The 144,179-nt window shown below is 37.8% G+C and overlaps 1 protein-coding gene across 1 annotated transcript; it reads left to right on the top strand.

Moving 5' to 3' along the window:
- Positions 1–49,245: 49,245 nt before the first annotated feature.
- LOC131062533 (probable inactive purple acid phosphatase 27) lies at positions 49,246–128,025 on the top strand. Its single transcript, XM_057996228.2, has 13 exons — positions 49,246–50,310; positions 57,025–57,112; positions 57,339–57,605; positions 60,481–60,589; positions 60,794–60,905; positions 61,090–61,222; positions 82,424–82,611; positions 93,051–93,237; positions 94,585–94,652; positions 125,411–125,522; positions 125,761–125,949; positions 126,035–126,115; positions 127,654–128,025. Exons 1-13 carry the CDS (start codon positions 49,619–49,621, stop codon positions 127,705–127,707), a joined length of 2,280 nt encoding a protein of 759 aa, XP_057852211.1. The 5' UTR covers positions 49,246–49,618; the 3' UTR covers positions 127,708–128,025.
- The last annotated feature ends 16,154 nt before the right edge of the window (positions 128,026–144,179 follow it).

Raw genomic sequence — 144,179 nt, 5'->3', positions numbered from 1 at the left:
AGGGTAAAACTTAAATTTTCATTGATTGTAGTTCATTACATCATCCAACCGTCTCTTTGGCCGATGAAATAGAGGTATATATAGATTTTACCTTCCCTCCAACTTTAATAACTGACTTTTGAAAGTTAAATATCATTAAACCACCTATCATACACTTTTTGCAAAAATAATGCATTCACAACTTTTTATCAATAATGACAACTTTGATCAAAACTAGTCATAGACCAAAATTAAGATCACCATGACTCTAGAACATTACAAATAGGGTCAAGGAGGTCCAATATACCTACCTACATGATCAAACCCTTCACTTGACACCTTGGTACCTATTTACCCAATATTAACAATTTTGAAAATTTCTTGTCAACATTGAGACAACATAAATACAAATTAAACTCAAACATGACAAAATGGTATCATGGAACTTATTACATAATGAATGGTATTTAAGGACCTTATTCCACCTGAATATATCATGGAACTTGAAATATCTCATGGTGGCCAAATAGAAGCACATGACCAACTAGGTGCTCCTTCACCAATGCAACACATCCATGAACAATAGTTTATCACATGTGTGAATCAATAAATTCCACAAGGAAGTTTAGACCAACCATACACTTGTATTTTGTAATATGATATGCATCAAAGCTTCACTAGACATGATGTGACTAGATAAGGGTACAAATTTTATTATCCCCCTTTATATGCCCCATTGATTCACATGGTTGAGGTTGTCCCTTGTGGTGGTAAAATATCCAAGTGGACCTCATAAAGGGAAGGATACAATAGGTGTTTCTAATTTCTAAGCTCGTACAAAGCATAAGGAGAGAGAAGGTACATATGACTAGTGTAACTAGGCTAACACCAAAATACTTAGTTCAAGTTGAGGTTTCTTATCCCTAGGCTCATGGAATGGTGCAAGGGGAGAGAATATGCCTCCAAATGACCCCAAAAACAACACACATAGTTAATTCACCTCTTTAAAAAATAAAATGTGAATAAATTAATGGTAAAAATAAGTCTTTGATCATGAAATCATAGGAAATGATGTTATTATTTTAATTCTTTATCTTTGATAATCAATTTTAAACTACACAACAAAGGATTAGAAGCCAAAGTGATCAAGGAAAATGATTGGAGGTTGGGACTCCCATCCCAATGGTATGGGTGTGGGGGAATGGATAAGACCCCCTACAAATAGGGGTTCGAGAGTGAATCCCTAAGGTATTTTATTTGATAATATAAAAGATGAAGAAAAAAAAATCACCTAAAATGGACCGGATATACCTTATGTAGTCACTAATGCATGGAGCGGATTTGTTGATAATTAGAGCATATTTTCCTATCTATGAATGAATTCACTCAAGGACCAAATTCACACTTTTGATTAAGTATAACTAATCTGGGGGCAGATTCACTAAAGTAGGCTAACCAAAAGACAATATCATATTCACTTAAGTAGAAGAACATTCATCTAAAAAAGGAAGCATCCACCTCAATAGAAGCACATTTGCCTAGAAAAGCGACATACTTTCTTAAGTAGCAACAAATTTTCCTTGAAAATGATGCATTTGCCTCAATAAAAGTACATTTACCTAGAAAGTGACATATTCACTTAAGTAGCAACACATTAACCTTAGTATTTGGACATTCCCCTTTTCACATACACATTCTCTAGAGGAGGTTGAATTTCAACTTCAATTTTAGATTTGCCTATTTGCAAGGTGCATTCACCTAATTACTTTGCATTTGTTGAGAGGCTTCGCGGTGAGGATTCAATTGATTTTTGGTGCTTTTGTCTGTCTACAAAGCCAATTTTCCTAAGGACATGGAAAATTCACTCACAAAACTTGCAAGATGTGAGAGACTAAAAATAAGTAAGTTTAGTTAGCATGACCCATAATGTGGGTTCCATTGGACATATTATGGATGTGTACATGAAAATTGTGTCACATAAATGATTTGAATATTAAAACCCGAGCAACAAAAAGATCAAGCAAACACTCACAATTAGGCAAAGAAAGTTAAACATGCATATAATTTAACAAAACTAAACTAGAATGGAATCCCTGTTGTGTGGATTTTTCCACAATAATCACTTGGATGTATGCTCATGGTGAAAATTCAACAACATATTGATACTTAATAATAAAATGGTAAAAATTCAGCAACATGATGAAACTCAGTTGTAAAATGAGTGAAAAAAATGGCTAACTACTAGGATACATATTTAATATAGATAAAAATGGAAAGAGCGTTAAGATCAAAAGATGGACATCAAGGGTGGAGGATGATTCGGGCATTTCACCTTATGGGATGATGCCAAGTGGCACCATGAGGTGAGGTGAGAGGAAGATAGTACTTGGAAGGTACCTTGATGAGATTTGACATAAAGGAAATTCTTGTCCACGAGGGTAAGATGAAGGAATAAAGGAATCTAAAATACCTTTGGGTACTTTTGGAAGAAATACACATATTCCAAAGTACATTGGGGCTTCTTCAAAAGGCAATGCATTTAAGGTTGAGTGTGAGGGCTAAGATTGTGTGGAGATTTGAAGTGGGTCAACTCCACTTAATTAGGATTATGGAATTTATCAATAATCAAGGAAAGATTAGGTGAGGAATAGCGGGTAATGGGATAAGTTAGAGGATGTGACAAGTAAGGAGTATTAAATAAATAAATAAGATTTATTTATTTAATTTGTGGAATAGAAGGGGTAAGGCAGGAGAGATGTAGATAAATTTAATTAAAATTAATTATTTATCTGAGGACTTATGGATGATAGAAGAAATAGTTTAATATTAAGGTTGGGGATAATCAAATGTTAATTAAATAATAGAGAATTATTTAATTAATACAACGGCCATAAATATGATGAATTAGGGATAAACTGACCAAATATAAATGGTCAATTTCAAGTGTCTATAGGGGACACTATTTGTTACCAGAAGAGTTTATATTATACATACACTATCATGAATTACAATTCAGAAATAGTTACACTAAGTTGAATCAATAATATATGGAATGAGTGGAGTTCATATAAAGCTACTTATTTATCTTGAAAAAGAGGAGAAAAAGGACAAATTAAGTTGATAGCATTTTAAGTTGAAGACGTGTCATATTGAAGTGGACTATGTGTGAAAGTTGCAAGAGTGGAATTCAAACAAAAGAAAGATTTCAAGAAAAAAAATGTAAACTTCAAATTGAATTAAACACTCACCTTTAATAGAGTGAAAAGAAAAAGTGCATAAATATAATGAATTGAAAAAATATGCAATACTTCTTGACAAATGGATTTTCAAGCTATAAATGATAAATTAGTTATTTCTCAATTTGACAACATGTACTTCCTCTAGATTGAGATGAGGAAATGATAGATTTGATCTCGATTTATATATTTTTAATGAGATATATGAATGACTCGAATTTGATCAAAACAGGAGTTTAAAGGGTGGGATGGACATGGATAGGTGGTAGCTATTATTACCTATTTAACTCTTATTTATTTTGATCAACGAGTTAACTAATTTGAGTTGATTTGATTAGTGTTTTAATATGTTTGAATAGATGTGTTGATCTATCATGCAATTTATTAAATTATTTATGGACAATGAGTTTATTTTGATATTGGAATATTAATGAGAAAAATGATTTATTTAAATTAATTAAATGATAAGTTATTCATTTAATCAACTTTAATTTTAAAAAGGTGGATCAATTTAGGTGAACTATTTTTATTATGAGTGGATGTTGTTAGGTACCAAGATGGGAGTGGTGGTATAGAGATGAGAATATGTGAGATTCCAATGTCTAAAAAAATCAAGGGTTTTAATTCCATGGAGTTATAAGTAGAGGATAAAGACTCCAATAAGGCTTAAAGGGCATGCACATGTTAGTGTGAATGAGGTTATTTCCTAACTAGTTATTATTGGGAACCTATTCACGTGTTAAGTTTACTTGGGTCCTAACTTGCATCTTAAGTTACGTGTCATTATCCTAAGTTAGTCATCCGTATATCCTAGGAGACGTTTCTAGAAGTTACTTATAATGGGGCCATATCTCTTATTTAATTTTATTTATCTAGGCATTCAATATTTGCATCATTCATTTAATATTGTATCAAGGGTAGTTGTCTCATTGCATAGGATTAAGACATATGTTAGCATCTTGTGTAATCCCACCTCATGCCTTATCTATATAAGCAAGCCCTCTTGTACATTCGTATTCATATTCAACCATATTTATCCATTTATCTATGTAAGTTATCTTGTCATTATCTCTTGTAAGCTATTTCATCTAGTAGGGATCCTTGGGGTGTTGAGGAGTCACCTATCTACTCCCACATGGTATCAGAGCCAAAGTGTTACAAACATCTTTCTATATTGGAAAGTGATGATAAGGCTTCAAGATATTGTTGGGTGCATTTTGCATTTTGATTAACTTCTTTGTTGAATTTAGGGAGATTGGGAAAGTCAATATTGACTTTTTTTTGGTCAAATTTTGATATATTTTGTTAAAATTACAACATTTTGAAGATAGGGCAAGTTATCGATCTAGGAGGTAGCTAAATTTTTGGGACACATTGGGGAAAATCTAACCTCGCCATTACATCAAGAAGGCCTAAAAACCCTAAAATTGACAGTAAAATTGTCAAATTCTAAGACTTTTTCTCGGAAGGCTTAAAAGAAAAATTGTCGCAATTGCACTTGTACAAATATGTACTTGGTCATACAATTTGTAGTGTGTGGATGGGTTATGATAGGTAGAAAAAAGGCTAGGTAAGGAGCATATTTTATTCCCTACAAATTTGGCATCATCTGTCAATTTTTTGTGTCATAAGGCATCACTTCATACCTTTCACTATGTAGGTAATACATTTTTTCTAGCATATGGTCAATGTCTCTCATTCTAATAGTACGACAACCAAATTTTAATTGCATGGTCAATGTATTAATGATGATACAAAAAAGTAATTTAATTTTTTTTATTTTTGTTAAAACGTGTTTTTTCGATATATTCACACTAGGTGCCAAGTGCTATGCGCTCTCACCACATACTTAGACCTATCTTATGATTAGGGGTTTAAAGTGTAGAAGTTTATGATACAACCACAAGAGCTAAGAATCATCTACAAGAAAAACACTTGTCACACAAAAAATATCGAGCAAAGATAATATGCTCAATAACTTGAGAATTCTATATTGGTTGCACACAAGAATATGATTATAATGAATGAATGAAACCCTAGATGCAAAAATATAATGCTAAATTAAATTGGCTAGCTCCAAGTGTTGGAATCTTAATGAATTAAAAAACTTAAGCCATTATTAGCCTAATTTAATAAAAGAACAATAGGAACCAAATTAGAAAAAGTAATTAAAGGACCTAATTAATTAAATAATTAGATAATGTGTCCCAGTTACTCTGACACCCCCTTAAGATTAAATTAGGGATTATCTAAAAAGCTAATATGAATGCCTGCATGAATGAGTCTTGGCAATAAAGGCCTAATCAAGTACTCAAGTACAAACTAATGCAAAGCAATGCAACTCCCATGATTGAAGAAAAGGAGAAAAACCCAATGGGAGAAAACTCCTTTTCAAAAGAGAGAAATAAAATAACGTACTAGAGAAAGAAGGAAAGGATGATTCAATGTGACCCCCCAATGAATGTTTTTGTCACAATAGTACAATGAATGTCCCCCCATAAGAGAGAGAAAATGAGGATAGGAAACCCCCAATGAAGAAGCGGCTCTTGTGCCAATGATGAATTCCTAAAGACAAAACATGATCTACTACCTACAAATAACATTTCTCCCCTTAGGAAGAAACAAATACACTGGAGATATGAAAAACCACTCCAATAAACCAAAATATGTAGGAATCCAAAATCCAAAATTTGTGCCTCTAGAAACTGCTCAAAGGTTGCTATGTGGATGAAATATGATGATGCCACAAATAAATTAGGTATATGCCCAATCAATGTAGGAGGTGAAAAATTAGGATTTCACAAAAATTTATGAGGAACAAGCTTCATGGGTGATGAATATGGTTTGACAACACTAATGAGGCTATCAACAAAGAGGAGATGAATTTCCTCAAAATTATCCTCCAAATCTATAGTATGAGACTCCAAGAAAAAGGATGATATGTCTATAAGATATGAATCCCAAGTAGCCATTTCTAGAAGAACAATGTCCTATTGCACTGAATCAATGGGGGTCATGCATGTGCCAATGCAAAATTCATCAAGAGAAATAGAAGATGAAGATGATTGAGATGAGATCTCAATGTAAGGAGTAGGAACATGAAGGCAGGCCTCTAATCCATCAAAACATTATCTAATAACTATGATATGCTCAAGCTCCTCTAAAGTATCACTATTAAGGGGCATACAATCTATATGTGCAAGGGAAATAAGACAATCTACTACAAGATCCTATAGGAATGGAGAGATGAGGTTATGGATGCATCTTCCAAAGCATAGTCTAAAGTGCATGATGACACTCAAGGTCTGATATAACACACATAGTATCATGATCAACACTAGAACAAATCACTCCTACAACATTGTCTATGATATTACACCAAATTGATCTACCTCTGGATGTGATTGGTTTAGGTATGAGTCCATTCAAATAAGGCTGATATGTGTCAAGATTCCCTTTTGCCAAGACTCATAATTGTGCTTTGTTAGGATGATAACAAAAGGATGAATATAAATACCCATGATACCTCCACAAATGAAATTATTAGACCCCAAAAATCTTTGCACACGTAGATCACATCAAATACAACCCTCCCGCACAAATAGATCCATTTTAGGTGTCAAAGCATCCAAGTAATTGACCAAATAGTGAAAAAATAGAAATCTAAATAAAATATACTTGGGAAAAAATATAGAAAAAATAGCAATAGATATGGATAGATAACTCCACCAGCTATCCAACAATATCTAGATTTCAAAAACTAGAGTTTAAATATTTAATATATATCCTCGAAAGTGAAAACTAAATATTTGAATTTGGAGGCCTAATACTAAAAAAATTAGAGTAGTATTTGACCAAACAACTAACACCATAGGATTGGTGTCTGAACCAACTTGTTGACAATATATTTTTTCCATGATTTCAACTCTATATGACCACATTATGGTAAAAAAATTACAAGTTGGTCATTTAGGGCAAACCCAAATTAGATGAAGCACACTTTAGATTGTTGGATAAAAGGGTGAACCCAGATTGGACAGAGCATGCTTTAGACTACTAGATGAAAGGTTGAACCATGATCAAATAGAGCATGCTTCAGACCACTGGATGAAAGAGTGAACCCTACGAAGCATTCTTCAGACAGTGAGAATAAAGGGTGAACCTAGATTGAACGGAGCACCCTTTGTACCGCCAGATAAAAGGATGAACCTTATGAAACACCATTCAAACCATTGGATAAAGGCATGAACTCAAGTCAAAAAGAGAAAGCTTCAGACCATTAGATAAAAGGATGAACCTATATTAGACAAAGTATGCTTTGGATTGCTAGATAAAAGGCTTAGCCAAAAACAAATTGCAGTCGTTGATTTTGACGAATGAACAAGTGATTTTAGGGTTTTTGGGCCTTCTAAGTGCAATAGTGACCCTTTTTCTCTCCAATGTTCATCAAAAAAATAATTGAAGGTTGGATCCCTCAAGTATATGGATATGAAGTTAATAGGTGTGAAGCTCTAATACCATGTATAATTTCAAGAACAACAATAAGAGTCGAGAATCATTTGCAAGCAAAACACGTATCACACAAAAGAGATCAAACAAAGATAATATGCTCAATAACTTCAAAATTCTATAATGATTGTTCATAATAATATGATTACAATGAATAAATGAATCCTTATACATGATTAATGAAACCCTATATGCAAAACAAGCCCTTCAAGTTAATCCTCAAGACCCTAGATATGAGGGATTCAAATTTGAATATGATGTATTACTAAGATATCGAGGCAGAATGTATGTGCCAGAATACCTAGAGCTAAGAAACCTACTATGGAAGGAGGTGCACTTTGCACCATACTCAAGGCACCCAAGAGCTACTAAAATCTTAGTGATGCAGTCAAAGTAGGGAGATCCAATGAAGGACATCCCATCCTTGCATCCTAACACAAACACCATGCAAAACATACCAGTAACCGGTAACACAATGCCAGAAATAGCAGAAAGAACAACTGGTAACAACAAAGAATACATAACCGGTAAATAGTATGAATAAATCTTATTACAATCTGAAGAATTACACATGCCATATGTTGGATTGCAGTCCAGGGTACAAACAATGCTTACAACATAATTATAAGATCCGCGGATCATCCGCATATCAAATCGGCCTCCGGAAATAGTTTGTCGATTCTACCCTAATCCGGACCTTAGCCTTTCGGCCTTAGTCCACCGGACTAGAATCTCGTCGCATCTATATCTTCACTCAATCTCTAAACATTATCTTCTATCATCTGACTAATGTATTCTCAAATGATTCACAAACCTCTATTTATACCGTTCGCAAATTATAACAACTTAATCAAGTCGGCCCAAAGACCAACCGGTTCATGAAACGTGCAACGGTAACATTGTTGGCATTGTGTTGTCATTGATGTCAACTAGTATAGAAGGACAACCGGTATGGGAATATAGTTAATGTGCAGTCATTGATGTAAACTAGTGTTGCAAGTCACTGATAAGGAAAAGAATGTCATTCAGATGAATGACCACTGGAGTCACCGGTAAACAAGTCAGTGTTTGAATTGTGTGGAAGATATGGACATGTTACTGGTATAGTTTGTCATCAGTAAGGAGAGTATGTCAACTGGTAAGTGATGACTGATGGTGAGTGTGCCCTAACTGGATCACATGTGTCTATTTGAAGATATGTTGCACAAACAGGGAAGCCACATGAATGCATTGCAGGATACAAATGACAAGGATCCACTACCACTAGTAAGTGGATCTTATCTCCTATTATGCAAAGTATGCATCTTAGTTCTGTGAGATAAGGAAGAAGAGGTGAAGGTAGGTGTTTGAAGGATCACACTGTATCTACCAGTCAATCAAAGGGATTCCTCAAGTGCATAAAATCAGGGATATGCACTGGACCGACATAGAAGGCATGTTATGCCATCGAGATGGTAAAAGAAGAGTAGAGAAGTGATGAGTTTGTCACCTTGACAAACCGACTGAGATGGTGTCTGGTCTGATGATGAAGAAGGCAAAGTGGAGCAGCTGCAGAGAGAGTATGCAACCAGTATGCAGATGCCTTAGATGGAATCAGTTGAAGGTTGATGACATGGTGTCATCAGGATGGCTACCGGTGAGTATGAGAACCGGTGAGAGAGCAAGGAGGCTAAGTGATGTGCTCCTACCTGATGTAAATGAGCATGCTATGGATAGACATGTCTGTCAACCATTTAAGGTGTTCTACCGATAGATCAGCAAAGTGTAGACATGAAGGGTAACCGGTAAAGTGTGAGATACCCGCAGGGTTAGTGAACAGGTAGAAAATAAGGACCAGTTGAGTGGTTGGTCGGTGATCCTGTCTGAACCGACACAGAGGTCCAAGCTAAGGTGGATATTGACAAAGGTGCCACATAGAGTCAAGGTGGCGGACATGCATGCAGCGATAGATGGAGTGTACACCGACAAAGTTGTTACAGAGTTGGTCGACATTAATTGTAGACCTCATAAATCATGGGATGTGTTGCAGAGGTGTGCGACTCGAGGAAGGTCGAACAGAGGTGATCGATGAGATGCATCGATCAATGCAGAGTGTCCAGGTGCAGGATGAGGTAGGTGATGAAATATGTAGAACCATTTATGGTGATTGATCTTGTGTCTCGCCGACTGACTGTCCATGAATGCTAAACATGGAAAATGTGTATTGGAAGGCACATTAATGGTGATGATGTGTAGATAGTTGTCTTGGAGCTTAGATCAAATGAGATCTTATTGGATTTGATGTGCCTCATGGTCAATGGAAGAAACCCTAAGGCACCAAGTTTGAATGTTGCTTTTGGCGGGAATGTCTGAATATAAATATGCGGGCGAAAGACAAATTGGATGATGCCTAAGAGAGAGATGCTTCCAAGTGATGCACGAGGCCAAATAGAGAAGTATATGAAGTGTGATATCTATAGAGGATCATAGATGTCAAGAAACAGGGAGACAACCAGTAATAGGTTTTGGTGAAGGTTTAACTGGTGAGGTTAAAGCAACCAGCAAGTTGTTGAAGGAGAGAGTGTTGCTGCTACAAAAGAGAGAAGATCATTCAAGTACTCAATGAGTACCAGAAGAGAGAGACCAAGTGTGAGAAGAGTCCAGAGTTGAAGAGTTCAACCAGTAACAGTGAGGTAATCGGTGTTGACAAAACCAGTAGTGAAGAGTTGCAGAAGAGTGCAGAGTAGGCAAGCAAAGAACCGACAGAAGAATGTATCGGTGGAGAGAAGTAGAGCAGTTGAGAGAATAGGGAACAAGCAGAGAGAACCGACAGTGAACTGGACAAGAGATCCAGCTGAGAGATTTGAATAAGTGTTACAAAATCCATTTGTAACAAGGCTATTAACTTGTAAATGATTATGTTTTGTATTCACTAAGTTAGGGCTCAGTTTAGGGGTTGTAGCTCCTTGGGTTGGTGCCCTAAAATCAGGGGTTGGTTCTCCTTGGGTTGGTGCCCTAAACATTGTATTTAGAGATTCATTATGAGGCTGGATTGGAGCAGTAGTCTCCAGCAGCATTTCTCACCGAGGTTTTTCCCATCTTGGGTTTTCCTCATATATGCTAGTGTTGTGTGATGTCCCTTTATGTGTGAATGCATTTGTGATTAGTCTCCCCACTAACCGGTAAGTCTGCATTGAGTTAGATCTAATAACTGGTATACACACATCGGACAGTTAAAGGGAAAATATTGAGAACCACTGATTCACCCCCCCTCTCAGTGGTGCATTGTGTCTAACAAACATGTTGGCTCAAATCACTAAGAACAACTTCCAAAATGCATAAGACAATGCACGATCCTCCGGGAACATCGAACACGACACAAGAAACATAACTCCACGATCCACAAGTCATGGAGATCAACCGCAACTCGATCCAACTTCACTCAACACACTGCCAGACTAACCGGTAAGAACATATCAATGGGGCCAATACCGGAATCGATAACTCACCAGGATTTAATCCAAATGCCATGAAACTCAAACATGACAAATACCATGAACTCAAGGGAATAAACTGAAAACCACAATGCTAAACTCTCAAACAAGAAGAAATGCCACGATCTCAAGCAATGCCACTGAAAACTGCTCAACTGGTAAGAACTAGATTGGTGCTCCTACATCAAACTCTCGGGGTTAATTGAAAAGTGAGTCCCATTACTTGATCCGGTTCGGCGATCTATCAATAGGTACTTGCAACTGCTTTAGGGGGTTCGGCGATTTGACTACAACTTTCGGTTGCATCTCCTCAGCGATCTACCAGTCCAAACTGCAGCCTGCCTCAATTGGCGATCTGTTCAAGTCTCCACCCACTAACTACCTCAAGCTTAAGCTCTAGGATCGGTGATCTACCTAAAAACCTTTCTCTACCTCACGTTCGATGATCTGAACAAGTCCACAATTTGCCTCAACTTTCTCTCCAATCAATCAGTGCATAACTAGGTCTTCCTCCAACAACAGGATCACAAACCAGCTCTGATAGCACTTGATGCAGTCAAGATAGGGAGATCCAATTAAGAACAACCCATCCTTGCAGCCTAACACAAGCACCATGCAAAACATACCGGTAACCAGTAACACAATGCCAGAAATAGTAGAAAGAACAACCAGTAACAACACATAATACATAACTGGTAAACAGTATGAATAAATCTTATTACAATCTGAAGAATTACACATGCCACATGTTGGATTGCAGTCTAGGGTACAAACAATGCTTACAACACAATTATAAGATCCGCAGATCATCCACATATCAAATCGGCCTCCAGAAACAGTCTGTCGATTCTACCCTAATCCTGACCTCAGCCTTTCGGCCCAGACCATCGAATCAGAATCTCGTCGGATCTAAATATTTGCTCAATCTCTAAACTCTGTCTTCTATCTTATGTTTTTTGTGTTCTCAAATGATTCACAAACCTCCATTTATACCGTCTGCAAATTATAATAACTTAATCAAGTCGGCCCAAAGACCAACCAGTTCATGAAATGTGCAATGGTAACATGTTGGCTCAAATACTAAGAACAACTTCCAAAATGCATAAGACAATGCACGATCCTTTGGGAACATCAGACACAGCACAAGAAACATAACTCCATGATCCGCAAGTCACAAAGATCAACCGCAACCTGATCCAACTTCTCTCAACACACTGCCAGACTAACCAGTAAGAACATATCAACTGAGCCAATACCAGAATCGATAACTCACCAGGATTAAATCCAAATACCATGAAACTCAAACATGATAAAGACCACAAACTTAAGGGAATAAACCCAAAACCACAACACTAAACTCTCAAACAAGAATGAATGCCATGATCTCAAGCAATTCCACGGAAAACTGCTCAACCGATAAGAACTAGACTGGTGCTCCTACATCAAACTCTCGGGGTTAATTAAAAAGTGAGTCCCATCATTTGATCTGGTTTAGCGATCTATCACTGGGTACTTGCAACTGCCTTAGGGGGTTCAATGATCTGACTAAAGCTTCTAGTTACCTCTCCTCAGTGATCTACCGGTCCAAACTACAGCTTGCCTCAATCGGCGATCTGTTCAAGTCTCCACCCACTAACTACCTCAAGCTCAAGCTCTAGAATCAGTGATCTACCTGCGAACCTTTCTCTACCTCACGTTCGATGATCTGAACAAGTCCACAAATTGCCTTAACTTTCTCTCCAACCAACCGATGCTTAACCAGGTCTTCCTTCAACAACAAGATCACAAACCAGCTCTGATACCACTTGATGCAGTTAAGGTAGGGAGATCCAATGAAGGAAAACCCATCCTTGCAGCCTAACACAAACACCATGCAAAACATACCGGTAACACAATGCCAAAAATAACAGAAAGAACAATCGGTAATAACACAGAATACACAACCGATAAACAGTATGAATAAATCTTATTACAGTCTGAAGAATTACACATACCACATGTTGGATCGCATTCCATGGTACAAACAATGCTTACAACAATATTATAAGATTCGCATATCATCCACATATCAGATCAGCCTCCAGAAATAGTATGTCGGTTCTACCTAATCCAGACCTCAACCTTCCAGCCCCAGTCCATCGGATTATAATCTTGCTGGATCTACAACTTCGCTTGATCTCTAAACTTTGTCTTCTATCTTCTAACTTCTGTGTTCTCAAATGATTCACAAACCTCCATTTATACCCTCTACAAATTATAACAACTTAACAAGTCGGCCCAAAGACCAACTGGTTCATGAAAAGTGCAACGGTAACATGTCGGTTCAAATCACTAAGAACAACTTCCAAAATACATAAGACAATGTGCAATCCTCCGGGAACATCAAATACGACACAAGAAACATAACTCCACGATCCGCAAGTCATGAAGATCAACTGCAACCTGATCCAACTTCACTCAACACACTGCCAGACTAACCGGTAAGAACATATGAACCGGGCTAATATCGAAATCGATAACTCACCAGGATTAAACCCAAATGCCATGAAACTCAAACATGACAAAGACTACAAACTCAAGGGAATAAACCCAAAATCACAACGCTAAACTCTCAAACAAGAAGAAATGCCACGATCTCAAGCAATTCCACTAAAAACTGCTCAACCGGTAAGAACTAGACCAGTGCTCCTATATCAAACTCTCGGGTTTAATTGAAAAGCGAGTACCATCATTTGATCTAGTTCGATGATATATCAGTAGGTACTTTCAACTACCTCAGGGGGTTTGGTGATCTGACTACAGCTTTCGGTTGCCTCTCCTCAGCGATCTACCAATCCAAACTGCAACCTACCTCAATCGACGATCTGTTCAAGTCTCCAACCACTAACTACCTCAAGCTCAAGCTCTAGGATCGACGATCTACCTCCGAACCTTACTCTGCCTCATGTTCGATGATTTGAACAAGTCCACAAGTTGCCTCAACTTTCTCTCCAACCAACCAATGCAAAACCAGGTCTTCTTCCAATAGTAGGACCACAAACCAGCTCTGATACTACTTGATGTAGTCAAGGTAGGGAGATCCAATGAAGGACATCCCATCCTTGCAACCTAACACAAACACCATGCAAAACATACTAGTAACCGATAACACAATGTCAGACATAGCAGAAAGAACAACCGGTAACAACACATAATACATAACCGGTAAACAGTATGAATAAATCTTATTATAGTATGAAGAATTACACATTCCACATGCTGGATCATGATCCGGAGTACAAACAATGCTTACAACGCAATTATAAGATCCATAGATCATCCACATATCAGATCAGCCTCCAAAAATAGTCTGTCGATTCTACCCTAATCTGGACCTCAGCCTTCCAGCCTCAGTCCACCGGATCAAAATCTCACTAGATCTACATCTTCGCTCGATCTCTAAACTCTATCTTCTATCTTCTGACTTTTGTGTTCTCAAATGATTCACAAACCTCCATTTATATCGTCCGCAAATTATAACAACTTTATCAAGTCGGCCCAAAGACCAACCGGTTCATGAAACGTGCAATGGTAACATGTCGGCTCAAATCACTAAGAATAACTTCTAAAATGTATAAGACAATGCACGATCCTCCAAGAACATCAGACATAGCACAAGAAATATAGCTCCATGATCCGTAAGTCACGGAGATCAACCGTAACCCGATCCAACTTCGCTAAACACACTGCTAGACTAACCGGTAAGAACATATCAACCATACCAATACTGGAATTGATAACTCACCAGAATTAAATCCAAATGCCATGAAACTCAAACATGACAAAGACCATGAACTCAAGGGAATAAACCCAAAACCACAACGCTAAACTCTCAAACAAGAAGAAATACCATGATCTCAAGCAATTCCATTGAAAAATGCTCAACGGGTAAGAACTAGACTGATGCTCCTACATCACTTAGCCAACATTAAACCCTTATATTTTTGGAAGGGTATGGAAAAGGATGTTGCAAGGTTTGTAGCCAATTGTTTCGAATGTCAGAGGGTGAAGGTAGAGCACCAACACCTGACATGTTTGTTACAACCTAAACGTTGTGCCAGAATGGAAGTGGTAGATAATCAGTATGGACTTCATCCAAGGATTGCCCATGTCAAGAAACAAGCATAATGCTATACTAGTAGTGGTTGATAGGCTTACTAAGGTAGCCCATTTTATACCTGGGAACTTAAGCAATGGAGCACCCATCATAGCCCATAAATTTGTTCAAGAAATATTTAGACTACATGGAGTATTAGAAAATATAATATCAGATAGGGATGCTAGAATGACATCTAGATTATGGCAAACCCTATTTGCAGCCTTAGGTACTCAATTGAACATCATTTCAACCTATCATCTAGAAACAAATGGTTGGATAGAAAGGGTCAATCAGGTTCTAGAAGATCTTTTGAGAATGTACTACACGGACCATTAGTACAAATGGGAAGATTACCTACCCTTGGTTTAGTTTGCTTATAACAATTCCTACCAGTCATCCATAAAGATGGCACCGTTTGAGGCACTATATGGAAGGAGGTATAAAAATCCTATGAAGCGATAAGTTGGAAGATAGTATAACCCTCTATCTTGAAATGCTCTCAGAAATGGAAGAGCAAGTCAAGCCGATAAAAAAAAGGTTAGAAAAAGATAATGATCAACATTAAATCTATGAGGATGCAAGGAAAACACCTAGACAATTTGAGGTGGGAGAGAAGGTGCTCTTGTGAGTTAAACCTCATAAAAGTGCCATCAAATTTGGGAAGTCATCAAAACTTGCACCCTGATTTGAAAGATCATTTGAGTTTTTAGAAATAATCAATCTTGTCGCATACATAATTGCTCTACCACCAGCTCTCACCCGGATGCATTATGTATTTCATGTATCATACCTTAAAAAGTATATATCAAATTTTGCACATATTATTGATTAGAATTCTTTGCAAGTACATGACCTAGTGGTGGTCATGATCAAGCCACTCAGGGTACTCAAGGTACATAAGCTTCGCTCACGTAATAGAAAATTCAAAAAGTGTAAGGTCTAGTGGAACCAATACTTTGATGAAAGTGCAACCTAAGAGGACTATAATTAAATCCACTAAAGATTCACTCACTTTTTTTAATGTTTACAACAACTAAACTAGTTTCCAAATGTTTGGATAAACAATATTTTATTTTGATGTTAATGTTGGTACTTTGAATCATCGAGGTGTTGAATGGTTGAATGGTCTGGAATATTGGGAGGGTGGGGGGTGAATCAGTATTCTAACAACAATTAAAAATTCCCTTGTATATTAACTATAGCGATTAATCTCATCAACATGAATCAGTAAATATACAATATATGAACAACATAACCACAAAAAGAACACCAAAATTTTATATGTGGAAAACCCAAATGGGAAAAACCATGGAGAGGGTTAAATCTCAAGATAATATAACTAGTTATATGGTATTTACAAAAGGGGTGGCTCACTGCCAAATGGATCATTGCCTGAATACAACATGACTAACTGCTAGACTATAGTATGGCTCACTTTCAGAGTGCTCACTACAATAGAAATAAGTGAACTAGGGAAAATTGCATCTCCAAATTCATGAGGTCAATTTCAAGATAATCTTAGATAACAAAACAACTTACAACATATTCGGTAAAAGATCTCTGCAACGCTTCCTCCAAACTGTCAACACAACTGCCTGCAGTAGATCCGGTGAGGGATTACTACAACTCAGTGACTGTACTCTATTAATCCAACTACTTACAGTAAATCTGGTAAGGGATTATTGCAACACTATAACTATACTTGCACAGTTCACACTCGTGCACAACTACATGTAAATTAATCTGATTCCCACTTTTTTCATGTCATCATCTCATCCTTACACACTTTGAATCATAATAAATTCATGCATATATATGGTAAGCACATATACCAAAATGATATGTCAGCCAAGCATAAATGATAATACATTGCTCGAATCAACACGCTACTCTACCATGCCTTGACCAAAATAGATAACCAAGTCGACCTTCAATGCTCTTCTACATGGTTCCTCAATTACTAGAAAACACGCTTCAATTACCAGAACACAACTAGTGTTAGCTAGACCCATAGATACAGACCCATACATATAAATTCCAATCATAATGACTTCCTTCTCCAAGATACGAATACCATAGATTTCAAAGCATAGAACTTATAGAACATAATGTAATAAAAACATCTAGATAGCAATACCACTGATATAACTTCAACCATGATTAGCAAATACTAGATTCTGGAACAAGGATATTTTGGAAATAACTCAGTAATCCATACATACTTCTCAATACATACCTATCTTCCACTATTGCTCAACATCACATACATACCTGTCTTCCAGTGCTGCTCAACATCACATACATACCTATCTTCCACGGCTGCTCAACATGCTGCATCTGGACCTAGTGGAATCACCAAGATTGACATCAATGACAACATACAACACAAGTCTAACAATCTCCCCTTTTGTCATTGATGGCAAAACATCTCAAAAAGAACAATACGTCAACATATATACTTGCACAATATATCCCCCCTTACTCATATCTCCATTCCTCTCCATCTCTCTCCATTTCTCTCCCCCTTTGACATCAAGGACAATGGGTGCCTTCAAACATCAACAACACATAAAAAAGATATCAAAACTGTGTATCGACAAAAAAGAATTCTTAATTGTTCTTCTTCTAAAAAATCATCTTGTATTTATCTTTAAGTTCTGGAAGGAGAACCTTCCAGGAATGCACTACCAGTTTGATACTTATCGATATGCTTTTTGTTTCAATCAACAAATCAATGGCATGAGATAAACTATCCGGAATGGACAGATTTTGTTCATACTCAACTCCATCCTTAACAAGTCCTAAAAAATATTCTAGTTTGGCTTCAACAATTTCTTTTACTATCCAAAAAATACTCACAACATCCCCTTTCTACATTTGCAGAGATAACAACTTAGATTTCAAAGAATCTACCTTCTTCCTTTAACTGCCATCTTTATCATTAAAAAAATCAAATGTTTTCCCAATAGAAGTTAACTTAGACTCAATTGATTCAATTCTTACCTTGTAGTTTGCAATAGAAGTCGGTCATTGTAGACAATATTTATTATTCTGCTAGCATCATTAATACAATCTTTCATTTCACTTATACATTCAGTTAAAGGGTTAAAGCACAAAATTATGTCACATTTCAAGTTAACTTATCAGTACAAGTGAATTTAAGTAATTCTAACTAAAAATTAATTTTAGTCAAACATATGGTCTATATAGATTCATTATAGCCAAGTTATGTATGGACCACAAATTTTCCAATTGGAAGTGTCTACTTAATGTATATTTTATACTACTTTGGGTCTAATTGCCGAAACAAAACCTCGATGTTTCAACAACTTCTATTCTTATAAATAATAGTTTTTTTTGAAATGTAAAAATACCCTTTTATAGATCTATAAGTGATTTTTTCAAAATATATATCTTTTAATATTTTAATTAGTTTTTATATTTTATATTTTATTTTTATTGAAAGTAGGTCATCAACACTAAAATATAAGGTTGATTATCTTGTTAAGGAAAAATACTAAAATTTATTTAAAAAATTTGAAAAAAAATATGATGCAGTAGAGAAAGGAATCTATGTCAAGATGATGTAATTTTTTTCTATTTTGGATAAATAATTAAGAAAAAAGTTGGTGGGAATTGGAAAGTGTTATATTTCAGCACACGCAAGTTTTCAAATTTATTGAAAAATATATATTTATAAAAAATAGTAAAAAATATATCAATGCACTAAAGTTTCAAATTATAAATATACACAAAAAAATTGATGAAAAAAAGAGTTAAATTTACTAATTAAAATGTGGTGGCTTGTGTAACTTCAATTTCAACATTTTATCAACAACTAAATTATAGTGTTTACTTTACAAAAAACTACATTGAAATAATTTTGTTAAAATTACAAACATAAAATAGACAAAAGAATATAAATTTAATTAGTTTACATCATTTCAAAATTCAAAACATATATTTCTATTGTGAGAGTTGAGAAACACAACACCACAGGAGCATAAAGATCTTCTGTAAGCTAAAACAATCTGTTACAAGGAGAAGAAACGAAGCAAAAATAATCTGAAGAACAAAAAACACAGGAAAATATGCTCAAAAGAGGAGAGCTCAATATTCACCAAAATGTGTAATGTCGTAACAATACAAAGAAAAGAAAAATAACTTCTAATAGGTCAAGAAACCCTCAAAAGGGAAAACCTAGGCTTGCACATAATAATTAATAAAAGAATTAATTATTATGCACCTAATGTTAGCTTAAGTGTAAAAAGATAATAGGGAACTTAAAGAATTAAACAAATATTGTTTAATTAATCAAGTAAATACCCAATTACTCTAACACCCCCCTTAAGATAGACTTAGGGAGAAGCTAAAACCTAGAACAACTACTAAAAGCAGGAAAGATGGGTCCCGACAACAAGGCCTGATCAAGTACCCAAATACAATGAAATCTCTATGAAATGGAGAAAAAAGGAGAAAACTCAGTGGGAAAAAACTCCTCTCCAAAAAGAGATAAACGAACATGTTGAAAGAAGAAGAAGGAAGGAAGGCCTCATAAAGACCCCCCAAGGACAACTTCCTTCACCCCAAGCATAGAGTGCAACTGAAGATAGCGCGGCGATACAAAAGGTTTCGTGAAGATGTCTGCAACCTGCTTGGCAGTGCGAATGTACTCCAGAATGAGAACACCATCCTGAATCAACTGGCGGATGAAATGCATGCGAAACTCAATGTGCTTCGTCCGCTAATTCTCTACCGGGTTGCCGGAAATATGAATAGCACTCTGATTGTCACACCAAAGAACAGTGGGACTATCAGGAGGAAAACCAAACTTGGTCATCAACTGCCGAAGCCATAAGATCTCCTGACTGGCGAGCACAATAGCTCGGTACTCAACCTCTGTAGATGATAATGCATGAGCAGTTTGCTTCTTGCAAGACAATGTGATAGGACCAGAGCCAAGATAGAAAACAAATCCAGAAGTATAATTCCGATCAGTGACATCACCAACCCAATTTGAGTCAATGTAGCCAACAATGTGAGGGTCCCCTGATGTATAGTGAATGCCATGAGAACTAGAGCCCTGAATGTACTACAAAATATGTTTGGCTACTTGCCAATGACTCTCATGAAGATCATGAGAGAATCGAGAGACAAGACCACTCGCAAAGGAAATATCAGGACGTGTGTGAGTCAGGTACAACAAACTGCCAACCAATTGTCGGTAAAGTGTAGAATCTACTGAAGGAGGGGCAAGTGGTGATCAAAACAATCTCTGACTGAACTGGAGTGGGAGCAAGCTTGCAATCAAGTATGCCAAAGTGCCGAAGCATGTCAAGAGAACACTCCTGCTGGTAAATTTAGATCCCATCAGAAGACTGAATCACCTGAAGACCAAGGAAGTAGTGCAGAAGACCAAGATCTATCATCTCAAACTGATCCATCAAGGCTCGCTGGGTATGCTGAATCATAGAGGATGAGCTACCGATGATGAGGAGATCATCAACATATAGCACAAGAATCAAGATCTCACCCTCAAGAAGTTGAATGTACATTGTATGATCAGAATGACTGCGGGTGAACCCAGTGGAGAGCAAGAAAGAATCCATCTTCTCATACTAAGCCCGAGGGGCTTGTTTGAGACCATACAATGAACGCCGAAGTCTGCAAACCAAAGAACTGTCCTGCACAAATCCTGAGGCTACTCCATGTACATTTCCTCCTGTAGATCCCCATGCAAGAAAGCACTCTTCACATCCATCTGAAAAACGGGCCAACCCCGAGAAGCTGCAAGAGATAGTACAAAGCGAATGGAGTTCATCTTGGCGACAGGGGCAAAGGTCTCGGAGTAATCAATACCCTCAACCTATGAGAAACCCTTCACAACAAGATGTGCTTTGTACTTATCAATGGAACCATCAACAGCATACTTGGTGCGATACAACCAGCGACACCAAACCATCTTTCTACCCTTAGGAAGAGGACAGAGATCCCAAGTATGATTCCTCATCAAAGAAGAATACTCCTCCTCCATAGCACAATCCCACTCATGGTGACCGGTAGCCTCTAAAAACTTATGAGGATCATCTGAAATAGCATGACTCAAAAGACTAGAACCCACAGTATGAGAACGGGTCCGACGAGTATTTGAAGGATCACCGACCAAAGGACCTGCCGCCTGAACAGTAAAGCGAGCCCACTTGGGCATCTGAGGTGGAGTAGGTGGAGGTGGGGATGGTGGATCATCAACACCATCATCATAATCATCCTCAAAAAGATCCTGAAGAGATGCAATGGAAGGAGTAGGCAGAGGAGTAGACACTGGAGTCAGGGTATCCACTGTGGGAAGGCACTCATCAAATTGAACATCCCATTGAAATAGGACCTCTCTGGAATCAGGATTAAACAACCTATATGCCTTAACATCCTCACAGTAGCCAACAAAAATGAGTGGTCGGATCTTCCGCTCCATGGCTTTCCTCTGAGCATCAAGAATAAAAGCCCATGCCTCACTGCCGGACACTCAGAAAAAAGAAACATCAGGCTTGTCATGAGACCAAGTCTCCTCAGGAGTCATATGTCGAATAGCCTTGCGAGGCATCCGATTCTGAATATAGTTGGCACAATTGACTACCTCAGCCCAAAAAGATGAATCCATGGACCTAGACTGAATCATACAATTTGCCATCTCTCATAAGGTTATGTTCTTGTGCTCAGTGACACCATCCTGCTGAGGGGTGTAGGGAACAGTAAACTGATGCTGCAAACCATGCTCATTGCAAAAATATTTGAAAGCCTGATTCACATACTCCCCCCATTATCTATACGTATCCTCCAAATAGAACAACTTGACTGCTTCTCAACAAATGTCTTGAAGATTTGAAATGAATCAAAGACATCAGACTTGTACTTAAGAAAGTACACCCATGTGCCTCTAGAGAAGTCATCAATAAAAGTGAGCACATACTTGGCCCCAGAAAAAGGAGTGAGAAATGACATGAGATCACTATGAAGCAACTCCAAGGGTGCCAAAGCACGAGGGGCTCTTCCCTTTGGAAAGGGATCTATGTGATGCTTGTCAAGCACACAACCATGACAAACACCATCAGTGCAGGAAATCTATGGGAGCCCAAGAACAAGTGCCTGTGTACTCATCTGCTGAAGATATTTGTAATTGACATGGCCCAAGCGCTCATGCCAAAGCTTACTCACTGAATCTGCATGTGCTATAAGAGACAAACCAGCACCCACAGAGGGCTCAAAACCATCAAATCTGTACAGATGAGAAGCAGTATCAACACTCCCAGTAGCAACAACTAAATCAGAATCATGGAGGTCCTGAATAACCACATCATGTGGTGAGAACTCAACTGTCTTACCAGAGCCAGAGTGGCAAATCTGATAAATGGACAGGAGGTTTGTCAAGATGTCAGGAACAACTAGAACATCCTGCAGAGTACCCCCATCCAATGAGACGAAACCTAAACCCAAGACTGAAAGATGAACTGAGTCACCCACTATAATCTGTGAAGTACCACAAGAGGCAAGAGAAGTAACCAACTGCTGAGTGTGAGTCATATGGTGAGAAGCACCAGAATCTAGTATCCAGGTGGACCCATAGGTCAAAGCTCGAGCAGTGAGAGCATGACCTTTCCCTGTGGAAGGAGCAGATGCCTGAGGTGAGGAGATGTGATGCTGCTACATGGCTTCCTCTAAAGCCTCTAAACATTTCCAACACCTGGAAACTGGATGTCCTTCCTTGCCACAAAACTGCAAGTATCTCTTGATTTCTTCTTAGTCTTGGAGGAAGACTCACCATACTATGAATATTTCCCATGCTTGGGAGGAAATGGTGGTTTAGAGTCAAACTTAGGAGAAAGCTTGGAGGGATTCTCACTACCAGCAGAAGGCTTCTTTGGCTTCGATTTCTACTTTTGTTTCTCTTTAGAGGACTGAGCAACCAAGGCTTTGTTCTTGGATCCTAAAAGCATATCCAGCTGAGAAAGATGAGACTACTCATGAGACAAACGCTCACAAAAGACATCAAAGGTAGGCACATGTTGAAATGAGCACCCAAGCCATCCATGGTGGAGTAGAAAGCAGAGGCAAAAAACTGAAAATGACCCCGAAGCTTCGAAAGAATCAAATGAATGCACTCTGTATCTGTCTTGATTTTGCCACATCCCTGAAGAACAGATCGAGCAGTCTTGAACTTGTTCAAAAAATCCTCAATGGTGGGAAAGAAATTAGGTGACAAAGAAACCAACTCTGCCTCAATCTGTAATGCCCAAATCTCATTAACCCTCCCAAAGAGAGAATCAAACTTCAACCACATAGCCCTAAGAGTGAGCAACTCATCAAGGTGAAACAGAAGATTGTTGGAGACATGCAAGGAGAGAAAACCCATGGCCTCATCCATCTTGTTCCTATGCTGAAGAAGCTCATAAGGACATTGCAATACAAGCTGAACCTCATCCAAATAAGACCACAACCCTCGTGCCCTGAGAATCCTCGTGATGCGGGGCTTCTAGGTGTGATAGTTGTGTGAAGTCAACAACTCAACTGAAGGATCTGCCATGAGAACAAAACTTTGTACCTACACCTACACCTGATTAAAATTATGAGAAAAAAGATCACAAATCTTAATAGAGCATGCTGAGAGATTTACAATGCCTATTCGTTTTCAAAAAATGGAGTTCGTTTGCCCATTCTACGGCCCCGGAAGTGCAGAAAGGAAGCCCAACTTTGACTGGAAAAAAGTACAGTCAAACAGCAGATTCAAAAAAAAAATCCAACACCATGACATCTGGCTTAGAACCAGCTTTCTGACACCTATTTGTTCTCCAAAAAATGACTTCGGATGCCCAAGATACGAGCAAAAAAATAAACCCCCCCTCAAAAAGGCTAGAGGGTAGCGGTCTGGTGGAGGAACTAGGAGGAGGTGGCGCTCCGGCGGTGCTTCGAGGAGGAGCGGCGGAGTGGTGGGCGGTGGGAGGAGCGCTGGCGGTGCTAAGAAGAGCGGGGCGAAGCTGGGTGGCACAACGACAACTAGCGGCACTACTGGCCAGGAGGCGGGAGTAGCGACGTGCGGTGCCGACGGCGGGGGGCCGCAAGGGTTTGCCGGTGGCGGGGGCCGTAGGGTGGTTGCCGGCGGTGGGGGCCGTAGAGAGGTGTCGACAGGGGTCGGGTTGGTAGGGGTCAGACTGACAGGTGCGGCGGGCCATATGGCAGCCGGACTATCGGGTCCGGTACCCTGCGTAATCCAAAAAACAAAATTTATTTTTTTTCAAAAATAAATTGCTTTGTACACCTTTTGAGATTTTTGATTTTTTTGTGATTTAAAAAATAAAAATAAAAAATTCGGCCTGCATGCCATAAAAAGGCAATATATATATATATATTTAAAAAAAAAAATTCTCGATTTGCGTGTTAGAGTCGTACGGCCTGGTTTTGGAGAAAAAATTCACCCAGATGCTCAGGAGTAAAAAATACACAAATTTTATATGACTATAGGGTTTTTTGGGCCTTTTGAGCACGATGGTGAGGTCCGTTTAGGCCCAAAGTGCTTAGAAAAAGGCCTATCCTTAAGCACACAAGAAAAACTACCTGAAACTCGAGATCTGCTTCCAATGCAAAATTTTTCAAAAGCAAGAACAGATAGCTGCATATCTGAGCTCTGATACCATGTGAGAGTTGAGAAACACAACACCACAAGAGCATAAAGATCTTCTGCAAGCTAAAACAATTTGTTACAAGGAGAAGCAATGAAGCAAAAATAATCTGAAGAACAAAAAACACAGGAAAATATGCTCAAAAGAGGAGAGCTCAATATTCACCAAAATGTGTAATGTTATAATAATACAAAGAAAAGAAAAATAATCTCTAATATGTCAAGAAACCCTAAAAGGGAAAACCTAGGCTTGCACATAATAATTAATAAAAGAATTAATTATTATGCACCTAATGTTAGCTTAAGTGTAAAAAGATAATAGGGAACTTAAAGAATTAAACAAATATTGTTTAATTAATCAAGTAAATACCCAATTACTCTAAATTTTATTAGTTTACATCATTTCAAAATTCAAAACATATATTTCTATTTCTATTGATTTACTTTAAAAATTTGAATCAACATTGACCAAAGAAAATAAATTTTATTAGTTTACATCATTTCAAAATTCAAAACATATATTTTTATTTTTATTGATTTACTTTAAAAATTTGAATCAACATTGACCATTTTCTTTATAAAAGTGTGACACAGCTATGTACTTTTACCCTAAAGTTCCTTGAGCTTCATTGCATTTTTCCAGAATATTCTGCATATCAACTGCTTCATCAACATGCTCCGGTGAGGACAACAGATGTTGTCCAACTTGTTCAGATAAGGCTTCTAGAGGGACATCACCACCAGCTTCAACTGAAATGCCTTCTTCTACCTCTGCAATAATCAACTTTTCTTTTGCCACAGGGGATTTTGGATCATCAATTTCTATGATGTTTTTCTACTTTTTAGGTTCCAGAGAACCAGTAGGCCTAATATATTTTCTCTTTCTCTTCTCAGAGGCTGAACCCTCCCTAGTTGAACCGGTAACAACGGATATCGGGCCAACACTCCAAACATCTTGAAATGTCTTAAAGTAATCATCACAAGCTTCTTCTTTCCTTTCCAAGAATTTTAGATCAAAAAATCTATCTTGCAACTGGGACTTGGGATTCCCACAACACATTTTCCATTAACAACAGGGATCTCAAAAAATTGCATTGTTAAACATACCAATAAATAACCAAATCGAAAGGGATAGCCTCCATCCTTTGTCATCTTAATATTTTCCAACAACTGACTCCTTAATAATTCACACAAATCATAATTTGTATCTCCCATAACAAATTGATGTGCAACAAACATTGCAATAGCTAAGGTAGAATGTTCCCTATTTTTGAAGTAAATCTCGTAAGAGATTTTGTATGCAACATACCTTACCACGGGGTTAACAATCTTGTCAATCAAAAGCACTCTTTGATCTCCCATTACTCTGGCTAGGGCTTCCACTTCCTTATTCTTTATAGTCTTCTTAACCGATACACTCCCTTTACCACATAGGCCAGTAACAACTGAAATGATGTCTTTCGTAATTGGATAGGGTTTATCCAACATGATACAATCATTTTGCACTCTACTTAAGATTAATCTGATCACACCTTCATTATCAAACCATAGAAAGTCTCTCCATAAATCTAATCTTTTCTATCCTAACTCCTTAACCTTTTGCAATTCTATTTCACTTAAATTGCTTTCAATTTTCCTAATCTTTTCATGATTAATTCATCCAACCATACCTTTTCCAAAGTCTAAAAATATTCGTTGCTTGATTCTCTGATGATCATCTTCAATTCCATGATTACTTACTCTGCTTTTGCTCTTTCTCTTTAGTTGTACTCTTGCTCTTCAAACAATTATTTCTGCATAATGAAGAAAATAATCTTAAAGTTCGATACTCATCTTACTAATCACTCCTAGGGTTTTGCTGCCAAAAATTATCTTGTTGATGACGTCAATATATACATTGAATTACCGGATTGCATATCCATCATAGCTATGCCTGAGAAACAACATGAACTAACTCAAAGAGGGGGACCAAATGATTTCCTTGAAAGAACTCCCCTTGAGCCAAAGCAACAAACTCAGTTGCTGGAAGAAGAGGTGCCTGCACTGGATTCCTGTACACCAGATTTGCTTGCATTGTTCACCTCCTTCTTTCTCCATATCATCACTTCTCTTTTCTTAGATTCACCAGTCTTGATAACATTCCTTTCCATAGACTTCTCCACAACAACCACATTTCTACACTTATTAGCATAATGTCCAGATTGATTGCACTTATAACATTTGATGTTCCTCTGCACTAAATTCAAAGAGTACTTTCTAGATCTACATTGATTAGCTTTGCAATTATAACCATTGCATAGATGACAATAGCCATGAAATGTCCCATAACTATTCATTCCATTCATTCCAATCAAATAGTAATTATGACTTATGACATGATTCCTACAATAATTTTCTTTATGACCAAACTTCCTGCAATCGTAACATTGAATCCGCTGCTCCTTTATGCTTCTACATTATGTAGCTTTATGACCAAATTTATTGTATTGAAAACAATAACCATTAAAATATGGGTACCTTTGTGCATTAGGTTGATGAACCGATTGTCTCCTTGTAGTAGATCTTTGATTCTGAGTTTTGCTTGCATCTTCAGGTTTCTTCTCTACTTCCACCTTAACTTCCTTGCCTTTGTCTTTGTTTTTCTGATTTGAACATTCACCGGTATGAAATCCTAGTCCAGCCTTGTCTTCGTGAGGTTTCTACATGTTAATCAAGTCATCCAGTAGTTTACTTCTTTCATGAGCTTTAGTTTTTGCCTTTAGCTTCTTTACTTCTTGTTCCAACTTCTCACATTCTTCAGTCTTTAGCTTGATCGAATCTTTCAGATTTTCTTCCACCTTGTTCTTTTCCTCAATCTCCAGCATTAGATCTTTAACAGTTTCATTCGCCTGCTTTAGCTGATTATTCACTTCTTTATGTCTCAATTTGAATTTTTGAATTTGTTCTCGTAGTTTCACCACACACTCATTTGTTTATTTGATGTTGTCTTTCAATTCTTCATTCTCTGATTCCACACTTTCCAAATCTTCAAGAATTTTTTTCAATTCCTCATCTAGATGAAGTTCTTCGGTTGTACTCGTTAGTGCATGCTTCAACCAACTAGGATCACCCTCAAGTGGTTAACTTATCAAGCAAGGGACCAAACTCTGATACCAATTGTTGAATGGTTTGGAATAATGAGAGGAGGGGTGAATTAGTATTCTAACAACAATTAAAACTTTCTATGTATATTAACCTTAGCAATTAATCTCATCAACATGAATAAGCAAATGCAAAATATATGAACAACATAACCATAAAAAGAACATTGAATTTTTATACGTGGAAAACCTAATTGGGAAAAAACCTTAGAGAGGGTTAACTCTCAAGATAATATAATTACTTATGTGGTGCTTACAAAAGGGGTGGCTTACTTCCTGAATACAACACAACTAACTGCCAGAATACAATATGGCTCACTACCGAAATGCTCACTACAATAGAAATAAGTGAACCGAGAAAAAATGCATCTCCAAATGCATGAGGTTAGTTCCAAGATCAATTTTATGAATCTTCCATGTGAGCCTATTGAACTGTGATATCATGTCCTCTTGTTCAACTTGCACGTGATTAAGATTAGGCTGTAGAACAGGTGGGTTATGACGAGTCAGGACCATAACTAGTGCAGGAGCACCTAGTTGAGTAAAACTCCCATTTTTGAGTATTTAATGCTTTTATGTTTGTAAAGTATTGTGTTAGGTTGATTATGTTGTTTTAGGTTGTTTTGGGTCATGTTTAGTGGTTTTGATCTCATTTTGGGCTCTAGAGATCAAGTTTTGCCTTTTAGGCCTTGAGTTGACAATTTTTGGCAAAAATGTGAAAAATTGCCAAAAAGGTCTCCTAATGTCTTCAAGAGCATTGAAACATGTTTTTTTAGTGTTTTTTAGCATGTCTAAGTTGTTTAGGCAAGTTGATAAGGCTAGGTTGTCAAAAATGCCTTTGTGAGCAAGAAAAGTTGTCATTTGGCTTGAAAAGTTGTCAAAATTGTCATTTTCTTGCAAAATGAAGTTATTGAAGCCTCATGTCCATACGAGGGCTTGAAAACCAACTGGAGAAACTATATAAGGCCTCCCTTTTCCTCAGAAAGGTTTGGTGATTGTATTTACAAGTGAGACTTAATAAAAATCATGCTTTTTTGGCTTTTATGACTGTTTTTCCTTCCTTTGAAGAGTAGTCTATACTGTAGTTGTGCAAATCTGTATTGTACCTTTTTGGAAGTTGAGATGTTGATGTAATAAAGCTTCCTATGTAATTGTTTCATTGGTTTTTCATTTGCAAGGTGTTTGTATAAAAATATTTGTAAACTGGGAACCTGCTGCCCTGCCAGGGGTTTGGAGTTATAAAATGCATCAACTTGGTTGATCTAGGTCTGCGATCCCTCCAATGGATTCTTCCAAGTTGATCCATGTGTATATAATGTAAATATCTTTCTTTTTGTGCCAGAAAAGTGGTTTGAAGATGTATTTGAGAGTGGACTAGGCAAGTTGGAGCAACTAGGCTAGTTCATGGTTAAAACTCAAGATTGTCATCCAAAAGTAATTTGGAATGAACAAATCAATGAGGCAGTGATATGGAAGTATGGTCCAGAGTGTTCAACATCACCTTGGCTTGTTGGATTGAGCTTGTTTTAATGAACATTCCTATTTTTGTAAACAAACAGTGTGTTCATTGTTTTATGATTGGTATCTTGTAAAATGCTCATTGGGATGCGTCCAAAAGCATCATCCAAGCCTTGAATCTTGAAGGCAATGTAATAGGAGGTGTGTTATATGTTTTAAGACCTCATTGAGGTACTTTCCCATTTCCAAACTCTTCATTCTTGCAGGTCCCAAAGTGCAAATGTTGCTGACTGGTAAAAGGCAGAAAAAGGACAGTGACAGGGCAATTTACTGTTTTCCCACTTGCTTGCCAAGTGTTTGACATTTTGATTGTAGGGAAGAAATAGGGGAAGGTTATTTAAGATGTGGCATAGGTCCTAAACCATTGTGGAGGCTTGAAGAGTGGAGTTAGAAGGACTTTCCAAAACTGCTTGCTCCAAACCCTACCAAACCCTCCAAATATGCCACAAAAGGTGGACAGTCCTAAATTTGCACAAACAATGGGTTAAACCTTGAAAATCCTTGAGCATAGACCTCCCTAACATCATTCAAAACAAGCTCCTAGGTGGAAATTCCCATCATTGGGCTAGGTGAGGAAAAAAGGGCCAATTAGGCCTCCACAGGCTAGTAGCCCATTGTTGCATAACACACAAAAAAGACTTTTTTGTAAAATGCATGAACCTGATGAAAAAATGAAACTTGGGGCTTATGAAACATAATGAGAACAATCCAAGCAGTCCAACAAGTGCTACTTGGGACTCTTAGACAGTGTGCAGCCTCATCTGGGGGTAGGTGAGCTTTGTTAGTGAATTTGAGCAAGCTAAGGGTTAAACACCTCAAACAAAATTGTGAGCATTCAAAGGTGAGCAATACCACACTGCCCCTACATTTCCATGTGGAAGACCTCTAGTTCACTCTAAAACCTAATATTGAAGGCCCCAAGAGCCAAGCATGAGGAAGTGTAGTTGGAAGGAATAAGCATTTTGAGTAGATCTGTGGATGGGCGAGAGTCATCACCAAAAAGGGAGTTTATTAGGCAAGTAAACCATGGAGTACTTGGCATTACAACAACAAGATGGATTGAGTAGTCATACACAATATACTCTACAAGTCTTTGGCTAATAAATTGATCCCTTATTAAACAAAATTAGCCTTGTGAGCACTTTCCTAACAAGCTCCCTATGATAGTGGTATCAGAGCCAACAAAAGATTCAGGAGGAAAGAAACATTAGGCAAACATGGTGACCAATGTAGAATTGGCTAAGAAGGTTGAGGACCAAGAAGAGGAAAATAGGGCACTCAGAGAGAGATTAGATCAACTAGCAATGAAACTAGCTGAAGTAGAAGTCAAAACTGAAGAAGTCCATGATAAGGTTGGAGATCAGGGTAAAATGATGGCAATAGAGGATGAAGTCCCCATGCCCGACCCTGTCATTGAGCAAGAACCATTCTTGAAAGCCTTGAGAGCTATGAGTGGTAAGACCTTATAAGGAGTGGCCCTTTTCAGTGGGAAGATGGATCCAGATGCTCTAATAGAGTGGATTGAAGGGTTAGAAAACCATTTTGAGTGTGATGGAGTGACTGAAGCACAAAAGGTCAAGGTGGCAAAATCAAGGCTGAGAGGGGCAGCCTTAACTTGGTGGAAGTTCATCCAAGAGGAAAGGGTGAAAGTAGGTAAGCAACCACTAGCCACCTGGAAAGCAATGGTAGCCAAAATCAAAGAGACCTACCTTCCTGAAGACTATGAAATACAACTTCACCGGAAAAGACAAAATTTGAGACAAAAAGACCTAGATGTCAGTAGCTACACAGAAGAGTTTCAAAAACTATGCATGAGATCTAGAGTAGTAGAGGATGAGAGCATAAAAGTGGCAAGGTACTTGAATGGGTTAAGATGGAACATCCAGGAAGAGATGAGTTTGTTATGCCCACAAACCGTACACAAGTGCTATCAATTGGCTCTTAAGGTGGAAGAGAAAGGTAGGAGAAAGCAAGAACAAAACAATAGAGGAAGAGGTAGGGGAAGAGATGGTAGAGGCCATAGAGGCAGTTTTGGGGGAAGGAACATAGATCAATGATCCTAGGGAGAGTATAAACTGATTGAGCAAAGTGGGGATTCTCAGAGCAAACCCAACTATAGGGGTAGGGGATCAAGCAACCCGAGCAGAGGTAGATCTAATGGACCAGGGAGAGGGTCCTACTTCTCAACCATGAAATGATATAACTGCCAAAAGTTGGGCCACCCTACCTATAGATGCCCAGAGAAGCCTAGTTCATCCTATGGAGGTGAAAAGAGGGTAAATTATGTTCAGGAAGATGGATGTAGTACCAGAACTTCAGCATTGAACCACCTAGCTTCAGAAGATGGTGAGAGTTTGATGATCAAGAGAGTGTTAATGAAGAAGCCACATAGTACAGAGGCCTCACGGAGAAGAGCATTGTTTAGGATTAAGTGTAAAATCATGGGAAAGGTGTGTAAGGTGATCATAGATTCAGGATCCACAAATAACATCATATCAGAAGAAGCAGTAAGCAAATTGAAACTACCTAGGATACAACACAAGGAGCCATATAAATTCACCTGGTTGAATAAGGGACAACATGTGTTGGTAAATGAGCAAGCCTGGGTAGATTTCCACATTGGGGGATATGTAGATAGGATCCTATGTGACATCCTTCCTATGGATGCTTGCCACCTGCTATTGGGTAGACCATGGCAGTTTGACCGAAAAGCACAGCATGATGGGGAAAGAAACTCCTATTCTTTTCAAAAAGATGGAGTAAGCTATCAGATTCAATCCCTCATTGAAGAAGGAGAGAGCAGCAATAAGGTGCCTAACATCTTGTTAGTGAATGAGAAAGAGTTCATAAAAACACTAGAAGAAGGTGAAGGAGTAGGATTTGCACTCATAGTGAAGCCTAAGGAAGAAAAGGTAGAAAAGAAAGTTGAGATACCATATGAGGTGCAACAAATCCTTGATAACTTCAAACAAATAACCAGTGATGGTACACCTGCAGCCTTACCACCTCCTAGAGCCATTAGCCATCAAATTGACTTCATTCCTGGAGCCTCTTTGCCCAATAAGGCAGCCTACAAGATGACCCCTGACCAAAACAAAGAGGTAGCAAGACAAATACAAGAACTCTTAGACCAAGGGCTGATTAGGAAAAGCATTAGTCCTTGTGCAGTACCTACAGTGTTGGCACCTAAGAAGGGTGGAACATGGAGACTTTGTACAAATTCCAGAGCCATAAACAAGATCACCATCAGATACAAATTTCCCATACCCAGGATAGAGGAATTGATGGATTGTTTAGGGGGTGCACAGTATTTCACCAAGCTTGATTTGAAGAGTGGTTACCATCAGATAAGAATCAAAGAGGGGGATGAATGGAAGACAACTTTCAAAACAAATGAGGAACTCTATGAGTGGCTAGTCATGCCTTTTGGACTCTCTAATGCTCCCAACACATTCATGAGGCTCATGAATGAAGTTTTGCATGATTTCATTGGAAAATTTGTAGTGTATTTAGATGATATTCTTATTTTTAGCAAGACTGAGGAAGAGCACTTACAACATTTAGCCAATGTTTTGAAACGATTATTTGATGAACTAACCATTAATCTTGAAAAATGTGATTTTATGAAGCAAGAATTGGTCTGTCTTGGTTTTATTGTATCAGGAGGCAATCTGAAAATGGATCACTCAAAAGTGGCAGCAATAACCAGTTGGCCAGCTCCTAAGACAACCAGTGATGTCAGAAGCTTCCATGGTTTGGGACAATTTTACAGAAAGTTCATCAGGGGATTCGGTGAGATTTGTGCTCCAATGTTGGACACCATCAAAGGGGGTGTAAAGGTAAAGTTTCAATGGACAAGTGCAGCCAATAAGGGGTTTGAGTTATTGAAAACCAAAGTAGCTACTCAACCAGTGCTCATTTTACCTAGTTTTGATAAGCTTTTTACTATTGAATGTGATGCTAGCAATATTGCAATAGGAGCTGTTTTAAGTCAAGAAAATAAACCAGTTGCATTCTTTAGTGAAAAGTTAAATGATGCAAATAAAAAGTACTCTTCCTATGTTTTAGAACTCTATGCATTAGTACAAGCACTTAGGAAACAGAGACACTATCTACTTCCTAAGGAATTTGTTGTTTACACAGATAATCAGGCACTCAGTTTCTTGAACTCACGGGATAAACTGAATCATAGGCATGTTAAATGGGTAGAATACTTACAAGCTTACACTTTTACTCGTAAGCATAAGAAGGGTCAGTTGAATAAAGTAGCAGATGCTTTGAGTAGAAGTTTGTTAACTATTCATGAGATTCAAGTTCAGAGCATTGGTATTGATAGTTTTAGGGACATGCATCCTACTGATGATGATTTTGTTGAAGCTTATAAAGTTTGTAAAGATTTTGAGAATAACTTCCATGGTGCATATGTTGATTTCACTTTGTAGGATGGATTGTTATTCAAGGGTGGACAGTTGTGTGTTCCAAAGGGTTCTATGAGAGAGAACCTCATTCAAGAGAAGCATAATGGGTGCTTAAGTGGACATTTCGGTCTCAAAAAGAACTTAGAGCTGGTTCAAAGGTTCTATTATTGGCCTAAGATGCAGAGAGACATCAGGAGGTATGTTGAGCAGTGCTTGGTATGCCAAAAAGCAAAAGGTAATTCCTCTAATGCTGGTTTATATCAGCCTCTTCCCATTCCACATAGGCCTTGGGATTGCATTAGCATGGATTTTGTAGTAGGGTTACCTAGGACTCAAGTAGGATTTGATAGCATCTTTGTAGTAGTTGATAGATCCAGCAAGATAGCTCACTTTATTCCTTGTAAGACAACACATGATGCAAGTCATATTTCTTATTTGTTTTTCAAAGAAGTTGTTAGAATTCATGGTTTGCCTACTAGCATTGTTTTAGATAGGGATGTTAAGTTTCTTGGTCATTTCTGGAAAACATTGTGGAAGAGATTGGGTACTAATCTCTCTTTTGGTTCAACTTATCATCCACAAAATGATGGCCAAATAGAAGTTGTGAACATGTCTCTTGGAAACATGCTTAGGTGCTTGACAAAGGAATATGTGCAGAGTTGGGATCAGCTCATTCATCAAGCAGAATATGCCTACAATGACAGTGTTAACCGGTCTATAGGTAAAATTCCATTTGAAGTTGTTTATGGTATGCATCCAAGGGGTATAATGGAGTTGAGGGATATCACTAACTTGCAGCATAAGAGTGGAACTACAGATGACATGGCTCACTCCATGAAGGAGGTTCATGAGCAAGTGAGACAAGCTCTCCAAGATACCTCTCAAAAAGTCAAGGCAAGAGTGGATGCTACAAAGAGAGATGTTCAATTTGCCATAGGTGATTATGTGATGGTTCATTTGAATAAGGCAAGGATACAAAAGGGAGTTCCAAGCAAGCTTCAGATGAGGAGGATAGGCCCTTGCAAGATCTTAGCTAAGTATGGGTCTAATGCTTACAAAGTTGATTTACCTACTAATGTTTCTTTGTCCCCCATTTTTAACGTTGCAGATCTGATTGCTTTCAAAGGGCAGCCACTTAAGGAGATTCAAAGAGTTTCAGATGTTTCTCAATCCCTTTCTGATCTATCTATCCCTTCTCTTTCTTTTCCCCAAGCTGAACAGGTTCTAGACTCCAGAATTCTCAAAAAGATAAGGAATCACACCTACATGGAGCATCTCATCAAATGGAAGGATCAGCCTACCTCAAAGGTCACTTGGATACTTGAAGTTTACTTTTAGAAAGTTGGCATTTCTTCTTCTTTGCTGCCTCAAGGAGTCACATGACTTCTTTGTTTTTGGGGGAGTATGGTGCAGAAGCACCTAGTTGAGTAAAACTCCCATTTTTGAGTATTTAATGCTTTTATGTTTGTAAAGTCTTGTGTTAGGTTTATTATGTTGTTTTAGGTTGTTTTGGGTCATGTTTAGCGGTTTTGATCTCATTTTGGGCTCTAGAGATCAAGTTTTGCCTTTTAGGCCTTAAGTTGACAATTTTTGGCAAAAATGTGAAAAATTGCCAAAAAGGTCTTCTAATGCCTTCAAGAGAATTGAAACATGTTTGTTTAGTGTTTTTAAGCATTTCTAAGTTGTTTATGCAAGTTGATAAAGCTAGGTTGTCAAAAATGCCTTTGTGAGCAAGAAAAGTTGTCATTTGGCTTGAAAAGTTGTCAAAATTGTCATTTTCTTGCAAAATGAAGTTATTGAAGCCTCATGTCCATAATAGGGCTTGAAAACCAACTGGAGAAACTATATAAGGCCTCCCTTTTCCTTGTAAAGGGTTGGTGATTGTATTTACAAGTGAGACTTAATAAAAATCATGCTTTTTTGGCTTTTATGACTGTTTTTCCTTCCTTTGAAGAACAGTCCGTACTGTAGCTGTGCAAATCCGTACTGTACCTTTTTGGAAGTTGAAATGTTGATGTAATAAAGCTTCCTATGTAATTGTTTCATTGGTTTTCATTTACAAGGTGTTTGTATAAAAATATTTGTAAACTAGGAACCTGCTGCCCTGCCAGGGGTTTGGAGTTGTAAAATGCATCAACTTGGTTGATCTAGGTTTGGGATCCCTCCAATGGATTCTTCCAAGTTGATACATGTGTATATAATGTAAATATCTTTCTTTTTGTGCCAGAAAAGTGGTTTGAAGATGCATTTGAGAGTGGACTAGGCAAGTTGGAGCAACTAGGCTAGTTCATGGTTAAAACTCAAGATTGTCATCCAAAAGTAATTTGGAATGAAGAAATCAATGAGGAAGTGATATGGAAGTATGGTCCAGAGTGTTGAGCATCACCTTGGCTTGTTGGATTAAGCTTATTTTATCAAACATTCCTATTTTTGTAAACAAACAATGTGTTCACTGTTTTATGATTGGTATCTTATAAAATGCTCATTGGGATGCGTCCAAAAGCATCATCCAAGCCTTGAATCTTGAAGGAAATGTAATAGGAGGTGCTTTATATGTTTTAAGACCTCATTGAGGTACTTTCCCATTTCCAAACTCTTCATTCTTGCAGGTCCCAAAGTGCAAATGTTGCTGACTGGTAAAAGGCAGAAAAAGGACAGTGACAGGGCAATTTACTGTTTTCCCACTTGCTTGCCAAGTGTTTGACATTTTGATTGCAGGGAAGAAATAGGGAAAGGTTCTTTAAGATGTGGTAGAGGTCCTAAACCATTGTGGAGGCTTGAAGAGTGGAGTTAGAAGGACCTTCCAAAACTGCTTGCTCCAAACCCTACTAAACCCTCCAAATATGCCACAAAAGGTGGACAGTCCTAAATTTGCACGAACAGTGGGTTAAACCTTGAAAATCCTTGAGAATAGACCTCCCTAACATCATTCAAAACATGCTCCTAGGTGGAAATTCCCTTCATTAGGCTAGGTGAGGAAAAAAAGGGCCAATTAGGCCTCCACGGGCTAGTAGCCCATTGTTGCATAACACACAAAAAAGACTGTTTTTTGTAAAATGCATGAACCCGATGAAAAAATTAAACTTGGGGCTTATGAAACATAATTAGAATGATCCAAGAAATCCAACAAGTGTTACTTGGGACCCTTAGACAATGTGCAACCTCATCTGGGGGTAGGTGAGCTTTGTTAGTGAATTTGAGCAAGCCAAGGGTTAAAGACCTCAAACAAAATTGTGAGCATTCAAAGGTGAGTAATACCACACTACCCCTGCATTTCCATGTGGAAGACCCCTAGTTCACTCTGAAACCTAAGGTTGAAGGCCCCAAGAGCCAAGCATGTGGAAGTGTAGTTGGAAGGAATAAGCATTTTGAGTAGATCTGTGGATGGGCGAGAGTCATCACCAAAAAGGGAGTTTATTAGGCAAGTAAACCATGGGGGTACTTGGCATTAAAACAACAAGATGGATTGAGTAGTCATACACAACCGACTCTACAAGTCTTTGGCTAATAAATTGATCCCTTATTGAACAAAATTAGCCTTGTGAGCACTTTCCTAACAAGCTCCCTATCAATAACTAGTCACAAAACACAATATATTATCTTCTAGGTTGTCTTTGAATTTGATTTTGATTGATTTGAACAACTGGGTTTATTCTTAGGAACACAAGAGGAAATCTTTCAACTGCTCTTTCGAACACCACCACTAGATTTTTAGCTTGTCTTTATTCTTCTTCAAGAATTAAACTCACTCTCTCGTATTTAGCCTGATTTCTTCTACTTCTCCAAGCTAAAGTATCCAACTGAGAAATTATATTTTCTTGTTCAGCATGAATCCAGTCAAGATTTGGTTGCAATATAGGAAACACATTTTCATGCGGAAGAACCATCTTTCTTCATGGCAGGCTAAAGGAAAGAAAATATCAAGGTGACTGTCTTCTTGTTTTGGTCCCTAGTAGAGTCGCCAAAAATCTATTGGTAAACAGATTTGTCACTTCAAAATATTCTACTATGTGCCCAATGGAGGAGTGACAAAAAGTTCCCAATAGTTGGATAGACCGTTCTATGAAACACGATCTTCCTCTGCGTTTGAGAGGGGCAACTCCCTCGTATGATAGGAGTATTTGTATGTTTATGAATAATTAACTTTGAAAAAGGAAAGGAAAATAACTATGAATGGAGTTTAAAGAAATCTACACAACAAACATATGATTTCCACTCAGATTTCGTTGACCTTTAATCTTATCACTATCAAATCTTAGACTACGCACGAGAAGAAAGTGAAACAAAACATTAAACTTGCATAACGCCTGTATATTCCAGAGATACCAAAGAAATCTATAACGTTATATGACCATTGTCTTCATGAAACTGGGAAAGTAATTTGCAAGCTTGTCATTTCAATATCACACGATATTTTTGATTAAGTAAAAACAGGTTTTCGAAAGGAACCTGAACCTTTTAAAAATCAGGAGAGCATTAGAGCTTGAAATGAATACTTAACAACCATGGAAATACTTCCAATCTGCCTTGTATTAAAAATGATGAAGTTATACAATCCAAAATTTTAGCTGTCCCAAACTCACAAAGTCCAAAAAGTCCTTCTACCATCTATCTTTCTAATATTTATAGCCTCTCAAAATAACTACCTCATAACCAACTTTGATTCTGAGTTAAAAACTAACTCATTTCTGCGCAAATTACAACGAGTTAATAACTAGCATATTTATGCGTGGAAAAAGTCAACCTATCAACCTTGACTCTTTGAGATATAAAATCACAACTTATACAATGAAACCAAAAATAAACAAAGTAAAACATGACCAAGGAGAGTATGTTAAGATATAAACATGGTGTTGATTTTCGATATCATGGAAGAGCATGCTAGCTGATCATTTGTTTATGCTGAATTAGTGTTTTAGCCTTGAACAACTTGTATGCTTTGAGCGCGTCTACCATGAACTTGTACCTGGGAATGATCACATTATCCATTTTTAATTTGGCAGTTGCTTGGGCATCATGAATGTTAACCAAATCCTGATAATATGAGGGCATGTCACAAGCATCTAAGGCAACTGAAATGACACTGAGTCTCTTCATTCTATTTGCATCTGACACCTGTAAATCTGGTAATTCAGTATTAATTGTGTCATGAAACTTTCTTAAGAGCAGTTGGTTGTTCATTTGTTGAAATTGCTCTTTTACTGATACATCACCAATGATATTCATTGTATCTTCTATTATCTTCATCTCTGTTTGTTCACAAGCTATTAAGAGTTTATGATACTCATCCAAGCATTGCTTGATATTCTCCAATTTCCAACTTATACTCTTGCACCATGTACTGGATTAATTTTCTTCTTTATGAGAGAAGACCTTTTCAGCAATGAGTACATTCATATTTGTTTTTTCTATCCTTTGGAATTCTTTCAAAGTATCCTGCCAAGACATTTCTTGTTCTTTGGCGTTCTTCAACTCTGTTGCAATTTCCTGAACCTATGCATCTAGCTTCATATGAACATCCTTGGCCTTCTCAATGAAGTCTAGTGTTTCCGACTTCATTTGATTAATATATTCTTCTAACATCCTACTATGTTTCTTGCATTTGTGTATATCTTCCATCACCTTTTCTGAATAATTCCTCCAGTGTGCGCTAATGTCGAAGTTGAGGCTGACTCCAATTGTGTATCTGAAGAATCCACAATAGATTTGATATAGGATGAAAGAACTTGTATTTGTTGCTTTAGTTGATCCTTTGCTTCCTTATCTTTATTTGCTTTCTCAACCAGAATAGCTGCTGAAATTTGAAAATTATGGACAACTCCCTGATGTGTTGTAGGACCTGAAGCCACCCGCGTCATGCTAAAATTTGCCTCATTAGCTTCACTTACATCTTTTTCAACAATGGGTTGAGCTACTTCAACACATAAATTTCCCGATGATGGAGTAATTCCCAATCTAGATGCAACTTTGGTTTTCTTGGGTTTGGTTGTCATGTGTAGTACATTTGCAACTACATCAAAACTAGGAGCTATCAACTAAACAATCCTCTTCTTATTCTACAAACTCAGTTGCAACCAGAATGATGAAGATGATAGCAATGATTCTTGATTATTCACATATGCCGAGGTTAAAGATGTTAAATTATTTGGGAAGAGCGGAGATTGAATTTCAACATGAGTATCATTCATTTTAGCTTCCTCATGAATGGCAAAATCATCATGTTGGGGTGATGAAATAATGATAGATGGTGAGACGAAAGGAATTTGCTGACTTTCAACATTGGGAGGGTGTTGAGGTGAAACACTTTCTAATTCATCTTCAAGCTCTTGGACAAGATTCACTATCTTTCCTTTTGTCTTTGATCTCTTTTTCTTAATGACAGTGCTGACTTCACCTACCTTTGCAAGATCCTTCCCTTTTTCTGGATCTTCTCCATCATCACCTCCTTTGGAAATATTTTGGTGTAGATTCATCAGTGGGTTTGATCGTTGTGAATTAGCTAGAATGGAAGAACTTCCTTGTGCTCCACTTCTATCTTTTGAGGAATTAGCTTTATATGAAGGTCTAGTTGTTGTAGACTTAATCCTCTTACTTTTAACCCATTCAAGCGTCCTTCGAACCACATAAGCTGATCTTTCTTGAATACTTATTAATTTGGAAATTGACCAATTAATAGGTGGAAGTGGAAGAAGTTGAATCCTCTCAAAGTAAAAACCATCAATCAAATCAGATTCATCATCCTCAATGCCATTCACATTTATTTCAATTCTATAGTCAATTATCTGTTTAACAAAAAATCTCATCCAATCCCTTTTTCGCACCTCAAAATCATCTTCACAGTCTTGCCAAAAATCTTCTATATCAGGAAAGTGCTCAAATCTGGCACCAAGCTCTAACTCTCCTAGAACATATCCTTTGCTATCGAAGGGAAACCTCATATCATAAGGATATAGGTGAATCTTTTTTATAGACCTCTCGATGCTTTGGGCATCTGAATAGCTCTCATAGCTATAATAACCAAGTCCAATGGGAAAAGAAATAATACTTTTTCTTTTATTCCGACAAATTTTGTTGACTTGTGCAATCTGTCGGCATACCTCATTGAGGATAAACTTATCTTCAACAAACCTCGACAACATGAGAGAGAAGCCATCATAACCTCCTATCCGAATGTATGTGAACTTCGAAAACTATATAAAGTAACTACCATATTTTTGAATCAATGTTGCTTCTTTTGAGGATATTCTGAGTCCAATATTACCCTGTAGTTCTCTTACTGTCAACATAGTGAAAGCATCATTAACCCACCTGAAGTGATGATAGCTTTCCTCCAACTGCAACTGCGGATGATAATTGTAAATCTGAGTTGCATCATCATAAATGCCTTCAACATTCAATCCTGGCCATTTCTTCATCCTAGCAATGGCATAAAAGAGGTATGATGTCATATGGAAATTATAATTGTTCTTCAGTTTAAGTAGCTGATCACAATCTCAGCCCAATTAATAAATTGTATGCCCTAACAGATAATATTGATAAACAAGAACATCCACCCTTCTAAGCCATTCAAGTCCTCATTTCCTGTGACCCAGTTCAAGAAAATAACCATATTAGCGATATCCTCCATCAGCAGAGACCTGTGAATTATTTTAGGAAGCTGTGTTTTTCTTTTCCTTGGTTTTGCTAACCACTTTTTGGCTATATTATTCAAACACTTGGTTTTATTATTGATAAAGTAATTATCTGCATATTCCCTGTCTACCTCTGTGAATTGGTCTCTAAAAGGCAATCTGAAAATTATGGCAATAGAGACTGGATCAAGATTAGCGACCACATTCCCTTCTGGTGTTCTAATCTCTTTTGTATCCGAATTAAATGCTTTCATGCATTCCAAAACTAATTCCGGACATTGCACTAATGTGGGGTATCCTGCTACATGAGCTAATTCACTGTCTAATAACCTTTGGGTTGTCAAAGTCTTATCTTTCCTTTCCATTGATTTACAAAATTCTGAAAGACTCACATTTCCCAACTTGGTATCTCCAATATCTGAAAGTGTACATTTGAGAATGGGAGCATAATCGGGGCTATGAAACTTGTATTTCATTATGATGAATAAAAGTAATACTCACTCAGCCCTATTTTAATGAATGTTTGCAACTTTGTCACAATAGTTTACATGCTCTGTCTATGCATTGTCAACATCTTTACATGCCTTTTTTTATCCTCCCATATTTTGTATGCATGTTCGCAAGGCAATTGCTTTTGCTTGAAAGTTTTTAAAATCTTTATAAGTATACAATCATATACTGCGATCATTACGTTGAATGAGACCACATTTATTTAAGGCATTCTATCAAGCATTTCACTTGCCATGAGTATGCTCCACGTTCTGCATACAAGTCTACCAAAGTAACAACAACTACCATGATTGACGAAATTCCTCTATCCTTCGTGCTTTGATGGATATTGTGACAGGTTTGAAGGCTTCCACTTTTGATTCGGGAAAAGAGGGTGTAATGCTATGGTTATGAAGTACGACTCTACACCTTCTTTGAAGCATTCTGTCAAACAATTCACTTGTCGTGTCTAAGCTTCCATATTCTGCAATATTTTAACGACGATTTACATGTGTGTTAACCATCTCATTCTGTCAAACAACTTGCATCGTTCCTTGCCCTCCTGCCACGATGGGTGATTATGTAAACACAAGACTCTGACAAAGAACTTGCAGCATTAACTTATGAGTGTGATTCTATCTAGCAAAACAGAGCAACCCATAATTCCTCCATGCTCCCACGGTTGGAATAATGTTTACCATGATGCACATATTGCAGTCATATATATCATTCCCTAGGATGATAGTTCATTGAGGCATTCTGTCAAATGGTTCGCACCTTATCTATGCCTTCCACATTTTGCATACATATCTACATTTCATGGCATGTCTATGCTTCCATTATTTGCAGTTATAATTACCAGTGCAGTTCGTGGTGTAGTCTTGTTTCCACATTGGCATGTATGTCTCGAGAGCAACTACAACTTCATAATCTGATTAACTCCCTCTAATGTTCAATGCCTCGATGAATGTCCATATTGCTATTTCAAGGTTCTCATTTTGTATAGGTTGGGATGATGCAGCCAAAGGTTGCAGAGGATTTCATTACACTTGCCAACTGCAATCACTTGAAAGTTTCTAGGGTCTATTCAACAAATATATTATGTGTGTTCGGCCATTATTGCAACTGTGAGATGAAATCTCTTTCTGAGGCTCCCATGATTTGCTTTCATGTCTCCAGAGCAGTTGCAACTTCAACATCTGGTGAAACCACTTTATCCTTAATGCATTGATGAATGTTCATAACTTGTTGTTTCAAGTTTTTTTTATAACTCTTATGGAGGAGGTTAAGAATGCTCCAGAACGGAGCATTTCTAACCTTGTTGACAAAGCGGGCCCACACAAGGTTAGGAAATAAGGTTAGAAATGCTTCGTTCTGGAGCATTCTTAACCCTTTTTTATTTTTTTTGTCCTCTTGAGGTTATGAAAATGGGTTAAAAATGCTCGAAAACAGAGCATCTTTAACCTTATCTTATAAACACAATGACCTCGACCTCAAAAACCAACGACCATGGAGGCAAAATAGAGGAGAAATGAAAAAGAAATTTTTAGATAACTTATACCTCCTTAAATGACCGCAAATATTAAAATAATTAAAAATATTAAATTATTTTTTTGAAAAATAATTTAAATATTTTAAATTTAATGCTCAAGCTTGAGAAAAATGACCATATCTTCCAAACGGTAGGGAGTTAGGTTCTAAAATTTGAAACACGCGTCGATGGTAGGGAAATAGGCCAACAAAATTATTTACTCCTCACGACGAATCCTAAAATGAGAGATTTTAATCATTTTTGGGCGACGAACACCAAAATTTGAAGGTTTAATATATAGTAAAATATGAACTGGGTTCAAGCCAAAGTTAGCTACGTGATACAAAATGACACTTAGAACCTTCCTATCAAATGATTCCCCTCAATTCTTGGTAAGTTTAAAAACACATGCATTTTGCATATTCTGACTAGTAATGACCTTGAGTCACATGTTCACTGCTTACACATAAACACCTAATGGATCTCATTCAACATTGAGACTGATTTGAGGTTCAAATATTGGGCATGCCAAAAATAGGGCAATAGCTGGCTCTGACTGGGGACAAGGACTGCAAAGGACACAGGATGATCCCAAAATCTCTGGTTTCATAGGCTATTGCACTATCCATTAGGTCAGAGTCATGAGAAACGAAAGACAAAACATGCAGAGGACTGGAAGGACAAAACCATGAAGGAAGGAAAATCCTCCATCACAAACCAAAATTGGTACAAAGACAAACACCTATTTATCTTATCTACATGGACGAATGACAATCCGCCCTACTAATTATAAAGTTTCAAATGTTGCTCGCTATAAGGAAGGGGCAAGTGTGTTCCATCCATATATGCCAAGGAAAATGAATTTTCACTGCAAACCTGCCTGATCTGAAAGGGGCCTCTCCAAAGCAAATAAACTTACCATGCATTCCCTTTGGCTCTCTTCGTTTATCCCATAACAAAACCAAGTCGCCAGTGTGAAATGATCTTTCTCTTGCTCTTCTATCAAACAATTCTTTGACTCGCATTTGGTCTTCTCTAATTCTATCGACTACTGCCTCTCTTTGCTGCTCCATCTTGGTCAAATACAACACTTGCTTTTCTAATGCATCTTTGAATTCATAATTCTCCAAAACTTCCTGCAATTTGAGAAAAGCTAATTCTAAAGGAATAGGCAACTTTTCTTCTGTTCCATAAACTATTTCAAAAGGAGATAACCCGATAGCTCTCTTCTTTGTGGTGCAATCAACCCATAATGCCTCATACAAATGTTTATGCCATGTTCTTTGATTTTCATCAACTAGCTTCTGGAGAATAGTAATAATATTCTTATTACTAGCTTCAACTTGACCATTTCCCTATGGGTAATAGTTGGATGCATGAGAGAGAATGATTCCATATTTGTAACAAAAAGCTGATATTTTATGGGAAGAGAAATTATTAGCATTATTGGTGACAATCTTATGCAGGACGCCATATCTCACTAAGATGTTTTGCTTGATAAAGTCACAAACTACCTCTGATGTTGTTTGCTTTACTAGAACAACCTCGACCCACTTAGTAAAATAATTCGTAGCTAACAAGATATGAGTGTGATTTACACTGGAGCGAGGATGAATAGGACCAATGAAATCCAAACCCCACTGTTGGAAAGGATCTTCAATGATCAATGGTTTTAATGGTAGAGCAACAAGTTGTACCTTCCCTTTGAATTGTATCACATTTCTTTACCCACTCATCAACTTCCTTGAACATTCCGGGCCAATAATAACAATTTCTTAGTATCTTGAATGTTGTCACTAAAGAGGAGAAATGTCCACCACATGCTTCATTATGGAAAAACTTAAGAATCTTCTTTCTTTGCTCTTTATCTACACACCTTAGGAAAGTACCATCGATTCCCTTTTTGTGTAAAACATCTACCCAGATAATATATTTGGTTGCCTTCAACGTGATGGTTATTTTCTCCTTAGGGGTGAGGTAAGCTGGACATTCTCCATATGTGAGAAAGTAGGCTATATTAGTGAACCAATCATCTGTGGTGCTAACGAACAAAACTAAAGGTAATCCAGACTCTGAAATAACCTCTCCTTCTGAAGTATTTTCAGCCAACAACTTGCATAATCCTCGCCCTCGGACAAGCTTAGTGGGTTTGACGTCAATATCATACTCCTGAACCTTCACAATCCAAGAAGCTCTCTTACTCAATCCAATTTCTTGTTGGGTGAGGATTGTCTTCACTGCAGTATTTGGAACATACACATTAGAGTGTGAATTCAAAACATAGAAATGAAACCGCTTCACAACTTTCACCGCTGCAAAAGCTTGCTTTTCAACTATTTAAATATTTTTCTTTAAAACGTTAATTAATTTTAAAATAACAACTTCAATAATATTTTACATTATCAAAATCAAAAAATGTTTTGCTTTTTCTAAAAGTTTCATTTTAATTTTTAACTTTTTAAATTTAATTTTACTTGTAACTTTTAATATAGAAGTTAAAATTTTAGCTTTAACAATTTTCATATAGTTTATTTTTTATTTTAAAATATTTTATTTGAAATGTGATTTTAGTTTTAAAATATGATCTATTTAAAAATTTAAAAATTTAATTATATTTATGTTTGATTTATAATATTTTGCAAATGTAATCAACATTTATAAAGTTGGTCACACAATTTTTTTTCGTATCTTCTCCTTAATTGTGCCAAAATATGAGATCTATAATAGGGTATGACATCCACCATAACATCATGGAAGAGGATTTTGTTAGATGTTACATCCCTCTCTTTGTTTCATCCTCTCTCTTTGTTCTTTATATCTCATTCTATTTTTTTCCTCTCTCTCTCTCTCTCTCTCTCTCTCTCTCTCTCTCTCTCTCTCTGAGGTTTTGTTTCAATCTATGTATGAGTATACATCATTAATTTCTCCATTATCTATGTATGAGTATACATCATTAATTTCTCCATTAAGACTAATTTTATAAACATCATTTGTTAAATGGCCTATCAATTGATCTCATGTATTGCACAAATGTATGCCAAAAATATGCCAATTTTTTTTCCTAATTGACCTTAGTAATCTTGTATAATTAGTGTAGACATTTTTTTTTTTTAATAAATCTATTAAACAAAAAAATTACAGAATTCTACTTAAAAGCAGATAATAGCTTCTACAAATCCACATAATCATTCACTCTACAATTGTTGGACCAATTTTTTTTTGGATTTTATATTTTGTTTATATTTCCAATTTCTAATGTACCGCTTTATCTCTCAATCTCGCCCCCTCTATCTTTATCTTTCCATCTCTATCTATATATCCCTCTATCTACTTGTCTATACATCATCTCCTATATTTTTATTAGAGTGTATTTTATGAGAACAATATTGATCTTTTGTCTTTTTTTATTATATTTATTTGGAAACATATTATATAAGTCAAAATAATGTTGAGACAAAAAAGGTGACATTTCTTTTTTAGGGTTCTTATATGTAAGAGATAAAAATATATATGTTTAGTTTTTAATTTTTAAATTTATATATCATATGTAAATATAAAGTCATGTTTTATTCATTTTTTGGTATTTAAATGATTATGCATTTAGAGTTTGTTAGCCCAATTTTATTATCACTCTCTCTCTCTCTCTCTCTCTCTCTCTCTCTCTCTCTCTCTCTCTCTCTCTCTCTCTCTCTCTCCCATCAATATTTGTCTTTATCTCTCCCTCTCCATCCTCTATATATCTCAATCTCCCTATTTCTATCTTTATATCTCCCTCTAACCCTCTCTATCTCTTTATCTATTTCTCCCCATCTTCCTCTCATCCTCTATCTTCATCTCTACCTCTATCTTTTCTCTCTACCCCTCTATCTCTATCTCTCCTTTCTCCCTCTTCCTAAATATATATATCTATATCTCTTCACCCCTCTATCTCCATCTCTCCATATTTATTCCGATCTCTCCCCCATCTTTATCTTATTATATTTCCATCTCTTTTTTCCCACATATCTCTCTCCACCTCTAGCTATATATTGCTTCCTATTTTTATCTTTATCTTTCTTTTTTTCCCTCTCTTCCCCTATCTATATATATGTCTCTTCCATCTTTATCTCCTTCTCCTTCTCCATCTCCATCTTTATCTCTATCCCAACTCTCTATCTTGTTAGCCCTATCTCTCTCACTCTACCCCTTCTCAGTATACAAAAAATAGACCAAATTTTTCAATGATTGACCTTCCACACCTTTTCAGCGTACCCATTGCACACAAATGTGCAATTGTTAGTTTAGAAAGCTTTGGAAGTGGGTTTTGCAAGCACAAGAGCTAGTGTGTGAAGTTGAGCTAGTGTGTGATAGTGCATTTGTCATAGAGGATTAGTATACATGTAATTAACAGTTGAGATTATTATATACAATATTTCAATTCTCATCCATTTTGAATGTTGTTCCCTCATTTCTTGTATGATGTTGTTGGGTAGTTTACATATTGTGCAATGCAAGAATTCCATTCATTGGGACTCTTGACTACAATTGTGTTAGTAGACTTAAATCTATAACTTGTGGACATGATTTAACATAGCTGCAGTGTCTAAACCTATTTGCTTTTGTGTGCAGTCTAAACATAATAAGGGACATATAATGTTTAGAAACACCTATAGAGAATATATTCAATTGTGAGGGTCATGTCTCCTCAATTAGACCCTTGGATAAATTGAATTTAGGGTGCTTAGTGAAATATGAAAGACAACAAGTAAGCATGCAATGGACCTAGGATGATTCATATTGATGTAATCCTTCGATAATGTGGTTATGATGCTTTCATAAATGCTCCATGACAAGTGCTTACATAAATCAAGCCAATATTTAAGTGAACAATGGACAACTTTAAATACAACCAAGTACACAAATCAACACAAACATGTGCTAGGTCAACTCAAAATGACTAGTAGAAGTAAGTGAAGAAAAAATATTCTGAATCCGAATTTTAAAAGTTTAAGGTTTAGATCTATGATTAAGGAAGTGACCCTAGTAATGTTTGCACCTACATATTTGATCTAGGATAGTGAATGAAGGATTTAGTGACCACAACCAAATCTTCGAGGATAAATGAGCATGCAATTAGAATAAGGTGATGCCATGAGCTTAACTTATGCAAGACTATACCACTTGTAAATTTGTTATTTCATTTTTCAATTTTTTTTATCTGTTTTTTATTATTATCTTAAAAAAATCAATTTGATATATTCAAGGATTAGAAAAAATCACGACTAGAATATAATTTATTACATGATAAATGAATGTAAGAAAATTTAATGAATGAATACATTTTAATGGCACCCCAAAACCAAACAGACTAAGAAACCAAACTTAACAATGAAGAAACCAACAAAAGGCACACAAGATTCCACTTAGCAACCTACAATTGATAGTTCTATTTGTAGAAGATTCCATCCTTAGTCCTTCCAATGATAGAGAATTAATTGAGGTAACAGGCCAACGAATTTTTTAGAAAGCCTGCCATATGAAAACTTGATAGATAAAATAGTTCGACATGTGAACCTAATCGAGCTGCACATGACAATTACAGCATATCTTGTCCGCGAACCGTATTGACGGACCCTATCGATCATAAGCAGACAAAATTGTAGTGCAAAATCCTCCCCCAAAAAGCGAAAAATCAAGAACAGGAGTCGAGCCCGTGACCAGTCCAACACAGCTGTGTCCATTCTTCCTCTGTATTCCACCCACCGTTTTAGTACATTGCCCGCCACCTTGCACTATTCCAATTTTTCTTCATTATTTTATACATTCTACAACGTACTCCTATATGTCTTTTAGCCCTTCAAACCAATCCTTCTCCGTATTCATGTCGAAAATATCGTTGCTCCAACAATGGAAATTTACAGTGTATATGTCTTCAATTTGGTATTGGGGTCAAAATACATCAGATATGGGTTCAGTAATAAATTCTGGTACAGGGGACTAAATGGGTATTCTCAGAGCAGATTTTTAAAAACAATGCATCTATGCATTGAATATATGCTTGCGATGATACAGAATTGTGAGTGCAGAAAAGCTGGGGACGGCAACAAATTCCGGGACAAGAGACCAAATGGGTATCATCTGAAGATAATCTCGAGAACAATAAATATATACATTGAATATTTGTTTATGTTGGTTCTGGGCTCTAAACGCACAGGGCATGACGGCAGCAATAAATTGTGGTACAGGGGGGCAAACGGGTATCCTCGGAAGAGAATTTTGAGATCGATGCATATATTCGTTGCATCTATGCTCATTCTGATAGTGGGTTCCGAATGCGTGAGAGACGGGGGCAGCGATAACTCTTGGCACAGGGGAAGAAATGGGCATGCCGATGAACATGGGTTTATGAAGAAAAATTTATTTGGTTCTATTACAAGAAGAGAGTTAGTGAGTTGTCCCACTTTCAATCCTTATCTGAAGCTGTCTGTGGATCCTCCAGGGCCATTGAAGGATGTCCAGGAGTTGGATATAACAATCAGTGGAGTCCTCACGCCTCTCGCAAGTGATTGGATTGCAATTGTTTCCCCATCTTCTGTCAAGTAAGTGGGTTAATTTAATTGTTTGTTTGTTTTAGCCTTAAAGGAAGCTTCTTCTTCACTGACCCAAATGGCATACGTTGAATTTTAAGTGCAAATTATGCGTAGTTGTGCGTTTATGGGTATGTTTTTTATTATAAATGCAGTTATGCTGTTTAGAAATACTACTGTGGGTTTCCACAAGGAAGTTCTTATAAGTTAAAGTGGACTGTCAACTACACTTTCTTTCACCTAAATAAAGAACTCTACGTTTTATATATAGATTTTGCTTATGGGGGTAGCCATTCTATCAATGGGAAGAAAAGCAAGCTAAGTAGAATTAGTAATTATGGATCAAGGATAAAACACTCATTCTTTTAACTTGTCTTCTATATCGATGATATTAAGTGTAAGACCAATGCCACAGACGTTTAAAATCACATTTTGAATCCAAGACAGTCATACAAATCATGGAGAATTTATTCTCATCCTGCACACCTTTAGGAACAATCATTGAACAAGTAGATAATTTTTTTTTGGAAGAATCAACTCATAGTGATGTTTGGACAGTTTGATTTAGTGGAGAGGAACTATATATTGACATCGAACCCAATAGTTAAAGTTGCGGTTTTATCAGCGAAATACAACTTTGAAAAGTACAGTCACTCAAACATTGAACGAAATGAGCCATAGCAGGTAGAAGTAACTTGGGGCTTTGTGCTAACATTGGTAGCTTACCAAGAAGAAGTGTAGTACGGGTCTGCGATGTCTCCCGCCCAAAAAATTTCCAACTCTTCCTCCTCTGCTCGCGTCTCCTCTGCTGCTGCGTTGGCTGTGCAGGGCGATGCTTGGACGGCGCCCGGTGTGGATCCTCATGTCCAGGGGGAGTCTGATGCCTCTCGGCCCTTGGATGCTCCTGCTGGGTTTTGGGTGTGATGGGCTTCTCCCCGGTGTCCTCTTGTCCCAGTGCTGCTGGTGTGTGGTCTGGTGTGACTTGGAAGCCACGACCTAGACCATTTGGTGGGTTCGTTCCGGTTACTAAGGCCATATCTGTCAATATGAAAGATGATACAGCAGAGGAAATTGTTTATAATGGTTCTATCCTCTCTTTACATGGTGCGATCTGCCGCTTTAGGGGGTTTTGGCCTTCTCTTCCTCAGCTGCACGCTTGGATATCTGAACACTGGGAGCCTCTTATCACGGGTAAAGTTCATATTTTCCCCATGGCTAAGGGGTTTTTCGTTTCAAAGTTTGATAATGCCTAGGACAGAGACAAAATTTTATGTGATCACTTTTTTAGCTGGGAGGATAAATTTTTGTTCATGATTAAGCCTTGGCACTCTGATTTTAACCCTTCTACTGAAATGTTTAATAAGATTCCGACCTGGGTTCGGCTTCCTAATCTCCCACTTCATTTATGGAATGATTCTCTTTTAGAGGAAGTGGGAGATACGCTTGGTGATTTTCTGATGGTGGATCCTGAATCCTCTGATATTTTCCACTCCACATTTGTCTGCATACTTGTTGACCTGGATATCTCAAATGGGCTGCTTGCTGAAATTTTACTTAATTCTTCGAAGGATACTTGGGTCCACTCTTTGGACTATGAAGGGATTCCCTTTCGCTGTAGAAGATGTTTTAAAACTGGGCATGCTGCTGAGCATTGTAGGTTTGAGAAAATGGCAACTAAGGCTACATGGTGGAAAGGCGCATCGGTACAACATTATATGGTGTCGAAGTTACCCGATCAACCTAAGAGTTTTTCTGAGGTGGTTGCTTTGGAACCACAGGATTTTGAGGCATCCCCTCCGATTGTCTCTCTTGACGGGGCTGTTGAAATTGTGCATGTGTCTCCCGATGTCTCCCATGTGAAGGAGACTCAGGAGGTTTCTTTTGGTGATAATGATTTGGCTAGTACTCCTGTTTCTACCAAATCTGTTGACTTGCCTGCTGATGCTGGGGTTTTGCCATCTGCTAGTTCTGGTGAGGCTGTGTTTGTCAGATTGAGGCGGACTGGTGATGCTGGGGTTTTGCCTTTGCTGTCCGTTGGTTCTGGTGAGGCTGAGATAGTGGTTGCTGGCTCTCACTCTCAGGATTTTGGTGCGCTGGATTGGCATGTTAAGGCAGTGCATGTGGAAGAGGGATGGATTTCTGTTAAAGGCAAAAAAGCTAAGTCCTTTAAGCCTTCTTTTGATATGATTCTCCGATCCCATAAGAGCAATTCTAAATGTAAACCTTGATGGTTCTTGGGTAAGGGATGGTTTTTGGTTGGTTGTAGGTTGTTCTTTCTGCAACTTTGTTGTTTTGTATTATGGGTGTTCTTTTTACCCATGTTTGTCTGGTGCTTTCCTGTTCCTTTTATTCGGACAACTTTCTAGTTGAGGATTTCAGATCCTATCTTTTTCTGGTTGTAAAGGGTTTCGGGTCCCTTCAAAACCTGTTTTTCCCCTAATAAAAAAATTGGGACTTTGTGCTTGATTTGGGCCCATGGGGTGCCTAAGAGACAACACACTCAAACCTATGCTCCACCAAGTTTCTGGGATGGGGATGGCAGGGATATGGGGACACATTTCTGGGATGGTTTTTAAGGTTATTTGTTAGGGGATGGCAAGGGATAGCTATTAAAAAAATAAGGAAGTTTCAAATATTTATATGATAACATTGATCAGGCATTCATCATAGACGTTATAGATTCTTTGTGAGCATGGATAATTGCATAGATGCACTACTCGCCAAAAACTTGGCGAGTTTTTGGCTTAGGTGAGTAATTTCGCCATTGACTGGCCACAAAATCTCGCCGAGTTTTTGGCGATTTTTTCACAAAAACTCGGCGAGTATCTAGCAAACACTTGGCTGCATAAAAAAAAGAGATCCAAACACATCAAAAAATCATCTAATTTTTTTTTTCAAGTTAGTCTAATTCTCTTCATCAGAATATATACGTGAAATATATTTCATGTATGTATTGATAGGATGTTTGAGAGTGGTTTCAGATCTCTAGGAGTTATTATGCAAATCCTAGGTTTTAGAAGATCTTCTATATTTTCAGACTTAGTCAAATTTCAGTAATCAGTAGGCTCCTTTCAGCATTCTCTAGCTCTCTCTATCTCACTCACTCTATCTCCCCCAAATTCTAAACCTATCTATCTCCCTATCACTCTTCCTCTATCCCCTCTCTCTACCACTCTCTCTCCCCCAAGATCTAGACCTATCTCTCTACCCATATCTCTCTCACCCTTAGACCCTCGCGAGGGGTGCTACCCTCAACATCATTTTGGCGAGGTGGAGGAGCCACATCGGACTCCTAGGACTAGACCCTCTAGTTCTATCTCTCACCTAATTTTCACTAGAGTTGGGAAGAGGAAGATGTAAAATGTTTTGATGTAGTATTTACTTTTAGTTTTACAAAAACAATTTGCTATTTCATTTTGTTTCAGTCTATCAGCCATCAGCATTCCACAAGAGGATGCCATTTTGTACCCAATTTGCATTTAAATCAATCAAATATATCTAGAGTCTAGACTCAGCTTGTTTCTTTTGTGTACTCATTTGTTGACTCATTGGATGCATCTCCTTACTGAATTTTGCAAAAAAAATGCATTTCTAATTAAATTTAAGCAAATTTTTTAAGTTGCTGAGTTTTGCCGAGTTTTCACTGAGTTTTTTTTTGGGGCCTTGGCAAGTTTTTGTTTTTGGTAAGTAGCTCAACTATGGATAATTGGATAGGAATTATGGCTCTCTCTCTCTCTCTCTATATATATATATATGACTTATGAGCATGAGTTAATAACGACATGCCTAATTGTTATTGAAGTTTTCCTGAAGCCTTCAAGAGTGCATGTTCTGCTGTTAAACTCATTAACAACGAGGAATGGTTAAGTAAAAAGATAACTGGTTATGTTCCAATTTGACCTCAGCTGGGATACTAATAGATGGGATTGTTGTATGAGTTCTGTGCAGGGCATGATTGATACATTTTTGCATTATGAAAGTGGCATTTCCTGCTGACTATGACTTAATTCATATTTAGCAGTATAATGACTGTATCCTGCCAACTTGTCTTTGCAGTTCTTGTATACTGAAGAAGTTGTCCAATGTATGAAACAAGATAATCCTTGACTGTGACTTCAACTGTGAAGATGCAGAAATCTGCAACAGGGGATGTGTATTTTGTAGATTTTGTGATCATGATTAATCATTGGTCTACTACTTGATCAGACTTATTGGTTGGCAGGGGTTTGGGGGCAATGCCCCCAGTGGTCTTGTGGGGTTCTGCGGGCAGCACTTCCAGCGGGGTTGAGGGGTAGTACCCCACATGGGGGTAAGGGACAGCTATTGAAAAGTTGTAATTTAGAAAACGAAGAAGTAACAAAAATGTGCCCGAGTATGTTATAGGGGACAGCTAGCTTGGCCCAAGATAGTTGGGGGATGTTTGGATGCCCCTTGGCTATCCCCTGAAAGAATTGTACATATTAGGTACGTTTCAGGTTTTTTTGTAAAATAGGGGATGGGCGGGGATGTTTCTTACTGGTCCCTGTGTCCCTGAAATGTCCCCTATGGTTGATGGGCTCATATTTGGCAGGGGATGCAAACTTGGGGAGCATCGACTCAAACAGATGCAAATATGTTGTTAATGGAAGTGGATGAAAGAATGATAGTGTGTAGATAACAATATACAAAGTGCTTATATGAAGAAACTACAAGAGCAATAGAACACCATGCTAGAACTCTAATGCCAAGTTTTATTTTGCAAGTTCAATGAATCTATTTACAACTACAAAGATCTGAGAGGTTGGATGTCATGGGCCATGGTAGCCAATAGTAAAACTTGCAGTTTGACTAATGGAAATCAAAGTTATAAGATGTCTGTCAATAACTCCATGGCATTTATGCTGATTATATGAGCTCCATTGACCTATTTTAGTCCCCAGTCTACATTTATCCAATATAGTAGGAATACTTTTATTATCTCATGGTGATGTTTGGTCAATTTTATTTTTGTGGAGGTAGTATTCTTTCTTTTTTTGTCACAATCTCCTCGAATCTGATGTAGTAGGTATACTTTTATTAACTCATACTGATGTTTAGTCAATTTCATACTGATGATTGGTCAATTTTATTTTCGTGGGGGTGTGCCTATTGTGACATGGCATGTACGAGTCAAAAGTTTGACCAATGAAAATCCAGGTCCGAAGATGACTATCAACTGCAACTTGAACTTACTCAAGCTATTTCAGGGCAGAAGTAGCATATTAAGCTGGGCTACCCCAAGTTTAATGGAAAGATGCTTTATATAGGAAGGATTCAATGATAATATGCACAAGAACTTTTCTTCTCACATATCAGAAAGGGGGTCAAAGAGCAGCAGACTCAACATCTCACTACATCTAGCCACTTTGGGAAACTGCCCCAGCATTTGCTTCATAATTATACAGCTTATCGCCAATTCAAGATATTTAAAATATGTTTTACTTCTTGTTTTCTATCATTGAAGGTTTACCTTTTGATCACCTCTTGAATGGCTGGCCTCTTTGAGCTTCAGCACCTTTTGTGATTCTCGTGAAGTTTTGCAATTCTTATGATAATCTTGTGTGGTTCATATTGTTAGTTTGCATGTTCTTTTAGGAGTCATGATGTGTCCTGAAAAGTAACATGTTTGACAAGTTTCTCTCCATAAACTTTGGTTTGTTTCTCTTGTTTTGAGTTACTATTTATTTGTGCAGTGTACATTCCTCTCATGTCTCATTTATAAGATGGCGGTAAAGAGGTGCTTGTGTTAATATTTTCACGAGGTTCAGCAAAATGATCCTTCATGGTTGGCTATTTTAAATGCTTCCATTTTAACTAGTTTTTTATTTTTCATTTGGAATGCAACTGATAATAATTGTTGCCTAAGGGCTTCATAAATGTTTGAAGGGAGTCTGTTTGTCCTTATGGTCTATTGTTACAAATGTATGCTCTTTATATGTTTTTGCCTTTCAAATTTCAATATCCAGCAGGTCAGTTTTTTTCCAATACCTGTTGTATTGGAGTTTTCGTAATCTTTTTTTTTTTTTTTTTGCATTTGAGCAAATTGGTTTTCACCTCATGAACTGATTTCTTTAAAGTGAGTGTTTTAAAAGCTTCATCTGGTTGTTGTAGTGCTGATACTTATCTGAATTTCCCTATCTGATAATGCCAATATAGAAACTGATGTGTTAACTTCTTATCATCTCTTATCATCTTCAAGCAGGCTAATTGTTTACTAGGATTGCTGTATGGCATCATTCTTGTTTGGATGGAAAAATCCATTCATTTTCTTTCTGGCTTTTTTGTAGAGCGAATTATTTTCTCGTTGATTGATAGATATGCATTATTCATGTGATTTAGGATCTCTGTTTTGTTGTATTTATTTTCATCTTTCATATGTATTTAAGGAATTTAATGCTAAATTTTTATCCCTTAATCATGGAGAGTAGAATCCATTAAATTTCAGCATGGAAGCCATATTTAAATAAGATGAAAGCCCTTGCTGCCTTGGTTATTATGGAAGTTAATTATCACTTTGACAAAATGTCATGGACTTGAAATTCAGTTTTACAATTGGGTTACATCTTTTGTTTCAGTGATGTAAATGTGTATTTCATTGCAATGCATTATTTTCATTTTTGGTATGAACTTGATGATATAGAAAATTACTTGATCAAGTAAAAAGGCAAATTTTCTAGCTACTATGCTAATTGCCTTTGTGTGTCTCAGTGACACGGATTGCCCTAGTGTCAAAAAAATGTACGTAGAGACTGGTGATGTTGCAAGGCTTCCACTTTTGTGTCAATACCCCCTCAAGGTACGCACTACAATGCTGCCAAATAAGTATTTTCCCTCTTATTAAAAGCAGAAAAATGCTTTGCCTTAGTCATTTTTCCTGATCTAACAGGAATGCTGTAGCTTCAAGCATATTTTTATCCATTTTATATGCTTTTTGTTGCTAACTGTTAGATATTGGCAAGAATTTTCTTTTTTCTCTGCAAATCCAGTTGATGATTGTACTTTGTTTCATGTTTCTTCTGTAGTTTCAATTTTTGTTAGCTGATCCCGACTACTTGACATGCAAGAAGAAAGTATGTCAAAAGTCCATAGGAAGATGGTGCTTGTGGTCAACCTGTAGTGGAACTATATCTGCTCGTGTTGTGAACATCAGAACGGACATTATGGTCATGTTTTTTGGTGGCGGGTTAGATTTCCCTTGCATTCTTGCAGACTCAGAAACATTAAAATTTGCCAATCCGAATGCACCATTATATGGCCATCTGTCAAGTGTGGATTCATCATCTACTGCGGTAAGCAGCCTTCACTTACTTCTGAGCTATTGTTCATTTGGACATTCTTTTTTTTTGGACCTATAAGAAGCATGTTTATATGGGAAAAAGTCAGAATATGAAATGCTTGGCTTCAATATGTGGAAAGGTTTTCAAAAAGTTTCTTCCTTTGTTTATTCCTTGATCTTCAAGTTGCAGACCAAGTACTTATGGAGAAAGTAAAAAAGGTAACTTTGCTTTGCTGGTTCCATATACATTGCTTATGTGCATAAGGAACATCCTTATGCCACTGAAGTAAGTTGTAGGTATAGCTATACTTTATAGCATGATTTAGGGAGGTACACTAGCAGCGGCAACAGTGCTAAAATATTGAAGGAAAATAAACAGCCGGTAATAACTTGCAATGAACAGTGCCGCATTTAGCATTTTAGATGTATAAAGATGCATGGAAAAGATGTGCAATCTGCTGCAATGATTGTTTGTACGCAACCTAACATTGTAATATGTATATCTTTAAGTAATTTTGTCTGACAACAGGAACAGATGCCTGTTGAGATTCTTTAACCCCTAACTTTGATTGCTTGGACATGTGTCTGTCCTCCTCAGGTGAATAAGAAAGTAAAGCACTGCTGTTGGTACTGGTATCTTCAGGGCATTGTCACAATTAGAAAAAAAGGAAATAAATTATATTAATGTCCATGAATGCCTAAGAATACTGCCAAGGGGACTGGAATGAACATGAGCTACAATAGCAAAGAACTAGGGCAAGGAGGGGGCCCTAGACTTGAACCAAATACAATAAAGCAAGAAATGCAAGAAAAAAAAGAAGAAACAAATGAGGGTGAACCCACAACCTAGTACAAGCATAAATAAAAGAGAGAGGGAAAGACCCAATAAACCAGAGGAAGCAGATGAAGACCACCAAGGCAGGGAACCAAAAACCTCAGGTACCAGTATTCTGGGATACGTTGGAGGACCCAACTGTATTATCATTGATCAATATAGGACTACCAATGTAGAGTTTGAGGATGCTTGTCAGTGAAATCCAGGGCTAAGGGGGCCAGGCTGGACAATCCAAGGAGGCAGCTGATTCCAAATAGAACCTCTCCTAAATACCCAAATCTAAGGAACTGTTGGTGGTAGAGAAGATAATGCGAATGTGGGCATGCGCTCGGGATCTGTGCCGTGAAAAAAGCACCCAGAGAAAATATGTTTCAAAGATACTATGTAAAAAAATACCCTGCTGATGTTCTTGATTGGACAAATAAGGCACTCATAGAGTTAAGATGTAAAAAATCGATTAAGCAAACAATAGAAAGGAAAATGATATCTGGGAACATGCAGCAATGGATTCAAATTTTAGTTGGACATTTGCTGGAGGTTTAGTAATAGAACAAAAAATTGAGTTTTTTATGAAGATAAAGATGAAGTAATTAAACAAAATTTTTGAATTATTTTTGTCTTAAAATAAATTATATTTCGTCTAAGTAAATAACAGAAACTACATAGATATCCAATAAGGTACAACAGTGGGTTCTTGACATTAATTGTTTTGCAATACATGTCTTCTACTTGAAGGTAAGGTTTGAGATACTGAGTAGTGCAGGTGTCTTTGTGTCCTAGATTTTCTTTCAACAAGGCTGAAATCTATATAGTGAATAGGAATTTCTGGTAAATAAGGTGCTTTAGGGGTAAAGTTGAAGACCCATGGATAGATTATTCTTTTAATGATTGGAGGGCAAAGTAAAGAAAGTGCAATTAACCTAAATTTTAATAACTATTTTATAACATAAAATGTTGGAACCATTACCAAAATAGTCTCACAATATCTTTTTGTTTCCCCATTTTCTTAGCAGAAGGTATGGATGGTTTTAATATATTTTTAAAACTTAGCTTTTGTTTTGATGATAAGAATAAACATTGTGAAGACTGTATGATGAGCACTTTTGTTCCTGCATATTTTAATTTGCATTTTCTTTTAGATTGAAGGAAATATTTTCCAATGTTTTAACTTCAGGGTCTTTTTTCTTTTCTGTGTTTCATAAATTCTTCCTTTTCTATGGGGTAGGAGGTGTGGAGCCTTAAGCTTAGTTTTCACAACCAAAGGATATATCTTTTATCAAGTTTATCCAGTACTTGCCCCCAGCCTTGTCAGTGGTGGTACACACCACCCAGAAAGTTGGGTGCAGTATATTCCAGTTTGAGTGCACCCTACTCAGTAGATTACACATAATCATGTTTTGTGGGATTTGAACCTGAAGCTTCTTTACGAAAACTTGGATGCTTTTACTGCTTGAGCTAATCCCATTCAGAATTTTTTGTTGAATGCTATTTTCATTGCCATATTCCTGAATTCAGACTCAATAAATTCTGTGGGTGATGCAATAAATATATTTTTTCTTTTATTATTTAATTATTTTAAAATTTACCCAAATCATTAAGGTTTCTGTTGTCAAATTGTTGCCAACATGTGATTTCTCATTGTGGGTTTAAATCGGGCAAAGCCCCCCCAAGATGGGTACTAGGGCGAGGTATTCATTAGAGTAGCTTGTAACAGTGACTGGGTAAATTGAAGAAATTTTTCTGATTATTTAGCCCTTAATTGGACTTGCTCCTAGCAATTCTTTGCCTTTAGTGGTTTGTGCAATCAGTTGTGATCTAGTTAATCATTTATTGTTTTTATAGACATTCATAATATTTCATTTCATCCGTACCCATTTTTTTTCTATTTTTGACATGTATTCTTTTAACAAGAAACCAAGTGAACTGTAATCTGCTGTCCATTATCTCAGCATTATTTTCCAAACATAATATACCATAATTTTAGTTGCATGTTTTATTTCTTCAAGAATTTTTTATTTGAATTTGAAGTTATGACTGGTCCTTTCTCTTGCAGATGAGACTGACTTGGATCAGTGGAGACAGCAAGGCACAAAGTGTACGCTATGCGGAAGGGAAGTTGGCATTATCAACTGTAGCAACATTCGCCCCAAAAGATTTATGTGGTAGGTGATTAGCTTTTGAGATTTGATTTGACATTTAATTTACAGAGGGAAATCTGCACTCTGTATTACTTAATCCATGTCTATAAAGGAATATTCAAGTTGTGGGTAGAACATCATATTACAACCTTTTAAGCAATAAAATCTTTTTTTCATAAAAAATTATTCTACAGAAATCCTTCAATAATGTAGTGTTTCTTCTTTCAGACTCATTTATCAATCCAGCTCTCAATTTTGGATGGCATAATCCAGGATTCATCCATATGGCATTGCTGAATGGCCTTTCCCCTTCAAAGACATATTCATATGAGTATGGAAGGTAAATTAATCAAGAGTTTACGGTAGTGAAATTTATATTATTTTCTCATTGTACCATTTTGTTTTTTGCTTGCTCAATCGTACAAGTTCAATGATGGTTTGAGAAATGATAGATATTGGCTATTCGATTGAAAATTGAAGAGGCAAATTAGTAATTGGTGTATTTTGATTTTGCACATTAACAGTGATGAAGTTGGATGGAGTACTGTAAACAAATTCTCTATGCCTCCAGCAGCAGGTTCAAATGAGTTAACATTTATCACATATGGAGACATGGGTAAAGCAGAGCGTGATGGTTTTGGTGAGCATTATATTCAGGTGGTAAAACATTCTTTCATTCTGTCACTCATGTTTAGCCTTCTTCTAGGTGTACCCCAAGTATAAACAAACAGTCTGAATGTGAAACATCATGTATGAAGGCATGACAATATCACAAATTTAATCTTAAGTTGTTCATCAAATCGATAGATTCATTACAACATATAGCTGCAAGCACAGACTGTAACAATTTATTTTCCCCACTTTGAAATATAATTTAATAATAAATAATAATAAAAAAATTAAAATACAAAAGAATAAAAATAAAATAAATTAAAATATAATTAAAATTTGATTAAAGTTAATGAATGGTCAAAAGGCATGAAATGATAAGTTGTGACTCTCCCAAATATGAGGTATAAAAGGGAGAAGAGAACTCATTTGAAGGGGGAATAATTTGGAAATCAGAAGTACAGATCTGATCTAAATAAGGAGTGCAGATATGATTGTGAAAGGTTGTGTCCCTTTCAAAGGGCAGAAATAATGAAGAGTTGAACTCTTTCAAAGGGTGCTAATGGTGAAAGGGTGTGTCTCTTGCCAAAGGGCATACATGATGAAGAGGTGTGACCTCTCGCTCACATTGAGGGATATAAAGGAAAGGAATCGAAAGCCTCCAGTGATATCACAATGGATCAAGTCAGATCAGAACTGTTATTAAGTTACAGGCAGTAACATCCTTGTTCTTGGTGGTATGCATGGGGATGTGCTTAATGTTGGTTGAAAATTTTGTACACTTGGGAAAATATACAAAATTGTGGTTTCAACCACAGTGTGTGAGTAAAACTCTCCTAATTAAGGGAAGGCTCCCCCTATCTACAAACTAAACTAATCTAATATGGGTGGGACATCAATCGTACTTCTTCTTTCAAGAAAAACTATACTCTTTTCTCTTCTTTGAAAAGTAATAGCAATTGGAAATAAATAACAACAAATACAGAAATGAGGCTTCTTTGTAGGATTTTTGGAACATAAAGGGAAGCAAAGTTTCTATTAAGGCACAAAGACCTCCGTCACTTCCCCGGGACGGGAAAATAGAAAGAAAGTTCAAAGTCTTCAACTATCTATTCTCCTATCAACCTTTTTAGATGATTTTCTGCTAACTAAGCACAATATGTAGCAACTCAAAGTCTAACTACATGATGCACTTCACCTTACATGCACAAGTCTTAGAAATAGAAGCAGCACAAAGTCTACACGCTATCTTCTCACCTTAGCTTTCCACACTAGTTTCAGATATGATAAGCAGCTCAAAGTCTGCAAGACCAAATCTGAAAACCAAACATGTAACTCTAAATACAATTAGCAGCTCAAAGTCTGCAAGATTGAATTTAAATCCCTCTTTCACAATATAACAAAACTCACAATCAACTTCAGAAAATGTTGTCACATAACAACTTGAATTGGCACAAAGTCTCAACACAACTTGCCTCTTTTATTGAAAGCAATCTGATTTACATCTAAGCTCAAAGTCTTAGAGTGCACATACAAATTGGCAGAATTTTGTTGCATTGCCAAAAGATATCAATTACAATAGACCCCCTCAAGTATTTATAGGAGAGGAGTCATGAGAAAAAGGTGGGAGCAACTAACTTGAGAAATTCTCTCAACCACCAAGACTTATTCAATAAATAACTATGACTTATTCCAACTACAGTCCTAATTGAACTCAACTTGTAGTTGCTTTACATGTAATTACAAAAGTGCAAGTGATGAGTTAACTTGCAATTACAAAGTTATTTTTTCACATGTAACTTGTCGAAACAAAATTACAAATGCACAACTAAAACTTTTCCACGTGTCTAAAGACACAACTCCAGCTGCATCATCCTTTGTCTGTGATGGCCATCATGTCGCTTCAGGATGCTAGAACTTGAAGTATTCTGGATTGGTAAAGACATCTTGAACCGGAACGAGAACTTGCATCCTTATCTTCTTGCTTGAGGTAGTACTAGCTTTTCAAGAGGGAAAGGGCTGCCTTCCTCTTTTTATGTCATAACCATCTTTGTCTTGAAAGCATTCTATGCTCTCAACCATGAATTGTTGTTGTATCTCTTCTTTGTATCATCCTCCAATCTTGAAATCTCCTTGCAAAATCAGGCCCATGCCTTAATCCATTGATTTGGTAGATTGTGTGTGCAAACAAGACTGATATGGGAAGGGATAAATTGATGCAAAAATGGGTTCATAGGTGAATTTCGGGTTCTGGAAGTTGCATTATATGTGTGGGAAAAACAAGAGCATTAACTTGCAATTGTGGAGAACAAACATGCAATTTCATATGCGTAATGGGTAACTACAAGTTTGCACTTGTAATTGGACCTTTAAAACTCATTTACAAGTGTTTTTTGAGTGCATTTTGGACCAATTTCGGGTTCTGGATGGCTGACTGCAGGTAGACTTTAAATGGGAAAAATGAATGAAGGTGTGAAATGAGTGGATGAAATGGTGGGAATGGTATGTATGGATGATGGAAATGAATACGAGTGAAAATGAAAAGATTTTGGGAAGATCAATCTTCAAGAAAATGGGAAGAACTTTCAACATGTAATCAAGTTTTAAAAACCCGATTTTGGAAAGACAAGCTTTTTCCAACTTTGAAACTTGGAATTTCACCAAAAGATGGTTAAAATATTACAACCATAAGGGAAGATCAATTATTTTCATCCTACTTGTAATCGGGATTTAAAATCCCGAATACAAGTAAAGAGGGAAAATGGGGAAGATCAATGCAATTCACAAATTGCTTTCCAAAGTTGGAACAAAGGGGAAAATCTCTCACAAAACCGATTTTAGGCAGAACAAAACAAAACATATAACTATCATGAAGAGAAAGAATCTCTTATAGACAAAAGAAGAAGATTCAAACCCTAGCCACGTTTTTGAAAAAATGTCATATGTATCAAAATGCCCATTAAAAGCATGAAGAATCGGTCAAGTAAAGCACCCAACCTCCACGCATAGGCAAGACAAGCCAAAACAATTTAGGAAAGACAAGATTCGTGGCACTTGAATGAGGCAAATCATTGTTGAAAATCTCGGACTCGCCACGGACTCGGCAAACCAAAAATTTGGACTCGGACTCGGACTCGGACTCGTGAAAGACTCGTGAAAGACGCGGCAAAAAAAAAACCGTAGTTTTACAAAAAAACATAAAGAAATTAATGCATTTAGAGAACATAAGAGCCATAATTGAAACATTACACATGTCATATGATCAACAAATGCGCAATATTTGCAATTTCATCATTCATACTCATAGTTCCAAACTTTCAACTCTAAAATGTATAATACCGAGATTTCTTCAATGCTAATTATGTTGTTATATGGAGCCTAATCAGACTTAGAGGTTAAATTTTCCCTGCTTCCAACAGCGTAGTTTCCCCCTATATTTTTAGACGGGGGTTTGGGGGCAGCGCCCCCAAGTTGGGGTCAAGGGGCAACGCCCCTTGCGCGCTCCCTGTCGCAATACAGGACGGGGTCGACGGGCAGCGGCCCGCGAGGCCAAAAATACTTTTATTATTTTATAAAGGCGTCGGGTGTTATTTTTCTATTGGCCCACGTCTAATTAGGGTTACCCCTTAACCCCCCAAAAAGTCAAAAAGGGGGGGAGTTACGCCAAATGAAGGCAAAAAAAACGAAAAAAAACTCATTTTTAAAGCTTGCTTGATGGTTTTTCTGGGTCACGCGAGTCCATCTGAAAGACTCGCGAGTCCGTGCAAAAGACTCGCGCGAGTCCTTGCAAAAGACTCACGAGTCTTTCAAATGGACTCGCGAGGACTCGCCTCGCGAGTCCTTGGCGAGTCGACTCGTGGCTCCCACGGACTCGCGAATCCGTGGCGAGTTCACGAGTTTTAAAACTATGAGGTAAATCATGGCATTTTTCAAAAACATTTTTGCTGTTAAAACACCATAAAACCAGCGATAATGTCTTCCAAATGGCGTGAAGAGAGTTGGAAAATGCATGAAAATAGCAAGGAATCCAAAACGCCTTCCTCCTCCTAAGATTTCTCCACAAAAATCCGTGGAAATTGTCAACAAAATCTTTTAATATTGCTGGTCGGGTTTTTGGGAAAGAACAACAAGTTTAAAATGCATGCAATAAGGAAAATCGGGTTTCTTAAACCTTTTTACATGTTTAAAATGTTCACTTTTCCCCTCATAAGGCAAAATCGGGTTTTTGAGAGCAAACAACAAGTTTAAAATACTTGTAATAGGGAAATAAAACTCCCATTACAAGTTTTAAACAACTCAACAAAAGACTAGTAAAGGGAAAATAAAATTCCCTTTACAAGTCACAAAAACAACTTAAAAATAAAACTTGTAATAGGGAAATAAAATCCCTATTACAACTTAAAGTGACTTTATAAAACTTAAAAACCCCTACCATAACTTAAAATCACTTAAGTGGAACTTTTTAAAAGAATTACAAGTTTTATTTTAACTTTATAATTTAAAGTTCACTTGTAATATGCCCAAAAAGTTCCTACAATGACTTAAAAGACAAAAACCAACAAGGGGGAAATAAATAGTAAGTTACAAGTTCTATTTTTTCATAAAGTGCACTTGTAATTAACTAAAAATTTCCCTACAACACTAAAACAAAGGAAAAACATAAAACTTGCAACTTAAGGAAAATTTCCCACTTGCAGTTAGGGAGAAAAAACCCGAAATTGAAAGAAAGACATAACAAACGAACTCAGAATGCGACGAAATTTGAAACACGGTTCGAGGATGGACTGAGGATTAAGACAGTCCAAGGGCGAAGGAAAATTCTGCCTTGGGAAGCATGCCATAGAGTAAAATCTTCAACCTGCAGTGACTGTTCTAAAACCCGAAATTGCACAGAAAGCTAGGAAAAGGAAGACTAAAAATCACCAAAACTTGGACAATGATGGCAAAGACACCCCCCAATGATTTGACACTATCAAATGTGAGTTTTGAACCTCGTAAAACGTGCCTTGGAGGAAAAAATGACACTTTTTAGGCAAAAATTTGTAGGGGTTGTCACATTTTTGAGAATCCAAAAATGAGGACAACACGTAATATGTATGCTTAATATTATTATTAATATATGAAGCCTGATAATGTTCTTATGTAGAATTTAATAGTAATATTAATATAGACTGAAATATGTATGACAGTCATACTTAATTTCATATATATTCATAATACATTAGAAGTTAGTGCACTCATAGGCCATTCCTTAATCATTCGCTATTGCTCCTCATGAGGATAGGTTGGTTTTGTTAGGGAGAGGTGGAGTAATACCTCACAAGATAGGTAAGCCCAAGATCAGGGGCAGCAACATACTATCTTTGTTTTCATTTTGACTTTGAAGTTTGAGACTTTGAGTATTCTGACATTATATGATACATTGATACAATGATAATTGAATCTTGATATATATGATACGATACTTTAAGTCTGTAACTTTTCATTTTGTTGAAACTTGCAGCATTTGCTTAATTAAATATTTTGATATATGATATGATACTCGATAGTGATACTTTTCATTGTTTCAATTAATTATATCTATTAATGTATGAAATTGAAATTTGAACTCTCATTTGATTCATTTGATCATGATGCTATCCTATGTTCTTATCCTATGATGATTCAATTTGATTCATTTGATGCTATGTTCTTAGTTCTATGATGATTTGATGAATAATCATTGGCTCAATGATTTTAGAATCTAGATTCTGATTTATAAATGTTATCATGTTGCTATGATGAATGTTATTTTGTTACAATGTTATATAAATATGTAATTCATGAATATATTTAAATTTCAGATTTCCATATATATATATATATATATATAGCTGTTCCCAGCCGTCCCTTTCTCCGGGAAAAAAAAAATCCTGGAAACCCGTCCCCCTGTCCCCTCATATCGGAAACTCGGGGTAACATAAGTTAAAACCATTGGTCTATTTAGGGTTATAGAGGACAAGAACACTTTCGGATTCCCTTTGGAGATCAAGGACGAAAACCCTTGTTTCTAATCTTGGGTGATTCCATTTGGGGATCACAATTGCCGATTGGGAGTTTGCTACAGTATTTTCTGTAGTTCTGCTACAGTGTTTCTTGCTACTTTCTGGACATTTTATTTGTAGTTCCAGCAATAGGACAATTTAGATTTTTGCAAGCAAATATCTGTAGGATCGTTGCTGATTGACGTTCTTGCTTGTTGATTTTAAGCACCATTAATTGTTGATGTTGGATTTGTTAGCCGCACTAGTTTTTTGTTCCCTTGCAATCTTATCATCCCCCCCACAACATTAGAGGAGGGGCATTTGAGAATACAAGGAGAATGCAGCAGTTGTAAGGAATTAAATCTGCTATTTTTTTATACTAGGGTTTGTTATTTTAACTTATCCAGTCATCAAACTACCACATCCCTCTACATCATCATCACTGGTTATTACAAGCTTCTGTGAGTTTTATTTATTAATTTGAATTGAAATAGTTCTGAGTGGGTATTATAGTTATTTGAAGAACAAGTGTTGTGGTTGTAGTTCTCTGCAAATTACAACATTAAAGCAGTAAGGTTTTCAGATGGATAGTTCATTATGGCTTGTAATTATGAAATACAACTTAGTCTGGGCAGTAAATTCAGTTTTAAGTTTTAACTTCTCTTGAAAAATGATGTAATCAAAGGAATGAATTTTGTGTGTATCTGGCTGTTCATGAAATTTCAATTTGTACTGTTTATAATCAGCATTATTGTTAGACTAGTTGTTGGTTTGTTTGTATAGATTTTGGGTTCAATTACTCAGAAATGACAAAAAGTATAAAAATTTAGAAAATTTGTAAGTGTAACATTACATAATGCTTTTACCTCTATGAGCATCACCTAGATGCAATATGTGCTAGTGGATCGTTCATACTCATGAAATATGGGTTATTGAATTTGATTCAAAAATTGTGTAGTTGAATCTTGATAAAACATCATAATGTCCTAGATACTTTTAAGAAAAAACAAGGATCCCCCTAATTAAAATATAACTCCAAAGTTAATTTTTGTTTGTCTTTGTCTTCTAGTTCGTTTTAGTTGATAACTAGGAAGTCCTTGAGAAATTTTTTTCTTACCTCTTCTTGGGAAATCCTTACATCTAAAGTGTCTTTTTGTTTAAACTTGTATACCACCCAAATCAATAAAATTTGGAGTAATTTATGTTTTGCATCCACTTGTCATTGTGGAAGCTTTTTGTGTTCCTTTTATAAAATTGTCTAGAAAGTTAGTTTGGACTAGAAAATGCTCATATTTTCATGTTTCAATATAATTTGCATTGAGTAGCTGGGTTTTCGCCTTGGAGTGTTTTGAATATCGGGTTGTTGTGAATTATGGGTCATTCTTTAATTTGTTTAATCTTGCGTCCGTTTCCTTTTTCAAAATTAATTCCCAAATTTTAAACTCTAGTCTCTCCAAAGGGACTTTGAACCCAAATTGTTTGTTCAACTTGGTGAAATACTTTTCACTTCCACCTTTTAGACTTGGAGCTCTTAGATATTCCTTATCCTTCGCAAACAACTTTTGGATTTGAAAGTCCTCCGAAATGATATTGGCTAATTATTTCACATTTGGATTGACTGTTATTATTTCTTGGATGCTATTTACTCCATTAATTTGGTTGCGTTGAATCTGGATGACTTTTGCAGTCCTAGGAGCCAGTTTAGATTAAACTTAAAACAGTGCGAGACACGCAATGAATTTCAAAGAATCGATTGATAAATCAGAATGAGCAAGACGCTCATAAATAATACAAAGCTATTTACAAGAATAGCAAGTTTCTAATAAGAAACTGCTGAGAAGATCGAAGACAATCTGTCAAAAATAGAATATACATTGAATGAGCATTAATACTAAAATTAACATATTTTAATATTCTATTACCCTCCCTTGATGCTCAATCTATTAACTACACCTATAGACCCCCTGAATTTTACAAATTTATCAGGACCAAGGGGCTTGGTGAAGATGTCTGCTGGCTGCTCCGAGGTAGGAACATACAGCAACTGGATGGATCCGTCTTCAACCAGCTGTCGAATATAGTGACAATGCGTTTCCACATGCTTGGTTCTTTCATGGAAGACTGGATTCTTGGTGAGTTTGAGCACTCCCTGATTATCACAGAACAAGGGAGTAGGACCTGCCTGGGAGACATGCATATCCGCAAGCATTCGTCGAAGCCAAACCGCCTCACAAGATGCCTTAACTGCTCCCCGATACTCTGCTTCTGTCGAGGAGAGAGCCACTGCCTGCTGCTTCTTACTAGTCCATGTGACAACACTAGATCCCAAACTAAACACATACCCTGCTGTAGACTTACGGTCATCAACCGAACCTGCCCAGTCAGAATCTGTGAATAGCAAGTTTCTAATAAGAAACTGCTGAGAAGATCGAAGACGATCTGTCAAAAATAGAATATACACTGAATGAGCATTAATACTAAAATTAACATATTTTAATATTCTATTACCCTCCCTTAATGCTCAATCTATTAACTACACCTATAGACCCCCTGAATTTTACAAATTTATCAGGACCAAGGGGCTTGGTGAAGATGTCTGCTGGCTGCTCCGAGGTAGGAACATACAGCAACTGGATGGATCCGTCTTCAACCAGCTGTCGAATATAGTGACAATGCGTTTCCACATGCTTGGTTCTTTCATGGAAGACTGGATTCTTGGCGAGTTTGAGCACTCTCTGATTATCACAGAACAAGGGAGTAGGACCTGCCTGGGAGACATGCATATCCGCAAGCATTCGTCGAAGCCAAACCGCCTCACAAGATGTCTTAACTGCTCCCCGATACTCTGCTTCTGTCGAGGAGAGAGCCACTGCCTTCTGCTTCTTACTAGTCCATGTGACAGCACCAGATCCCAAACTAAACACATACCCTGCTGTAGACTTATGGTCATCAACCGAACCTGCCCAGTCAGAATCTGTGTAACCACTGAGTATAGGATCAGAACTCCGAGTGTACAGAAGTCCATAATCAGGAGTGCCACTCACATAACGCAGCACACGCTTCGTTGCTAACCAATGATCAGCCTTGGGAGCTGTCATGAAGCGTGAAATGTAGCTCACTGCAAAACTGATGTCAGGTCTAGTGGCAGTAAGATAGATGAGGCTGCCCACTAGTTGCCTGAACAGAGATTCATCCACAACTGGTGAGGATGACTGAGCTGAAAGTTTGAGCCCGGGTTCCATAGGAGTAGAGGCAGGTTTGCAATCCTGCATTCTGAACCTGTCCACAAGACTTCTGACATACTTGGACTGAGAGAGAAAGATACTGTTCTTAGTCTGCCAGACTTCAACTCCTAAGCAGTAATGTAGAAGTCCCAAATCTGTCATATCAAAGGTGCGGCACAAATCCTGTTTGATCCCAGTGATCAAATGTGCTGAACTGCCAGTAATGATTAAGTCATCCACATAGACAACCACAAACAGAATATCATTACTAGAATGCTTGATATACAAGTTTGCATCAGATGGACTCCGCTGAAAGCCATGATCTGTCAGGTACTTATCAATTTTCATGTACCAAGCCCGAGGAGCTTGTTTCAGACCATAGAGTGCTTTGACTAATCTACAGACCTTCTGTTCTTGACCAGCAACCTTGAATCCTGGGGGTTGCGTCATGTAGACTTCTTCCTGTAAGTCACCATTCAAAAAGGCACTCTTGACGTCCATCTGATGGACTTTCCAACTGAACTGGGCTGCCAAGGCAAGAACGAGCCGTATGGTACTCATTTTGGCTGTAGGAGCAAAAGTCTCCTCGTAGTCAATGCCTTCTTTCTGTGAGAACCCACGAGCAACAAGACGAGCCTTATACTTGTCTAAGGTTCCATCAGCTTTGTATTTTACTTTGTACACCCATTTGCAGCTAATGGGTTTCTTCCTTGAAGGAAGATCAGAAAGGGCCCAAGTGTGATTCTTCTGAAGACTCTGGAACTCAGCTTCCATAGCCTGTTCCCACTCAGGTATACCTTTAGCCTCTGAGTATGTCTGAGGCTCAAAAACACTGTGTATGTTAGCCATGAGAGCAAAGTTGACTGTATGCTGCTGTTTGCTCTTATTACGGGAGGTTCTACCCTCAATGAGCTCAGTATCCCTGAGATCACCAATGGTCTTGGCCCACCATTTAGGCCGGAGAGTAGAAGTGCGAACATCTGGAGGAGCTGGAAGAGGCTCAGGATCAGGAACAGGAGCAGCAAGAGGAGGATTATTCTCCGGAGGAAACTCAGGTAGTGCATCATCGAAAATAGATTCTGCATCATCCCTCCCATCAGGCGAACCTAATGGAATAAGAACACTGTGAGGCTGATCCTCAGAACTCTGCTCAGAAGAAGGGGATTGAAAGAATCCTCTGTCTTCATCAAATACAACATCACGACTGAAGATAAGACGTTCAGTGTCTATATCTATCAGTCTGTAGGCCTTATGGTGATCACTGTATCCTGTCATCATGAGTTTCTGACTTTTGGAATCCAACTTGGAGCGCTTAGCATCTGGAATCCAAACATAGGCAACAGAGCCAAAAACCTTCAGGTGGCTGATCTGAGGCTTCCGACCAGACCAAACCTCTTTCGGAGTCTTCCCCTTAACAGCTTGAGTAGGAGAGCGGTTAAGAAGGTAGACAGCAGTAAAGACTGCTTCAACCCAATACTTATTCGGAACACTCCTGTGTTGTAACATAGAGCGAGCCATCTCAACAACCGTACGATTGCGACGCTCGACAACACTGTTTTGCTGAGGAGTGTAGGGTGTAGTCAACTGGCGTTTGATGCCATGGGTATCACAGAAGTTGGAGAATGCAGAAGAACAAAATTCCCCCCCGTTATCTGTCCTAAGAGTAATGATACTATGTCCAAACTCTTTTTCAACAAAGGACTTAAACTTCTGAAAGATACTAAATACATCTGATTTATGTTTAAGAAAGTACACCCACATCTTTCTACTAAAATCATCTACAATAAGCAAAAAATATTTGCAACCAGTAACAGAAGATGTATTCATAGGACCACAAATATCATCATGAAGTAATTGAAGTACCTTAGATGCGCGCCAAGACTTGCCATGTGGGAATGAAGTCCGATGCTGTTTGCCAGCTTGACAGGCGCCACATACTCCAAGATGCTGAGTCTGAATATCAGGTAACCCTGAAACAAGTCCCTCCCGAGACAGCTGAGAGAGATACTGAATGTTGAGATGTCCATATCTCTGATGCCACAAAGTGCTAAGAGGAGAAACACAAGCTGCCAGAGCCACTTCAGGAGAATCACCAGTGTCAAGAAGCCTATATAGACCATGATCCTCTAGACCAACAACAACAGTAAGACGAGTCTCCCGATCAATGATGGAGCACTTGTGAGCACTGAACACCACATCTAGTTGAGGAGAATTCCTCATAATCTGGCTGACAGAGAGCAGATTAAGTTCCATTCCAGGAACATAGTACACATTCAAAAAAATGAGAGTCCTGCCACCAGACTGTATCTGAACAGTGCCTCTGCCAACAACTGTATACTCCTCACCTCCGCCAAATACAACGGAATCACTGAAAGGTGAGAAGTCTGTAAACCAGTCACGCCGATGAGAAAAGTGACGTGATGCACCAGAGTCGATGTACCAAGCAGAAGACCTGGCATGATCTGAGGACCTCTTAGCCATAAAGGCATAAAAGGCAGACTCCTTCTGCTCGGAATGTTCCGCAACATGCGCCTTCTGGTGTGACCCTCCCTGCTTTTTTTGTTCAGAAGCGAGCCTCTGACGGCAATCTTTCTTCATATGGCCGTACTTGTGACAGTAATTGCACTGCACATTCTTCTTCTTAGCTCCATCCTGTGTCTGAGAAGAGCCTTTCTGCTGAGAAGACTGAGAGGACTGAAATTTGCCTTTATCCTTCTGAAAGGATTGAGCTGTGAAGGCATTTTCCGAGGAGGCTGATGTAGTACCACTACCAAATTGCTGTTTCCAGCGATCCTGTTGTAGAAGTTTGGTGCACAATTCTGAAAACTTCAGATCAACATTAGTGGAAGTAATATTGAGGGTTTCAATGAAGTGTTCATACGATTTCGGAAGACTTTTTAAAGTGATTACAACCATGTCTTCTTCCTCCATAGTCTGACCAATAGCTTCGAGTTGATCTCGAATGTCCTTAATCCTCGTGAGGTGCTCCTGTAAGGACATACGTTCGTCCATCATAATGGAGAACAACTGATTCTTCAGAAAGAATGCTCGGCTCTTGTTGGATGTCTCATGCAATTCCTTCAGATGCTTCCAGATGTCAGAAGCTGTCTTGCTGGAAGGAATCTGCGGTAACTGATCATCAGTTACTGAGAGTTTGAGAAGCATGACTGCCTCCCGATTGCGTTCATCAAACTTATCTTGATCTGCACCAGGTGTACCAGGACTGAGCTCTTTTCCCAAAACAAGCTGGTCAAGACGCCTATATTCAAAAATGGTCAACATACGCTGTTTCCAGATGTTGTAGTTGTGACCATTAAAGCATTGACTGCCTTCTAACATCAGATTGGTGAGAGAAGCCATTTGCACGTTTCCCAAGAAAAAATTCCTGGCTGACCCAGAAAAATCCAAAGACAGCCCATAAATGCGTGCAAAAAACCCAGAAGGATTCTCCTGTCAGAATTTGGATCCGCGGGCTCGAAAATCGAGGCATGAAAATCAAGGCACCCAAAAAAAACGGACGACTACCCAGATTAGGTTTCGAAAAACCCACCAAGAATCTGCAAGAAAAAAATTATTTTCGATAAAAAAAGGAGGTAAACACCTCAATCGAAGATTACAGAGGTCGTGGGCGCCATTGTTTGCACAGAAAATGACATTGGCGTTGCAGAGAATGGCGAGTGACCAGGTTGCAGGTGCCGAAGCCACGCCAGGAATAGGTCGCGACGCCGGAGGTCGCGAACAGGTGAAGTGGAGGTTGCAGGTGCCGAACAGCGCCGGGAACAAGTCGCAGGTGAACGACGCCGGAAACAGGTCTGTTGCAGGTCACGGGGGCGGTGGAGGCGACGCCGGAGTGAGTCCGCGACGTCGCACACAGGTCGCAACAACGCGACAACCCTTGCAGGTACAGAACACAGGTCACGGGGTAAAACGCGACACCGAAAGACGACGACCTTGCGCGAACACAGGTCGCGGTAAAACGCGACAACCCTGCAGACAGAGGTGGCCGAAAAACGACGATCCTGCAGGTCGAAAAACCGACGATTCTACCCCAGAAGCCAAAAAAATCTTTGATAAAGTTTTCCAGAAAAATAATTTCGAAAATTTCCACTAATTGGAAATTAGGATTAAAAAAATTTCTAAAAAAAATTCCTCCTATGGCTCTGATACCATAAAACAGTGCGAGACACGCAATGGATTTCAAAGAATCGATTGATAAATCAGAATGAGCAAGACGCTCATAAATAATACAAAGCTATTTACAAGAATAGCAAGTTTCTAATAAGAAACTGCTGAGAAGATCGAAGACGATCTGTCAAAAATAGAATATACACTGAATGAGCATTAATACTAAAATTAACATATTTTAATATTCTATTAAAACTTACCTTCGAGCCTTCCCTAGACACAAAGTGATCTCGAATGGAACTTAAATTTGGTATTGGATCTACTTTGAGATTTGAAACTGTCTTTTAGTCTTAGGGAGCTTGACCATAGATGCAAAACTTGTAGAGCACTTGCAAAACTTTTGAGTCAAAAACTGCGGTGAGCCTAAAACTCACTAATGATTTTTTTAAAACTACTGGTGATTTTTGATAAAAAAACTTGCCAATAAATTGCTTAAAACTCCCAATTTTTAATAAAAACTTTCCTAAATGAGTATAAATTCATTTTTTTCGCCTAATGTGAATTTTTTATGATTTCTGCATTTCAGGCACACAATTGGCGATAATTTGTGGCAATTTTGGGCACATAATTGGTGGTGCAAAATACACAGGTTTTCATTGATTTTTTTTCTTCCTTTCCTTGCAAATCAATTGAGCCGAGGGAAAGTCTCTGCAGGCTTGAAATTTCATAGTTTAAACTTAAAAAGTTTTTTTTAATATTGTAAGTTAAACATTCAACCCAAAGACCATAATGGATAAATCTTTTCTATGTTGAAAGTGTTGATTCATACTTACAGATCAATAGAATGTTGGGTATGGAAATTATATCAATTATTTGTATTTTTGTTCATAATACATATTGCAAGTTTAAACGACCTGCAGGCTGTAATTTTCATAGTTTAATATCTTTGATTCCTTTCTATGCAAAGGCTTGAAAGAGTTGAAATCTGAGAATTGTTGAATTTTTGCAGTTATAATTCAATCTTGCAAGTCATATAAACTTACAATATGAACACAATTTCAATTAAATGACCCGCAAGCTTGAATTTTCACAATTATAACTGTGAAAATTCAGTCTCGTGGGTTGTTTAAACTTGCAATATGAACAAAATTTAAAAAAAAATATAATCTCCATCTCCCACTTTTCTATTGATCCCTAAATCACTACTTCTAGCATAGAAAGGATTTATCCATTATGGTCTCTTGGCTCGTTTAAAAATAAAAACATCACATATATTTTTTAGTGCAAAACAGAGCATATTATTGACATAAATCATAGTAGGAATGCAGAAGATGGCATCAGAAAAGTGAAAACAGTAGTGATCTTGTAATACATTACTTTGTAATTTCCAAATAAATGTAGATTGGAATATGGAAATCTTTTATGCAGCAATTCTTATATTTTAATTTTTTAGGTTTAAGTTGCTAACTAGGGTATTATTGATTTTTTTCTATTAACTTTTATTAGTTTTCTTTTTTATTTTTTCTAAAAGGAATATGGCTCTCACAAATAGAAAAATTGGTGGCAAACCTAAAGATCCTTGTTGGAAACATGGGGCACTAGGTCCAATGTGAGGAGAGTTATTTTTATTTGCTATACCAAGAGTATGGTTGGAGTACCCAAATATCACCTTGCACGGATCCCTTGTTGAGATGTTACATCAGGTACAATAGCTACTCCGAAGGTTGAGAAGAAGGTGAAAGCACTCCTTGCAGCATGACCAAAGGAAAGAAAAGAAAAAGACAACAATGGAGGCAATGGCAACCCCAAACCTAGTTTTTAGTGTTACAGAGCTAGAGGGAGATATGGGGGGCTCTTATTCCATTTGGCCATGGATACGAGGATTAGGCAATGTGAGCAGCCATAGTTCTAGTTTTTTTGTTCAACACCCTTGGTGCGCAACCTTCATTGAAAGGAATTGCATGGAATAAAGAATTGCAACATGAGTTTAAGTTGGCATGTGCAAGATTTTGGTACTACAACAATATTTTGTTTAATGTTGCTTCGGGTCCTTATTGGAGTAGTTAGTCAATGCATTAACTGTGGTAGGTAAGGGGTTCGAGGCACCGAGTCATCATAGTTGAGTGGGTCATTGTCGTAGGATGAGGCCCAAAATACATGCCTATTAGTTGAAAAGCAAAAGGAAAATTGGAAAAAGAAAGGCAACACCATTTTATCTAATAGGTGGATGGATGGTAGGCATAGGACGTTGATCAACTATTTAGTGGCTTCAAGTGGTAGTTAGTCTTTTTGAAATCAGTTGATGTCGCCAATAAAATGAAAACTGTAGAGACCTTGTGCAACATGTTGCATGAGGTAGTGATGGAGGTGAGAGAAGAAAATGTCATTCATTTAATTTCAATTAGTGACTAACAAGGAAGCTGCATTGGTGGCACTTAATAGAGTTCTAGAGGCAATGAACCCAACATTGATTTGGAGCCCTTGTGCTCACCATCTTGACCTACTCCTTGAGAACATAGGGAAACTATCCTTGAGAACATAGGGAAACTAAGCTGGCTGAAGAATGTGGTTTAATATGCAAGGTATATCACAAAGTATATCCACAACCACACGTGGCTCCCAAATCTTATGAGAGTGCATTGATAGCAATGATCTCATGCGATCATAATTCACTCTTTGCCACTAATTTCTTCATCTTGCAAAGTACATCAGCTTCATTGGCCAACCTTAAGTACATGTTTGTGAGTGAAAGGTGGTTAGGAAGTCCTTATTGCAAGAAGGCTAAAGTAGAGAGGAAGTCATAGAGGAGATCACCAATGTAAATTTCACTCCAGTTTCTATTTCATTTTTAATTTTCGTATGTTACAATTTGTTGATTCTGTAAAACATTGATATTTAGTTGTTAAAATTGTTGGTTAGGGTTCTACAATTGGTGGTTGGAGATGACATATGAGGCCATGGATAAGGCCAAAGAAGCGATTCAACATATATTTGGGTTGAATAAGACCAAATATGAACCCATATTGTGCATTATTGACCAAAGGTGGAATTGACAACCCCACCAACATATTCATGTTGCTGCCTACTATTTGAACTCCAAGTTTTTTTCCTCCTCTTCTTTCAAAGCAGACGTAGAGGTTATGCTTGGCCTCAACAAATTATTTAGAGAGTGGTTGTTCATGAGAACCTTTGAGACCCCATACATAATGAGATAGGGGGCATTATTTTCTTCAAATTTTTGCATTCATAGGAGAGCTACTCTAGAACTAGGTAAAAAGAACATTTATGCTTAATTTAATTTATTATTTATTTTAAGTTTTAAGTTTATAATAATCTTGACAAAGTTATAAATGTTATCCTTGTTGATTTGTGGTGGGAATATTATGGTGTGACAATGCCTTATCTTCAAAAGCTTGTCTCCTAGTAGGGTTGAGGGGCAGTGCCTCTTGCAGAGTGCCTTTGTTAAGGCCTTCAAGACCACATGGACCTTCATGGGGCATACTATTTCTCATAATTATATCAATTTGTTTTTCTTGACACTGAACCTTCATTATTTCTTAGCAAATCTTCATTCTCCAAGGAACTAATGATGAAGCTGTGGAACTTGATAGGCCTAAATGATGGTGACATCATCATTTTAATTTATTTTCTTCTTTGTTTTTAGAAATTCCTTACAACATTCATGTTGTGATGTTTTCACACATCACCCCATTGCAAATGGGGACCCCCTCTTTTCGCCGATTAAACCAAGTCTTTTGTGGTCAGTGTCATCTCTCGACCCTAAGGAATGAGTTATAAGTTCTTGTTGGTCTGGATTTTGGCCTTTGGAGGTGATGAAATGCCTAAGTATGGAACGCATTTTAAAGAGTATAGAGCCTTGACAGTTGTTGTCAAGTTGAGAATTAGGGTTTTCAAAATATTATAAAATTGCATTGTGTTAATTGATTATCCTTTGAACTTTGCATTTCGTTAATGTATATTTGAGTGATACTTATGTTTTCTTGTCTTTTCAGGACTGATGCGAGAACAAGACTTTGGATGCTAAGAAGAGGACTTCGTTAAGTGGGTGATATCATCGTCCAAGGAAAAGATTGCAATTATAGAACAAGGAATTCACTAGCAGAAGGATGAACTGATGGAAATTTGACACTGTGTTGAAAGGTTTGCATGAAGGAATGAAATTGAATAGCCAAATTTTGGCTAAGTATAGGAAAAATCCTTCACAAAGGTGGATTTGTGCTCATGATAGAAATTCCTCGTCCACCTGTAATTTGCGCCTAAGGAAGCAGTTCAGTTTATCAACAGGATTTTGTCCTTGGCAGGATTTCATCCCCAAGGAGAAAATCCTCCTCAAGGTCTTATTTGTGCTCTAAGAGTCAGTGCAAAGGTAGGAAGCAGGAATTAGCACTTACTATTTTTAGTAAGTTTAAGCACATCCCATTTTTGGCCAGTTTGGAGTTTGGACACACTATTTTTAGCAGTGGCTATTTTTAGTAAGTCAATTTCTAGTAAATCTTTTTTTGGACACTTACTACTTGGTCTCTGTTTGTCCTAATTTTGAGTTTGGAGAAACTACTATTTTTAGTAGTCATTTTTTGGGCTACAAATGAATATCGACAATGAAGGAACAAGGAATATCCAGATCTAAGTCGGTTGAAGTGAAGGACTAAAGTGAGGAAATTTGGCTAAAGCATGTCAACAATCCAAAAATCCTTCATTGCCTCCTAGATGCGCCAAGGAAAGGGAATTCATTATGATCAAGAATTTCTCCCTCACCTCAAAGTCCTCCAAGCTCAAATTGCACCTAGGAGCGCAAATTCCTCACTGCCAAGGATTTTCTCCCAGTTTCAAAAATCATCCTCTACCTCTCATTTGCACCTAGGAGCACAATTTTATAGGTGTTAGGGATAAACCCCTAAGGGAAAAATTCTCCTTCACTGCTCAATTGCACCTAGGAATGCAATTTCCTCTCTCAAGTGGATTCATGCCTAAAGACATAATCTTTGTGGCTATCTCAAATGCGCCTATGGAAGAGAGGTGATTGGAGACATAAAATTGAAGTTCCTAAGGAGATATTTTGATAAAACATGGCATTCTTGACAAGTCAAAAAATGATAAAACATCAAGGATTCATCTATCAAATCCAAAGACAACATTAGGACATTAGGAAGCATTAAGATCTAGGGTGAAAGACGTCCAAGTTCTTGAGAATTCAGTTCAAGGCATTCAGGGTTCAAGGCCTCAAAGATTAAAGTTCAAGTACAAATGTAGAACGAAGAATGCAACATCTTGAATTTCCTTTGAAGATCCAAGATCAAAAGTTAGAAAGTTCAAGTGTGAAAGATTTCAAGAATGACAGAATCGTAAACAATGGAGTCCAATCCATTTCAAGAAGGTGAATTCCCAAGCAAGTACATGGAAGGAAGAAGATGATCGAGGAGAGATAGTTTCAGAAAAGTTATCAAAGTCAGAACCTTGATCACAAAATTATGCAATTTGAGAATATTGCTCGTGATGAGTTACCGAGTCTACATGGCACCTAGCATGCTGACGTGGCGCCTACTCACCTTCACCGGCCAATCACGTGTATTCAAGTCGGCATGACTAGATTCAATGAACCCGACTTATCCAAGAGAGCTTCTAGAAGGTGCTGATAATATTTTATTATTGGTTTATATTCAAAAGGACAAGTGTCCCCAAATGTAATTTTCTCATTGGTCGACTTGACCCCACTTTTCTGTGCCATAGAAGCTATTGTTAGTAAAACCCTAATTGGGGTTCCATTTTGTAATCTCGACCCTTGATTTCAAATTAATCTTGGCCATTCATTTGTGGGAGGAGCTCTATAAAAGGCCCTGCCTTCTCATTTGTAATTCATAGTTAGCTCATTAGAAGTGAAGAGCTCTTGCTCCTTAGAATAGAAGTAGAGTAGGAGAAGGAGAAGACATTATTGTAAGACTTGGAGAAATAAAATTTGATTTCATTGAAGATATGGTGGATTCATGTTTGTTTCAACTTGTTACATGGCGTTCTTTCAATTTCTCAATTGTTAGATGAAGTACTTTGGTTTTAATGGAGAATGTGATGGTTTTTGATGAATTTCCATGGCTCATACTTTTTGCATCTTATTGATTATAAGTTGCAGTGTACAGTTAGCCCGAGCCTTTTATATGGATGCTTAACTTCAATCATTGAATGTGCATAGTTCGTTATGATGGTGCTCGTTATGATATGAAAATTCTTTGCATAACCCTTGGAAGATTGCACCAGTTCTTCTGGAGTTGTAGTTAATCTTGGCGAAGCAGAACTTGGTTTATTTTGAATTCGTCCATTGGAGCACTATCCATTGATATCATTGTCCTTAGGAGTAGAAGAGATTCTCTAACCCTTTCCCCTTTTTACTTTCAGTATATTTCTGGTTTGTTCGAAGAGAGAGGCATCACGAAATTGCAGTATTTGATGATCAAGTTCCAGCCATAGCAAAGAAGTGAAAGAGTGATCCAAATGTAAGTCCCTTTGTGTTACCAACATATTACATCAAGCCAAACGAGCTCATATCCAACTTAAAGTCACAAGTTCACAATAGGAACCTTGGAGGCACCTCTATGATCTTCGCAATCTTAGCATACGAGGGGTCTTTGCTCAAGAGAGGATAGTGTCCTTTGGCACTTTATTTATTTTTGGTGTGGTCATAAAACACTCATCAACAAGTCAGCAGAAACTATCAAATTTTTTTGAGAACATGATAAAATCTTGCACGTTGTCACTCTCGCTGCATCCTCCGCTCTCTAGTCAGCTTGATGTGTTGGTGATCTATGAATTAAGAAAATATTGATCACCAACTTCCTAAGGTTAAGATAAGAGAGTGAACATTAGAGTAAACAAAAAAGCACAGCTGTTTTATTAGAGTTTATTTTGCCTCAAGTACCTTGTAAATATTCCTTCTTTCTTCCACAATTAAACCATTTGTACATCCCATCATGTTGTTTGTCTATTCAAAGCATTGATACAAATTGAAATTGTTATCTTGGGATGGCGAGTGGTTGCACTTTCGCAGGGATGACTTGGGGTTGCCCCCTGGTAGGCAGAGCTGGGGGGCAGTGTGTGAGGACATTTCCTTCCCATCCCCACCCCCAAAATAGCTCATTTTTTTGGGAGGCACATGTTATTTTGGAAAAGTGATAAATAAGACCTCAAATCATAGTTCAACTATCCTAAACAAGTTTAGGATTCGTTAGAATCAAAATATTAACCATTTACTCAAATATATCAATATCAGCTGCCGGGAAGATATAACTTCTTGCTTGTTGCATAGGGAAGCAACTGTAGATGGACAAGGCACTGCCCTTTAATTTGGGGTATTCAATGGGTGATTCATGTCGAGTTATTCAAAGGAAGTTCAGATGATAATTGCCTCCATACGGATGCATTGATTATATACGAGGTTCTTCATCCTTGGATATTCCTTCTTCTCTTTGGCTTCATTTGTTGTGGAAATATTTGACATCCCCAAGGATCTTCCCCTAGAGCTCCATCTTTCCAAGGCAGTTTTTAGATGACATTCTTTGACAGGTGCTGAGTAATACTTAAGATTGCTCTCTTTAGAAGGTGGGAATATTAAGTTTATCTCTTTTGCTCATTACAGTCTGGGGCATTCACACCTCATTTGTATGTTCCCTTGTCTCAATGCATTTCTTTCTTTCTTCCCTTTGTTTTTTTCGTTAAACAAATTACCCCTTACGTGGTGCTCTTATTGACTGATATTTGTGAACAACGTACACCATTCCTATTACACTTGCAAACATTTACTTTCAATTCATATTACCACAATTAATTTCTATGTTAAGCCAGTTTTAACTTTATAATCAATGTTTTAGCCAGGAGCATTAAAGGTGATAGATGCTGTCGAGAAGGAAGTTGACATGGGAGATATTGACATGGTTCTTCATATAGGAGATATCAGCTATGCAACAGGATTTATGGCTGAATGGGATTTCTTTCTTGAGATGATTGGTGCAGTTGCCTCACGAGTGCCATATATGACTGCAATTGGTAACCATGAAAGGTAAGTCTGCATTTTAGTTATATTTGTAAAATAGGTTGGGTAATGACACTTACAGATTCTTTTTGCTTTACTTTTATTGTATACATTCACAAACAAATCTTGTTTGTTTTGAGAAACATTGATTGATAAAAAATTTAAAACTCATCAAAGTTAGAATATATTGTTGAGAATATTCTTTGCTGAATGAAGTGGAAGGAAATCAATGATATCTTTTCCTGATTATCTGTCAAAGAGTACAATTTAAAAGAAGTAAATATCTTACTAACCATGAATCCAGCCGTTATTAGGCTTCTTTTTCAATTTAGCACTACCTGCTTTTAATAAAAAAAGTTCTGCATCCTGATTTGTTAACTATGACCATTAATTTGCTTGGATTTCAAATTTGTTAACACTAATTCCAAAATATCTTTTTGTTTTAGGGTAAGGTATTAACAAGGCTGTAAAACTTTCTATTATTAAGCCTTCTCTTTCCACTAAATATCATTTCATCCAACATAAACAAGAGAATGCAGTTTCTGGATTTAATTGTGTACAAGATTTTTGCATCAACGTTTCTGATCACACTCCATGATCCATCATCAGGATGAAGAGAGTCAAATGGATCATCCTGACGATGGATCATGGAGTGTGATCCGAAACGTTGATTCAAAAATCTTGTACACAATTAAATCCAGAAATTGCATTCTCTTGTTTATATGATGGATTGTGGAAATCTCTTAGAACTGATCTTTTCATCCTTCAAGTAATGGACAATATCAACAACTAACCTAGTGTGATGTGGCTAATTATTTTAAAATTTTAATCAAATAGATAGTGTTTTTTTTCATAAAATCATCCAATATGTGTCATCTAAAGAAGCATTCAATTACAAGCTATTTTGCCTTGTTAGTTTGTTTTAGTTGAGCATTATCCATTGGTTTGAAGGGAGGACAGATATGATTGGGACAATTTATAGTTTGAACTTTGTATAACCATGACAGATTAGTTTGATCTTTTAATTATTCAAATTTCTAATATGGATTTAATTTATTTTTCATAGCATGTGGTATGAAGTACACATCAGGGCACAATCAAATTAGTCATCAATTTCATTAATCATAGCAGTAATATGACAAGCTAGTATGAATAACAGCTTAGTGTATACAAATCTTATTATTCATTAATGTGGAAAAGAAATCAATTTGTTGAATATGACTGTGATCTTGTGTACTTTGACTTGGTCAATTCGTCTAACTGTTGAATCAAAATCTATCTTTCCTTTTATATCCAATTCCAGAAGTTTATATGCTCGAGATCAGTAATAATTATAATCCGAGGTTGCGTTGATTTATGCTAACATTATGACCTTACAAGTTAGCAGACATTTCAAACATTATAGGAAAAAATGTGATTTGGTTTTGAATCCAACTTTTTCCAATTATTTTATGTGGATTGGTGTTCTGACCATTTCACACATCGCCCCATCGCAAATGGGGACCCCCTCTTTTTGCTTGTTTTTCGCTCGTTTTCGCTTTTGTTTTTAGGGTTTTGTTAGTCAGTTAGTTGTCTGGATTTAGGGCTAAGCCTTAGGGTTTTAAATTTTGCCTTTTCAAGCCAAAATCCAGTCGTTTTTGAGAGAGCTTTTGAGCTTCTTTTCTAGAATGCAAATTTTGAATGCAATGATTTCGCCAAAATGGTCTAATTTTTTCAATTGGAATGTTCATGTAGGGCTTAAATTTGTCTAAGTGTTGACCGTCAATGTGAATTTTTGTCTGATTGAATATTTTGACCAAATTTTGACTTTTTTGAATATTGATCCTGGGCATTGGAATTGATTTGTTTTCGCCTCGTGAAGTGTTAAAATGTGAAAAATCTTGTTATTTTGGCCTGTAGGAGCAAAATCGCTCCTGTCCCTCAGTGAAGGACGGGAGCTCATTTTCAAATATCTCATTGTCCTTGCAGAGTCCAGACAAATTTTACGTTTGAAGTGATAGAGAACGACAAGATCTTTCCATTGAATATAAATTGAAGATTTTCGTGAGCACAGACATGCCTCCAGGAGGAAAATCGCTCTTGTCCCTCAGTGAAGGACCGGAGCTACAATTCAAATTTCACCTTGTCCTTGCAAGATTTTGATGACTTAGCAATTTGAGGACGTCCGAAGGAAGATACTTTGCCAAATGAATATAATTTGAGATGCAAAAAACGAAGGAAAATGACCTATATTGACTAAATCGCTCCTGTCCCTCTCCAAGGGACCAGGGCGAGGTACCTTGTAGCTCTCGTCCCTCTCCCAGGGACCAGAGCGATTTCCTTCATTTTGCAAAATCCAGACAAGGGTCAAGGCAAGTTTACGTTCAAAAACAAGGGAAAACATGAGATGAATGCGTTGAATATAAATTGAAGATTTTTGGGACGTCCATACCAGTGTTAAATGCCTAGTTCGCTCCTGTCCCTCAGGAAGGGACCAGAGCGATTTTTGATATAATTGCCTTTTTTGCAAAATTATAAACAATGTCAAGGCATGGGCGGATAGAGTGAAGAAGGACGACTCCGTTGAATATAAACTTGGAACCTGGCAAAGTGAGATGAAGGCCACAAAGGGAGGATCGCTCCTGTCCCTCTCCAAGGGACCAGGGCGATACAATGGTGATGATACGTCCCTCCAAAGTTCAAGGTCGTCCCTCCAAGGTTCAAGGCCGATCCAAGTCAAGACGAAGGGTGGCGAAGACATTTCAAGGCATTTCCATCAAGCGCAAGGTTGTAAAGGTCATCACATGGAAGGATTTGCGCTCTAAAGACCCAGATCGCTCCTGTCCCTTGGGAAGGGACCAGAGCGATATCTACATAATGGCGTAGATTTCAAAAGGCAAACAAGTTTCGAGCAACCAAGAAGGTCGAAAGGACGTCATTCCACGCAATGAAGTTGATTGCAAGTTGGTACAAACAAGAACAAGCACATAATAATGAACTTCGCTCCTGTCCCTCAGGAAGGGACCAGAGCGATATTAGATGTATTGATCATTTCATGCAAAATTCACGTAAGGACAATATATTGCAATGTTCTGGAGGGTCCATGGTATGACAACAAGATGATAAACAAGAGTTTTGAACGTCCAAACATCGCCAAATGGTGTAAAGGCCCCACATCGCTCCTGTCCTTTGGACAAGGACCAGGGCGATCCTATCAAAAGCGCTCATATTCCTCCAAAATCGAAACAAGGCAAGGTTAAGCGAGACAAGGGACGGCGTTTGGAAAACATAACAATGAAGGATCGAAGGTCAAAATGCATATTGAACGTGAAAAAATCAAGATCGCTCCTGTCCTTTGGACAAGGACCAAGGCGATACTATCAAAACACTCACGTTCCTTCAAAGATTAAGGCGAAGCGAGGTTAGGAAGTGCGAAGGACGACGTTTGAAGGACATTGCAAAGGAGATCGAAGTTTAAAAGTCGCCAAGATCAAGGAGAATTAATGGATCGCTCCTGTCCCTCTCCAAGGGACAAGGGCGATGGTCCCTTTAATACATCCAAACACATAATAAAAGCAAATGGGAATAAGCGCAAAAGAACACAAGCATTGATATTTCGAAGGTACAAGATGAACATGAAGACATGGAGATCGCTCCTGTCCCTCTCCAAGGGACAAGGGCGATGTTAGATAAAACACATGACATTCTTTGAAAGTCACGTTAAGACAAGGACGCACAAGGTTCTAAATGACGTTTGGAAGATGATACAAGGAAAGGATCGTACCAAAATGAAGAATTTCAAGCAAAAAACTTAGGATCGCTCCTGTCCCTCTCCAAGGGACCAGGGCGATAATGATCATGTGATGCATTTGCTCGCACAAGAAAGGCATTCAAGTTCGAAGGACCACCAGGCGATCGATTTGGAACGTGGAAATGAAGGAGTTGAACATTGAAAATGCAAGAATCTAGACCAAAATCATGGATCGCTCCTGTCCCTCTCCAAGGGACCAGAGCGATGAGGTACGCCCCTTTGTTTTCCAGTTTTGGCGCCAAATTAAAACAATTCGAATTTGCTTTAAATGCTAAATCAATTTAAAAATTAAAAATCCACTTTTATTTGGCATTTAATGTGGCGTTAAACACTTATTAATTATTTTTGCCTTATTTAAAAATCGAAATTTGCAAATTAAAAAAACGCAAGGCATTAATAATTAATTAATTAATTAATAAAAAAATCGATTTGAGCGCTCATTTAAGGAGGTCGGCCCTGTTATGTCATTGCAAATCATTTAAAAAATGGTTTTATTTTTATTAAGTCGGCCTAAGGGGTGAGGGATGCAAGCGCTATATAAGGGGGGTAAAAGTTATCATTTCTACATCATTATTTTACCTTCTCTACATGCGAATTAAGGGAGGCGAATATAGTGCGAAGTGTGTTCAAGGGTGGTGCGAGTTTCATTCATCCAAGGTGGCGAAGACACTCCAAAGGTGGTGCGAATTGCATTGAAGACCAAAGGTGGCGCTAGTATCATCTTGTGGGGAGTGCGAAGTGTGTTTGAAGAGGTGCGAATTCCATCCAAGGTGGCGTAAGCAATCAAAAGGTGATGCGAATTTGAAGATCCATCTAAGACCACGCCAAAGGGGAATTTGCTAAAGGCTTGAGGATACATTAAGTGCGAATTTGAAGATCCATTTGAGACCACGTCCAAGGCGATAAGTGAAGATCACATTTTATCCAGAGGTGGCGAAGTCAAATTTGAGGAGATCATATTGAAGATTATCTTTATACCTCAATTTTGCCTAGGCAAATTTTGTTTTTGCATTCTAGAGTTAGCTCTCTATCGAGGTATGGCGATTTAATTGTTATTGCTTTATTCATTCATCGTCAAATTTTGAAATTTTTGAATTTTAAATCTCTTGGCTCAATCGTTGTATTTTAGGAAATGATAACTCCAGAGACTTATCATGAGGTTTCCTAAAATCTATCTCTCTAATTTACGTTATTTATTGCAAAATCTATTTCTTATAATGAAATGTTGTGTAGGTATGGCGACCCCAAAGGCGGGAGCATCCACCAGTCGCTCGGCTCTCATGAAAGAAGATCAGAAGACCGAAGAAGTGGAGACCAAGATCGTGTCCAAGTGGAGCAACGTTGGAGATACAAACTTGGGGAACTTTAGCACGAGGAAGTTCCGAGAGGTCCCTTACATCGGCAAGCCATCACCTGTCGCCCGGAGAATAATAGAGAGTGGCATCATCAAGGCGGCCGGTTTTCCTCCAGCTATTCAGTGCCACGAGTTGATGATCGAGTGTGCCCGTCATTACAATCCACAGTCCAGGACAATTGTGTCCAATGAGGGAAACACTTTGGCATACCTTTCTGAGGAAGCCATAAGTGAAGCCTTCCATCTTCCAGAGCACAGGGACATGATACACAAGAGCATTGAAGGAGCCAGATCAGTGTACGATGATGATCCAGATGCTTGCCTAAGCATAATCAACAAGAACTGGCTACTTAAGAGTCGTCCCCGTCTGAGCAAAGTACCGAACACACCACACAGGATTGATTTCCAGGAGGAGTACAGAGATTTGATTACCATGCTCAACAGAGTTACAGGAGCACCTCATGCCTTCTATTTTGAGAAATGGATGTTTTACTTCATCCAGGTGATTGTTCAAGGAAAGGGTACAATACATTGGGCTAGAATAATTAGCCATTGCTTGGACGTACAGTTGAGAAGACTCAGGGCTACTAAGTCCTTCCACATGAGTTCATACGTCATCTATGCCTTAATCAGGAGCGTTGAGTACGCAGGACTACCTCACAGAGGAGTGATTGGAAGAGGACCCGGCGAGGTCAGAGTTTGTGAATCCTATACCTACTTGCATCATCCACCAGGGAAGAACTATAAGTTAATCAATGATACTTTCACGATGAACATCACAAGGACGTTGCAAGGCGGGATTCATAACAGATTATCTCAGGATGCCCAGGAGTTAATCAAGAGGTACGGTGCTTGGTTCATTCAGTTTCCCAAGTTCACTTACATTAGAGTGTATGGATGTCCTTTACCTCCATACATGTTGCCGAGGTACCCGACAGACAGAATTGTGTTACTTGAAGTAACAAGGTAGTTGGCAGCATATGTGAAGGCATTCAGACACAGACATCAGAATGGAGTTCAGGTACCTATTATTTTGGGTAATTCAGTTGAGGTATGTCCCAATGTCTCAGCCATGGATGACGCAGAGAGGGAGTTAGCCTTGTATCCTTTTTCATCTTTTGCTTGGAGGAATAGTTTTGATCCTCATGGACATTTAGAGGAGACGGTCGGTAGAAGATTTAGACATGAGTACCAAATTGAAGATTTTATGATGAATCTCCTAGATGATCTCGAAGTGAAACGAAAGATACATTCTAGATTGCCTTTGGATTTCATCAGGAAATGTAAGATTTACAGAGTAGCCGACCAAGCTCAGGACAACGGCAGGCACATCCAATCTTCATATGATAGAGAAAGCAAAACAATAAGTTTGAATTGGAATGAGCCCGAGGCCGTGGATTTAGATGATTTGATGGCACCAGTCTTGTCTTGTACTCGCAGATGGGTAGACGTTCAGCATCAGAAGTTGAGAGAACAGGGCATAGCTATGTCTTTTACTTTGGAAGAGAAACCAGCCGAAGGTGGAGCCAGTGTTAGTGAAGGCAATCCTAATCCTAGGAATTCAGGTGAAGGTAACCTTCGATGTGCCAGTGAGGGCAATCTCCATTCGAGAGGATCAAAGAGAAAAGAAAGATCAGAAAAGAAAGAGCCTTCCAAGAAAAAGCTAGGTGCCAACAAAGATCAAACACCAGGTACTTCTTCCAGACCAGAAGATAGAACAGTTCGAGTGGAAGAGTCCATGGAATCGATGGTACAGAATGATAGACAGGAGGAAGAACAGGCACAGCATGTTTCATCCGATGGATCTCTCCAAGACTATGATTTAGATAATGATAACGAAGTAACATCTCCTCCCAGACAAGAAGAAGTAGTACACAAAGAAATTCAAGTTCAAGAGACAAGATCAAATATCCCAGATTGGTTGAAGGAAAGATTGACTAAGGTGATCATAATTGAGGACGAGGACAGTGCAATTGATTTAGAGAGCCTTGTTGGACGCTCACATATGACAACAGAGAAGAAGAAGGCTACAAAGATGTCCAAGATGATTCGAGATGAGACTGGATCTAGAAAACTGCAGATAGCTACACCGGCAGCAGACAAATATGAGGGTGAGATCCTAGCAGAAGACTATCATATACAGACTATTGAGTTAGGACCATCCACAGCAGAGCAGACTTTAGATGATGCCACCGACACATTTGAGGCATTGAAGGACAAGCTTAGAGAAGAAGTAGAAAAGAATAGAAAGCTTGAGAGAGAGGTCGGTGCATGGAGGACATATTTCAGTCACATCAATGAACCTTTGGGACGTCAGGATCCGGTTAGATCACCATTGCAGGCATTGCCCCTTCAATCAATCAATGAAGCAGAAAGATTCAGGAACCTGGTCCAGCGTACATGTGGTTGGATGGATAGATCTCACACGGTGGCCATTGAGTTTGTTACAAGGATGTCGAAGATCACCCATCAGGCTATCCAAGTTCTTGAGATAATCCACAGATTGATGGCAACAGTAGCTGCATTTGCCCATACCAAGGACGTTGTCATTCCTGTCTTGAAAGTTATAAGACACACATCCAGAAGAATTTTAGCACAAGAGAGGATCTTAGAAGGTGATTCTCACAGTTTGTTTCAGTGGTCAACCTTACTCCATATAAAGAGTGTTCTCTTTGAGGACATCAGTGTTAGATGTGGTCAAGTTGAGGAGGTGATCAATCCGATCCAGGACAGAGTATTTGAGGTACTTCGTACCATTCTTGGCAGAAGGATCGAGGTCGAGACAGATGTGGATTTACAAGAGTTTGAGGATAGAATCACGATCATCTTTCGCAAGGACGCAGATGTTACAGATGAGCAGTATGATCAGATGTATGCCACCATGCTCCTGATTGATAGAACAAAGGAACTTGAACCTACTTGGGACGCAGCTCTTCTAGATGCATTTGATCAGGTTATCCACTTAGAAGAGAGTATCAAGAATCTTCCCGAGATTCCAAGCGCAGAAATCGAAGGAATCGTGACAAAGTTCATTGCATATGCTAAGAAAGAGAATTGGAAAGGGAATAAGATTCTAGATGAAAGGTTGTTACAGATGACATGACATCTTATTTCTCATTGGTTGATACCTCCTAGATTTTTGTGCCAAATTTAATATTTGGCTATGTATTTAATGTTGTTCAGTAAAAAGGAGGTCATTTGTAACAAACCCTAATTAGGGTTTAGGTGTCATGATCTTGTCCATTGATTTGCTTTCAATCTGGACCTTTCATTGTAACTGGGGATGCTATTTATACCCCCATTTTTCATTTCATTTAAGAATAGAAAAATAGTTAATAGTCGAATAGTCAGATAAGAGTGAAATAGAGAGATTAGAGTTGTAAGCAATTTTATTTTGTAGCAAGATTGAGTCTTGAAGAGAGAAATTCAAGCAATTGTTGTATATGATGACTTGGAAATCAATAAAATATTGAAGTTACGGTGTTTTGTTGCAAATTTCTTAAGTTATCTTCATGGTTGTTGGATGTACTTGAATCACGCTCAATCAAAGTAGTTTGTTAATTTGAAAGACTAAGTGTGAGATTTGATATTTGGTAGGATTCGCTATCCAAACCACTAGCTTCTTGCTGATTGTAGGAACGCCTTGCGTGGTCGACTGGAAAACACTTTGAGTCCTTAACCTTCAAGCATTTTCGCATCTAGGATATGTACCTTCGTAGTAGTGTCCTTGGTCTTTGATGCATTGAACACCATTATTACCTTAGAAGATCGCACTAATTTCAGTTGAGTTGTTATCTTATGGCAAAATTGAAATTGGTTGAGTCTTGCCAAATCTCATTCATGCTAAGTCGTTCATAGGGTTAGGCTAGATTAGACCTCTTAAACCCTGTCCTTTTTCCATTTTTTTTTTTTTTTGAAAGTTCCTTTTAGATTAGTAAAATCTTCGAACCATTGAATTCGTAAGACGCCTTGAAGGAAACAGCAAATCACATCATACCACTAAAAAGCTTGTCCACACGTGGAGACCCCACTAAAAGAACCTTGGAGTCTATCTAACTGATCCTTTTTGCAGATCTTCAGCAGTTAGAGACTATTTTCTCAAGAGAGGATAAGATGCCTGTCGGTATTTTATTCTGTGTATGATTGTGTATCAAATACACGTCAACAATTGGGTAGTTAGTTTTAATGTAACCAGGAGTTTTAATGGAAAGGTAGTTCCTGATAGTTTTATTTTTGTTAATTAAAGGTAAACATTTTTGACCTAGAGCTATGAACCAGTGAGGTCACAAATGAGGGACCTCATCCCCAATATAAACATTCAACAATAACACCCCAGCAGGGTTTATGCCATGACAAGAACAACACCACCACAACTTAATCATCACACCATGCCAATATCGGCAAAGTGTAGTTCCTGTTAGGTTGGTAATTATGGTTGACAACCATTTGTTTTTATGGAGATGTGTAGAAGTAAAAAGATTTTTTAGCATATTTTTTCCCACAGCTACAGATTTGGATCTATCTGTTTTTTCAGACATTGGGATCTTAAGAAGGCATTTAATCTTTGTGTCAAACCTTTTTTCGTTGCTTTCTTAAAATGCAGATGCTTTGGGAACTCCTTTTCTTGCTATTGATGCTGAATGTTCTTGCTTAATACCTTTGACTTATTTGATCTCATGGGACTAAGAGGAATGAAGAAATAGTAAAGTGCTTGGGTCATTTTTTGCTGAAAACATCCATATATGTAATATGAATCTTGTGTTTTCCCTTTCTGATTCACCTTGTTCTTGGTTCTTCCGCTTCTCTTTTCCCATTGCCTAAGTTATCTTTGATGTGAGAATTTTTTTAACACATTTTACATATTAAGTCATTAACATGTTTCTCTTATTTAGAAAAAGAAGCGGTAGGGTCTATGCAACATGTCGTCATTTTAGAAAACATGTTTGTAATGCCTCCTGATTAAGAAAGCTATATAAAGTGAAATAAGCTATAATAATGCAATATAAAATCAACAATCTGAGATGCAAAATATTAAACCATCAGGCAGGTCTTTTTGTGTTGGAAATTGCATTATTTTTAATCACAAAAAGAAATTACTAAGATCATTCTACTCTTATCTCTGATTTGATGCTCTAGCCTTGGGATGGCTTCTGATTAAGAAATAATTACCATGGACATAATTGATTTAAGTATCATATTTCCTCTTAGGTCTCAAACAATTTTTTGCAAAAACTAAAATGAATGTTATTAAAGATTCTAATTTAAGATCTAGTAACTATAAGTTGAAAGCTTTATCTGAGATATGAATCATTTATGTATCAGGGATTTTCCGAAATCGGGATCCTACTATGAGGGGCCAGACTCTGGTGGTGAGTGTGGAGTGCCATATGAAACATATTTTCAAATGCCTGTGAATGGGACGGATAAGCCATGGTATTCCATTGAACATGGACCAGTTCACTTTACTGTCATGTCAACAGAACATTCATGGGATATTGGCAGTGAGCAGGTTTATGCTGTTTCAAATTTGACTTTGGCACTTTTGTTACTAGTTAATTGAATTCAAATTTCATTTAATATCTGCTTTTATTTTATCAATGACTTCTACACTCAGATTACTTTTCCGTTGGCAACAATGAAAATCTAGACCAATTGCTTACTTTTGTTGTCCAAAGATATAGAAATACAAGCCAAATTCTACTTATTACTATTAGCTATAACCTACATGTAAAACTCAAGAAAAGACTCAGTATTGTCACTTTGAAGTCAATATTTTGGTAAAAAATGAAATATAGGCACTTTCTGGTACAATAAGATGGCAATCATTACAAAGCTATAGGCAGCCGCTCCAGAGCTTCATCACAGGGGCAAAAATCTGAGTGGTTACATAAATAGAATGGTATGCAGATAAAATGAAAATGAATAATGAAAAACTTGTCTACGGAAAGGAGGTCCCATTTTCTGTAGTTAGCATGATGCCTAGGCTGATATCTTGAAGATGCAAACACACATGCTCGTGTTGTATTATAGCATCTCTTTCCTCACAGGTATCTGCATAGCATTATACAATTTCTTCGCACTATATCCATCAAAGACAAAACTGATAGGCATTATCATTATTTTGAAAATCCATCAGGCTATGTATGCTTACCAAATTAATAAATTACATAATGCTACACCTGATGTTGTAAGATATGAGCCGTGTTGAAGGTGACTTTGATTTTTTAATTTCTTTTTCCCATTGCCAATTTGTCTTAGCATTTGATGCCTTTTAAAGGCCAGGAAGGAATAATAACACACAAACAGAAAATAAATTATAAAGAACATTTAAAAGGGATTATAAAATTACTGTCAAGCGTGAAATGCAGCAAACCAAGTAAGAATATTTGCGAATATTGTGTATTCAACAAGATTCTAGATTATAATTCTTCATGAATGGGATATTTTGGAACTTAACTAGCAAATAAAACCTATTGTCATGTATATAGCATACTACGCCTAGATTGTTGTCTTGTAGCATGCAAAGCTAGATGTTTTATTATTGAAGATATGTTGGAATTTGACTAGCAAATAATACAAATTCTTCATGTATATAGCATCTAAGGCTTAAATTATTGTCTTGTGGCATGCAAAGCTAGGTGTTTTATTATTTAATGCTATCTATGTTTCTTTACTGCACTTATTTTATGTTAACCCATTGATACACAAAAGTAATTTACCATAAATCCTTAGCTTTTGATGCTCTTTATCTATTAATAATTTAAAACTAATGTGAAGTTACATAAAAATAATACTATTTTCTCCCATTTTGAAGATTGTTTAGTTGATATCTACTGAAACTAGTGCTTTTGTACAGTTCAATTGGATTAAAATGGATCTTGCCTCTGTGGATCGAAAACGTACTCCATGGCTCGTTTTTGCTGGGTAAGCATTTTTCTTGAAAAGTTTTTATTATCTTTTTGATATATACATTAGTCATCAATCTACAGATTAATTTAAGGTCAACAAAGACTGAAAATAAACTGAGTTCCACTGTAACAAGAAGTAACAACACTTGAGAGAGCGAGTATCACTATGGAAGTTAGACCGAGACACAGCATGCGAGCACACACAAGAATTAACAACTGAGAGAATATGTATCACTATGGAAGTTAGACACAACATGCGAGCACACACTCACTCAAAGTCTTCATGGAAGTGACTATACACATGGCCAGCCTCTTGGGCTTGCATACACGCATGAATCTACTCAAATTCACACATTTAGGACCATTATTTGACTCTGCCAATCCATTGTCCTGCTAACCACTTATCACAGTCACAAGAAATTCTGAAAATTGCACTCAAGGCCACTCTAAATCCCAATTACATTCCTCAATGTATACAATTGACTAACCTGTTGCCCAACTCAGGTATTCAAATGGCTTGATATAGCCTTGCATTGTACAAGGAATCCAAAAATAATGAAAAAAGAAAGACATTGCAGAAACTTGATTGCCACAAGTCACATTTCTAAGTGCTTGATGAAAACATCGCTTCCCCCGAGCAGAAATTTTTAAAATGTGTTGAAGATTTCAAAATTACCCCTTGCAACACATGGCTATTTTGATAGCTGCTTTTTACCTTTTTTCTAGGAGCTTTAACTTTTGCATATGGACAATGGCATGATGTTTTGTTTGATATTGCATAATTTTTCAAGAGGAATCCAAATATGCAATAATAATCAAGTGTTGATGCCATTAAAGACCTATTTTTTGGCTTACAAGACAAATCCTCGCTTTGCCATGTAGTGTAATTGGATCCTTTTTGGATCACACCTCCCAAATATGGAGGCCTTTGGTCCCCAAAAGCTATAGAGTCCCAAGTAGAGAGGGAGATTGAAGCCCTCAAATCTTGACATTGATTAAAAAAATTGGCTCTTAAGCATGTAGTGTCATGTGCCAGCATTAATCATTCCTCTATGATCGTATTTATGTAATCAGCATCTAGGAAGTCATGCCGAATGAACTAGTCTTTTCCACATTCCTGGACTAAAAGTCCAAATTGTCACTAACAATCTTGGCCCAATTGACCACTATTACTCTTATACAATCCTGGATAAAATAAAACATCCATTCTTTGAACAAGGCACCCTGAGGCATCCCCATCACTCGATTGAGTAGGAATATCAAGTCACTATTTACAATTGTCATGCATGCATCTGCCTTCATTTTATATTTGGCTTCATACTCATCCTTGGTTCTTTCTTTCATATCTACACTCTTGGGAATTCCAAATACTTCTGCAATTGCATCTTCAGTGAGGTAAGCAAGAGTTACCCCTTTGGGTGATCGGATCATCCCGGAGACTTGTGCGAATCGCACACCCATCCCCGTCTTGGACAGGGACCCCCCAGTTTGTGCCTTTCTGTCCTTGCCGAAGAGGAAGGGGATATGAAGGGTCAAGTGCCGCTAAACCAAATTCGGCCTCTAGGGCCATATTGCGAACTTAAAACTCTCCAATTCTCGCAAAGTCGCCTAAATGTGAAGAAAGAGTTAAAGCCTGCAATGACGTTGAAATGCCGATTTTCGCCAAGGGATACAAAGGAGATAAAGAATGCAAAGTGTCAAAAAACTGACAAAATTCCTTCAAATCCTGAAATTCGCGCTAAGGGGGGAAATTACACGAGTTTCTAAAATTGGCAAAATGGGTGAAATCCCCGAAATTCGCCAGTATTGGATAAAATTCAAGAGGTAAAACTTGACAAACTCCTCCCACTCACCATAAATCGCACAATGAGGGACAAGTGATAGTTGAAATGTTTTTTGAAATTTGCAAAACCCCCTCAAAATGCCGAAAATCGCATTATAGAGGGTAAAAGTGCCCAAAATCCCAAAGTTTGCAAAAGTGCCCAAAATCCCGAAGTTTGCAAAACACTCCAAAATCCTGAAGTTTGCAAAAGTGCCCAAAATCCCGAAGTTTGCAAAACACTCCAAAATCCCGAAGTTTGCAAAAGTGCCCAAAATGTCGAAATTCACCATAAAGGAGGAAAAATGTCAAAAGTTTTAAAAACTTTGCAAAAGGTCTGAAAATCCCGAAATTCGCCAGTATTGGGTAAATTGCGAAAGTTTTAGAGTTTGCAAACTAGTGAAAATCGCCGAAGTTTCAACTAAGGTGTAAAGTGCTAAAAGTTAAAGTTTGCAAAACTAGTGAAAATTCCGAAAATCGCATTATACGGGGTAAGTGAAACAAGGTTAAAAGTTTGAAAAGCAACCCAAAATGCCGAAGTTCGCATTATAAGGTAAATTGCGATTTTTAACACAGTTTGCAAATCGTTTCCAAACGCCGAAGTTTGAAAAGACTCCCCAAACTGCAATTTTCGGTAAGTATTAAGAGGTTAAAACTCCGAACTTTGCAAACCTCCTCCAAGTGCCGAAGTTTCAATTATAAGGCAAAGTCGCTATTTTTGAAAGTTTGAAAAACCTCCCAAATCCCCAAAAATTGCGATCCGAAGGGTAAGTTTAAGAAGTTTTAAGTTTGAAAAAGACCCAAAAACGCGATTTCGGCCACGAGGGCGTATTTGTCAAAGTTTTAAGTTTGAAAGGGCCTCTCATTTGCCGAAGTTCGCGAACTACAGGAAGATCGCGGAGTTTTTTTTTTTAGTTTGTATAAAACCTTGAAATCGCTCTCATTCGCCGAAGTTCGCATGAAGCAAATATCGCAAAATACAAAACCTTGCGGAAATGCCATAAACCCCATTTTCAACGACATAGGGAAATCCGCAGAGGTTAAATAGTTTGTTGAGGAGCAAAATGCCCAAGACGCCTAAGGGTTAAACGCAGAAGTGAAAAGTCTGAAGAACCATCCAAACCCCCCATTTTTGCCTATTTTCGGAAGATAAAGGAAAACTTTTATAAGATAGAAGGGCATTAAGTAACCAAGTTCGTAAAGTGGCTTTTAGCCCGAAAATGCAAATGCAGAAGACATTTTCAAAACCAACTTGTAGGCCAAAATTGAACAATAGGGCGAAATCACTTTTCACCAGTTAGCCAAGAGGCTTTAGAGGATTCAGATCACCCAATACCCATCAAAACCAAGGATTAGATTTCATTTTCGAAGAGAAAACGACATTTCAAGATACATCTCACAAAGAGCTTCTCGAGCCAGGCGTTAAAATCTGATATTTGTTAAGTTAAATTATTTAATTTTTCAAATTGATTTATTAAAATGAAATTGTTCGCAGGTTGCAGGACGTCATCGAAGAACCGGGAGGAAGCCTGAAACGACAAAGCGAGGCACTCCACTGAAAGAAGCCGAGTTGAGATACTAAACATTGGGAAGTGTGCCACCTGGGCAACAAGTTAAAATCCACCACTGGGACCAAAGACCGAAGAACACTCCGAATGCAACAATCATGCATTCTCAAGAAAAGTGCACAGCTGGATTTAATTCCAGGAATTTAGTTTTAAACTGAAACTGTTTTTATGTCCAATTGCCTATGGGTCGCGCGCAAGATATTTTTGTGGACAATTGTGTCCAACTGCCAAATTGACCGAATTAAAGCCAAATAGTGGCAAGTAGTTGGGATTGTGGTTGAATGGATGACTGAGAATTTAATGGGCATGGGTTAAAGCTGCCAGCTTCTGGATGGCAGGTTGCGGCCCTTGGATGCAGTCAATCCTAGCCTCTGATTCAATACTGTAAAATCTATAAAAGGCAGAAGCCTTTCTTTTGTAAAGGGTTAGATGGTTAGATAGTTAGACAGTTAGAGAGAATTTTGTAGTTAGAATTTTGTAGTTGGATTTTAGAGTTAGAGTAGGTTAGATTTTAAGCAGTAGCATAGAGATGCTGCAGAAATTGTTGTAATAGGCAGCTGAAATCAATATATAAACATTGATTTGGTGTTTATTGTCTTGTTTTCATCCTGTTTGCATGGTTTCTTTCAACATTTTAGATAGATCTTTCTGTTTTGGGTGTGCAGGTATTTGATAGATTCAGGCTCATACCATTGAGGATATACTGATTGTGTATCCTTTTGTATGGTTAACCAGAGCCTTTAATTGTGCTTAGTTCAATTGCAGGTGTCTATCTAAGCTGCGCCAGAATTGGGTGCTTAGCGGTGCGTCTCCAGTCTGAAAATCTTCCAAGTCCCTTTGAAAATTGCACCGTTCCTGCAAGGTTGTGAGCTATTCTGGCCAAACAGGGATTGGTTATGTTGAATCTGTCTACCCGCATACCCGTGTTGTTAGTTTTAGATCTCCTATCCCTTCCCTTTTGATTTTATTTCGTAGTCTGAGAATCACAACAGACCACCTTGTTGCAAATCGTAAGTCCCCTTGTGCTCCCAGCAAATCATATCGACCACTGAGTAATCCCGCAATCAAGACCTGACAATCGAAACCTTGAGGTCGTCCCCTTTGATCAACAAAACCATCATTAGGGATTTTCTTATCTCAAAAGAGGATAGGATACTCAACGAATACATTCTATTCTGCGTTGGCCGGATGAAGTTGCAAGTTTAGCGATTTTAGACACGTCAACAAGACTGGGTCATAATGCCTTGCACACTCCAGAATAAGTTCACTGCACTGTATAGATTGAGGAAACCCAGTGGCATGGTATATGCCACTCTTCATGATGTTGGCGGAAAGGGGTGAGGGAAGCTGATTCTTCATTCCAAACATTCTCTGCTGCATCTACTCCATGTCTAGGAATTTCATGTTTGTATCTATGATCTTCTTCCATCGGGAGGTCAACTAAGAATCCGGATAGAATTCCTCTTGAACTATCTTCAATTGCTCTTTCCTCACACCGATTCTGGATTTAGACATGGTACCTGCAGGAAACTCGAAGTCAATATCATGGAAAAACATCTAAATAACCTATTTTCAGAATTGTATTTGTTCTGATTTCTTATGATTTAGACAAATTTAGGGATGAAAATCAGAAATTCTAACAATATTCTTCATGAATTCTGAAAATAGACTGGAAATTTGACAAGAATAAGGACTAAAACCCTCACAAAACCCTTAGTTTCAGACTTGTATAAGTTCTGATTTCAAAACGAAGTCTGAAGACAAATTTGATATACTCAGAAAAATGTTAAAATTGATGTTTGGAAGTATACCACAAATCTGGAAATGCTTGGAAAAGGATGTGGAAAGGTCTGATTTTCACTTTTCAATGCCTGAAGACACCTTTCCAAGGTCAACAATGGCTGCCCAAAGTCTGAAGACAACCTGCAACATTCATAAATCAGTCATTTGAAAAGGTTGCAGCCATGTAAAGTGTTCACATTTGATGAGTTTTACCTTGCCAAGGTCAAAATGGTCAAATCTAGGCGCAAGTAGAGGGCTGGAAATAAATATTTAAGTTTGAAGACAACCTGCAACTATGGAGTGAAAAAATGAGTCTGAGAATGCTCACTTCAGCCAACCTTGGTGTCCAAATAACCTCCAACAATGGCTTGAAAACTCTGATCTTTTCACAATGAAAACCTTCCAGCAATAATGGAGCTCAAGACAATCACAAAAATCACCCAAAATGACGGGCAATCTGCCTCAAAACAAAAATCACTGCTCCCCAATCATGGCGCCATCTTCCAAAATCGCCCAATGTGGCCTAATCATCCACCAAACATGCTGAAGCTCCTCTCTAATGGCAACGCCAAGGTGAAATTGGGCACAATCGCCCTCCAATCTGCAACTTCAGCTCACAAAAATGGTGTCCAATGGACACTTAGGCAAAGTCACCTAGCTGAAAACTCTCTAATCAGCCACCAAAATATGCCTTCAATCAGTCACATCAGCAAATATAATAATATTATATTGCTGGCTGGGCTCTTTTAAACTTGTTTTTACCTCAACACTTCACCATACAAGCAATGTGGGATAAAACTTACCTCTTTATACTTGCCTGGGAAAATGGATTTGCCTTAGGAAAATACTTTAATCATTAAATAATCATTGCAAATCATTAAATAATTGTTGTTAACCCTTAAATAATTGTTTACAAGGCAAAAACCATTAAATTCCAACCACATTTGCATTTAAAATAATTCAATTTCATCAAATTTGGCCAATTGGGAAAAATCGCCCCATGTTTGGATAAAAATCCATATCAAAATTCTCAACAACTCATCATACTTGGCATTTGGGGAAAATCGACCCCCATCTGGATATAATCCATGCATAAAATCACATCATAACACTCACTTGGGGGAAATTTGCCACACATCACGACAATTATCCGCACTAAAATCCATCAAACTTGCTCACAATTGACTTGGGGAAAATCGACCTCCATCAGGATAGTCAATTTCATCCGCAGAAAACATCATTCTTCATCCTTAGGGAAAAACGTGGGTCATCAAGATAATTTCCAACACTTGGACAAAATTTGGGCCCCCTGGTGGAAAAACGTGGTCCATCAGGACAAAAGTCAGGAAAGCTGGGAAAAATGTCCCTCATTAGGATTTTGAGTGAGGGAAAATCACGGGTCATCGGAAATATGCTTAAAAACTTGGGGAAAAACGTCCCCTATCAGGATAATTGACCCTTAGACCTTAAATTAATGGATTTCCATCGGGAATTTGATGATTTCCACACTCAAAAACACCTAGACATGTCAAATTTCATTGTTACGCATCGAGACTTAGTCAAATTTATCTAAATTTGAGAGGAAAAATAGGGATTTCATCAGGATAAAGTGCAATTTTGACTTGAATCACCTCCTAGGAGCAAGAAAATAATGACTAAAGAACCTCTTGATGCTTAGGCATGAAATATCACTGACTTAAATTCATTTAAACTTAATCACGCTCAAAAAATCTAGACTTAGACAAAATTAGGATCACCTAGATTTTTAACATTCTACGCGCATTTGATCCTATTCAAAAATTAAAAAACTCTAATAGCACTTTGGCATAATCATATCAAAACTTGAGACTCAGGCACCTGAAAGCTCAAAATTGCCATCTACTGCCAAAACCCTAAACTAACAAGACACGGAAAGCAGGAAAGAGGGGGTCCCAGTTTGCAATGGGGCGATGTGTGAAAAGGTCACAACACAACCCACTCAAAAGAACAATGTGCCAAGTTTGAATAACTCTTATGCCTTGAGATTGGATTACCCAGACACCCAAGTTTGTGATCATAATGTGAGCTGGAAGTTATTCTAAAGATGTAAGGGATGGACAACAAACTTGTCCTAAACAATGCCTTGATGAACTATTTGTTGGCAACAGATCATACACTGAAGCATAATTTTGTGGAATCTAAACCCTCTCAATATGAGTTTTATTGGGTCCAAAACTGCTGGCCCATAAAGAACTGTGGATTTAATGACTGCATGGAACAAGAAATCTTTGAAGGGATGTCTTGGAAATTTTAGGACTTTATTAAAATTCCCATTTCTTTGAGAGTTCTTATCACATTTTTGTCAACTTGGCTACATTTGTTTGTGTTGCAAGACCTTCATGTGGCACATTTTTTTTTCACATGTACAAAGTACTAGAATATGTACTCTACTTATAATGGACATAAAATATTCATAGGAAATGAAAATAAAGAGCTCCTCTCATATAGCTTTTGCAATGCTCCATATAATCTTCCCTACTCGATAGGAAACCAATTGGAAGGCTTTAAGGTTTGTTCCATCCCATTGTTTCACTTATTTATATCCATGAGACAAATCTGTCCTGAATTCAAATGTTTTTGGCATATCTTTTTAAATTTGGCTCAAAGTACTTGGTACCTTTTGGAGTTGGGAATATTCCTTATTCATGTCCTACAAGATTAAAATATTATACGATACACTTCCTAGAATTTTATTTCTTTGGCATGTCGAAGAAAATTGTGACTTGTGACGGTTCATGCTTTTGAAAAATTTAGTTTTTATCAACCCTAGTCATTGAATATTGAGTTTGGTCACTCTGCTTTAGTGTGCCATTTTGCTTGTGTTCTTATTGATTATTTCACATCTAATAAAATTGAATGTACTTTATGAATTCCACTGACCTACTTTGTTTATTTGTGGATTCTAGTATAATTTCTTAATTTCTTTCTGGAATTTTTGCAATGGCAATCTCTCTTATTTTGTATGCATTTTGACAAAGAAGTGTTCTAAACTTGTTTTTGAGGAATTCTTGAATTTGTGTATGGGTAATTTGTTCATATTGATAATTTTTAATTTTAATTTTTTTTATTGGTAAATTTCCTTTGCAGGGCAATCTTCATCTTAGATGATATCATAGAGGAGTATCTTTTTTGTCAGTGGCACCTGGGACTAGCTGTTAGTCATCAATGGACTGAATCATCTAGGATCACTTGCAAAACCAAAAAGACGCCTTGTACAAGAGACGAAGAAGAAAAAATAATGCCTAATTATGGGCACAATGGATGAAATTGATATTGGACATACAAAATGTACATAAGATGCCTTGCTTATATAGGCAAGGTTGGAGATAGGATTAGACAATATTGAGACATGTTTCTTAATCTTGTACAATGAGACAACTAACATGACAAATATTAAATGACCTAGGACTCAAGAAGTAAATGTCATGACAAGACAAGACCTATTCGACAACTAAGACTTCCAAAAAGATTCTTGGGACCTAAATAAACTTAACATGTGAATAGGACCTACTTGTGAACTAGTTAAGTAAAATACCTTATTTACGCCAACACCCCACCTTAATTGCAACTTAGGGAATAGTAGATTATTATGCAAATGATGCAAAGATGATGTTTATGTGTCTTGGTTACTAGGCCATGCTAGGTACCCATTTACAAATGCAATCTCTCACAAACGGAGAAAAGGAGAAAACCTAGTGGAACAAAACTCTTATCCTAAAGAGAAAAACTATACAAACAAATTTGTACAAGTGATAATGAAGGGAGGACTCAATGATACCCCCAAGGACTACTTCCATCGCAAATGCAATCATCACTCCATAGGACGGAAAGAGAGAGACTATGTAGCCCCCCCACAATGTGTAGGACTTGATACCCCCAAGGACTACATCCATCACAAATACAATAATCCCTCCATAGAAAGGAAAGGTTGAGGCTATGTAGCCCCCCCACAATGTGTAATGTCCTACAAAAATGGTGAATGCTTGAAGACAAAATATAATCCAATGCCTACAAACAACTTTTCTCCCTTTGGGAAGAAGATTAGCCAAGTACCAATGTGTTGATGTGTGTTTTATGCACATAACATTTCAGAATAAAATACCAAAGTAATTTACCCTCTTGAACAAAATCACCTCAGATGCTAAGGGTAAGATCAACTAAAATGATTCCAAGGTTTCTACATGTCAGGACTTGACGAGTGGGTAACTCAATGGTCGATGTGAATTGTTGTGTTCACTTGGGGACTTGTTGATGTGTTTTTTATGACAACGTCTAACACAGAATAAAGTTGCCTAACGGTCACTTCACTCTCTCTTGATCAAAGTACGATTGCATGCTGATATTGTAGGAAGATCAGACAAATCGACTCCAAGGTTCCTTTATGCTACGGGTGTGACTCAGTTGGTGGATGTGATTGCTGGTAATCCAAGGGGGCCTTACGTATGTCGGAGAAATTTCTGTAAGCTCAAGACTTTGTTGACATGGATGATTTGCGATGAAGTTCTAAGTTTTAGATTTTCGGATTATGAAATATGCAGAAAGTAAATAGGAATAGGGTAGAGGGGAACTAAACTAAAGGGTAATCTCATAGTTTTAAAACTCGTGGACTCGCCACGGACTCGCGAGTCCATGGGAGCCACGAGTCGACTTGCCAAGGACTCGCGAGGCGAGTCCTGGCGAGTCCATCTGAAAGACTCGCGAGTCTTTTGCAAGGACTCGCGCGAGTCTTTTGCATGGACTCGCGAGTCTTTTAGATGGACTCGCGTGACCCAGGAAAAAAGTCATGCAAGCTTTAAAATTGAGTTTAACATGTGAAAAAATTTGGTCTCTCTGTCAGGATTCATGTATGGAATATAACATTTAAGTATAATACTTAAGTTATATTCCATATATACTGTCAAGATATTTGAGAGTGGTTTCGGACCTCCAAGAGTTATAATGCAAAATCTAGTTTTTGGAGGATTCTTCAATTTTCCAGACTTAGTCAAATTTCAGGATCCTTCGGCGATGCCCCTTGACCCCAACTTGGGGGCGCTACCCCCAAACCCCCGTCGAAAAATATAGGGGGAAATTGCACCGATGGAAGTAGGGAAAATTTAACCTCTGAGTCTGATTAGGCTCCATATAAAAGCATAATTAGCATTGAAGAAATCTTGGTATTATACATTTTAGAGTTGAAAGTTTGAAACTATGAGTATGTGACATGTGTAATGTTTCAATTATGGCTCTTATGTTCTCTAAATGCATTAATTTCTTTATGTTTTTTTGTAAAACTACGGTTTTTTTTTTGCCGAGTCCTTGCCGAGTCTTTCACGAGTCTTTCACGAGTCCGAGTCCGAGTCCAAATTTTTGGTTTGCCGAGTCCGTGGCGAGTCCGAGTTTTTCAACTATGGGTAATCTAATCCTAGGAACAAGGAGACGAGACAAACTTGTGCAAAATCCAACCGCGCTTCGCTTCGCCAGCAAAGCACAACTTACACGAAGGCGGTGCAATCTTCAGGGGGAGTGCTAAAGATTTTCAAATCGTCAAAAGAAACCATTAGATAGAACAATCTCTTCTAACAATCGAAGTTGAACATACACTTATAACGAGGCTCAAACTAACTTTGCACGGTATGCAACAATTAGCTGCACACCAAAAGTATGAGCACGAATTTGGCAACAAGTGATCCTATCAAATCCAGTTCATTTAATTGCATGAAAACAAATCTAATCTATGAAGAGAACGAGACCATGCGAGTTCCAAAACAACACAAGAACACACCAACAATTGAACAATGTATTAAGTGTTTGCTTCAAAAACTCTTAGCAACAATCTCTGACAATAGTCTCTCCTGCTTACAAATGAGGGGGTCACCCCCTTATATAGGCCTCAAGCCCAGATTACATGCAAAGCCCTAATTAGGGTTTGCCCAGAAGATTCTCCACACATGATGCAACAAGGTGGGAATCTGCATTAAATAACCCATTATGCCCACTTACAATAAATTTAAAAGGGCCTAAAATAGCGCCCATGATGATGATCATGCCCGGAATATAACTAACGTCGTCATAAATGCCCTTCACTCTCCAAGCGACGGCGGCATGCAAGAAGAATCCGTCATAAAACCATTATGAGAGGACGACATGCAAGAAGATTCCCTTATCCTGTGGTGGCATGCGTTGACCGGTCTCGCGCCTAGTCAATGTTCTCTTCAGCCATAAATACGCCATCATGGTTCAGTCCAAAGACTTTCGTCCAAAAACGGACGACCATTATCTCGCTCATTAATGGCGTAAGTAATGAACCTACCGATGACGGCTTCCAATTCTTCGATGGAGACACTTGGCACATTCTCGATGTTGAATTCCATCAAGGCAATCTCCTCTTCGCTTCTAGAAAAGAAACCTTCCCAATCTGCCATGCCCTCCTGTGTTTTCTTCATCATACCGGAGAATGAAGAAACATTTGCAAAATGTTCCTTGGGAAACGAACCGACGAAGAAGAAATCATGTAACTGGGATTTCAAGGAATTCACTGTTATTCCCCCGTTGTTGAGTTTCCTTGAAAACAAAGCTTCCATGGCATTGAGGATTTCTTCCTGTATCCCTCTGATAGATTCCTTCAAGGTGACGGAATCAATGCTGAATTTATCAAGGATGTTCTTCCCTGAACAGATGGCGTAGAACCATCGTGGAAAGTCGTAGGCTTCATTCTCCTGGATTACTTTCCTGTCTACCAGTGTTTGCCTTGGAGTCCTCATCAGAGCCCTGAGTTGGGAAATGGTTAAGTCTTGGTAGACATCAACATCTTCCCATAGTCCTTCTACCGTTTCCAGCTTGCTTAGGAGGGCCACGAACCTCGAATGGAGCTGAGCTAGATCTTCTACAAATTTCCCTGCCTCAGCATAAACATCCTCTACCCATTCTCGGGAATTCTGTGCCATTGCCTTTGTAAGTTCCGCATCATCAATTACTTCCTTGGGAAGGAAGGGAGGGGGAGTGGATGAAGGACCTGCTTCCCTGAGGGGTTTCTTGAAACTCCTGACATACTCGCATAGAAGTCCGTTTTCCTCCTTCAGCCGCTTACACTTTGCTTTTGACTTCAGCAATTTCTCCTTCATGGCAAAGGAAGAATCGTCAAAATCTCCCATTACTTGACCGGTGGAAGCATGGCCAAGATCCACCTGTTTGATGACGTAATCTTCTTGCCTAATCTCACTCCTATCCTTATCCACTGCAGGTTCAGCAATGTGCAAGGTCCGGGCTCCGGATTCTTCCCTGACTACCTTGGAAAACTTCCGGGGGGCCTTTCTTTCCGGTGGCTGATCCATCCTCTTCAATAATTCTTCTAATTCCTGAGCAGGATTGGGCTCCCCTCCTGCTTCATTTCCCAATCTGCCTACCAACCAATCTGGCGCGGGGATGGAATGGCTGTAATCCTTTGCATGCTCCCATTCTTGAGATTCCTCTTCCATTTCGCCAAGGATAGTCTCTATGAAATTATCCTGGCGAACTTCTTCCAGGTGCGGGGAAACCTCTTGCCTCTGACTTCTTGGTTGATGACGGCCCTGTGAAGCATTGATGCTGAGTATATCAGGTGTTGGAACGTTTCCTAGAAGTGGGCCTGCGGGATGCGGGAACATTTCTACTTCTTGTACGCTCGCGGAGCTGACTAGTGAATGTTCCCTTCTTGTCCTCGTTCTCTTCTGTGGAGGCTCCTCCTGCTGGGCTTCCTGCCGAACCTTGCGTGGGATTTCCTGTTGGGCATCCTTCGTCTTTGTTATCCTTGGCCTCTTTGGGGCACTTTTTCCTTTGTCTATCCGAGCCTCTCTTCCTGCCTGACCCTGTGAAGAGTCTTCAGTTGCCTCGCTATGAGAATCCAGATTTCCCATCAGCTGGTATGTCAGAGGGACATAGTTTTCAACCAACTTTCTTGTCTGCCTGTCAATCCAGTGCTTAGTGAATTTTAGCACTGGCCTAGCCAAAATGTTCAAATCATCTACCTCAGGTTCCGACCAATCTGGCAACAGGATAGGTTGATCTTTTATCCTCTCAAATTTGGGTTGCATCAGATCTGAGTCTTCCTTCACCTGGTCTGGCACTTGATGGATCTCACTTATTCTGATGGTGTCGAGGGGCAGTCTAGAGTGCATTCTTCTCCGGACCTCAAAGTCATCGTCGGCACCGGCCCAGTAATCCTCCAAGTGAAATCTATGTACGAATTTGACACCGGCAACCTTCCTGATCTGGCTGTAAGGATCATATTGGGCCCTAGAAGTGTAAAATGGTAGTCGGTAGAATGCCAACTCGCTTGCTGCACTTTCAGCGGCCTCCAATCCTGGGCATATCTCCATGAAATCCCCCAAGACAACTAGAAATTCAATAGATTGCTTCTTCTTCTTCTTCTGCAGCTGATCGTAGGCAGTCAATTGCCTCATGAGCTTGAGCAATATAAGCTTATCTGACGGATATCTAGGCAATTTGTAAGATTGGAAGGAGAAACTCTGTGTCTTGATGTAGGTGAACTTGGGAAACTGCAGGAACGCGGCGCCATACTTCTGGACCAAAGCACTTGCTTGCGGAGACAACCTCATGTGCAACTTATTTTGCATAAGTCGTGTCAGGTACATGGTGAAGGTGTCATTCGCCAACTTGTAAGAATTCACGTTGTGGAGATGTAGCTGAGGATAACATTCATGCACCTTTAGCTGAGCTGGCCCGCAGCCCATGATTCCTCTTGCTGGCAGCCCATCGAATCCACCCCTTCGTGCCAGCATATAGAATAGGTAGGAACTCATGAAAAAGGATTGAGACCTTTTCTCCTGCAGGTTCTTCAATTGTTCATGCAAGTAGTGGCTGATCAATCTAGCCCAGTCAATCAATGTATTAGAATTCATGATCTCGCCAATGTAGAAGAACATCCAAGGCTCGAAGTTCACCGTGTGTGAGCATCCCATTACTCTGCTCAACATTTTTATCATGTCCACATATTCCTGCTTGAACTCGAAGATTGTGAGAGTTTTGGGCATTTTGGAAACGTGTACTCTAGGTTTCAGCAACCATTGTTTGTTGATCAAATCAGCACACCTGGTGGGGCCTGCTTCATAGACTGCTTGGGCTCCGCTGCTGGTCCTGTATGTCATGGAGTAATGTGAAGGGATTCCGAAGGCTTCACCAATCGCCTCTGGAGTCAATGTTGCCAGTAACTTGCCGTCTGGCGTTGAGATCGTCTTCCGCTCCAGATTGTAACGTGCTGCACATTCCAAGGCTAGATCTGAGCATTGAATGGCGGGAGGAAAGCCAGCTGCTGCAACTATTCCACTTCTCACGATCTTGACAGCTGTCGGAGATGGATTGTGTCCTGCAGTTCCGAACATTCTTATCTTGAATGCAGCCCAGTTGAACGTGCCGAAGTTGGTATCACTGATCTCTTCCCATCTTGAATTCAACCGAGAATGGGGAAGAAAACCCTTCGTCTCTGCTTTGATCATTGCCTGCCTAGAGATAGTAGCTGTCCTGCTAGGTTCCGCCATCTTGGGAATACTTCAAAATGATGAAATAGAGACTAAGTATAAAAAACTTTTCACTTCTTCACTCTTCCTTTCCTGAATCTCGCACGTGAAAAATGAAATGTTTTTTCCCACTTATGTAGAATTCTCAAGAGGCATCAAATTAGTAACTGTATTTATGGCGTGTCATACTTTCCTTAATCACTACGACATGCAAGGCAGTTTCCCATGCGTGTGAGTTCAAATTTAGAACCGTCCTTAAATGCTCCCAGTCATGCGTAATACTTGGAAGATTCCATACTTTCCAATTTTGGAGGGAGATTGCAGGATTTTTCTCGGGATTTGCTCAATTCCACTCCGACTTGTCATCTCGTGTCGTCGAAGGAACTTTCCCGGCTTTTCTCCATATCCCTATTTTTTAGGGATCTTCCTAAATTTTAGGAGTCAGGTTCATTGGATGGGGAATTTCGTCCCGATTCGGAATCCATAAAAATTTCCATATTTGGCCGGGATTTGATGTCTAAAAATAGCATAATTGAAAATTCGCCCGAGGGGAATTTCTGCTTTTTATTCTTCCTTGACTCCTTGGAATCGGTGCCTTAGGCAAAATTTCAAATTTTCTGTTTGGGTGAAATTTTACCATGCCAAGGATTCATGAATTTTCCACTTGTGAATGCCTTCATGGATTCAGCGCCCCAGATCAGACCTGGGCGCATTTTGGCTCTGTCCATGGAGAGGCGGAAAATTGTACTTGTGAACAAGGTTGAAAAACTCGGACTCGGCAATGACTCGGCAAGCCCAAATTTTTTAAAAAACTCGGGACTCGCCAAAACTCGGGGAAAAACTCGGCAATACTCGGCAACTTTATCGAACATTTTGAAAATACAATTTTTTTTAAATATTATTCAAAAACACACATTTACACCAAATTTGTATAACATATATTGATTTCCATGATATATAAATCAAAGTTTGAGTTAAATACATAGCATAAACCAAAAAACAAGTGCAACATGTGAATTAGAGTATTGTATATGACAATATACGTATTAAAACATATATAGGACATTTATATATTTTATTAATAGGACATTTATATATTTTATTTATATACTCTAATTCACATGTATTAGGATATTTATTAATACGTTTTAACTTTTAATATGTATATAATACCCACAGTAACATATATAGGACATTTATTAGGAGTACGACATTTATTAATACGTTCTAATATAGGACATTTTATATATTTTATTTGTATACGTATTATAATACCCACAGTAACATATATAGGACATTTATTAATAGGGTATTATATGCGTATGTTACTGTGGGTATTATATACGTATTATATATGACAAAAACAATGTCATATATAATCCTTAAAACATATTACAAAAAAAATGTCATATATAATCCTTCAAACCGAAACGTATTACCCAGTGGGCCAGTATATTAATACGTATATGAAATCGATATATAACTTGCAATCATGCCTGCAATATAGCCCTCGTCCCTTGGATTTTCGTCTGCAATCTTGCCCTAGTCGCACGTTTTTTTCATGCGTCGTGCCTGCAATTGAGTCGTGTTTTTTTCCTCTCGTCGCGGCTTGAAATGAAATAAAATTGACCCCTTTTAGGTTTTTTTCGACTTTAACACTTTCGTATTAATTTTCACACCGTTTTTTTGCCCGCGTTTTGGCGATTATCAGTGATTTTTGCAGGATAAACTCGCCGCGATTTTTAATAAAACCCGTCTGCGAGTATATCCGCGAGTGACTCGCGGCCAACTAGAGCTCGCGAGTACTCGCGGGTTTTCCATATACTCGCAGAGTTTTTCATCACTGCTTGTGAATGCCTTCTTGATTTCAGCGCCCCAGGCCTAACCTGGGCGCATTTTTGCCATGTCCATGGAGAGGCAGAAAATTGCAGTTGTGAATCCATCCTTGGTTTCAGCGCCCCAGACTTGTCTTGGGCGCATTTTCACCCTATCCATGGAGAGGTGGATTTTCTCGCTTGTGAATGACTCCTTGGTTTCAGTGCCCCAGACTTGACGTGGGCGCATTTTCACCCTGTCCATGGAGAGGCGGAAAATTGTACTTATGAATGCCTTCTTGATTTCAGCGCCCCAGGCCTGACCTGGGCGCATTTTTGCCATGTCCATGGAGAGGCGGAAAATTGCAGTTGTGAATCCATCCTTGGTTTCAGCGCTCCAGACTTGGCTTGGGCGCATTTTCACCCTGTCCATGGAGAGGCGGAAAATTGTACTTATGAATGCCTTCTTGGTTTCAGTGCCCCAGGCCTGACCTGGGCTCATTTTTGCCATGTCCAGGGAGAGGCGGAAAATTGCAGTTGTGAATCCATCCTTGGTTTCAGCGCCCTAGACTTGGCTTGGGCACATTTTCACCCTGTCCACAGAGAGGTGGATTTTCTCGCTTGTGAATGACTTCCAGACTTAGCCTATTTTGACCTTCTGTGCTTTTGGAGTGTTTTCCCGAGCTTTCCATTTTAGGCATGGATTTCTAGCACTTGACCCATTTCTGGCCACCTTTGTCTGCTATATGACTTTCCGGAAATAGAAATGCTTGTGAATGCTTGATCCTTGTCGCTCTGGTTGACTGACCTTGCCTGTAATAACTTTCCAAAAATAGAAACTTTCCAGGTGTCAGCATTAGATCCCTGAACCGGGTGCAATAATGACTTACTATAAATAGAAACTTACTAAAAATAGAAATTATAAAAATAGTAAGTTTGATTTTTGGCAAAATGGCGACATTCCGGGACTTGAAAAAATCCCTAAAAAATAGGGACTTTCTAAAAATAGAAAGTTGTTCCGTTTGGGCTCAAATTTTGCTGGGAGGTGCCCTGAAGGGTCCTGACTCCAGTCGGATGCTCAGTTTTCCCGAAACCCTAACAGGAACCCCTAAAATCTAGGACAGAAGGCAAAACCCTAGAAAAAGAACAAAACAGGCTTTAGACCTCACAAAACTCGCTTGACAGAGAAGCAGATTAGCACTAACTGACCCTCGAACATCCCAACAGGAGGGATTGAAGAGACTGCTACCAAACGCACACAAAAAACCAAGACCAAACGACCGAACGGGCCTAACAGCTAGGGGGGTCCCTATCTGGGATGGGGTGATGTGTGATTAGGTCACAACAGGACTTACACAAATGTTAGGATTATCTTCTTTGATCATGAAATATGTGGAATAGGTGTGCTGACAACTTAGGATTTAGCAATGTAGTTCTGGACTTAATTCTTACTAAAAAAATGGGCAAAAGAAATAGGGTTCAGGAAATCTATTCTAAGCCTAAGAATGTAGGAAATGATGAACAAGTTTAGTGGAATCAAACTAGGCAAGGTCTCACAAACAGGTATTGACACAAGCTTAGTGCAATTGTCTAAGGTATACTCAAGGATTTTCAGACTATTACCATCAAACATTGACACCATCCAAGTTGATGCTTGTCAAGGGACGCGTAATAGTTGAAGTTAAGCCTACTCGAATTTCCAGTCGACCACACAAGGCGCACTTACCAACGACAAGAGGCTAGTGGTATGGATTAAGGATTCCACACAAATATATTCGACAAATCTTCCACTCAATCTAACAAACATGAAAACAAATTCTAATCTAACTTGGAGGAATTGAGAACCATGAATGCAAAGACAACTTCTGAAGAGCAAAATCACCAACAATTGAACAATGATTTAGGTTCAAATAGCTGCAGCATATACCAACAATTCTACAAAAACTCTCTTACAAATGAGAGATAAGGAGGTATATATAGAGTCTCTTACAAAAATGGATGGCCAAGATTGATTCAAGATCAACGGCCAAGAGCATGCCAACAAAACCCTAGAATTGCTCTAATTAGGGTTTACATAAAAAATGGTGCCACCAACATATGGCCCAATGGAAAGATACCTAGTCATCAAATAGGGAATCTTCTAGAAGATTCCTCCCTGCATCTCTCTCTCTCTCTCTCTCTCTCTCCTAGCAAACTCCAAGAATCTAGCCAATACAAAATCTAACTCCATGGAAATGCTAGGTAAGGTATCCTGCTGCAAATCAATCACGTCCAATGAATCCGAGCAAGCGTCCAAAGTGTTCTCCCAATCTGGCATGAGCTTTTGTGAACTATGAACATGAATCAACAAAGAGACCAAATCATCTATTTGACTCTTCTTCAAAGAGTCCAACTGATAAAAATACATAAGTTTCATCTTGTCTCTTAATTCAGCTAAGTGTAAACCACTAGCATCACTAACATCAACACCCAATAACTCCTCAATTGAGGCAAGGATCTTCATCTGAATGTCCTGAATCAATCCTTCCATCTTTGTACAACTCAACTGGGCATTCTCATAAGTTGACTTCTTCACGGCCAATGAACAATACCAGCCATGGAAATTGTATCTGGCTCCACTGTGCACAATGTTCTCGCTAATCAATGTGGACTTGGGAATCTTCTTCAAAGCTCTGAGGCGTGGAATAGTCTCCTCCTGAATAGGCCGGAATTCTTCCCAAACTCCCTCCAAATATTGGATTCTAAACATGAGCCATGTTGTCCTATCATATGCCTGGACAAACTGAGTAAGGAAATCATCCCCCTGTTTTCTTGCACTTTCAATCCACTTCTCCACCTTCGAGATCGTATCACTCGCTGCCTCATAGTGTGAATGTAGTCCATGATCAACCGCAATAGGGGAAATAAGGGTGGGATTCTCACGCCTTATCCCCGCAATATACTCTCTAAGTTTGATATTCTCTTCTCTGTACTTCTCCTTCTCTTCAATTTCTCTATCTAACCTTGCGTTGATCGCCTTAAAGTTATCACCAACCTCCTGAAATTCTTGCTCTCTTGTAGTATGGCCAAGGGCAACTGAAGTAATCTGGAAATCCATAGGAGTAGCAATGTCCGCTGTCACACCTCCAATAGGAACAACCACCTGCGCAATCCACATTCCTGTCTCATCTCTAGCTATGTGTGACAAAATCTCATCTCTTTGGGGTTCTTTCTCCTTATTGCTCCTAGCTAAGTAGTCATCAATGTGATCAATAGGCTGTACCTCTATCATTTTCTTACTCTTTTCCATACTTTTCATCAGCCAATCAAGAATAGCGGCCATCTCCATATCATCATTGAGACACATATCTCGATCAAGTCCTCTCAATGCCGAGATAACATCATCATCATCATTGTCAGGATTACTCCTGGTCAAATCATATATCTCATTTCCCAAACTAACCTCCAAAAGGACAGTAGGGGATCCCGACTGATCATCATTCTCATTTGGTGGAGCAGATGTCGCTGTGGCATGCAACTCCTGAATATTCTCTGGTAGTATCACTGTGTTGGAACATTGCTGGGTTTCCTGTTCTGTTATTTCAATTTCCATAATTGATGAGACACTGAGAGGTGGTGAAGGATTGATAGGTGAAGGAATGATAGTCTTTTGTTTCATCTTCTTGACCTCCTCAATCTTCTTCCCTTGGCCTTGACTCCTCTTGGCGTGTTTTTCCTTCTCTTGGGAGCTTGACTCTCTTCATCTGCATGAATCCTGACATCACTGATAGTCCTCTGATCATCTTCGGAAGTAGATTCTTTCGGCTTCATCTTTTCATAAGTGAAGGAAACACCCATATCAACTAACTTATTCATCTAAATATCTACCCATGTATGGGAGAAACTCAAGACCTCTCTCATCAATACATTCAAATCAATCTCCTCTGATTCTGACCAATTAGGCAATAAGATTGCCTTCTTCATTTCATTTTCATACTGTGGATGTGTATGATCCCTGTCATCTAACACGTGATCAGGAATGAGGAAAAGTCCACACTTCCTCATGAAATCCATTGACATTTTGGACCACATTCGTCTCTTCACTGCTTGCTCATCCATCAGGTTGGCCCAATAATCTTCTATGTCTACCTTGTGGATGGACTTCTCTCCCCTGATCCTTCCAACTTTCTTATCTGGATCAAATCTTTCTCTTTTCTTGAAGGTTGCAAATCGATAGAATGCAAGCTCCTCACTCGCAGTGCTGGTGGCTAAGGCAGACTGGCAAACCTCCAATGTCTTCCCAACTGAAATAGGGAATGTCATGCTTGTCCTATGCTTCTCTCTCTAAATGGAATCAAACTATAGAAGCTGTCTCACCACCTCCAACAAGATCATTCTGTCGGAAGGATACCTAGGAAGCCCGTAGGGTTTAGATTGAAACCCATGAATCCTAAGATATGTGAAAGTGGAAACTGAATATACCACGATCCATATTTCTCTATTAGCTCTGTTGCCTCCTTGGACAACCTTCTGTGGATTCTGCCTTACAGCATCCGCATGATGTACATTGTGAATACGTCATTCACTCTCTTATAGTCTTCAATTCTATACATGTTCAACTGGGGATAGCACTCATGACTTCTGAATTGTCCTTGCCCATTCCCGACTTCACCTCTGCATATCAATACTTTGTATGAAACAAACCGTGCAAGCAGGTATACCAAGTAGGAAGTCATGGCGAAAGACTTGGACCGCTCTACATTCCTCAGCTGAAAGTCCAGATTGTCACTTATGATTTTAGACCAATTTATCAATGTCCCTCTAAGACAATCCTGGATGAAGTAGAACATCCATCCATCGAATATTGCACCCTGCGGCATCCCCATCACTTTGTTAAGCAGAAATACTAAGTCACTATATTCCTCTTTGAAATCTGTGCACATGAGTGTCTTGGGAGCCTTGGAATGATGAAGCCTAGGCTCGATTATCCACTCTTTGTTTATTATATTCTTACACGCATCCATCTTCTTCGTGTACCGATCTTCATATTCATCCTTAGTTGCATTCTTCATATCTGCTCCACGTGGAATTCCAAACACCTCAGCAATCGCATCCTCAGCAAGGTAGGCAATGACAATGCCCTTAGGAGTCTTGATCATTCGCGAGCGAGGATCATAACATCGTGCACACTCCAGGATAAGCTCACTGCATTGTGTGGACTGTGGAAATCTAGCGGCTTGAAAAATACCACTCTTCATAACGTCTACATACGCTGGGGAAGGAATCTGATTTCCGACTCCAAACATCCGCTGTCGCATTAGGTTCGGGCTCAGGAAATGCATGTTTGTATCCATAATCTCCTTCCATCTGGATGACATCTTGGATTTTGGATAGAATCCAGTCTCCAGTATCTTTTGTTGTTCTCTTCTTTCCTTAAATCCAGACTTCGACATCGCACCTGTACGAAGCTTGAAGTTAGAACTTAGGAAAAATATAATATTCTTAATAGAATTCGTGACTTCTTAATGATTTAAGCTAATTAGGGTACTGTTGATGTGTTTTTTATGCACATAACAATACAGAATAAATTACCAAGATAATTTACCCTCTCTTGAACAAAATCACCTCAAATGCCAAGAATGAGATCAACTAAAATGAATCCAAGGTTTCTGCATGTCAGGTCTTGACGAGTGGATAAGTTCAGTGGTTTGATGTGATAATGCTGGAATCACAAGGGGACTTACGTTGTACATGAATGCTCAATCTTATCATGGATCAGGATAAGTATGCCGATAACTTAGGATTTGGCAATGAAGCTCCGGACTTAATTCTTACTAAAAAATGAGCAAAAGGAATAGGGTTCAGGAAATCTATTCTAAGCCTAGGAATGTAGGAAATGATGAATGGATCTGGTGGAATCAAACCAGGCAAGGCCTCACAATCAGGTATTGACACAAGCTTAGTGCAATCGTCTAAGGTATACTTAAAGATTTTCAGGCCATCACCATCAAACGTTGACACCATCCAGGTTGATGCTTGTCAAGGGACGTGTAATAGTTGAAGTTAAGCTTACTTAAAATTCCAGTTGACCACGCAAGGCGCACTTACAAGCGGCAAGAGGCTAGTGGTATGGATTAAGGACTCCACACAAATGAATTCAACAAATCTTCCACTCAATCTAACACACATGAAAATAAATTCTAAACTAAAATTCTAATCTAACTTGGAGGAATTGAGAACCATGGATGCAAATACAACACTTGAAGAGCAAAATCACCAACAATTGAACAATGATTAGGATTCAAATAGCTGCAGCATATACCAACAATTGTATAAAACTCTCTTACAAATGAGAGACAATGAGGTTTATATAGAGCCTCAAAAGAAATGAATGGCTCAGATTGATTTGAGATCAATGGCCAAGATTACAAGATAAAACCCTAATTAGGGTTTGCACAACCACCACTATATTGGCCAATAAGAAATGAGGGTAGATAAGATAAATAATATTTGATGTAGTGCCATGTGTCACCTATTCTCTCCTTGAATGAATGTTGACTTGGCACCCTTTGATTGAACGAGTGGTGACTAGGATGCCACCTCAGCTTGCCTTATACACTTAACCAATTTGCCTTGTACATTCTTCATCTTCACAATGTTTGGAATCCCTTATGATACTTCACATTCCATCCTTATGTTAAGGAATTCCATGAATTGTTCCCTCCTTATGTTTGGAAAATTTCCCAATCTTGGAATCCTGAAATATTTCCTTCCTTGACGCACTTTGATATTGGAATTCCTTGATGTAGTTCCGGATTTCTTGATGTAAAATCCTTTGTGTTCATTTCTTGAACTTGCTTTCCTTCATTTGTTCACCATCAAAGTGAAGTCTTCTTCATGATTGATCTAGTCCTCATCTTCACCTTCTGGAATCTCTATCCGGAAATCCCCATCCAATCTTTGAAGTATTGATATTCCGTATCCTCATTGCGTGCATCCTCCTTCACCTCAAGCTTTGATCATCGTACTTCCTTTCCTTGTAACAGTCCTACAAAACAAACAAGCATTGAATCAAACACCCATATGATAAACTTGATTTCAACCTTGGTGAGAAATCCATCCGCATATGGACTGATCATTCCTCAAAACCATCCGCATTATCCTTGTCCATTCTTCACTTGGTGGAAATTTGATGCCTATCTGGACAACTTCCTTCCTTTGTAATTCCGCCCTGCAGTGGAAATCCGACCCTCATCTGGACTCGTTGTCCTTGAAAAATTTGTGTTAACTGGATCACTATTCCATGGAGTGGAAATCCGGACACCATCAGGACTTTGTTCCTGACATTTGTCCCAACATGTGATAGTTAATCTTAGAAAATTGTAATACCAACTTTGGAAAATATAAAGGTCCGGATTGAAATTTGGAAGATTTTCCTTAAGAAAAAACTGATTTTCAGACCTAGGATAAGTCTGATCATAATTGCCAAGTCCGAAGACACCCTTGTAAACTCAGAAAAATCAAGTATTTGGAGCTCAAAAATGAATGTCCAGGTCTGAAAATATCACTTGGAGGTCTGAAAACACTCAGAAAGTGACTGATTTTTGATATCAAAGTTGTAATAAAAGTCTGATTTTCTGAGGACTGAGTCTGAATATGCCCTCCAATGTCTGAAAATACTCAGAAAATGGTGTATTGAAGTCTGATTTTCTGATTCTTAAGTCTGAATACACCCTCTGAAAGTCTGAAAATGGCTCCAAAAAGTCTGAAGACACTGAAAATGATGAATATCAATGGCTGGAAGTGGTCACAGCCCTGTCACATGCTTGCATTTGAATTATTTTGACCTTCAAACCTCAGAAATGGTCACATTTGGGCACAACTATGTGGCTAGAAATGAAGTTTCAATCTGAAGACAACCTGGTATACTCAGAAAAATGTCAAAAATGGTGCCCGGAAGTATACCACAATTCTGAAAATGCGTGGAAAAGGGTGTGAAAAGTCTGATTTTTAGTTCTTAAAGTCTGAAAACACCCTTCCAAGGTCCAACAATGGCTGTCCAATGTCTGAAGACAACCCGCAACTTCAATAAATCAGTCATTTAAACTTGTCGCAGTCATAGGAAACACCTGTATTTGATGGATTTCACCTTCCGAAAGTGAAGTTTGTCAAATCTGGGCACAAACAAAGGGCTGGTAAAAAATATCTAAGTCTGAAGACAAATCTGAAAATGGAGTTTCAGACTTAGATCAGCAATGGAAGCTCCACCAAATGCCCAAAAAACTCATAAGAAATGACGCCCAAGTAAAATCTTCCAAGTTGGCAAGTGGTTGGAAATGAAAACCAGTCTGAAGACAACCTGCAACTATGGAGTTTTAGATTGTAACAACAATGGCAACCCTTGAAAATGCACTGAAAACTCCTCCAAACAACCCTTAACGAAAATCGCCTTAGTGTGGATGAGTTGGGCAATGTAGAATAATTCTGAAAATGTGTTCCCAGCCAACAATGGAGGTCAAATCACTCCTAGCAATGGCGCCCAGCAAGGTCTGAAAATAATGGCAGCCACCAAGCATGAAGAAAATCACCCCAAACAACGGCACAAAGCACTCTCAAATAAAAATCGAAATTTTCCCAGCTTTGGCGCCATTCCAAAATTCTGAAAATGTCTTCAATGGCAGCTCGGATCTACAACAATGGAGGTTGGAACAGCCAAGCTGGAAAAAATGGATGAGGAAAGAATCCTCAACCCAACACTTCATTTCAGCACTTTGCCAAAATTCGCCAATAAGGGAGAAAAATCACCTTTCATGGAGACACCTGGCATATTTAATAATAAAATAATGTTGGAGACTCCTCTCATATACTTGCTTTTACCTCTTACTTTCACCACACAAGCAATGTGGGATAAAACACTTGTATATATACTTGCTTGGTAAAAACTAACTTGCTTCTAGAAGGTTCAAAATATTAAATGATTATTGCAAGTTATTAAATTTTGCTTTTAAAATTTTAAATAATCATTAATAACTATTTAAAAGCAATTAAAAATGGGGCTTATTTATCAAAATATTACAATTTAAGTCCAAATTAAGCCTCCAGGGGAAAATTGACCTTAGCTTGGATAAAAATCCATGCTCAAATGCACACAAAACTTCCCAAGGGAAAATCGATGGCAGTCTGGATTGAAAATCCACACTCCAAACTCACTTCACTTGCAAAAAAACACTCCCTGGTGGAAATTCGACTTCTGTCTGAATGAAAATCCGGACTCAAAACTCATTAAAATGTTCTCAGTGGAAAATCAACCTCTGTCTGGATGAAAATCCGGACAAAAATCCGCAGTCACTTGTCACAAAACATCCTGATGGAAAATCGACCCAGGCATGGAATCATCCTTAACGTTGTCTGCACTATAGTCCGCACTCCTGGTGGAAAATCGATGGCAGTCTGGATAAATCCTGACACTTAACCAAATTTTAGCACTTCCAGGGGAAAATCAATCCAGGTATGGATAAATAGTGGTGGAAAATAATAGCCAGTATGGGTTTTAGGGGAAACCCATGTGTAGTGTGGATTTTGAGTGGGGGAATGGGTTGGGTAGTTTGGAATGTGAGGGGAAAAACACCTCTAGCATGGAATTTGACCCTTTTACCCTTGGAATAAGGATTTCTCTTAGGATTTTATCATTTTAACCACTCAAAATCACTTAGAAACTTTAAATTTAGACTGGACTTAGGCAAATTTTCCAAAAATATGAGCAAAACGCTAGGAAAATATTGGAATAAAGTGCGGAATCAATTTAAATAATATCTTAGCAGCGAGAAAACAACTCCAAAAGGTCTCTGAATACCATGGCACTTTAAAACCACTGATGCGCATGTTTAAAAACACGTTAACGCTCAAAAGGTCAAACACTTCGACAAAATTTAGGATCATTAAAATATCAACGTTTGCAACTTGATCCTATTCAAAATTCAAAAAACCCTAGACAACACTAGGTAAACACTAGGAAACTAGGAAAAACTTATACTCTAAAAAGCGAAAAGTGGGGGTCCCCATTTGCAATGGGGCGATGTGTGAAGACGTCACAACATCTAGGGCCACCTTGAATAAATGTTCCTGAACATTTCAAAGATAAAGACCCAGTCTATACTTAGAAACTCCGGAAAATTCAACCCAAACCTATCAAGAGACTAGGAAAGTACCTCGAAATGGAAGAAGAATCCTGAACCGGACCAATGTACCTAGTCTTTGATTACCCATGTGTGTGCAAATGCATTCATTCCGGCTCATGAGGACATTGTAACCCTTAGAATCCATCGTGACTAGCTACGTGATTTATCCTAACTTCATAAGCCTCTTGGATAGAGCCTTGTTGCCAGTCAGACGTCTATAGCCCCGACGAGGTTATCGCTGTAATCTCAAAAATATTGCTCCACTGCCAACCAGGCGTCCATAGCCTCGGTGGAGTTAATCGCATGTTCCCATAGCCAATTTTTTTTTTATCTTTCATTTTCATCTATCTCTTTTCTCTTGATTTTTCTCTTTTCTTTCTCATTATACTTTCTTTTCACATATCTTCCACACTTGCAGTTTGGCACGTAAGCAGTGAAGCTCACTTGGGTTTGAGAATTACAGTGGCGCTGAAGCAGGATTTTAGATTTTTCACTGGCCACAACTTCACCTAAGAAACCACAATGACTAAGAGCAAACAATTAATTGCTTCCAGGGGAAAAACGACCCTAGTATGGATTCACAGTGGTGGAAAAATGGAGCAAGTATGGATTTAAGGGGAAATCCATGTCTAGTCAAGATTCTGAGAGGGGAAAACCATGGGTAGTCGGGAATGAGGGGAAAAGCACCTCTAGTATAGAATTTTGACCTTTAACCCTTAGAATATGGATTTTCATCCGGAAAATGATGATTTTTCCACTCAGAATCACTTAGATACTTCGAAACTTAATAAAACTCAATTGGACTTAGGCAAATTCATCAGAAATTGGAGCGTAACACAAGGAAATCCATCGAAACAAAGTGCGAAATCCACCTAAATAATTCTTTAGGAGCGAGAAAACAACTCCAAAAGGTCTGAAAACACCTTAGCACTTAAAATCACCGATGAGGACATTTTAAAAAAAAAACACGTTAACGCTCCAAAAGGGTCAACACTTAGACAAAACTAGGATCATTAAAATCTCAATTTTATGCGCTTGATCCTATAACCTCAAAAACCCTAAACGGCACTAGGCATGATCAAAACTCCGAGACTCGGGCACAAGAAACACAAAATTGCCCACTAAGCAGCCAAAACCCTAACCTAACAACACAGGAAAGTAGGAAAAGAGGGGGTCCTCGTTAGCAATGGGGTGATGTGTGAAAAGGTCACAACACAATGCAAGAATGCTTCCCATTCCGGATAGGAATTGGTAGGAAGAAGAATCCATATGTTTGTTGATGTTTCTGAAATCTGCTCATATGTCGCCAAATCCTTGGTAGATGATGCCACAATCGAATTAGATACATACCTAGTGAAGACAAAAAGGTGACAAACTAGGATCAATTGCTAAATGATGTTGAACTAGATCCAAAGGCAAAGAAGATTTGACAGTAGTGCCATGATTGTCATTTAACAGGAGAGTTAACCCCTCAAATTGGTTCTCCAAATCTGAAATGTGAGACTTTAGAAACAAGTCTAGAATAACTATCAAGTAATCATCCCACAATGATATATCTGAAAGACTGATTCACCTACTGCAAAGAATCATTGGAAGCTCTTGATGAAGTATATTTGGAATCTAATGAAGCAATAAAAGATGGATGTATTATCTCAATTGGGGAAGTGGGAGCTTCAAGAGAGGTATCTTGATCATCAAGACACTCAAGTGTTGCATCATATTTAAACTCCTCTAATGTATCATCATCGAAGGGTAGATTATCAACATCATTAAGTTGAATGAGATAATCGGATATAGGATCACCTGGGAATGGAGGATTAAGTGGATCTCCATAGATCTCCCAAATCTTGGTCCAAACTATGCATGGGCTCTTGATTCTTGAGATCTGTTTGCATGTCTTTCTAAAGATCCTTGCACTAATTGTTGTATCTATTAATCCTATGATATAATCATTTTTATTACCCTAAACTAATTTCTTCCATTTTGTCTTTGGCTCAGGGATGAGTCTATAAAGATGAGGAAAAAGATTGAGCTACCTGCAATGTGTCAGGATGCCTTTTTTCGAAGAGTCATAATTGTCCTTGGTTACAATGATTACAAAAGGATGAGTTGCATAACCGATGATTACAACAATGATACTCTTCGCAAATGGTAAAATCAGAGACCAAAACATGATATATAGCTGAAATGAAATGATTTGATCAAAACACCATCTTCCCAAATGCAAGTCCTCCATAATGCGAATATGGCAAAAAATGAATAAAATCTACCTTGGGTTGAATCTAGAAAAAGTGCATGGATGGCCTGAAAGAGCTCCTCAATACCTTTCCAATGACGCAAAAAGTTATGAGTTCAGGAGCTAAAAAAAGGATCTGACTTCAAATAGCAATAACTTTCATCAACAACAAGATCTAATAATGAAACCTACATCTTTGAAAAGTACACAGTAACAACTTTCCCATTATATCTTGTTTGCAAAAATCTTACTTTTGGATGAAAAGTTATGAATCTTTGAAAAAAGGGCTGAATTTAGCCTATAGTGATGACCCTCCCAACAAATTTGTTTTGGGCAAAACTCAAATTTGTTAAAAATGAAATAGTTTAATAGGAAGATAGGGGTTTTTGGGTCTTTTAAATGTAATGGCAACATCCATTTTGGCTAAAAGTGCTCCAATAAAAATCTCTTCATCAAATCTAAGCTTTAGACCCTAGTATGCAATTGTATCATACAATGGCCAAATTAAGTGAAATAAAAGTCAGATCTAACTTTATTGGACACTTCGAACTAAATGGTGAGCTTGGAATTGCACCTACATGCTCCAAAATGAACTTGAAATACAAAGCCACAAAAAAAAGCCCCAAATGGTGAGGTCCAATTTCCATTGAAGTGCATGCAGTAAAAGCTCAAGCCTGATTATCTCCCAAATTTGAGACCAAATTTGAGAAGGGGCTTGCAGATCTGAAGCTCTGATACCATGTTAGAGTTACCAATGGACTCGATCCGCCAAGATCACTTGCAAAACCAAAAAGATGCCTTCCACAAGAGAGCAACAAGAGCAAAATAATGCTTGATTATGGGCACAATGGATTAGATTGATATTGGACATAGAAAATGTACTCCAGATGCCTTGCTTATTTAGGCAAGGTTGAGGATAGGGTTAGACAAGACTATGATATGTCTTAATCCTATACAAGGAGACAACTATCATGACAAATATTAAATGACCTAGGATTCAAGAAGTAAATGTCAAGATAAGACAAGATAAGATCTAATCGACAACTAAGACTTCTAGAAAGATTCCTAGGACCTAAGTAAACTTAACATGTGAATAGTACCTAGTGAATTAGCTAGGTAAAACACCTAATTCACACTAACACTAGCATCCTAACTTCTCTACCTGGCCTTGTCTATTGGGGAATGCCAGAGCCAGTGAATTGGATGTGCATCCTAACTTGTCTACCTGGCCTTGTCTATTGGGGAATGCCAGAGCCAGTGAATTGGATGTGCATCCTAACTTGTCTACCTGGCCTTGTCTATTGGGGAATGCCAGAGCCAGTGAATTGGATGTGGTATTTTACCCGATTTGAACTCTTTATCATGTCTCTAGGGGATCTGAACCTAGGCCTCCTTTTAGAAGTCCCAAAACCATGTGAACTCGATGCGATAATAATTATATCTTTTTGTGTGCATTTATCTTCATTTTCATCTCTATGAAGAAAGGTTATTGTCAGAAATATGCTTAACTAGTAACTTCACCACTAATTTATGCAATTTAAAGGGAGAAAAAAAATGAAGAAATCACATTGATTTATAGAATTGCTAAAGAGCAGTAACAGGACTGCTAAGCACACACAAATGAAGAAATCACATTGAATTACATAATTGATAAATAGCAATAACAAGCACACATGTTTAAATGACACAAAGAGACTGCACAAAATACCTCTGCAACGGATCTAAATCTAGTATTATTTATGAGGAAAGTTGTTTTTGTCAAAATTTCTTGTTTAACTGAAACAATTGCTTTAAATCTGTACGAAATGTACGTGTTTTAATTTGCAATTATTAAACTTTTTTAACTTGATTTTAATGTGTGACAGTCACAGGCCACAGTATTCTTCTTATGAGGGGGGATTTATTTTCAACACCTTAATTCCGGCAGTGGACACTCACTTTCGATCAGTGATTGAACCTCTCCTCTTATCTCATCAGGTATATTTAAAGTTTAGCTTCAGTCTGGATCTTTTTTAACCTTAGAGCGAAACCAGAATAGGTTGTGTTCCTTTTCATGATGTTTAATGGCAAACTTTACCTGAATTCAAAAATGCCTTGGACTGAATTTTTCCAGGGTAAGAGAATACATTATTTATGATACTTTTATTACATTGGGATATTGGCTAAATTTTTGTGCAGTGCATGTTTCTTAAGGTGCTTTGCATAAATGATGTAGGTGGACCTGGCATTGTGGGGTCATGTACACAATTATGAACGTACTTGTGCTGTGAATAACAGCCAGTGCTTAAATTATCCAAGCAGGGACAATAATGGGTTTGACAACTACAATAGTTCTAAATACTATGCTCCAGTGCATGTCATAATTGGAATGTCTGGATTTGCACTTGACTCTTTCATGGCAATGGTATGCATCATAAGTTTTTGTTGGTCAGCAGATCATATGAAATTACCCAACAGTATTAATTGTCTTGGGTTCAAAACTTTTGCAGCCAAAAATCTGGAGTTTAGTACGCATATCAGAATTCGGGTATGTTAAGGTACATGCTGATGCTGGACAACTTCTTGTACAGGCAAGTTCTCAACTAACCTCTCAAGGCCAAGCTGTTCTATGTAAAGTTTGCATAAGAAAAAAAAAAACATCCTGAGAAACTAATCATAAGAATTTGTATTAATTTTTTTCCATTGCATACCTTTCTCATTCCTTTTTACAAGACTTGACTCTGTTGGAGTCAAAACAATGTTGCACTCTCTCACCAACCCTGTTTGCTAACTACATTGATGGGCTTGAGGATTTTCTTAGACATTGTATCCATGTGGATGATGGTTGTTTGCTTCACTTGCTGAGATGTGGTAATCCTCTCTAATTCTTCCGATAGTATTTTGGGTTTATACCGCAATAGCTGATTCTAAACTGAGTAGATGAGTCTGTATGCTGATCCTCTTTGAGAAGAATACTGACAAAAAATGTTGCGGATGGGCATATCTTTGTGATTTGTTATCTAGTGTCCTTTGAGGTGCTCGAGTTGGCATTGCCCATTTATGTGTTCCCTGTTTTGGATAGATTTGTGGAAGAAAATTTGTGTTGGCATCTCCTTGAAGGACCCATGGTTCATTGTTTTCGGTATAATTCTTCCCTTTGTTGAGCAATAGCATGTGTATTGCCCATGTTTCCTCATTGATCATATCTTTCTTTGTCCCTTGAGCTCTCATTTTGCACTGGGGACTTTTGGGTTTTGTTTTCTCAGGTCTACTAGCTTCAAAATGTTGCCAAGTCCCTACAGTTCCATTCACTGATTTTGCCTCTTACAACATACAGTTTTTTGGAGAAACTGTATATGGAATGCCCTCTGAGCTTAGGAGCTTGTTTCCACCATTCCTTTTCCTCTCTATCAACTATGGAATCTGTGAGCCACATACTTGACTTGATTGGCCTGTAATTGGCTAGTGTTTTAAGTCCTGAACTTGTGGTTGAGTACGAGTCCTAGAGGTGATCCATTTGTGGCAGAGAATAATTCCATCCAATTATTTTGCTATGTATTTGATGTATTTATTCCTATTCCTCGAAGCATGTAATCCCCCAAAATAGTCATTTTCAATCAGATGTTTCTTCTCTATTAGCTTTGTCAAGGCATCAGCTTAAAGAAAGGCAACTTCTTGTTATGTGGGTGCACTCTAGGTTATTCTTATCATGTTTTTTGATATGTTATCATGGACATCATATCTCCGAGGCACACTATCAGTTGAACCTTAAACATAATGTGTTTTTAAACTTTAGTAGTTTACTTTAGTCACTGAAGGACATTAATATAATTGTAATGTCTGTCACAAGTGGGCACCAGTAGGGGAGTTTATTTGTAGTTAAATACGTTCCTTCTTGAACTAAGTTTATTAAAATTATCAACAAAATCTGAGGTGTAACTTTTTCCTGATATAATTGAAAATGAACATGTTTCATTTTTTATTAGATATTGTTATCTAGACTCATGCTTTGTGGCGAAAAATTCATTCCCTCTCTTGACTGCACTTTTATGTTTACTAGCACATAGCATGGAGTTTACAAGGACATAATAAAGTATATAATACCATTGTATTTAACCATTTCCTGCAGTTCAAGCTTACAGATGGAAGGATAGCAGATCAATTTGCCATCAGTAAATTTTGATATTAGCAGCCATGATCTGGGTTCCTGCAGACATCTGGAGGGCAACACTCTTGTGGACAACGTCAGGCCTGATGCCACAATTGGCATTAACTGCTAGACACAGACATGAAACTAGAGCTTGCGTCTGGATTGAGGCATGGATTGCATGGTTCTGATAGTAGAATTCTAAAAAGCCTTGAAAAGTCTTGTAGTGTATTTAATAATTGAACTTCTAATTCCTAAATAATTGGACAGTATTGTTCATATTATATGTAATGTCTATTGAATCAAACATATATTTCACATGTTATTCAAATTCAATCATCTGCTGTTTATATATGTATATATCAACATAATTTTTTTTTATTGCTAAACCTGCAAAAATGAGTGAAAATGGCAACCCGTGACAGATGGTTAGTGTTGGATTTGGACCCCACTATCATTAGTAAAGCAGAAAATTTTGGTAGATGGTAAATTCAATTATACTTTCTGATTGCATATGTGCGCTGCATACCCATCTCTCCATTAGCCAATATAAAGCAGTGTTCTGGTAAATCTCAGAGGATGACAATCTCAGTCAGACATTCATTCTCTTTCAAAGAATTTCGAAGTGCTTGGAAATTACTTCATCAACCCTTCATCATCTTACTTCTGAATAGACCAAAGACCAGAACTCAGAAATCTCAGCTTGAGATCTCAATATTCCACCTTCGTCACAGAAACTAATGAATGCAAAAAGAATCAGTAGCCAAGGACAGTAGGAAGTACATAGTAATAAGAAATATAAAATATATCTATTTAATCTCTTTAATTTTTAGATTGCTACCATCTGAAAGCTTCCTCTCATTCACTCGACCATCATCGGGACTTGAACAACAATTGACAGAGAGAAACAGGGACAATGAAATGGAAATGATTATTATTAATTCATATTTAGATAAAAATATATTAAATAATTCTATTAATTAAATCAAAGAACTTTCCATATTTATCTAATCATGTTTTATTTCATCAATGGAAATAAATACTTAAAAAGAATACTGAAATTTATAATGATTACATGTAGAGAGACAAACACTAGGTGTAAATAGCAATTGATAATTCATTTTAGTTGGTCAATTAGTGTAATAATTCAAAGTTCTATTTATCCATAAACTCGGGGTAGCTGTGCTGTACTCGAAGCATATGTATTTTAAAGGAGATACTACTAATTACCTTTGTATGCGCTTTCCACTTTTAATGCCTGCCAATGACAAGTGCAATAAAGGATTTAAACAAAAACATCTCAGATGGTGATAATAACTTGCATCATAAACACAAAAATATGCAACACAAGTTGACTTTGGAGAAACCCTCAACTATAATACTCCAAGTAGCATGCCTGCCAATGACACGTGCAATAAAGGATTTAACCAAAAACATCTCAGATGCTGATGATAACTTGCATCATAAACACCAAAATATGCAACACAAGTTTACTTTGGAGAAACCCAACTATAATACTCCAAGTAGAATGCCTGCCAATGACACGTGCAATAAAGGATTTAAACAAAAACATCTCAGATGCTGATAATAACTTGCATCATAAACACCAAATATGCAACACAAGTTTACTTTGGAGAAACCCTCAACTATAATACTCTAAGAAGAGTGAGATATGCTCCTCATGCCACTAATTGACAGCCACGGTATTTAGGATTGCCTCAACGAGATTTACATATATCTGTAGATTGTCCTGAAATGGTTCATGACCCGCAACCTTACAACAGTGGAAAATGAAGGACATATTTTGACACAGGATCTGTTGTTCATTTGTAGTAGTTCAAAATTTGTTGCATTACTTCCAATGACTCAGCATGTAACCTCTACTGAAAAGGGATGCTCGGAGGGATGTTTTGGCACACTTGTAACATGTTCTACTTCTACCAACACTCTTTTTACCAACTTCGTGTTGCTAATCAATAAGCTTCATGGATTCAACTCTTTGTTAACCAACTAGCTTTGAATAGTTTTGGCAATCTCTGTCACTTGTAGAATGGCTCTAGTCACTTTACCTGTACCTCATGCCTATGATACTAGAATTCTATTGTTTATAAACTGCTTAAAGTGGTCTAACTAGGGAATCCTCCATATCGAAAATTCTCAAATAAGTGAGATCACATCTACTTACCAAGTGCCTCTAGGTTCCTAAAAACCTTTAGATCAATAAATGAAAACTAAGAATTTCCAAATTCCTCCATCATACTAAGAGCATCCTATCTTCAAGGTTGATTACCAATCTAGTGTGCTCTCATGGCATTAATTAGTCCCACTCAAATGGCAGGTGAAAATGCACTTGTTCGAGCTCTCACTCAAATGGCAACTTGCTCTAGCACACCGAATCTCTATATTTATCATTGTTCTCTATCGTACACCTTGCAGTTGATAAAAAATCTCTACACACCAATGCACGCTAGCAAATCAAGTACAATGGAACGATTTGTTTTCTACCACTTCCCTACACTCTCAAAGAAGGAATAACTCTGATAGCACTTGATCGATAAACACAAGGTAGTTGTATTGCACATTGGTATATAATATATAGATTTAAAAGTAGATGCTCCTAACTACCTTTGTATTTGATAATAATGGACTTAGCCATAAATATTTCAAATATTGATAATAACTTGCGTCACGACAATATGCAACACGAAGTTGCTATGTACAAATCCTTTGTAATACATGCTTAGAATATCTTAATGGGACTTACATACATCCATAGGTTGTCTTGAAATGGTTCATGAATTGCAACCCTACTATAGTTTACTAAAATTGCGACCCTCGCAATTTCGACCACATCTTAAGCCCTCACCTTTGTGACATCATCTTTCTACTTGACTAAGACCTCTCTCTGTGCTTTCATCTTGAGTTTCTTCCTGTTGTGGCCCTTATGTTGCCTTAAGACCCTGTCCAGGCCCCAAGATAGGGCAGGACAGGGGCGTGCTCCCTCTTAGGGTGGCCCTAAGATGGGTTTGTCTAGCCCCTTAAGCTTAATTTGCTCTTCAGGGATTGCAATCTTCCTCTGTCGGCCTTCGATGGATGAAAATTAATCCTCTTAGGCATGTATAAAAAGAGATCCAATTCCCTCATTTGATGAGGACAAAATACGCGAATAGGCGAAATGCATAAGATATACTCAAGCAAAGGGTCTTCGTCAAACATTCAAGTCTTCAAGCATCCACCAAGTTCTCTTCTTCATGTGTCTTCTTCATTCATCCATTGGATCAACATTACATCATTCATCTGCAAGCATGTGTATGTGTTAGGGTTTTTTCATGTTACATGCCATTTCATACAACATTTGTGATTACATTCAAGAAGCAAAACAATCATCATCATCAATTGCAGATCTACAAGGTATACATTTCCTACATTTACATTTAAGTATTTGCAATTACTTTCTTTCAAGGAGGATTCCTCAACCGGGGTTTGACTGAGGCAAACCCCTATCCACAACCCTTCTTCCCTTCTTTTCTGTGTGTAGGTTGCAAGTGCGTCGTTGTAATTGCAGGTTGGACTCCATTTATAGAGAAAGAAAAGCCCTTTTCGGCGCGTGGATTTTTCAGAGGACCGTGTGCACTTTCAACATGGTCCCGACGACTTTTCTCCAAATTTGCAGGGCAGATCCGTACCAGTCTGAACATCTCAAATCCAAAATTATAGCGCGATCCCGAACTGGTAGCTCCTCATTTCATTCATTTTATCTCCCTTTTCTACATAGTCAACAAGTCAACATATTTATTTACAAAAGAGGGCAAATCACTTTCCCTTGCAATCCACTTGGAATTTATATCCTTGTTCCCCTTGGATTTGGATCTAGTGGATTCAAGTCCCTCTTTTGAATGTAAAGTTTCTCCCAAGTGAAAATCATCCTAGCGACTTCCTTTCTCTCTTCTAGGGGGGGAGTCACTAGGGTTCAATTTTCCACTTTACATTTTGGTGAAACCGACGTCTTACATTCTAATTCCGATTTCTTATTGTTAGATTTGAATTATTGCAATTTGAATTTCAAACTTTCATTTCCAAGTTTAATCTTTTTACAAAATTTAGAGGTTAATTGCATAAAAACCCTAATTTTTTTCAGTTTGACAAAATTAAGTTTGTGAAGTGTAGCATTTTAATTGCTTATTTCAAATCTGATTTCTATTTCAAAATTGCACTTCAAATCTATCTTTTCATTATGAAAAATTAAGTGGTTAAAAAACAAAACCCTAATTTTTAAGAATCTCCTATTTCGACCTTTGACTGCTAATTTGACTGATCTAGTGGCTGTTTATTTTGGATTCCATAATAAAATCATAATTTCTACCATCCCTGAAAAATTTCGGAAAAAAGTTGGTCGGACCGAGTGCACTTTGCACACGGTCCCTAGCTTTTTTCCCGAAATTTCGGGAATTGGAATTGACTGCATTTTTCTGCTGAAATCCAGAAAATTGGCATACTTTATCAATTTTTGCACTTCTTAAGGTCGAATAAAAATTCAAATTTCCACACTTTTAACTTTTAAATTAATTTTCATAAAAAATCTCCTAATTTTAGATTTTCTTTTCAAGAAAATTAAGATTTTAATTAAGTGACTTTCAATGGCAATCAATGGATTAGATTTATTTGCTATTTCACATATGATTACACTGTTTTTAACATATATTTATTACAATCATGTGTTTGATAATGGCTTTCTTAATTTCATGTTGCTTCTTTTCATTCATAACACTTGGTTATACTGTGTTGCTCGGATTTCAAAGTCATTTCCTTTTCAATTTGATCTCAAAGTTTTCATGTATCATTTTTGTTGCATTATGGTGATATTATTAACAAACTGCATTTCATGTATTAATCACCTTAAGGCTTTTGTAGATCACAACCTGAGAGACTCTAATCCTTATACCTCTCCTAAGGTATCTTGTGTGAATAAGATGAAGTCCTCTCATTTGCATCACACAACAATATGCAAAATGAAGTTGCTATGTACAAATCCTTTGTAATACATGCTTAGAATATCTTAATGGGACTTACATATATCCATAGGTTGTCTTGAAATGGTTCATGAATTGCAACCCTACTCACAAGATTGGAAACTAAAGGACAATACCTATGACATGTGATCTATTGTCCATTTGCAATAATCCAAAATTTGTCGCTTAATCATAATGACATAGCATGACACATCTACTAAAAAGGGATGCTCAACATGTTTGTTATCAAATTTCATCTTATCAATCAACATCATGGCTTTAGCTCTTTGTCAAACAATTAGCTTTGCACAGTTCTAGCGATCTTTGCTACTTATAACATGGCTTCAGTCATGCTCTATCCTATTCTTGTAATAAGTATGCAAGTTCTTCCCAAATTTCCCAATGACAATAACAATATACTAGTTTCAACAAAACTTAACCATGGATGACTCACTATCAACAAGCTTCACCTATCTAGTTAACATTCGAAAGCCTCATTTGCGTGGCTCTAGTAATCTACTAGACACAAATATTATAGTTTTGTTAGTTTGCAAACCTTATCTTCTCTTTGGTTTTGAACAAAGTAAACTCTCTACTTCCATTCTACTTTATTTTGACCTCCCCCATGTTTTTTGATTTAAGGGCAAGTAGCTTTCGATGGGCTCCTAATACCCACTTAAATCAAATTGTTAGTAAAACAAACGTTGACAAATCACAAAATATCAACCATCAAAACCAAGTTTTGAAATTGCTTGGAGCCTTGTACATCAACCATCCTACACAATGTCATTTCTTTTTATTGCGTTTTGTATTGCCTTTAATATGGGGATGGGATTTTAAAACAAATGTAGGGAGACATCTCTTCCTTCTCTGTACAACTATCTGAGACACTATTTTAGGGAGAAAAGAGGTTGTCCTCTTTTATCACCTCAACTAGAGCCTCCTCTCTTAGAGGGGAATAAATTCTACTTATAGAAGTGGTATGTTGATAGGGGCATGAATCCTTACACAGTTCATAACCAAGGCAACAAACAAATCTTGAAGCCTAAGAGGCCATAGAAGTTTGAGGAGAATCCACAACATGGGACAATGAAGCTTCTTTAGATGTATCAACCCCATGGAAAGCCACCACGAGAGAATCATGGACCAATACTCGGGAGGCAGGAAAAGGATCTTTGTCCATTAGAGAGGCTAGTATAGTAGAAGTATCTACAGTCAAATGGTTGGGAAGTTAGTTGAATCATTAGTCCTACATTGAGAGAAAAGACACTTAGAAGTAAGATGTTTGATAGAAAAGCATCATCTGCATTGAAACAATAGGCCATCATAATAAATCAATTGATTCTACTACCAATCTATAATGAATCCACCTTCGAAAAATGATCAATAGCATTGTTGATACAATCAAAACATGGGTCGTCACATAAATCTATCTCTTGATTGTTCTCTTTTCTTGTGCCCTCCTAAATCCACCTCTTGAAATAGAAGGCCAGTCATTTGGAATGACAACATCCAATCGTGTAAGTTCCCAATGTTATTATTTAATAAGTTGTCATTAGTTTTATGTCCAAAGTCATCCTATATACTCTAGTCGGTTAATACTACCGAAATATTCAGTCGGTAAGCACTAAAGCAGTCGGTTACAGAAGAAAGGAGTCACAGAGTTAAGTATACACCGACCTGTCTATCGAGCATCAAAGAAGGTATACCGAGTAATCTGAACCGAGTAGAAACGTGTTACCAGATTCAATGAACCTGGACACAAGTGGAAACGTGTTACAAGAATCGAGGAACAGGGAACCCTTATCACATAGGAAATTGCACTTCAAGATTTTGTATGATTTTGAGGAAGTTTATCCAATGAAATAATTTCTATGTTTATTCATTCGATGAATCTTGTTTGTAAGATCAAAATGAGAGAGACATGTGTGATAGAAGAGTTAAAAGGAAAATCATAAGAGGACACATTGAGTTGTGACTGCTACGACTGACAAAGATATTTAGAGGTCACCGAGAAAGTCTTCAGAGAACAGTTTAAGGGACAGAGTAAACAGAAGGGTTTACCGAGTTGATTTATCAATTACTGAGGTATGCTATGAGCAAGGTAATTTCATATTGAGCACATAGAATCTGCTATAACATTTCAGATGTAAAGTTGCAGATATTTGTAAAGATTTTATTGAATCATTTGAGTTGTAATAGAAACCTTTAACAGGGTAAAAGACTCTAACAAAGTCTATAAATTGTAAAGCCTTTAACTAGGTGCAACATTTTGTATAAGTGTTGTAAAAATCCTTTAGCAAGGTAGATATAAAGATCTTGATACTCCTAACAGGGTAAGCTATTAGAAATAGCTAAACATGTAGCTCTAACCGAGAAACCTTTATTATTGTAGTACTGAAGTTGTGGGTGCCATCCCCATCATAGTTTTTCTCTCTAACAAAGAGTTTCTGCGTAACCAAAATATTTGTGTTATGGAGTGAAATGTGTATGAATGTTATTTCTATAATTATGTGTTAGCTTTATATTATGAGATCAACAGTTTACAATTTATGTTTATCAGTAAGATTGTTTTTGAAGAAAAGTTTTGAAGTATTGATTCACCCCTCCCCTCTCAATACATTAGCTTTCATTGTTGGACCTAACAATTGGTATCAGAGCTTCAATCTTGGAAAAGGGTTTAACAGCCTAAAGAGAAAGATCTTATCAATGGAAGGCTACAAACAATCTCGGAGAATTGTGAATCTTCAAGAAGAATTGGATCATGCTAATCAAGTGATTGCAGATATGCAGAGACAAATGCAAAGATCACTGAAAGTCAGAAGAAGGTTGTCTGATGATTTACATGACTCAGAAGAGTTGGTGGAACAAATTGAGACATCATCTGAGAACAGTATATCAGAAGAGACTGAAGAAATGATTGGAGAACTGAAAGAAAAGAACAAAGCACTGACTGAACAATTGAAAGAAATGAAAAGAGAACATGAGCATTTCAACACACAGATGACTGGAAATCTTGATGCATTAAGAACAATTGAGGATAACATAAGAGACATGGAAAGGGAAAAACAACAACTAGAAGCATTGGTGTTTGAAAAGAATGATGAAATCACAAGAATGATTGGAATTCAACATAATCTTTCTGATCAATTGGGTTATGCACATCATGAAGCAAATCTAAAAGAAAATGAGAATCAAGCATTGAAACTTGAATTATCAAGATTGACCAATGAACTTGAAGCAGAGAAGAAATCAAAAGAAACACTGAAGAAAAGTTATGAACCATCAAGGATGTTGGATGAGCAACCAAATATAAGAAGACCCAACAAAGATGCAGGACTCAGTTACAAAGAAAAAAACTCTACCGAGAAAGGGATCAACACCACCGAGAGAGGGGAATCATCAAAGCAAGCTGGAAACAAGGAGAACATCAAAGGAAAGAAGCCTATCTGCAACTACTGTGGAAAACAAGGACATACTGCCAACATGTGCCAAATCAGAAAAGGTAAGCAACCGAATGTCACTAGGTCTGATGGTTATTGTTACAATTGCAATAAGTATGGTCACACACCTAAACAATGTAGGACAAAGTCTGCTAGCAATTTTCAGAAGGCAAAATTCAAGGGGTTTTGCAAAAACTGCAATAGATATGGACATAGTATCGAGAAGTGTTGGTTTAAGCAGAAAATCTATATGAGGTCTTCACACCGAGCAAATACTAGAAGCTACCGAACTCACATAGATCTTAACCGACAGTATACTGCAGTACCATGGGATTACAATACAAGGATATGGTGTGAATGTTGTGGAAGATATGGACATGTAAGTGCCAACTGCATGATAAGGTTTGGAATGAACAACCGAAGATCATGGAGAAATCCTGGAATGGCATGCTTTCATTGTCATAAAGTTGGACACTTGGCTAAGAACTGCAGAGATCAACCCAGAGGAGATACTAAAGAGATAAAAATCAAACTACAGAAAATTTGGAAAAAGAAGGAAATTGAGTCAAAAAATGAAGAAAGCACCTTACCTACCGAGTTAGGTGCATCTACCTCAAAATAATCAGTAAAGGTATGAAGGGACTGCATTCTCTCAAGGTTAGATCTTAACAATTCCTATTTTATCATGTACTTAATTTCAAAATTTGCATAGCTAAGATGCAATAGCAAGTTTGAAATTCTATCTAGTCTTTTGGAGTACCAGAGAAGTCGGTAAGTGCAGGAAGCCTGTCTAGTCAGTAAAAGCGTAAAAGGAAGTTAATCGGTTTAGTGGAACCAAGTGCATTTATTGTTTTCTTACCTAACTGCACAAATCCCGATAAGGTAAAATGTGTACTTGAAGTTCTTCGTTCGGTCATTTTACACTTACCAGTTATCAAAGAGCAGAGCTAAGCGATTCAAAGGCGATCAAACATCTCCTGAGCGAATTTCAAGGTATTTATACAACAATCTCAAACGCATTTTTAAGCCAATTAACCGGTCAATATCAGTTGTGAACGTCTGCATTATATTTACGAAGTCAAAAGCGTTTTCTGGTTAGTTAAAACCCTAAGCTCTTTCGTTAGTAGAAATCCAAGTTTGAAATGGCTCCTAAGTTGTAGAAATATGTTGTAGCTGAGACTATTGAGAAGCCCTCATTGAAGTATTCCTTACCTCCCAAAGTTGCATCTGAACCCGATGAGAAAACTGCATTTTCTCTTATTCTGGATAGGGTTCTATTGGTTGAAGATGTCAGATTCTACACGAAGTTCCGTGTTGAAGAGCTAGGTCATACTAAGATCAAGGACATGTATGATGAGTTATGCACCGATGGAATCCTAGATAGCAAATATGAGCATATCAAAGTCAAGGGATTGATCGAAGCCCTAACCTACCCTCGAGCTTTCAAACCCCAATGGGTTAAATTTGTTTTGACCAGAGTTCATGATGACTTTATGTGGTTAGAAAAGCAACCATTCAAAATCACCAAGGAGATCATTTCACAGAAGGAATTGATAACTTTAACCGGAGTTGAGTCTGATTGCAGAGGTCTTAAATTGAATAATGTTACAGATGCAGAGCTAAAGTTTGCAATTAGAGTCATCGGTTATTGTTTCTTTCAATTGGCAAGAGAAAACAATGTACCATGTGCAGTTGTAGATTTGGCCTACAAGATTGTGAAAAAGGGTATGAAGATTGATCTATGTGAAGTGTTGTTGAAAAACCTATTTGAAAATCTCAACACAATAAGGAAACCTAAGAAGAATAACTCGACAAACACAGTAAAGTTTGGGTCACTCTTAGTGTGCATGTTTTTCTATTTTCAGAAATTCTTCCCATCAGTCGGTAACATTGTTTGGGAGTTACACCGACCAATCACCCATCAAATAAATGACTTTATCAATCAGTTAGGTGATAATTTCAATGAGATAATGGATGATTACTTCAGCAAATTTCAAGAAAAGATGCATAACAGGTACAGAATCCCACCTCAGTTAGTGGAAAAATATAAGGATGATATATGTTTTGAAGTGGACACTGACTACTGTTATGTCAATGCAGTAGATCCTAGAACTCAATCTCTATCGTCCATGGGTTATGAGATGGATCTTGATATTTCTCAACAGCAGATAGATGCCTTTCTGACACTTCCAAGGCACTCGACCGAAATCAGATATGGTACCTATGAAGAGGTAAAAGAGAAGGTAAAAATGAGCATAGTTGTACCAAAGGCTACCAGAAAAGCCACTAAAATGATAAAATACTTAACTGAGAAATTTGGAGAAGGTTCTACCTCCACACCTACTAAGCCAACAGGTAGGAAAGATGATCAACTTTCAATTGAGGAAGAATCTGAAGCTCAGGAAGCAGCCATCACTCTGAGCACCAAGTTGCCAAAGGACAAAATATTGAAAAGGAAGAAACAAGATACACCTAAGGTATCACCGACTCCACCAGTGAAACGACCTAACACTAGATCATCTGCAGTGTCACCCGGTAAGAGGCAGAAAAATGTTGAATTGCCTAAAGTTACAAAGACTTATAGAAAGTCGACCAGGAGACTCATTTTGAATAAGGAGTCAAGTGACACAGAATCTGAAGACAAAAATAAATTTCAGATTGTTAAGAGTACAAAGGAAGATGTACACAGTGTTGACAACTTTTGTGCCAAATTGAAACAATATGGAGGATTCGGGTCATTCAGGTATGTTAAATATGACTCCCGGACAGAAAAAGAAAAGAGACAAATAGAAGAGTCGGTTGTATGTACACTTCTAAAATTCCGAGTAGTTCCATTGGAAGTAAGTAACTTTCTTCCAAATGCATTATACTCTCACATTGACAATAGATGGAAATATGCTATGGACTCGGAGAAGCAAATAAGAGAAAGAGTTTTAGTACATCTCTTTCCAGACATGTCGGTAGATGATATTAGATATCATTTGAAAAACTACCAGACAAATTTTGAAGTGAAGCATAGAGCTTTGAAAATGATGAATGGACTTTATCTTGAAGTCAAAAAGGAAACCAAAGAATAATGGCAAGAAATCTTCAGAATTCAGACTGAAGAAACTCAAGGTTTAGTAGAAATAGTTGACATTACCGAGCAAGATCCTGCTTCAACTATTCAACAAGATGAGGATGTCATGAACACTGAGGCACAAGAAGAAGAAATGATAGAAGGAAATGTCTATGCCAAACTGGTATCAAGTGAATCAGTTTTGGAACAAGTCAAGTCCTATCCTCTGGTAACTCAGCAAGTTTCAACCGAGAAACCTCAGAACACTGATCAAGGCAAAGAGGGTCAACAGTCTATAAAAGGAGAATCTACTTCTTAGGCCACCGGGGAACAGACTTCTCAAGCATCTGCATGAACTGAAACTGTTTCCACTGAGACCCCAAGCAAGGAATCACCGAAGGACACATCCGAGGCTAAGGGAACCGACAAAAGTGTTGCCTCTACAGAGCAACCTACCAAGGGTGAACAAGCCTCTAAAGCCATTGTACTCGTTCAACTGGTGAAAGCCTTATCATCCAAAGAAAAGAAAGTGAAGAAGAATAGTTTCAAGGTAGATCTGTCAAAGCCTATTGTGTTGCCAAATGTTGACATTTCAAAACTGAAAGGGCAAGCACTTATTGAATTCAGAGAACTATGTAAAGCCAAAGCAGAACAAGAAAGACAAATGGCTATTCAAAAGAAGAACCGAGTACTTCAGAAGGTTAAAGCATTATTGACAGACATGCTACCTGAAGCTACCATGAATAAAGATGGTGTCATCCATATGCAACTAGATGAACTACTCACTAAATTAGAAGCATCAGGAGTAGACGCATCAGAATACCTTAGCAAGTTGAAGGACAAGGAGCTAACTGCCAAAATGATTGAAGAAGTGCAGAAAGCAATTGCTATAGGTAAAATCAAGCTTGTTGGATTCATTGCTGAGTTGTCCCCTCAACTCAAACATATTCTTTATTTATTTCAGAAGCTCTGTACATTTTCATTATTTATTAAGGATATCAAGCATAAGACCGAAGTCATTGAACAAGAGATTACCGATCTCTCCAATAAATTGATCACTGAGCCAAATTCTGTTCAGAATTTCTATACCAAACTGCAAACTCTTATGGCTCAACATTTAGAACTTTGAAATGAAGAGCACAAAATAAGGATGGATATCATGACTCTTCATACCTTATTTATTCCCCACTTATCATCAGTCCAAGAGCAGATCAATCGAGCTACCCACTTATCCACTCAACCAGAGGGAAGCACTTTAGATGGTTTGATTTCACTGTTAGCTGATATTACAGCTCAAAATTCCCTAATGGACAGTGTCAAGGATGCACTCTCCACTGCTCTCACCGACGCTAGTACAAAGTATAAATCTATTTTTGACCAGTTGCCTCCACCTAATGGTAACTAGTTTTGATGTTTGTCAAAAAGGGTGAGTGTACCGAGTATAAGAGGGAGTGTACCAAGCAGAACAGAGTATCCGAATGTATAGTTGAATTTGACAGGGGGAGCATAGAACACATAACAGTGAACACCGAGAATTGATCACAGGAGCATGCAAATTATGTTATGTACAGTATATTAATAAGGGGAGTATGTATTTGAGTATATTACTATTTATTGATGTTGGTGTAAATAATTATTCATCATGGATATTATTACACTTTACTTAAGTTTACTTAGGAAATGCATTTCATAGTAGTTTGGGTATGAGACACTTGGGTGTTTGTGCCACATTGGGATAGTGTGTGTAAGAGAAATTCCACCTTTTATGGTGTTGATCTTGTTGTTACACTCCATATTCAGTGGGTGATCCACCTCATGTGGACTATTATATTATTTCTCCTACCTACCCACACCTATTTCCTACCTACCCTTGTTTCTTATTGAGCCACATGTCATGTTTGTGTGCTCACATATCCCTAGCCTTGCCTATATAAGCAAGCTCATCTACATTGTATGCGATGGACATTATTGATCATTTTCTATTGATGAGAATACAGTTTATTCTTGTCCTATATTGTGTCTCTATTTTGTACATTTCATTGAGCTCTTGATCTTGGCAAAATCTCACAATTGACAATTGTATATACTATCATTTTAGTCAAATTTTGTAAGTATATAGATTTTGAGTTATGACTTTGAAAGGAGTTTTGTCAAACATACCAAACTAATGTCAAAAGGGGAGATTGTTATTATTTAATAAGTTGTCATTAGTTTTATGTCCAAAGTCATCCTATATACTCTAGTCGGTTAATGCTACCGAAATATTCAGTCGGTAAGCACTAAAGCAGTCGGTTACAGAAGAAAGGAGTCACAGAGTTAAGTATACACCGACCTGTCTACCGAGCAAAAAAGAAGGTATACCGAGTAATCTGAACCGAGTAGAAACGTGTTACCAGATTCAATGAACCTGGACACATATGTGGAAACGTGTTACAAGAATCGAGGAACAGGGAACCGTTATCACATAGGAAATTGCACTTCAAGATTTTGTATGATTTTGAGGAAGTTTATCCAATGAAATAATTTCTATGTTTATTCATTCGATGAATCTTGTTTGTAAGATCGAAGCATGAACAGATCACTGTCCCAGAGATCTATTTATACAGAGTGATTTGAGAATCAAAATGAGAGAGACATGTGTGATAGAAGAGTTAAAAGGAAAATCATAAGAGGACACATTGAGTTGTGATTGCTATGACTGACAGAGATATTCATAGGTCACCGAGAAAGTCTTCAGAGAATAGTTTAAGGGACAGAGTAAACAGAAGGGTTTACCAAGTTGATTTATCAATTACAGAGGTATGCTATGAGCAAGGTAATTTCATATTGAGCACATAGAATCTGCTATAACATTTCAGATGTAAAGTTGCAGATATTTGTAAAGATTTTATTGAATCACTTGAGTTGTAATAGAAACCTTTAACAAGGTAAAAGACTCTAACAAAGTCTATAAATTGTAAAGCCTTTAACCAGGTGCAACATTTTGTATAAGTGTTGTAAAAATCCTTTAGCAAGGTAGATCTAAATATCTTGATACTCCTAACAGGGTAAGCTATCAGAAATAGCTAAACATGTAGCTCTAACCGAGCAACCTTTATTATTGCAGTAGTGAAGTTGTGGGTGCCATCCCCATCGCAGTTTTTTCTCTCTAACAAAGAGTTTCTACGTAACCAAAATATTTGTGTTATGGAGTGAAATGTGTATGAATGTTATTTCTATAATTATGTGTTAGCTTTATATTATGAGATCAGCAGTTTACAATTTATGTTTATCAGTAAGATTGTTTTTGAAGAAAATTTTTGAAGTACTGATTCACCCCTCCCCTCTCAGTACATTATCTTTCATTGTTGGACCTAACACCCAATAATCAATGACAATCATGGAACTCAAGCATCCTATTGGTTCCCAAAACCATAGGTTGTCAAACCCTAAAAGTATGCCAAGCTTTATGATTGGATTCGACATTGGATTTGGCCAATGAACAAGACTCAAACACAAGGCTTAATATATTCTACTCTCTAGGCTTTGCTTTGCCTAGGTGGGTGTACCTTTAGCATCAGTAATAACTTATCTTCTAGAATCAACCAATGACTATAAGCAAATTATATGAAAATTTGTAGGATTTATATAATTGCAATATTTTCAACTATCCTTTTGATTTATCTTAAACTGGCATGAAGGTTCAAGATAACTTGTTTTTAATCTAAATCCTATTCCTACTCCTACAACATAAAACTGAAAATGTACATAAATATAATGTTTTGGAAATTTATCCTTTTAGGATTTTAATGATCAAGGTGTTCTATCCATTAGGCAATGGAGTCAAAATAATATATATGTCTATTTTGATTGGCTTAACTCAAGTTATTAGGCACTTTGGTTATCAGTGTCTTACATTGACATCCTGGAAATTCTTATTATTTGGCTCTTCTTTAATAATCCAAAATAAATTCTTCCCATTGGGACTTATCTGAATGAATTTAATCAGCCTTATACGAACCAATCAAAATGAATCTCACAAGAACAACAAGTGTGTTTTGATAAACCAAAGTATATCCTTGATATATTGGTTTAAATGATAAGAAAAAACTAAGTTGGAGACAACCATATAACAATTTTTTAATGATTAAAACACAATAACTTAACACCAATGATTGAAACCCCAATTAAAATTATGCTTCCATTGCTTTATTTGAAAAAGGACTATACATATAATTGATTCTTTGTTCTTATTCTGATTCTAATTCTAACTCTACGTCTAATTCTAATTCCCTTCTCTCTCGGTCCCGATTTCCCTTTTATAATATGAGGGTAGGGTTTTAGACCATTACATATGAAAAGTCGCAATTATTGTTTATTCATTTCATCATTACAACTTTAATCTTTAATACTATGTCACATCATTTACACATTACTTTTGGTTATCAAAATAGTCTTCCCCCTTCATGTGAAAAAATTCCTCATAGCCTAAATATTTTCACTCACATCTTATCTTATAAAAGCATATTCACCTGGTTGTTTATACCTTTCACCCCGAGTGTAAATAATTCACTTTTCCTCTTCTCGTACATATGAATGAATTTCACTTCTTGGGCTGCACAAAGATTTGATCTTCTACACCTTACAAATTGTTTGCCTCCAACATTAAATGCACCTTTTTTCATCTCCAGTTTGAAATCTATCTAAGACATGTCTGTAAGTCAGATTGCAGGTCAGCTTGGTCAACTGTCCAATCATACTAACAAGGAGATTTCAAATGCTTCTCTATGGACACGTGGCATTGGGTCGCTTCATTGCAACCTGTTATTTTCTTTAGTCATTAATTCTTGCAAGGTTGTCCTTTCTCCATTCCTTCTGTTGGCATTGTGTTGCCATTGATCTCAACCAGTATAGGCAGGATACCGATATAAGAGATGTATGTGCTGCACTGTCATGGATGCATACAGGATGTGATATCCTTGATATCATCATATGTTGCAGAACACCGGTAAGGAGAAT

This window comes from Cryptomeria japonica, chromosome 1 (assembly GCF_030272615.1).
Source record: "Cryptomeria japonica chromosome 1, Sugi_1.0, whole genome shotgun sequence".
In the NCBI taxonomy this organism is placed as follows: Eukaryota; Viridiplantae; Streptophyta; class Pinopsida; order Cupressales; family Cupressaceae; genus Cryptomeria; species Cryptomeria japonica.
This window is presented reverse-complemented; position numbering and strand designations above follow the sequence as displayed.

Coding starts and splice junctions, on each gene's coding strand:
- LOC131062533 (XM_057996228.2), top strand. CDS start 49,619: ATGGAAATTTACAGTGTATATGTCTTCAATTTGGTATTGGGGTCAAAA. Junction 94,653..125,410: donor CCATGGCTCGTTTTTGCTGG/GTAAGCATTTTT, acceptor AATGTGTGACAG/TCACAGGCCACAGTATTCTT. Junction 125,950..126,034: donor TTGACTCTTTCATGGCAATG/GTATGCATCATA, acceptor AAACTTTTGCAG/CCAAAAATCTGGAGTTTAGT.